This window comes from Dermacentor albipictus, chromosome 5, assembly GCF_038994185.2.
Source record: "Dermacentor albipictus isolate Rhodes 1998 colony chromosome 5, USDA_Dalb.pri_finalv2, whole genome shotgun sequence".
Classification (NCBI taxonomy): Eukaryota; Metazoa; Arthropoda; class Arachnida; order Ixodida; family Ixodidae; genus Dermacentor; species Dermacentor albipictus.
This window is the reverse complement of record NC_091825.1, coordinates 142,377,634-142,489,758: the sequence shown is the minus strand read 5'-3', so window position 1 is coordinate 142,489,758 and position 112,125 is coordinate 142,377,634. Positions and strand designations below refer to the sequence as shown.

At 44.7% G+C, this 112,125-nt stretch overlaps 5 protein-coding genes across 9 annotated transcripts; 3 read left to right on the top strand and 2 right to left on the bottom strand.

Annotated features, from left to right (window-relative positions):
* The first annotated feature begins 3,728 nt into the window (after window positions 1-3,728).
* LOC139060149 (tyrosyl-DNA phosphodiesterase 2-like) lies at window positions 3,729-12,226 on the top strand. Its single transcript, XM_070539060.1, has 6 exons — window positions 3,729-3,986; window positions 4,585-4,679; window positions 4,895-5,092; window positions 7,281-7,491; window positions 7,904-8,074; window positions 11,692-12,226. Exons 1-6 carry the CDS (start codon window positions 3,849-3,851, stop codon window positions 11,974-11,976), a joined length of 1,098 nt encoding a protein of 365 aa, XP_070395161.1. The 5' UTR covers window positions 3,729-3,848; the 3' UTR covers window positions 11,977-12,226.
* A 1,708-nt stretch (window positions 12,227-13,934) lies between these two features.
* On the bottom strand, window positions 13,935-47,986 carry pit (probable ATP-dependent RNA helicase pitchoune). Its single transcript, XM_070539059.1, has 12 exons — window positions 47,778-47,986; window positions 46,568-46,672; window positions 43,441-43,491; window positions 41,808-41,961; window positions 37,025-37,325; window positions 33,197-33,311; window positions 31,504-31,643; window positions 24,060-24,221; window positions 22,090-22,242; window positions 21,365-21,535; window positions 15,199-15,376; window positions 13,935-14,156 (listed from the first exon to the last, which is right to left on the bottom strand). Exons 1-12 carry the CDS (start codon window positions 47,878-47,880, stop codon window positions 14,005-14,007), a joined length of 1,785 nt encoding a protein of 594 aa, XP_070395160.1. The 5' UTR covers window positions 47,881-47,986; the 3' UTR covers window positions 13,935-14,004.
* A 112-nt stretch (window positions 47,987-48,098) lies between these two features.
* Window positions 48,099-50,664, top strand: LOC139060147 (gamma-tubulin complex component 5-like). Its single transcript, XM_070539058.1, has one exon. It carries the CDS (start codon window positions 48,303-48,305, stop codon window positions 50,481-50,483), a length of 2,181 nt encoding a protein of 726 aa, XP_070395159.1. The 5' UTR covers window positions 48,099-48,302; the 3' UTR covers window positions 50,484-50,664.
* Window positions 50,665-53,508: 2,844 nt separating this feature from the next.
* On the bottom strand, window positions 53,509-61,379 carry RpS30 (ribosomal protein S30). 2 transcript variants are annotated; one of them, XM_070539052.1, is made up of 5 exons: window positions 61,243-61,379; window positions 60,495-60,582; window positions 59,785-59,929; window positions 54,406-54,461; window positions 53,509-53,689 (listed from the first exon to the last, which is right to left on the bottom strand). In XM_070539052.1, exons 1-5 carry the CDS (start codon window positions 61,347-61,349, stop codon window positions 53,558-53,560), a joined length of 528 nt encoding a protein of 175 aa, XP_070395153.1. In that variant the 5' UTR covers window positions 61,350-61,379; the 3' UTR covers window positions 53,509-53,557. The 2 variants fall into 2 exon arrangements, with proteins under 2 accessions (XP_070395153.1, XP_070395154.1); XM_070539053.1 differs by lacking the exon at window positions 61,243-61,379 and adding an exon at window positions 61,036-61,085.
* Window positions 61,380-72,215: 10,836 nt separating this feature from the next.
* On the top strand, window positions 72,216-94,724 carry LOC139060144 (uncharacterized). 4 transcript variants are annotated; one of them, XM_070539050.1, is made up of 6 exons: window positions 72,222-72,284; window positions 88,747-88,855; window positions 90,106-90,352; window positions 92,468-92,511; window positions 94,394-94,474; window positions 94,587-94,724. In XM_070539050.1, the coding sequence occupies exons 1-6, from the start codon at window positions 72,254-72,256 to the stop codon at window positions 94,675-94,677; spliced, it is 603 nt and encodes a 200-aa protein (XP_070395151.1). In that variant the 5' UTR covers window positions 72,222-72,253; the 3' UTR covers window positions 94,678-94,724. The 4 variants fall into 4 exon arrangements, 2 of the variants coding, with proteins under 2 accessions (XP_070395151.1, XP_070395152.1); XR_011514627.1 differs by lacking the exon at window positions 92,468-92,511 and having other exon boundaries at window positions 72,216-72,284; window positions 90,134-90,352; XM_070539051.1 differs by lacking the exon at window positions 92,468-92,511.
* The last annotated feature ends 17,401 nt before the right edge of the window (window positions 94,725-112,125 follow it).

Below are 112,125 nucleotides of genomic sequence, written 5' to 3'. Positions count from 1 at the left end.
CTGCGCAGTTATGTTTGACAAGCGAGTTTTACTGGTAAGTATAACAAGAAAGCTGCAGACAGGCTCGTCGCATAGAGCGCGTTTCTATCTGAACACGTCAAAAGCCTATAGTATACTACGAGACAAAATATTTCTTTTTTCTTTACATACTGGACTGTCAAAAATTATTGACCGGAGGTTCTCTGGGGTCATGCACGCACTGCTGCCACAGGGCGAACAAAAGGGTCAATTAATATGTGCACAGGGGAGCATAAACAGCATAACCACATACACTAAATCCCACCAAACAGGCAAGCCATGGTTCGCTTTTAGTAGTAGTAATCAGTTGTTTATTATAATAAGAAGATCATAAATAAAGGTAGTTGTGTGCGAATAGTAATTTCTGAGACCGAATCGAATGGTTCCAAAAGTGAAAAGTACCGAATGCTTTTCGAATGGTCTCAGAATAAAGAACAGCCGTTTTCACCATTAATGTAAAACGTTGTTCACGTTTTAATACTCCATGTTTGCAAGTTTCTGTCAAAACATTGCACGCATTTTCTTTGCGCGGTTAGATTCAGCAGCCAGCTACTTCGGCTCGTCTGTCAGATTCCGGTAGTCCGCAATGGAGAGGAAGCTTTTGACTGAATACGGCGCGGCATTTAAGCTCAAGGTTGTCGCGTACGCCGAGGAGCACGGCAAGCGAGTAGCCGACCGCAACTGCGGCGTCAACTGTCTAATAGTTAGTTTTAGTTGGGCGCCCGCAACCATCCACGTCCGCAGCGCGCGAGGTCGTGCGTACGTAGCAAAGAGCGCGCGCACGTGGGATTGCTGACTTGCACGCGCAGGAGCCGGTAGAGTGCTACTCAGCGCCGCCATGCTATAGCTCCTGAAACAGTGTAGCCAATATCAGCCGCCAAGAAGTCGAACCACAAGCCGGAGTCACAAGAGCCATGTCGAAAAGTGCGCTCTCATAGGCACGCGAGAACGTCCCGCAGCTGGCCCGCAGAGGACGCTACGTAGCTTTTGAAAAGCTGCGGGCGCGCGCAAGAGACGGTGCGTGCTCCTGAGTACTGCGCATGCGCACTGTCACCTCGGCGAGTTTCCTGCGTACGCCCAAAACTGTGTAATGATAGGTGCATACGTCGGTGGGTGAAGCAGAAAGAGGTGCTCGCCACAACGAACAAATCCCGGCATGCGTTCCACGAGAAGGCGTGCAACGTACTTCCTGGAACTCGTACGTAGTCAGAAAAGGAACTGGACCAAATGGTCCAGTTCCGTTTAACGGCCGCACGTCATCAAAATCGCAAGTAAGAAAAGAAAAAAAAAACCAAGGCCCTTAAAGGGACACTAAAGTGAAAAGTGATTTCTTCTGCATCAGTAAATCGCCGTTCTACAACACCAAAAACACCACTCTTACAACGATAAGACGTTTGGTAAGCCAGAAAAAGCGCGAGAAAGAAATACGAGTGGCGACACCTACTTGAGTTCCCGCACCTGGGGGCTGTGACGTCTTGGATTTTGATGGTATCCTAATTATATAGAGCGGTACAGATTGACTACATTGTGTTCTAATGGAACCAAATATTAAACATGCCAAGTTTCGGGAACCTTTATTCAGCCAACGCGGCCCAAATGCGAAAACAAACTTTGGAATCCCTGACGTCACGCTGACGTACCAGCGCTGGCGTTTCAGCGCGAAATTCAAATACTGATACTTGGACCTTCATTTTCTCATCTAATATTCAAACTATTTTCTTGAAATGACTGCCTGCAGGTTTCTCAAACAATGCTTTATTAGTCTAAACTGATTTATTGTTTCCCTTTAGTGTCCCTTTAAAGTATATACGGTATTGTACAGCTTGATACAGAATATAGACTTCTAGCTTGTCCGGTACTCCGGCTAGCGCAGCCGGACTGGGGGTTTTACCGGAGGGGCGTAGGCATGGGCGTAGGCGTAAACGTGAGCATACAGCCATATACAGCTACGCTGCTACGGTTGCCGGATTAAAGCTGACTACTGCCACCAAGTCTAGCAAGCGTCTCAGGAGCTGGCAACCTCGGGGCGTAGCAACATGGCGGCGCTCTTGCGGTTCCCGATTTCCTTCCTCCGTGCCGATTTCAATGCATGGGCCCTATGGGTAGCTTGTCCTCTAGAGTCAGTATAGTAACTCAATGGCGTATTCACTTAATGGGAACGAATTTTCAAGATGAAAAAAGTTTCGAGATATCAATTCCCGAAGTTCCCGACAATATACATTGGCATCACTGTTACTTTTGCACTTCAGTGCGTAAAACGTTTTGTTGAAGGGACTCTAAAGAAAAAAATAATTTCGTTTTTACCACTAAACTACGCTTCTACAATATCAATGACACCACTCTTACCACGATACTACTCTTACCACAATATCAATGACACTACTCTTACCACGATAAGGCGCTTGGTAAGCCAGACAAAACGAAATAACAAGAGACGGGTGGCGACGTCTCCTTGAAGTTCCCGCACCAGCTAGGTGTGAAGTTAAGGATTTTTACAGCGTCTTTTAAGGCCTAGTTTACTCTTTAGCGGTAGATTACACCGTGTCCTAAAGGAGCCAAACATTGAACATAGCGAGTTTTTGGGACTTTTGCTGAGCCAACGCGCCACAAATACGAAAAACATACTTTGAAATCCGTGTCGTCACAGTGACGTCGACATGAACCATATGGAGCTCTGTGGCGCGAACGTTGGGAATTCGGCGCGAAATTCAAAAACTGAAGCTTTGAGCTTCATTTTCTTTTCTAATAATCAACCCATCTTCAAAATTAACAACAAAGTTTTCAATGAACAATTTATCCGTCTAAACTGATTTAGTGTTTTGCTTTAGTGTCCATTTAAAAAAGTAAGTGGAATAATAGTGCATTTTCCCCACAAGTTTGGCGGCGTACATGTCAAAACAGGTTTCATCCTACGTATTTGCTTCAGGCCAGGAGGGCACCACTGACCCGTCTACTACGTAGAGGGCATTCTACAAAACTGAAACCATGGTACATATGTACGACAAGTGACTAAAACTACGATACCTAAAGCACAAAGTCTATGTATGAAACTTACCACGCTGGAATGTGGTGTCATGGTTCGATAGGACTGCTCGGTTCACTTGGTAAATGACTTGTTCCACGTAATCCAGGGCAAACACGAGGAAGGCGGGAGATGGAAATTCAAGACGATGAGCAAAATGAGAACAAGGTAAAAGGTGATCGAGCCAACGAAAATGACAAGTCCGCTTGTCGAAATGTTGGCTCCCGCTTTTACCTTGTTCTCGTTTTGCTCATTGTTCCAAGTAAACGTCCTTAGAAGAGGACATCCCACAAACAAGAGAAAACGGGGTTGTCAGTGAACAATATATGGTTAGATGGGATTCTTCAAAGAAAAGGGAAGCGTGCCATATCTAGCGACTCCATGGTAGGTAACTACAACAACATTCCGGCGAACATTTAGGAAAAATGACTGAAAGCATGGACCTTATTGAAACTTACGGCGCTTGAGTCTGCTGTCGCAGTCATAAATGTCGGACACAGTTTGGTTGGCCTCACTGCAATGTTGAAAACTAAATTGCAATTTCACCATTTTATTCTTATCTTTACGGTGGAAGGACACTTAAGCAATTTAGAAGAAATGTTTAAGATATTTCGTGAAGACAGCAAAGCTCCCCTTATCTGCAAGCTATCCCCGTGACTAGCCCATGACTAGCCTAGCCAAATCAATCCAAGGCTCTGTTTTCATGTTTGTGATGCGTGCCTCAAAAAGCGCGGCATGATCCTCTGCAGTCCTGTGTTGTGAAGTCTCTTACAAACGTAGTCCCAGTCGTACTTTACCAGCTTTAACCATGAGCAGCTCTGACACCGATGACGACATACCTGATGGCAAGGTCTGCCAGCAATTATGCGAAGAATTTGCTGCTATAACACAAACGGACACTGCCTGTGCGCAGTTCTATCTTCAAGACAGGTCCTGGAATCTTGAGGTAGACTTCTTTATCACGTAGACTACTTCATTTCATCTTTTTTAAGAATCATAGCGCTTTAGAATGTACACGTTAATAGTACGCTCCCTTTGCACGTGAGGTTTTGCTTAGCTAGCCGGTATTTTGTCAAGCGTACTTTCATTGTTCCGAGGTCGCTCATTTTGTTGGCTCAAGGCAGGAACCCAATTTTCGCTATCGCCGACGTAAAATCATTGCCACGCTTTCTTGTGACGTGGTGTGTATAGGTATCTTACATCTCTAATGCATCGTCGAATGCTGCCTGCTTTTCTTGTCGGAGCACGCTCATCGCAACGCCTTAACTTGTTGATCTCAAAGCACCACGTGTAACTTCATAGCGTAGACCAATTTGTGCGAGAGTCATAGCTGTCATTTTCAAACTACACGCCAGCTTCTTAAAGCACACGATACGCCTTGCAGCGTTACTGGCGCGCCATGCTAGTCGCCAGTGGCTGTTGCCATAGCCTCCGATATATAGGAGGTTATTCTGTTGCGTTTGCTGTTTGTGTGTAAAGTACAATAGAGCACTGATTTCACATGAAAATAGACAGCTCTTCCTAAAGCGTGTTTCTCCTTGCAGCGATCTGTTAACGATTTCTTTGAAGACAGGAAGAACAAAGGTGCCGTGAGGGTATCTGGGGACGACAACCGCGCAGACGTGGTCCTTGTTGTGGAGTAAGTTTTTGTTTCTTAGATTAGGCGTTCAAAATTTACTTGTAGTCTTCTTCCTTTTGTATTCTTTTCGCCATAAGATATAGCGCATACTTAGTTGATGAAACACAGTTAAAGAGCGTTTTGGAGCTCTATCAAAAACTTGATTAATAAAGTTCAGTTGTTGATCGCTCCTGTCAGCATTGACAGATCTTTCCTTTGGTATTTTATTACTTCAGTGGCAGCCGTCCAAGTCTGGCAGCTGCTGCAACAGCCATATTTGCCGAGGCAGCCACCAGCAACAGGAATGGGCCAAGGGCTACAGATTCTGCAGAAGGTCAGCCCAACACTTTGAAGCTTATCTCGTGGAACACAGATGGTATTGATGATAAGAACCTGGTGCTTCGTGCGAAAGCAGTCTGCTCCACAATTGAAAGGTAAGGACCAACTGGTGTCTTGCAGCTTCTGCTTAGTGCTACATTCACATTGTCTTTGTGACACGATGGATGTGTAGATTCCAATTTGAACGGGGCAGTGCTTGAACTACTAAATTGTATATGTGAGTGCGGAGCATAGCTGCTTGATGAAAAGCAAGCTGTTCACATGCATAATGGAAAGTTGCAATAGCACAGCAACAGAAGTAATATTTTAACATACCAGAAATTGGCAACTTTCTCTTCACAAAGTTTAACTGTCTCTTACCTCCTTTTTCTTTCTTGCTTTTTTTCTACGTGAAAGTATGTGCTTCCCACTGTCGCACTGTGAAAAATAAATTGCAAGACTTTACACGGACTCATACATGGTATAGAAAAAAGTGTAACTAATTACAATTACAATTACTTATTTAAAAATGTAATCGATAATGGTTACCAATTACCATTCCACAAAAGTAATTGAGCAATTACTAAAAAGTAATTATCTTAACATTATTTCTATTCTACTTCTGTTAGCATTGCACAAATACAGTAAATAGAACAAGCTGGACTTGCTTTTTCTATGTGTCCTCTGCCGCTCTCCAGAGGTTGTTTATTTTCACTAAGAATTGCTTCTCAAAATTTGTTTCAGAATATTCCCCCCCTTTTTTTTGTGTGTGTGAAGACATCTGCAGTGACACAGAACTTGTTCGATGAGTATGGTAGAAAGAATGGCTGTGCTGCAACGTACAAACACCTTGCTCAAAAGGAAGGATCTGCTAATATAGCAGCATGGTTATTTCGGACTAGGCATGTCGATTCTCCAAACTGAACTGCATGTAAAGAGATTGGAGACATTAAACGCTTTCTGTGGTCTTGCCCAAAATGCCGAGATAAAAAGGGTGCTCTGCTTAAGAACTTGAAAAACCACATCCGTGCCTGCAACACCTTGTGTTCCCAGAAGGACCAGTTATATTAACTGACAGTTAATGTGTCGATTACTACATTTTTATTTACTGATACACAGTATCTATTACATTTGCTTGTCTTTGACTTGAACTTCAATTTATTGTAAGCACCTTTCTTGTATTTGATTATGTGCTTCATTAACTTCGTGTAATCTAATGTCTGTCACTGCTATGTTGCCATAATGTATTGATTACTATATTGTTAAATTACTTATTGGAAATCCCCCTGATGGCTTTTGTAACTCTGGCACCTCCTCCTGTACTAATGCTGAATGATGTTGAAAAAGAGGCTTCAAGTCTTCTTGCACACCTAAGAGATTGGTTTGATTCACATGTGACATACCGCAATAACCTTGGAAGAGGCGCTCAGTTGGAGCAATTGTCGGCCTCGATCACCTGGCTAAACCTGCTATTTGCTAGAGCTCACCACCACTAACAGAAGATTGTGGTTACTCAATGCTGCGATTCTCACAGCCTGAGTCCTTTGTGAAGCACAGTGCTTCGTTGTTGCTGGAGTTAGGGGAATGCATTCCCGAAAAGGCCTGTGAAAAACTGAAAAATCATTCATAGGTGATTTTATGGCATCAACGTCCAAAGAGGCTGTTGCTATCGAGGCATGGAAGCACTGTTTCAATTTGATGGACAATATCTCGTGGAGCTTCACCCATCACCCTTCAATCATTCGCCATTTAAGCTTAAACAACTAATTGTAGCAGATACCAGCAAACATTCACATTCCTTGAAAAGGTGGCCAAATTTGTAAAGTAGCTTAAAACATAAAGCTGTGTATTATACAGCCATGAAGATACTGTTGGTGTGTTTCAGTCGCCAAAACAGGTGTAATAGGTCACTTATATGTAAAACAGATGGAAACACGTGTTTAATGTTCAAGAAGTTCTCTCTGTATCAGAGGTCGAAGACTGCACTAAGCGAAGCGAAGGCATCTTAAAAGTACTGGCTGCCTTGCTGTCTGAGTATCGCGTTTCAATCGCTGAGCACTGTACGTTTTCTTCTCTTTGAACACAGTGTAGGTTTGGAAAATTGAATTGCTCAAAGCTGAAAAATGTACCTGGTTACATGTAACTGGTTACTGAAGAAAGTAATTGAATTACAGCAAGCATTACCATGTAAACAAAGTAATTGTTACATAACAAAATTGCCAAAAATAATTGATTACAAGTAACTACAAGTTCGTTACATACAAGTCTGATGTGATGTGACAAAACTTCTTTGTTTTTCTATAGTGCTGGCATAGATGTTGCATTCCTTCAAGAAGTGGTGCCTGCCTCAGCTGAGATCTTCGAGACGTTGCTTCCTGGCTACAAGTGCATCATGGGCAACACCATTGAGTACTTTACGGTCACCCTGCTCAGGAAGGCGACCGTTGACTATGAAAGTCATGTCATACACCCATTTTCAAACACTGCTATGGGTCGAAATGTGACTTACATAAAGGTGAGGACTGCTGGATTTCAAGGCTGTCATGATGTGTTCTTTATGTTCTAGCGGAAATCAAGCTTTTTTTTAAAATAAATTGTGGCTGGGATTGTGTGTGTTGCACGGTTGTCACAGTTCCCTGCACACTTAACCATTGTCTGAATTAAGGTCGCTGTTGTATCTATTTTACAAAGATATTGTGGATGTCTTATTCTTTTTCTGTATCCTGTACAGTTGAATCTCTACATATTGAACTTGTGTACAACAAAGTAAATCTAAAATATCTCGTTGGTATCTACGTGTAACGAATAGATGCTTATAATGCATATCAAATAGAGCATAGGTGTTTTCATGTCATATATAAATTTATTATGCGGTTAACTTAACTTTTGTTTTTCGTGCTCAACAAACAATCAAATTTATTTCTTAGGCATCGTTCAGGGGCCTTCCCATCACACTGATGAACACCCACTTGGAAAGCACGGCCGACTTTGGTGAGCAGCGCACAGTGCAGCTCTACAAATGCTTGAAGAAGTGTGTAAAAGAACCTGCCGAGAGGACAGTCATCTTTGGTGGCGACCTCAACCTGCGAGACAGTGAGGTACGGAAAGCTTCTCTATTTAGAAATCACATGAAGTGGTTGCAGACGAGAAATTTATTTAATGCCGCTGTTTTTAATATGGTTGCAATGTCATTACCAAAACGTTGTTCGCATGGACTGCATTTCCATAATTTATCTGGCGTAGGGGTTAAGAGTGTGTTTCACGACACATGAAGCCCTCACTGGAATCACAACTGTGTTGCATTGCAAGAAGTTAGGCCAATTTATTTATTTATTTATTTTCAGGGCCTGGAGGCACTACAGAAAGGAGTCTGGGAAACTTAACCAATTTGTGCAAATAACATTGGATTTAAGCGAAGCCATGTTGAATGGCGTTTTTGAAGTTAGTAGTTGCCAATGTTGCAACCTTGTGGAATGCATTTCGGCCATGACTTCTTTACTAATACACGAACACATGCAATTGCAGCATGCCGCAAACACGTTGAAAATTCATTTCACATGGCTGCTGCCTCTATTGTATTACGTTAAATATGACTGCTGCTTTCATGTGCTTGGAAGGCATTTGCCTGTTCATCCAAAGTGCTGAGCTCCAGCTTTCTGGACGAACAAGCAAATCCACCAGCAGTTGGATTTGCTCTCACCATCTTGCTACATCTTGAAGGGATCCAGCAGAGGTCCAGTCATGCAGCTGCTGCACATTTCATTGTTGTAAAGTCTGCCACAGGCTTTTTTGGTGCGAACGTAGTGTGTGTGTGCGTGCGCACGCTGTGGTGAATCCATGTTTTTTTACAAGAGAAGCAACGCTGGCACGTTTCCGTTTTGAGCCTCCCGTTTTTCGGCTAAGCGGCCCTATGTTTAGCCTCGGCAGGCTTCCTGTAGGTGCAATCTAAAGCTGGCTCCACATTCTTTCAATCCGAGTTAGAGCACTGTAGGAACTATTCAAGTGTACCATTAGTTGTTGCTTTATCCTCAGTGTATCCCTAATTTATTGCTCTTGCCAGCCCTTTCAGCTGCTTCTGACACACATGATGTGGATGCAATATGAAAATAAATTGCTGATGGAAGGCGTGCGCTCCTGCAAATTTGATTTGTTCCGCTCACTTCTGCTGCTTCAGCGAGTCACTCTCCACTGAAACCACCAAAAGCAGCTAGCCAAGAGGGCCATGATAATGTAACGATAATTTTCTAATGCTGTTCCATTTTGCTGTGAGGTAACAAACCATTATTTTATCTGCACTGTTAAGCCAAGGTCTTTATATTGTCCACCTAGAAGCATCTATGTGGCTCTGCTGGCAAATTGCACGCATTCTCTACTGTTAAGGGGAAACACTACCCTTTGGAACCAAAAATTGGCCCAAATATCTTTTCGCATTCCTTGAGCTCCAGTTTGGTGTAGTGCATTTATTTTTGCTTGACTGAATTCCTGTATCATTCTTGACTGATTTATCCATTCCATAATCACATTGAACATGTGAAGTGCTTTTCCTTGATTTGTCAAGGCAGCACTTTTGATAGTGTGACAATTTTATTTATCACAATGATTTTTTTGTCTTTCTGTCTGAAAGGTAGACAATTAGAGCAGTAGGCTTATAAGATGAACAAATATTATTACGCACACACTTTTGAAATAATATTTTTGTCTTGGGTGTTAGCATGTATTCTTGCTTTAAAGTGCTTGACATGCTATAACTGTGGCCGAAATCAGTCTAAAGCATTCATTCTTGTAGCATGGCAAGCTCTGATCATTCAGCATCATTTTGATATGCCAGTCTCCTTCAAAACAACCTGCATTTCACTGAGAGCTCACTTCCAAACTAGTGCACTCAAGGAACATAAATTTCTTAATATTTGAAATACACAGGAAAATCAGTTGCATATTTTAAATCAGCATCTCAAAATACATGCGTCATGCAATTTTGATCAATATGCATCCATAAATTTTAAAGAAGAAAACATCTTTAAGTGGAGTGTCTTCCTTTAAGTAAATGTGCTTAAAACTGTAGTGCCTTATTTTAATGCTCTCGGACTTCAGTGCTCACTTTTCCTCGGCAACACTATAACTGCATCACTTTTGTCTGCATCAACCACCTTGTGTAATTTTGTACAACTCGCAAGAACATTCGATGTGCTGTCTCTACCTGGCTATATAAGAACATTGGATGTTGCCTTTTCTGGAGTTAGTCTCTAGTAATCATCAGTTTTGTTAGGATGTTCCGTGTTGCATCATGGAAGTCAATAGCCACCACTGACACTTACGAAACTGTCGGTGAAAAAAAAAGATAGGAACATTGTGTGCACCATTATCATCTATTATGCTTGCAGCTACACAGAGAAGCAGGCCTTAAAGGGGCCCCAAAACAATTTTCAACTAATCATAGAGTGACATCAGTGTTGAATTATGTTTCCTCATGAATATCCTGCTGAGAAAATTTTTCGAATCTTTCAAGCTGGACGTAGGAATAGGATTGGTCAGCAGTTTTCAGTCTCCTTTAATTTTCACTAGCGTGCTAGAAGCTGCACAGAGATGGCTAGGGGTGCAAGGGAGCAATGCCTTGCTGCCAGTGCCCAAAGGTTGAACGCGAGACGGCTCGTGGCGGCACCCTGTGGTGGTCGCCGTATCTACGCTACGCTTTTAATCTCGGCAGATCGCAGCAGGTGCAGCAATGTGCAACTTTCATGGTTAGAATTACAAAGATAAAATGGTTTTTCTGTGTTTTTGAGATTGCGGACATATTTTTCATTAAGTTAAATCAAATGAGCAATAATTGTATTAATACCAAGAATGCTCTCGTGATCATGAAATCAGCCAGTAGCTGTTGTGGGTCCACTGCTTGTGATGACACTGCATGTCAGCATTGCAGAAACGAGGGCAAGTGATTTTTCACTTTTTTTGACACTATATTGTAAATTCCCTGCTCCATGCAGTGCAGTGACATTTGGCTCACATGTTCACAGAAGTCTTGTAAACAGCTTGACAATGTTTTCTTACTATATTAAAGAAAAAGTTTCTCGCCAACTGACAAGTTCAACGCATACATTGTGCAGTGGCAGTCGTTTCTGTGAAAAAACACCCTAGAATTTCAAAGGGAAGCCTATGTGCCCTTCCTGTTGACGGAACCCTGCTTCCAGCCAGAGAATCAAGGTCACACGCATAAATGCATCAATGCAAAGTGCACTGCCATCAACGTCGTTAATCATGACCACTCACACTTACATCAATCGCTCTGAGCTTAGCAAGTTGTCTAATGCAGAACACGCCTTACTGCCACTGGGAATGCAGCAAACAGCAAAAAGGTGTAGCTCACAGGACGCAATCCTTCTTCTCTAGTTTGGAAGAAGGCAGGGATGGAATGCCGCTTGCAGACACTAGTCGAAGCACGAGAAAGGAGAGAAGAGTATACATTAGCTGTGAAGCATGCCTCCTAACTTCATGACAGCTCAGTATTTCAGTTTTTGATCTCCTCTAATAAGGAAGCAATTTGAAATTTGTTTGTGGTAAAATGCTCCCTGATGGTGCCCTACAACTTCTTGCGTATAAATTTGCAATGGGGCCTGGTGAGGGGCTCTTTTAAGATGAGAGGGAACTGCAGAGTTCGTGTCTGAGTGCCACTTTGATTTCCTTTCTGCGATTCAAGTATACATCTTGCGTTTTTCAGGTTGAGGACCTCGGTGGCCTGCCACAGGGCGTGAAGGATGTATGGGAATCCTGCGGGCAGCGCAAGGAGGTCCGCTACACGTGGGACATGACACGCAACGACAATGTCACATGGAATAGCCGCTTCAAGCCTCGTTGCCGCTTCGACAGAGTGTACATAAGAGCTGCTAAACCTGCCACCATGAAGCCAGCATTTTTCGGCATGGTGGGGCTGGAAAGATTGAAGCCTCACAGATGTTTTCCCAGCGACCACTGGGGTCTCCTGTGCCATTTCAAGCTCCTCTAGACAGGCTGCCATTCCATCGCATTTCTGAACTGGAGTCAATGTTGCTTGTCACGGGGTTTAGTTTGTAAGAAAGGAAATAAGAGACCAACAGTGACATGTCCAGCATTTTTAATTTATGCTTTAAGTCAGGGCCACAATGTGCACAGCAATGAGCACACCAACTTGTCATTGTGCCACAAAAGGCACATTTTACTCACTGTATATAAAGATGTTTGTTTCTAAAATAAATTGTGTGTTTGCTGTTCAAGAATGTGTCTTTGTTTATATCTTAACAGAGCTTGCGAGGGCAAATTTAAAGCACAAGAAAACAACCGGCAGTTGAAACTTTTTCCCGCCAATAGTGAGATAGCATGCAACGAATATATGCTTATAACAAATATTCGATAAAATGAAGGCATTTTCATGTCGGATATGACTTCGCTACAATGAATTTTGACTGCATTTAATACTGCTGCTGCTCTGGGAAATCCAAGTGATGCGATTGCCAACATGCATACATAAGCAATCTAATTCTGCTCATGCAAGAGCATCAGGTCGGCACAGAAGCAAGTTTTCGAGTCAGCATTCTGATGTAGTTGATAAAGCTGACAAGCATTTACAAAAAAGAAAGGGGAGAAGGAAATCTATCTTTGAAGCTACAAATCATGCACTTCCTTTTGGCCATGCTTTTACACTAGTCCCCGTTGGTTCATTCGGCTCTTGATGTGTTTGCATGCTTGTATGTGGGCCAACCCACCAAACCAGCTACCTTGCATAACTTTCATAGTTTCTCTGGGCATCTATGTAGTGAGTGTCTAAATGTTCATTTAGAATATGCAACAGTTAAAACACTGTAAATAATAGCACTGTCAATAGCAGTGAAGTCGGGTTTCATTGAAATCATTGCAGAACACTAGCAGACAGGAGTAGTGTCACAGTAAAAGTGATCGAAAAGCACTAATGGGCAAGCGGAAGGCATTAAAGGAATACTGACATAACGTTTTTGACTAGCAATACTCTTTACATTATAATGATTGTTCTAACATACCTTCGGAAAAGAACACTAACAAGCACTAGAGTGTCCTAAATAATACTGGTTGTTTCTCTGAACCAGTTTTGGTACACAGAAGGTGGATGCATCAGGACACATGGCTAACTTTGTGAAGAAATGCTCACAAAAGTATATTGCTCTTTTTTTTATTAGTATATTTAGCAATGCAGTCGTAATTATCCTTAGTGCGACATGATGTCACAATTTATAAACAACTTTAGTAGTTCTCAAATTAAAATGTGTCTGCTTTAAGAGTACTGTTTCGGCAAGTTGGTGCTGCACACTTCAAGTTGAGACGGCGTCAACAAGGAACTGGTCCTTTGCACATGTGTTCCTTGTCGCTGTATTTTCACGCTACCTAAGCTTGAAAAGACTTGTTTCCCAGCTTTAACATTTGCCAAGTGCCATTCTTTTATGTGTGAGAAACATGGCAGTTTCTACAACTTCAAAAAATCTGTCGGTATTCCTCTGAGACACAAAGGTAATCTGAATGTATGCAAAGGGGTTCATGTAAATAATGCAACAATGTTACAGTGAATGGGAAGACACGCAAACTACATCATATAAAGACTGCTCAACTGGGGAAAAATTGTAAAGGACTATGAAAGCAAGACTATTCTCTCATTCCAGCTGCTGGAATGTGAAACAGTTGCAGAGTGCTCACAACACATTTATGATGTATTTCCAATATAGTTCCATCCAACATGAACATGTCCCCTTCACATTTTGCAGTAATTTCACTGTCATGGCTGAAATACATGCAAGAATATCCAATTCGATTGGTTTAAGCACATTTTGACAGAAAAAAGAGCACAGACCTTGTACAAAGCAAGGTTGTGCCATACGAAAATATGCAAGATGCTCTTCATCTTCGCCATGTTATACACACACGCAGGGCTTTACAGAAGCAAAATAATGGAAGGCAAAGTACAATAACGACGTGGTTTTAATGGTTCAGCTGTGCAACAGTTGACGAGTGGTGGCGGATCTTGCAGTTGTTACCGTGAGAACTGTCTGTTCCTGTTGTCCGTTCCAACAGGGACAGGTTTGTAGATTACGGACTTTTCACGTTTCTTGGGTGGTCCTCCTTCGTAGCCGTAGTTGGCAGCTCGGCCCTTTTTCCTGGGCCTTGCCTTGCTGCTGCCGACATCTGGGACTGAGTTAAAGTGGCTCATATATGTTACAAGAGATTTGTCTTTATATTGAAGCTGTTAAAGGCAGTTCCACAACCGTTTCTGTGTGATCATCAGTATGGTTGGTATCAGATATCAACCAGAGAAGTGCCAGCAATGTAGCCTATACCTGCTGCAGTCTCAAAGTGGCCATATGACCAAGGCATTGGTGAAATGCACATACAAATTCCACTGTCAGTTATGAGCCCTGACTATACTAACAAAAGTTTACACCCTTTGGGGTGTATCTTTGTTGCACAATGATACAGTACAGTAGTTGTCATTTGTCTCAACAAACCAGACCGCTAAGATTTCTGAAGGGTATGAGAACTCCATTATACAGCTTCACTGTATTTGATGTACCGTAAGAGTTACTTGCACACAGCTGCAAAGGTTTGTTTTAGGAAACAAAAACATGCATTTTACAAAAAAGGGACAATAGAGCAATGTTTTGCAGCCAACTAAAACCAAGCTTCATTAACAAATCTAACCAGCCAGGCAGCTTGTGCACTAGTCAACAGGGCGTCCCACTTAACATTGAACAAGTTTAATAACAATGAAGCCTTCAGTGCAGCCAAAACCTACAGTGTGTTTGTAACTGCCTAAGGAAGCTGCCAGTATATTTTGTGTTCTTATCAAGTAATCATAATTGATTAATAAAAGTTTTAATTGTTGACTTAAAGGCTGCAATTTACACACAAGGTTTGTACATAGGGTACGCTTGAAGGCACCACTTGCATGTTCGCAACATGCTACCTTTTGGGTAGCCCTCTCTGCTGCACGTTTTCGCATGTGCTTTACAAACCTTGCATTTGCATTGTTGTTATAAAATAGGCCCTAATGGAAAATTATTAGTTGATCAGTACTAATAATTCAATAATCATTTTAAAATTTGCTCTGTGGATAGCAAAAAATGACTGACTGACTGTGGATAGCAAAAAATGTCCTTGCGTTTCAGTCTGCCCTTTATGTCCCCATATTTACATTATACTCACTTAGCCCTTCAGTGCAAAAGGATACGTAAATCAACATTTGGAGGCACCAGGAAGCCAAACGACTTGGCCACTTGAATGAGGTCCAGTGTGTTGACATCAAAAATGGATTTCAGGTGGTGCGAGTCATAGGCTCGCACATACGCCTTGTATGCCTCCTTGGCTGACATGTGCAGGTAGTAGTTCTTGGAAATGAGCTTCTCCAACTGCACAGACAGACACACACAAATGCAAAAAAAAAAATATTTATTTACATATTTACAGAATACCTACATTGCCATAAAGGTATTACGTAGGGGGAACAAAACAAACAGTAAAAAAAAAAGGAAGCTTTTGACACAAACTCGCAATCAAAGCACCACTATAGCATTTAGAAAAAGAAATACAAGTAAAGTGAAACAAACAGGTCTTCAGCAGATAGAGCACGTAAAATTGTTTTACAGGTGCAATAGCACAGCATAGAATAGAAGAGTGTTACTTGACACATTCACTATATAATTTGATAAGCTGTTCCATTGTCTCATTGATTTGGGGAAAAAAGAATAGCAAAAATTGCTTGTTCTGCAGTTATAGGGTGAGATTCTCTGTTGTTATCACAACAAGTAGATATGTAATCTGGTTCCAAGAGATAGTTGTAGTAATTGATACCTGCCTGACTTATTATGCATTCGGTGCAATAGCTTGAGCCTTAGCTTCTTCCTACGCACATGAAGCAGATGCGATGCTTGAGTATGGGCTGTAATTATTACAAACAAAGCCTACTATTTGGTTCTGCAGTTTTTCCAGTCTATTAATGAGGTAATCTTGATAGGGATCCCATACTACACAAGCACAATCAAGTACTGTATTGTACTGACATGTAAGAAGCACAAAGTTTCCTTAATAACTTCGCACGTTGTCTGTTCGAAATTTCTCCTAATAAAATGTAGCAACCTACTAGCTTTTGCAATGACAGTGTCAATCTGTTTATGCCAAGCGAGTGACTCACCAAATGTTTCAAATTCTGCAATATTTTGCTGTGTTCTGGATATCCAAATATAATACGACTCGGTACTTGCTGAGATGTAGCAACACTTAACATAGGCTACTGTAACAGTCTTGACCAAATTTTGACAATACAAGCAAGGACAGTTTAACACAGAAACAAAGCATCCATCATGGATGGTGATATTCTGCCTGTGACAGACATGACGGCTATAAAGTGCAGCTCAACAGCTTTTAAACGGCCCCTCACCAGGTCTGGCCATTTTGAGCTGACAAGTGCCGTGCATACAATGTGCACTAAGGATCGTGTCTGCAAAGTAGTACATTGCTACGTGCCATGGAAAGAGCTAAAATCTCAATCCAAATGCAGTTTGCCCTTCCCCTTGCAGGTGCCGCGCTCCAAGCCAGAGGGATGACACATACGTGCTAGTGCGCCTACGTACATGTGTGTTTGCTGTGACGTCGCTCTTAGTGACTCGTGACTTTGAGAATTATACAAGGCAACAACTGTTATTTGTGTAATCTGTTGCATCAATAGACGAATTAAGGTTTAGAAAAATAATAAAACATGTAAACCCAATGTTTGCGTGTACAGAAACCCCTCGTTATAACGAAATCGCGTTACTCGAAATATTGCTTTATTCAAAATTTCTTTTGGTCCCAACCCGAACGTATGCATTTTAAGCTGCACTACTTGAAGTACACGAAGAGCACGACCCACTTAGAGTGAAGTGGTGAGGGGAGGCATCGCCGCCGCTGAGCGGTGACCCTTTTGTGCATGCGGTGTCAAATAATACCACCACCAAATTAATCTCATGCAGGCACAAACAAGCCACAAAAGTACCAAACCCACGACTGATGACTGCCTAGTAACGAGTACCAAGTGAGTGTCAAGTGCTCCCAGCTGTTTACTGCAGAGTGAACGGAAGCTGTCGAATTCCACGGTGCAGCATGCCCGGACCATTAATCTCAGTCGCAATTGCATGGCTGGTGTCCCCCATAATAGAATCCACACGAAAATGGAAGTTTTCCTGACGCTTTGTGATGCCAGAAAACCGCAGTCTCTTGGATGCTAAGCTAAAAAGTGGCCAAAAGACAGCGGGCAGACTCGTGCCGTAACATTCCATGGGGTGCGCTCGATGAGCAATGTTTTATCGCTCTAAAGGGCACTTCTGGTGCTGAAACGTGCCAAAAAGCACAAAAGAAGCATGCCTCTGATTATAAAAGCCATGTTTGACATGAGGAGCTTTGTTAAAAAATCGGAAAGAGGACTTTGGGGAAGCCAGTCCAGAAATTTGCTCGCCGCTCGCCATAATCCGCCTGCATCGCAATAAAACTGCCTCTAGCTTTGTTGCACCTTTGACGGTGCAAATCGACTGACAACTTGCCAAAAACACAAACAATCCGAGCGTCGCCAGCGGCGAGTCAGGCTGTCAACATGGTGGGTCAACGCAAGCTGGTGTTTCCCCAACAATTTTCTCTAGCCAGTCAAGCTCGATTCGCGCCATCCGACTTTAGACAAACAGTCTAAATGCATGGTAAAGTCACTGAATTTTGTCCCTAGACATTTGTCAATGGCGTGGATGCGACGGTGCGCTAACACCGACACTTGAACCATAGAATTAGCACAGCATCATTGACAACGATACGCCAAAAAACTCTTGTTTTGCAAACTTCATGACTGCACACCTCGGGAAGAAATTACCCAGTGATCATGCAAAGCCCTTACTGCAAATCTGTTCAGCTATCAAGATTGCACTGCGTACTCACAATGAGCGGCTAATCGTTTTTTTTCAGCACAACAAACACAACCTCAGACTCGAGCCACAGCATTTATGGCACTTTACAGCATGATATTCTTGTAGTCTTCTGTGACCTCTGCGCCCCCCCCCATAAAAGCTGCCCCCCATTGCCTTGCCCTCTTCATTCATTCTCCAGTCTGCAAGCCATTTGGATGCCAGTCACTCCTCTCACTTGCCTTCATGTCAACTCCTCGCCTCCTTGCTGCCAGTTTCGACATCACTGCTCCTCCAAAGCTGCGTTCTTCCGGCCTGCCCTCCCGACCACAATCTTTCATCAATGGATGCCCTTCTGCGGTTCCTGCTTCTTGGTCTCCACAACTCCAATCGCCTTTCTTCTGCTACACGTGAAGCTGATGCCAACCCTACCATTGAAACTGCCGCCATCACTAGCATGCACTGACGAGGAAAGTGAGATGCCCTGATGACATTTTGAAGCTTTTGCCTTCTGCGTCGCCTGCCGTGTTCAATCACTTTGGCGTCGACGGCGCATGCATGTGGATACGTGCTGCAGGTCATGTGATTGTGTGTTATTCGGAGTGCTTTGCTAGGCTTGCCTCGCATATGCTTTTGTGGTCTACAGTGAGAAATGTCTCTGCCAGTCTCCGGGCGGAAGTGCCTGACTTTGGTGCAGAAAGTTTTGCTCATAAAAGAAGTGGAAAAATGTGGCCGGCAGAAAACTGACACCTCAATAGAATTCAGCATATCGCCGTCTACTTTATCAACTGTATTGAAAAACAAGGAATCTGCGCTGGATGGCTTTGAAGAGAGCTTCTCGGCGAAGAGAAAGAGGAATCGCAATTCGAAATACCCTGAAGTGGAAGGTGCACTTCTACATTGGCTGAAGAATGCCAGGAGTGCAAATCTCCTCATACATGGACCTGCACTTACAACAAAAGTCCAAGCTCTCACCCTCCAAATGGGCCATAGAGATTTCAAGTGCAGCAATGGCTGGCTCGAGTGGTTCAAGAAATGACACAGCGTGACTGCGAAGTCGATCGTTGGTGAAAGCATAGCCGTGAACCGTGACACTGTAGACGTATGGCGCCAACACCAGCTCCAAGCTCTACTTGAAAAGTATGAAGACAAAGACATCTACAGCCTAGATGAGGCTGCATTTTTTTACAAGATGCTACCATATCGCACGTTGACTACTGCTGGTGGATCCTCATCTGGAGGAAAGCAGATCAAGGAATGCGTCACGGCGCTGTATGGTGCCAATGCGACAGCTGAGGACAAGCTTCCCTTGGTGATACTGGGGAAGGTCGAGAAGCTACGGTACTTCCGAAATGCAAGTATTCCAAAGGAATGCATCTACAGAAGTATCAAGTGGGCATGGATGACTGCTGCTATTTTTGAAGGCTATGTGCGCCTTCTGGATAGACTGTTCGATGCAAAGAAGTGGCAAATGCTTTTCATAATTGATAATTGTCCGAGCCACGGGAAGGTCGACAATCTCAAGGCAATCGCTGTGGAATTTTCACCTGCAAACACAGCTGCGATACAGCCACCGATGGATCAGGGCATCAATGAGACCACTTGAAAGCTATACTGCAAGGCTCTTTTGCAGCGCATTCTCATAGCGTACGATGCCAGCGAGAGGCACACCATTGATCTGTTTGGTGCAATCCATTTGCTGAACTTTTCATGGAAAGAACTTGCACCTTCGAAGGTCACCAACAGCTTTGCGCCCACTGGCTTTTTTTTGCGCCGTTGCTGGCGACCCTGAAAATGACAAGCCAGATGATGACTGGACTTGCAGTGGTCTGTAAGAGGCTGTTTATAAAATTGCTGGCCAAAAGGTAGAAGGCGACTTCGAGACATTAGCGTTGGCTGACGCTGCTGCTCCGGTGGTCGCTCCAGAGACGGATGCGGAGATACTAATTGGCACTGTTGGTGGCCCTGATGAGGATGAAGAGCCAAAGGACTAAGCCACATGAGCTGCCAACTATGGTGTAGATGCGGGAGTACCTACACCTGCTGGGAAATAAGGTTGAATGCATGAGCGGTGACCACAGCCTTGTGCAATGTTTGGTCAAAGAGCAGGGGTTGTTTATGCCCGGTAAGTACTTGAAACAACCAAAGCTCACTGCCTTTTTTTGCACCTGAATGAAGTTTTGCTTCACTGAATACATTGTATTTTGATTTCCCCACAGTTGCGGCACAATTAAAGCTTGACTGCTTTAGCTTTTCTCAAGTAGTCACTTATATTCAATTACCACTTATAACAAATATTTTCGCCGTTCCGCTGCCTTCGTTATAACAAGGGATTACTGTATTTGTTTTACGTCGCACCACAGAAGGAGAGATGTACTTCCGTTTCATCTATTTGTTCCCACGTTGTGCAGTCGTGCAAGCTGACAATGAAACTCTGCCATTTTCTACCGTGTTTCAGCGAGCAATCATGCTCTGTGATCTGCTTGTGTCTGCCTCAGTGTTCATGTAGCACTAGTCAGGTGTTCTCGTACACAGCAAGCACAATTGTGCACTGCGCGAAACGAGACAAACAGGTGCAAATGCATGCAACACCGTCAGCGAGAGTGTGCCGCACAGGGGGGGGGAGCAGGCGGGGAGGGGATGAAGGCGAGGCCCTTTGCCGAGGTCTGGTATTGGAGAACACAGGGAGGCTAGATGGCGCAAGTGGAGAGAGCGTCTTTTTCTGCAGTGGCCCTCATCTCCAGAAATCATGGGTTCAGGACACTGAAATATTTCTATCTCGACTATTAATGAGCCAATTTGAAAAATTATTGTATTTGAACGCTCCTTATAGGTACGTAACAACTTCGAGCATACAACCAAAATTTGCTATGGGGCCTGGTGAGGGGCTTTTTAAAGGTTTTAGAAAAAGACCAATGGCAGTAAAAATATGATATTATAAGATGCTATGAAGAAAAAATATATTTTCAGATAAAAGAAATGCTAAGCTGGCCTGTAAGGCTACGTAAAATAATGCTTTTGATGAGAGAACCCCTTATGCCACTTCATTTTAACAAGGTATGTCATGTTATAGCCTACAAACATCATACAAGCATAAAAAAAAACTAGTAATAATGAACAGACACAAACTTTTATTCCCACTTTTATTTATGTGAGTTTAACACCTAAAAACAACACAACGGCTGCAGGCGATTCCATAGTTAAGAGCAGCAGATTAACTACAGTAAACTGGAATTCTTTAACACGCACCTAATGCTTCGTACATGAGCATTTTTTAATTCTGCTTCCGTCCCAATGTGGCCTTGGAATTGACCTGTGGCATCACACTGAGCACCAGAATTCTGGAGCCAACAATAGATCAAAACAGATATTTTCTTTTTACTTTAGCAGTGGCGACACTTACTGCAGTGAAATATCTAGGATGCTGAGGTCAACCCAAAACAAAGCACCACAGAGAACTGCCATCGAACTCACCTGAGGCTGAATGTTCGCAATCTTTGCCCAAGAGAACTCAAACTCCTGCAGGGGCACCTTGGCCACCTTGAGATAGCGCAGGAATCCCACCTCTTCTGGTCGCAGGATCAGGAGAGCATGGCCACGGCCACCCTCGCCTCTTGCCGTACGGCCCACTCGATGGATGTATTCCTGCACAAGACAATACACACCAAGACTACAACCAACCTCTTATCCCGCCTACTTATGCTAGGTGCATTTTGAAGTGTTGACATTGCAAGTCGGTTGTAATATATACTTCCCTTTGTTATAAGGCAAAGGGTTCACAGAAAGATGGAGACAGTGGCTGAAAACCAGAAGCCACAGCCAGAAGCCAAGATTTTGACTAGTGACTTGTCTTTGTCAGAATGGAGACAAGTCCCTTTGCTGAAAAATTCGCTCCAAACTGAGGTTTCTTTTATTCAGTCACCGTTCATCAGTGTTTGGGGAGCGTTGTCAGCATTCAATCTTTTCAACCAACTCAAATTTGGCAACTTGATGTGCACTTTCACTTTTAGGTGCCTTTCTGAGAAGCCTGGATTCTTTTTACCTAGTCTGCAGTTAACTGATTTTCAGCTTTCTGCCATTTTTGTGGTAAGCTCGGGTACAATAAATTATTGATATGATGGCCACATTTTGTAGAGTTTTAAGTTATTTTATTAGAGGGTCTGGCAGTAAAGAGATGCAGAAACAAGTTATCTACTGACCTTGGGGTCATCAGGTGGGTCATACTGCACAATCCAGTCAACCTCGGGAATGTCAAGGCCTCTAGCAGCAACGTCTGTGCAAAGCAAAATTCCAGACTCTGCGTTACAGAACTGGAAGAATGTGGTTGTCCGCTTGGCTTGCTTCTGCTTTCCCTGAAAAATTATCACAAAATCGTGACCATCAGCACTCTCCACAACACTTCAAACTACAGCTTATAAGGTCAAGTAAAAATAAACTCACAATTGCACAAAGTGTAGTGCACAAAGGTCAAGAAAAATGCGGATGTACCTGCTTGAACTATATTATTAAGAGGAAGCGTTAGCTCAGGCCCAACTCTGACGCAGCCTATTCAAATACATGTAAAATGCAAAAACGTTTTTCTGAGATAACCCCTGGACCAATTTTTATGAAATCTGTTGCATTTGAGAGAGAATGTTTAATTCTAGTGACTGTTAGAAGCAGAATTTTGATTTAGGGCCTGAATTTTGTTATAAAGATTTTCAAAAATTCTAGTTTGAAAAAAAAAAGAGACAAGCACGAAGTTTACAAATTAATAGCTCGGCATCTAGAACAGATATCACGGTTCTGTAAACGGTACCCACTATACCATTGAATGCGGACAAATTGGATATGTCATGTTATATCTTACGTGAATTTATTATGTTGCGTACAAAGGTTCTGCAAAAGCTGTATTTCCATATTACTAAGTTCTTTTGAGATTCATGTGTAACATATCAATGCTGCCTGCTTTGCATGTACTATTAGATGCAATTCACACAACTGTGATATCATTTTTCACTGCTGAGTTTTGAAGAGTTATAAACGTTAAAATGGTTTCGTTATCAGAAAATTTTAGACTTTCACCACATTTTAATAAAAATTTATGACCCAAATGAAGAATTTCAAACCAACAGTCACTGGGTTTTGAGTTATTCTTTTATATGCAACAAGCTTCGCCAAATTTGGTGCAGTGGTTGCCGAGAAAAACGAATTCTCCTTTTACATGTATTTAGATAGGAGCACCCGAGCTAAAGCTTCCTCTTAATGCTCCATGTTCAATTCTGTATACCATATTTACTTGAATATAATGTGCACTTCTTTTTTGAAAAAATAACATTTGCTAAAGAGTGCTATGAACATCAGAATTGAGTGCAAAATATAATATCCAATATTGACACTCTGTCATCATTTGCACTAACAATTGCTGTAATCCAATCCACACACTGCTGTGGCACTGTTTGTGCCTGCTTCATTACTGAGATACCCTGAGCTGTTGTTAGTGATAAGGAGGCCTTCGACAGTTATGATTAGTGATGCCTGTGGTCCACTGCGGCTCACACGAAACACATTTCATTTTCCAAGTGATAAAATATCGCCATTACTCTTTCTCTTACAATGAAAGCCAGGTGAGTGAACAGTCAAGGGCATTGCATTCATCATTACGGCCCATGAAAACCAAGTGTGTGCTACAATCAAGGCAAGGGCACAATAGAATGCAGTACCCCTATGGCAGAAGAAGACATGTCTTCAGTTTATGCCTACACTGAGACAACTGGATCATTGTCATTGATCATTGTCAAAGGTAGCACCTCTGCCCTTTTACGATTTACATTTCTCATTAGGCAAGTGTCATCAGTTAACAGTCTTGTAAGGAAATAAGAGTGAGACGGTCTGTTCGGTCCACCATTCTAATGAACTTTCTGTTCTCTTCCCGCAGCCCCGGTCTCGGTCGTCTTTCTACCTTCACGGAGGTTCTGCTTCAGACACTTGACAAGTCTCAACTTCAATCATATAACTTTACGTTGCAGTTGGAAAAACTGCAGCATTGGTACATTCAAAACGTACATTGCAGGGCAACATTTAGGTGCACAGAAGTGAATGTCGTAGAAAAACTGCAGCATTGGTACATTCAAAACGTATATTGCAGGGCAACATTTAGGTGCATAGAAGTGAATGTCGTAGAACTTACATGAATGCTCATGACAGGCAAGTCAATATAATTCAGCAGCTCATGATGGTACTTGACCGAGAGGCACGAGCTGAAGAACACCATCACTTTCTTTTTTCTGTTCTTCTTCAGGAAGGTGAAAAGCAGCAAGAACCGCTTGTCTGACGGGCACACCACATAGCCCTGTGCAAAGAAACAAGTGAACTTTGCAGTTCACTATACATATAGACAAAGCGCTGTCCATTGCTAATGTTCCAAAGACAGTGTTCTGATGACCTGACCTAATAATGTGTACATTAATTTGCATCATCACATTGCCATAGCTACCACCAGGTTGACCTTATGGTATAAAAATATATAGGGTATTACAGGGGTCTATAAGGATAGCACTATTTCTATTAACAAGCATAGAACTGACACACAGGTTTATGTCCAGCTGGATTACAAGCACTTAAGCCTAGTAATTGGGACAGACTGCCTTGATGACCTGTAGGGTTTAAAGTGGCCTAAAATGCTTTTTGAACATAATAAGAAAATGTTGTAAATCTGAAGAGCAGGTTCCTTTGAAGATGTGAACCAAATATTACTGCACTACATGCAGCAGGGAACCTACAATCTCGTGTCAAAAACAGCGAAAAATCGCTTGCTCTCTCTTTTGCAATATCGTCACACAGCTACATCGCAAGCAGACAAACCTAATAATAGTTACTGGCTTGTTTTGTGATCGTAAGAACACTCTCAGTAATATGATAAATTCAAATTTTGAGTTAAATAAGTGAAGAATACACGTCTGCAATTTCAAAAAGACAAAAGAAAAAAAAATTTCATCTTTGCACTTCCGGTCTACACGTGCCCCGCTCAGAAACAGCATTTGCTGAGCATGGCCTCTGATATTGCATCAATGTGCTGTGGAGTGTAGATACCACAGCTGCCAAGGGGTGCTCTCGTCGCCAAGAGAATCAGACAACCATGTGCGCTGATTAGTCTCTGCAAGTGACATAGCCTCCAGGCGCTCAAGTGGTCATCTCACATCGAAAGAGTACTGCGCACGCCTGAACCAGAAGCAGCGTTTGGCGAGCCTTGCTCCCTTGTTATCTCCCCTATTTAGCTTCCAGTGCAAGAGTGGAGATGAAAGGAGAGAGAAAGTCGCACATCAGTGCAATAACTACCTTTAACCCCACTTTTACTAGAAGGAGGAGGAGGAATAAACTTTTATTGCAGAACCAGCACTTTATGGTGGCCGGGCCTACGCCTCCCACGAAGGGACGTCGAGGGCTTGCCTCGCCGCCGCCTCGCGGGCGTGCTGGGTCGCCCAGGTTTGGTCGTCGAGGGTGGAGCTCCGCAGAGCCTCATGCAACCTCGCCGAGAGAGTCGTGGTGTTAGTCTGTGCGTACTGTGCTGGGCACTCCCATAGCATATGCGAAAGCGTAGCCGGGTGAATTCCACAGCACCGGCAGTTGGGGGTAGTGTAGACGTCCGGAAATATAAGGTGGAGGCGGGCGGGTGAAGGGTACGTGTTTGTTTGTAGTAGACGCAGGGTGGTAGCCTGCGCCCGGCTGAACTTTGGGTGAGGCGGAGGGAAGATTCGGCGACTCAGGTAAAAGGCCTTAACAAGATCGTTATAAGTTGTCAGACTGTCCCTGGTGTCCAACTCATCTCCAGTGACTCCGGCGCGGTTGACTAGGCCTCGCGCAATGGAGTGGGTGACCTCGTTGAGATTGGGGAGGTGTGGGTGGACAGGGCCCGCATGGGCCGGGATCCATGTTAGGGAGATGATGTTGTCTTCAGAATGTGGTGCCTGGCAGAGGATGCGAAGAGCTTGGGGACAAATACGCCCTTTGCTGAAGTTAATAACGGCTGAGCGAGAGTCACACACTATGGTGTGACAGGTGGGATCTAAAGTGGCCAGGGCGATGGCCACTTCTTCAGCCGTCTCTGCAGTGGGGGTAGTGACGCTGCAGGCATGGTGTAGGGCTCCATCACGTGTGGCAACGGCCACAAATCGTGTGCCATGGGAGTATCGGGCTGCATCAACAAATGTGACGCCAGGTACGTTGGCAAGGGCTTTTATGATAGCTCCGGCCCGAGCTTGGCGCCGGGCCCTGTTATATTCAGGGTGCATATTCCTAGGGATAGGGTCTATGTAGATCCAGCTACGGATGTCGGTCGGGATCGGTTGTTTGGGGCCCTGTTGCTGATGGTAGGTGAAGCCAAGCGTGGACAGAATAAAGCGCCCCGTTTCAGTATGGGTGAGCCGTTCAAGCTGAGAGCGTTGTTGGGCTTCAATGAGTTCGGAAAGGTTGTTGTGAACTCCCAGTTGGTTGAAGAGTTCAGTGCTGGTGCAATGTGGGAGACCAAGTGCTTGCTTGTAGACCCCTCGTATGAGGGTGTCGAGCTTGTTCTGCTCAGCCCGGTACCAGTTGAGGTACGCAGCAACGTAGGTGATGTGGCATATGACAAAGGATTGGACGAGTCGGAGAAGGCTTTCTTCTTTGAGTCCTCCTCGACGGTTAGATATACGTTTAAGAAGTCGTAGGGTGTTTTGAGATTGGGCACAGATCTTGTTGAGAGCCAAGGCGTTGGAGCCGTTGGTAGAGATGGTGAGACCAAGAACCCGGATACTAGGGACGTTTGGGATAGGACTGCCATCTTGAAGGCGTAGGGTGATGGCGTCACAGGGTCGGTGATCAGATTGGTGTTTGGGAGGGCGACCCCGCTGAATGGGCTTGTATAGCAGAAGCTCCGATTTAGCCGGCGAACAGCGCAGTCCAGTCCCTTGGAGATAGGCTTCAACCGTGTCAATCGCCGTTTGGAGGGCCGATTCCACTTGACCATCACTGCCTCGGTACGACCAGATGGTGATGTCGTCGGCGTAGATGGTATGGTTGATATTGTCGACTTGCTGTAGCTGCTTGGCAAGGCCAATCATGACTAAGTTAAAGAGCATGGGAGAGATAACGGAACCTTGCGGGGTGCCTTTGCTGCCAAGGGGAAGCTGGTCTGATCGTAAATCCCCGGCCGAGAGGGTAGCCGTGCGATTGGAGAGAAAGTCACGGATGTAATTGTAGGCTCGCTCTCCCAGCTGGAGGTTGGAGACCTGATCAAGGATAGCTGCATGGGAAATGTTATCAAAGGCTTGAGTGAGGTCGAGTCCGAGAATGGCTTTCATGTTACGAGAACGATCGTTGAGCACTTGATGTTTGAGCTGCAACATAGCGTCTTGAGTAGAAAGGTGAGGGCGAAATCCAATGATGGTGTGGGGATAGAGAGAGTTGTCCTCGAGGTGACTGTTGATGCGTGCTAAGAAGGCGTGTTCCATCACCTTGCCTACGCATGAAGTGAGGGAGATGGGCCTTAAGTTATTGAGGCTAGATGGTTTGCCAGGCTTTGGGATTAAGATAACGTTGGCAGTCTTCCAGGCGGCTGGAAGGGCACCACTGCGCCAGCAATCGTTGATGTAGTCAGTCAGATGGGACACGGACTCGTCATCGAGATTGCGAAGGCTTTTGTTAGTGACCCCGTCTGGCCCTGGAGCAGAACGACCGTTAAGCTTGCGTAGAGCGGCGTGTATTTCAGATACGCTGAAATCGGCGTCTAGTGTTGGGTTGGGTCTACCGATGTAATTGCTGTGTGGACTGACTTGTCCCCTGGAGATATATCTGGTGCAGAGGTAGTCAAGCACCTGTTGTGGACCTTGCTTAAGGGTCTCCGTATAAAGGAGCTTCTGCAGCCGATCCTGTTGGGTGGTGCGGGTGGTGGTATTATCAAGCAGATGTTTGAGGAGTTGCCACGAGGAAGGGCGATGAAGTTGTCCATCCACCGTGTTACACAGCTCAGTCCATTGTTGCCGGCTGAGGATTTGACAATGCTCCTCGATGGCTGTGTTCAGTTTCGAGATCTTGCTTCTGAGGCGACGGTTTAGGCGCTGCCCCTTCCATCGAGCTAGGATGGAGGCTTTAGCCTCCAGAAGATGGGCGAGGCGGCTATCCATGCGTTCAACTGAGGCATCTGTAGTTACCACCCGAGTGGCCGTTTGAACATCAGTGCGTAGAGCTTGCATCCAGGTGTTAATGTCGGTAATGCCTTCTGCTGAGGTAGAACCTATGCGTATTTTTCGAAAAACATCCCAGTCGGTAATGGTGAATTCTTTAGTGGGGGCAGGGGCGGCAGCGAGTTGGGGTAAAGAGAGAGCAAGGATATAATGGTCGCTGCCCAGGTCTTGCTGGGTATTGGTCCAGTGTGCATTGGTGATATGTTTGATGAAGGTGAGGTCGGGGGTAGAGTCCCGGGTAGTGGAAGTACCGAGGCGTGTAGGAAAGGAGGGATCCGTGATGAGCGTAAGGCCTAAGTCGTGGTAATCTTGCCAGAGGTTGCGAGCTGCAGCTTCCGTGCGAACGTAGCCCCAGCCTGTATGGGCGAGGTTGAAATCACCGCCGATGAGTAGGGGGTGCGCTCCAGCTACGTGAAGAGCCTTCTTAAAGAGGGTGAGGAAGCGACACCTTGCTTTATCCTTGGGGCTATTGTATATGTTCAGAAGGAAGATGCATTCTTTCCGTTTACGATTGGGAATTAATTCGAGGAATAGATGTTCGATGTGAGGACTATTGAGATTATGTTCAATAACAGGAATACGACGCCGTACTAGGGTGGAGACCCGGCGAAGAGGGTGGGTGGTATGGAAGGTTTGATAACCGGGGAGCGTGGTCGGGGCGTTGTTGGTTTCTTGAAGTAGGATAGCATCCGGGCGGCGGGTATGTTGGCGTAGGTATTGATTGAGCACTGGTTGTTTTTGATGAAAGCCTCGGCAGTTCCACTGCCAAATGAGGGCGTCTTGATTAGTGTGAGCCATTGTGGGAGATGGTGGATGTCGCCATCGGCGTACCGGAAGGGTCGCAGACGGGGGCGGCATGGCTAGGAGGCGTGAGAATATGAGTTTCCAGGTTGGTCACGCGTTGGACAATACCAATGAAGGCTTGCTGGATGGAGTCCAGAGCATGTTGGAAAGTGCTAATAGTTGTTTGAAGTGAGATGAGCATGTCTTTAACTTCAGAGCGGACCTGTCCCGTGGCTCCATCTTGCAGGGCTCTCTTCTTGGGGGCGGGAGTCGAGGGGGCCTCCTGACTAGCGGCAGGGACGTTCTGTGCGATAGGTGTAGGGGCTGGTGTTTGGGACTGTTTGAGGTCTCTAACCTCCTGCGAGAGTTTAGTTAGGAGATCACGTAGGATGGCGTTCTCGCGCTTAAGCTGAGCTATTTCTGGGTTTTCTGGTGAAAGAGGAGGGTAGGTGACTTGTGTGTTGTCGATCTTACGACCCTCTCGCGAGGTGCCCATGAGAGCGTCTGCGAAGCTCACCTTGCTGTTGTTGGTAGATGTGATGCGTGAAGCCGATGCAGACCGGGATCTTGAGCGTTGTTGCCTGGATCGAGATGGAGTTCTGGAGCGGGAACGGCTCCCCCTTGACGGTGTGCGGGAGCGTGGCCTGGTTCTGGTGCTGAGGGTGGAGGGGCCGGCTTGTTTATAGGTGGCTTGGCTGGTTGTTCGTTGTTCTCCGATACGCTTGCGGATGACGTACGGGGTTTTATATCGAGCGGCACAGCTTTTGTCCGCGGTGAGATGGGGACCACCACAGAGCGAGCACTTAGGGTTACAGTTATGGTCGGCGGGGGGGTTGCGGACACCGCAGCCCCGGCATATCTTGTTATTTGGGTAGGGACAAACGTCCATACGGTGTCCGAGGCGGCCACACTGGTAACAAATGTCAATTTGCTTCCGATATAGCGAACATGGGAGTAACGTGGAACCGTAGCAGACCTGATAAGGCACATCCAGTCCGTCAAAAGCGACGATCACTGTTGTAGTTGAAGCGATGCGCTTGGCTGCCAAGGCTGTCGGATTTCGGGCAGTGACAATTTTGTTGTGGATCTGCTGGGGAGTCTCCGTGAGTGGGATCCCACGGATGACCCCTTTCGTCGTGTGCTCAGCTGCGGTTTCGTATGCATTGACCTCGTGGTTGACGCCGTTCACATGGATAGAGCGGATGCGAGCGTACCGGTCTGCATGGTCCGGGCGAGGTGTACTGACGACAACGATGTTTTGTTGCGTATTCGGGCAGACAGTGTCTTCTGAGCTTTCTTCGTCCGTGAGGTTCGCTGCTCGGAGAATTGCGGTGGTTACCACGGGACTGCCGATCTTGGCTATATGAAGGGCGCCCTTGGGGCGGATGACAATCTTGATGTCCTCCGTCGGAAGCGGCGGCATGCGGCCCGCCTTCAAAACTTGAGCTTTAACGGGCTGCCTCGCCCGAGAGCGGGGCCGGCTACTTGGGGCTTGAGATGATCCATTGGCCTGGGTCAAGTTGTCGGTGCCGCGTTTTGAGCGGCGGGATCGTGCAGTGACCCAGCCAGACTGGGCGGTCACTTCATCTGGCGAAATATCCTGGCCGGCGACCTGGATCTCCATAGCGAAGACAGAGGTGCGGGATCACTCTGGTAGGAGATGTAAACGCCGCGCGCCGAGGCGCGACACGCCGCCGAGACCCAATCGGTGCAGTCGGAGGCTGAACGACCGGCCAGCTAGGCTTAGCGCGGCGGCGACGTGGCGGGTGGAGAAAAGGTGCGGTTCCCAGGAAAATGGAATGTCCCACCTGAAAGCGAGGTGTCCACAGAGTCCGGAGAACTTCAAGAATTGTTTGGTGAAAACTTTAGGATATGAAATTTAGGATATGAAACTAGAAGGATATGAAATTTTTTTTTATAGATACAACATGGCTGTAAACAGGCCTAAAATCAGGCGATGTACATGTGTAACATAACAATCACAGCACCGTAATGAGGAAAAGTGTTTCTCCAGAGCCTCAGGACACTTACTTGTTTTAAAAACAAGCACTAATGTTATAGTAAACAAATGCATCACTGAGGTAAGCAGTGCCTGAAACAATTATTTTTTTCCTGTTTCATCAGGCAATGCCCGAATATAATGCATCAGCCAACAGAGTGAACATACGTCGTTAACTGTCTCATAATGACAGCTGCACAGGTCAATCCAGCGTTTGAGTAGGTAGAGATAGTGCTCTATGGTTCTCCCTTGTCCCTGTTTATAAGGAAGGAACATTATAAGGAACTAAAATCTAGGCAGTGCTGGCCAATTTATGACTGGTCAAATGAAACTCGCACACAAGGATCCGAGTTTAAAAAAAAAGAATAGCCAGAGGCATTTAGGTAATAAGCAAATGAGGTTAATAGACTGGTAGGTTACGCTTTCAAAGGTCTCTCAACATTTTTGGTAAAGATAACTTCATAGAAAAGGTTGAGGTTCTTGTTAATTCTGCACCCAGACTATGTGTGAGATTTGTATATCTTTTTCGGCACAAAAATTGTAAAGGTACAGCCATCTAATCTTTCTTTTTTAGGGCGCTGAGGTGTTGGTCAAAGTGCAAGGAACCAAGGAATGTAGATAGGTAGGTATACCTGTTCAAGGCCTTCAACTGTAGCTTGATCTTTACTCTCGTCCACGCCAATGTACAGAGGCTCACTCTTGAGTGCAACTTTCACGAGGTCCTCAGTCTTCTTTGTCAGCGTAGCACTGAATAGCATTGTCTGTCTCCGTTCTGCCAACATTAAGAAAACAGCAGACTTCAACAGTGGTTATGGAATTCAACACCTCTTCCCATGCAAGCTTTTGCTTGAAATTACTTCAAGCCCCTCCACCATAACAAAGTGGCATAGGAAAGAGCACAGAGCAAGCATCTGACCAACCTAATAGGTAGTATCTGCCTGCAGCATAATGTCAGTCATTTTTTTCCGTAAAGTACCAGTGTTGAACTTCTACATACTTTAGATGCCAATTAATTCTGTCCATCGCTAATACAGTTTCAACATATTTCTTTTACCTTCAGGATCAATAGAAGTGCACTACAGCAGAACAGACTAAGAATTTTCCTATATTCAGTAGGTTGTCAAGTTTACAAATTAATGACTCCATGCATGAACTCTTCACAGGAACATCAGATATGAGAACATCAACTACGTCTAACATACTTAGAAATCACCCATTCAGCAAATTGAAGACACTGGAAAAATATGCCTGATGTAAAACAGTCGGAAACAATGAAGGAAGCGAACATGTTGCATCACGGCATACTGTCACCAAGAGCAAGCACCTAGGTGTCTGTCTACCTTTCAACATCTTTCACTTATACACTTTGCACATATTAAAATTTGCATCAAAGGGCCAATAAGTTTCTCAAGACGAATTCAACACATCTTAAACCTAATTATTTTCATCAATGTTTTTTTCTTTTGAGCTTGGCTAGTACAATGGCACACACAGTGCTTGAAAGGGATATTCGATTGAACATAACACTAGTGAAGTGTTTCCCTTCACAGTAAATAGCCCTGTACATAATTAATGCATGTTAATGAATAGGTGATGAATAAAGAAAACCTGCTTCGTTTCTTTATCCCAAGTGGTACTAGTGTGCTCATTCTTTGAATGGTATTGAACAAAGACGCAGCTGGAAAAAAAAAGAAAAAGAAACTAATGTACTGGCCTACAATGCTTTCAAGATAAGGTAAGATAAGGTGAGAAAAATGGGAATCAAATAACAGAAACAGCAACGGGACACACTGGCCTTTATCAACTGTTTTATTTTGACATCTACCAAGAGTGTCATTGGCGCACACAAGCCAGGTTGCGAAGGTGTGATCAAAAGGAGTGACAGCAACTGCAAAGCTTGGTGAAAACTCCTCAATGAAACTACGGTCCACACATTTTTACATGTTTTGCAAATTAAACATCATTGGCAAAGACCTGTATGCTTCTACACAATTATTTGCTCTTCTGAAGTGAACAATGCAGAAGCTAACTTCTAACTTTTTAAAACGAACAGACAATTTCTTGGTTTAAGCCTGACAAAGCTAGTAATTTGGAGATCAATTTGAATGCAAAATGTGCACTTGCATCACACAAAAGAGTAAGCTTAAAAAATACAATGTTCCAAAGAATAAGCTTGCCACAGCGACAGCTTTCGCAAAACTGCCCTGAACTTCCTCACCTTACAACAGTGAAGGCGATAGCATTGAAGAAGCTATAACGAATGTTTACAAAGACGAAGCGAGCAATCTACAGTGACAAGAAGTCTTGAAAGGCAACAACACTTACTTGGCAAAATTCTGAGGATTTGTTTCACTTCCTCTTCAAAGCCAATGTCAAGTATGCGATCGGCCTCATCAATTATGAGGCATTGTAGGTTTTTGTACACAAATTCAGACGAATTCTGAAAAAAATAACAAAAAAAAAGACAGATACAGCCTATATTTAATCATACTTGTTACATCACCACAGAAGACAGCTTGACCACTATTATGCAAAATACATGGCACAAAGTGAGTGCCTATCTCAAAGTGCCCTGATCACATTTCTGAGAAATTTAACCCTTTGAAGGTTTTAGCCGTACATGTACGGCGGCGGTTTTCTGTCCCGCAAGGTCTTTGCTGTACGGGTATGGTACCAACCCTCCGTTTGAAATTTCGCGCCATAATGACGATGAGCGCTCATTGGGAGGTGCTGCCACCTCTTAGCACTGTTAAGAATGGCGAGCTGCAAGGCGAAATTGCCACCCAATTACGACAAGGGGGCAAGACGCGCATTCCGCACCCTCTCCGTCACTGCAGCTAGGAGGCGTTCGAAGAAGCGGCCTTTGTGCTGAAAACCGCCTCCTTCCACCAGCCCCATCGACATTGTGACGGGACGAGTTCGGTGTGTGAACAATGGTTTCGGAGTTCCCCAACGTGGACCTGATATGACACGCATGGACAAGCTGCCGTGGGGAAGCCGTATTTTGGTGCTTCTCATGCTCGTCCAGACGCAAGACAACGAGCTACCCTCGATGGGCGCCGATACTTCCCGGAACGGCACCCCTCCAACGCCGGCGTCGGGCATCAGAACGCGGTTGCCATTGTGTACGTAAACTGATCTGTGGAGCAGCGGCGAGTTGGTGATGTGTAAACGAACAGTCGCCGCCTCGTATGGCCGGCGGACCGAGTGTATAAAAACTGTTGTTGTGCGCATGCTGGGGACACTTCTCTTGAGCAGTCATGTTAGACTGATTCACTTCTCTCATGCAGTCATGTTGGACTGATACTCTTTTTCTCAAGCAGTCATGTTAGACTGATTTAATTTCTGTAAATAAACCCATTTTCCTCGTTCTCGATGAGAAACAGTTCTTCACTTCATCAACGACCTCAGCGTAAATAAGTTGGACAACGGCATGGGCCAGCTACCTTCGAATTCATGCCGTATTCCGATCTTGGCAAAGGACCACGAGCGATGGGATTGAGCCCCCAATCCTGACAGCACTTACAAGATGCGTTTGAAATTGGTAGGGGCGGCGGAAGTTGATTTCTATCTTGATTGCCACTGCTCTTAGCTTGTTTATCACAACTTGCTTATCAGCGTCGTTCGTCAGGTATTCTCGCTCTCCGTGGCAACACGCTTACGAGAGAGGGTGCCTCAGACCTCTGCTCAGGCAGCCGCACGCTTAGATGTCATGTGTGCGCCAACACAACTCCTCGCTTCAAGAGAATAGACATGCATTTTAGGTGTGCAGACTGCGATAAGGCGCTGTGCGTAGACCCGTGTTTCAAGGAGTACCACGCTCGGAAATACTATTGAACATTTTGCAGTTCTGAGTGATGCCGACACCAAAATACTGTTCCTAATTATTTTTTACTATTTATTCCTGACTTAATACATTTTGTACATTCAAGATCCGCAATAAAGTAATTTGACCACCTGGGAAAGTTTTTTTCAAAATAATTTGACCCTCAAAGGGTTAAAGGGACCCTAAGAGCAACTATTAAGTCAAGCTAAAGTGATAGATCAATGCTCGAGGATGTCTAAGGCATCAATATCATCATGAACAAAGTTTTAGTAATCAAGAAATCGAGGTATATACAGGAGACGATTTGCGACTTGCCTGGGACATTCAAAATCTATTAGCACAATGACGAATGGCACTGCTCATTTTATTTCTGTCACTAGTGCTCAACTTCTTGTAATAGGAAGATAACTGCATTGCATTATAAGATGTAAGAAAATGCTACTTGTCTAGTTACATTCAATGTTTATAAAAAAAAGAACTCATTGCTGTTACCCTTGGCAACGCTGCGGGCGGTCAAATAGTTTAATTTTCGCTCGACTCTGCACCGCCCGCGCCTTCGACTTTCAGTAGTTTTGTTATCACGCAGAGCTGCGCTGGTTTTGCTCCCACAAAATGAAAGTAGTAGAGATTTCCACGTCTATGTGAGTGCCTGAATGGTGCAGGCCACTTAAGCAAACGCAGTTGCAGTGGCAAATCCAAAGCTCTGTCTTGACTCTGTTTCTCCATGACTGTGCATTTGCATTTTGCCTAAAAATCTGTAGCGCCATCTGTAGGGTGCCATTTTACTCACAGACGGCTGTAGAGGGTGGAGATGGCATATGCATGTCACCACCCCCCGCTTGGAGACAGGCAATTTGAATTGCATCAAAGGTATCAGTGCCCTCCAGACGTAATTTTCTCTTTAAAATGAAGTCGTTTCTTGGCATGAAACAATCGCTGCGAGGTTTCTGGAATGGTATTTTAACAGTCCATGTTGACTTAGTACTTGCCTTTAGTGTCCCTTTAACACCACCTGTGGCACCGGTCTTTCAGGCAGCAAGAAATTTTACTGTTATCAGAAACTTAGAAACTCGGACGTCTTTTCTTGTGTTATGACCAGCAAAGCGGAGGAAAATCATGGAGTTTTGAAAAAAAATTTGCTGGTGTGGAAGCTCCCGCAGCTTTTTACCAGCTGAGGTGAAGCCAGCATTTGCTAATACTTCACCTCTGAAATACAGCCTACTCCAGTGGTGTCCACTTACAAATCAAATGCTTTTGCTCTTTTAATGTAGATGCTAGGCTAATTAGAAAATGAAAACTGGTTGTTCTTGACGAAAGTATTACCTTCGGTTGACTATTTATTATATGAACCCCAATTAAATTTGCCAAGACATTCAGGCTTCACCCTAAACACAGTAACACAAAGACACACGCCGACCAGTATCTGTACAGCAAAATTAGCCATACTATTAGATTTGTGTGGAGCGTGAGGAAAGCGCTTGTCTTCCTTTACTATAAGCTAATACTTTATTAGGCTCCTCCTTAGACGAAGGCAGTTTGGCTTCACTTTGAGACATCTTTTTCACTCCAGCAATTTTTTTCTTAAAACATCCTTGAAAAACACCAGCTTGGGATCATCTGGTCTGTGTGTCTCATATGGGCAGCTGGGTGAGATGCGGACAAGAGAGCACAAGAGAGCACCATACACCGGGCGCATGGAAAATGCTCGATGGAGTGCATTATTTCCTTGAAAAAGGTCAATACTAGTACTTCATTTTCGGCCGGAAATATTGTGGACAGTAAGTGAACACTTGAAGTACACTTGCAGAGTTTTGCATATCCCCTGTTACAGGAAAAAAAATGGGTGTCTAAGACAAATAAGAAAGCATATAGACAAGTGCAATTCGGAAACTTGTTAGCGAAGGCTTGGGGCTGTTGCCACAGAACAGGAGCAGGGCATTAGGAAAAGCACTGACCATTAAACAGACCAAGTAAGACTAACGATGGTGATATAGGGGAAGAAAAATGGCGAGGATAGGCTTCAATGATCCCAGATGCATTGTGAAAATTATGGCGGACGTCATGTGTCATTTTAGCCTTCGTTTTTGTTGTTTACAGAGCAAAAACAATGATTGCTAAAAAGCTGGTTACTCCCTCTGACATGGCCTTAAGGTCAGCATGGTGCACTAGACTCTGACATGAGAAAGGGCAGGCAGAGAAGAGGAGTTGCCCGATAAGTTGGAGGTATGGTTTGGCTTCGTTGTGAGCAACATCAGGGCCCCTTTTCACTTTCCCTTCATCCATGAGGGGTAGTGTACAATGCGCACATCAATGATAAATCGACAAACCTGCAAATGATCAAGCAAACGGCCTGGCGTAGCAACGAGAAAGTTGACACCCTTGGCCAACTTGCTCGCCTCGGACTGCCGGTTGGTGCCTCCCATGATGAGTCCCAGCGTCTGGTTCTGGCCGGAGAGCAGCTCCTGGAGCACGCCAAAGGTCTGCATAGCCAGCTCCCGTGTTGGTGCAATCACCAGCGCCCCCGTGCCATTGCGAGGCATGAACTTCAGCTTGGACAGGAGTTCCACGGCGGGGATGAGAAATGCTAGTGTTTTGCCACTGCCTGTTTTAGCAGCAGCCACCACATCCCTGGAAAGGAAGCAGCGCAGAGAGAGAGAAAGAGCAAGGAATTTTATTTACAAAAAAAAAAAAAAAGAAGCAGAGAGGTTTACAGCTTACTATGGCCTGCTACTACGCACTGAGGAAGCAGGATCGGAAAGAAAAGGAATGATGATGATTAAAGAAGGAGGTGCGTAGATATAAGTACACTGATTGTGGCATGTGTAAAGTTGTGTTTCAAGTCCAGTGGCTTATAACAAAGCCACAGCTGCACTTATACTCACAGCTGCACCATTTGCATCAAGACAAGCACTCAAAACAAAGCCTTTGGATCATGGTCTCCTATCAATGTGGGCGATCGAAGAGAACAGCTCCTAACATTCTCGTGTGTACACAGGACAAATGCAAACACATGTGCAAGTGTTCCTGGAGCCTGATAGTGTTGTTAATTGAGTCCAGTCTCCCTGCAACCCATCAGGCATCCAGAGTGCCTGGTGTAGGTGTTGAAAACCTTGTGGTAAGTGAACAGCAACCAACCAAGCTGCCTATGGCACAGCCTCCTGTATTTTCTCAATGCCTGTCCAGTGATGCCAAAAGTAGGGGTCACTTGGGGGGGTGCCAATTTCCCAGTACTATTTGTTCACAATCCATGGGACACGGTTAGGGTTATGCCAATTTTTTTCATTGCATGCCACATAGAAGCAAAGAAGAGGCAACAATGCATGGTAAAAGTTGTCCATGATGTAACAAGAGGTATAAAATGCCTGGCAATGTGACGTGGCCACATAGAACTGGTGGCTCCCATGCATTGCAGAGCAACTGGGAAGGCACTGTGAAAATACAGGAGGCTGTGGTAACAAGTGCTCACAGGGGTGCCAAATAAGGAACCAGTTTTAAAACTAATACTGGCCTAGTGTACAGAAAGCTGGGTAAATTGAATCTTTTCACTTTGAAGAAAACTAAAAAGAAGGAGAGATATGACAGTGATGACAAGTACTTAGCACTTTCCTGCCCTGGGAAGAGGAGTTTTTCTATTACAGGACGTGCTTGATACTGAAGAGGAAAAAATGCTCTTTCCGACAGCACTAGTCCCAAACAACATGTTTATTAAACAGTCTTTGTAAAAGAAAATGTAAACAAACATTATGTAGAAAAATGTTATATAAAAAGGTAACTGTTGCTTTGCGGCAGAATGACCTTAAAACATTTCAGAACATACATTTTCAATGCAAAGGACCCTGTGCAATATACCAGTAAATATAACCTCTCGGTGCCAAGCTTTTCTTTAGATATAAATGAAAATGCCAACTCTGGTAACTAGTCCCAGCATGATGGTGAGCCAAACTTGACACCCTGCGTGGCCGTCAGAAAATGACCCAGACCAAAAAATGGGAACACCCTGCAGGTAAGAACCGTGACCTTGAGAAGACGCAAGAAATCTTAATATCTGTGTACAACAGCTTTGAAACAGTGCGGCGAAGAAAGCAAAACTCCGTCTGAAGAGTTTAAGTGTTCTTCCACGTCAGTAGCGTTTTCGAAGTCCAAAAACTCATGTGTAGATTAACAGGAATAGGTAGAAATGCAATTTTGAAATGCAATGTGCAAGCATGTGGTGCCGACACCATTTTGGAACCTATGGGCACTCATAAGACCGACCATGCCACCTTATCGGGAGGCTTTTTAAAAATCCGTGCATGGAGGAAAAAGAAAACCGAAACGGACTAAACGGTTCCTAATTACCCAATAAATGATTCTGGCTGTTCAAGGCTGCTCGGAAAGTGGCAAAATACAAATCTGAATTTGAAATACAAATAGCAGGCTACCGAAAGGAATAGACACGGACAGGAAAGTGTTAACAAAACCGTGAAAGCAATAGATTTCTTTCTGTCTGCTACCCAGTCACTGTGACTAACAAAGATAACAGCCTTTTTTTTTCTTTAAGGGGGTACGTGGGCCCTGAAAATTTTTTTTCTTATTTTTGGTTGAATTTTGAGCATTACTCAGTTGAGTTAACTATCTTCCATTCAACACGAAGAGCTTTACACATGCAGCAATTTGCAGTAAGATATTTTAGTTGTCCAGAGCAAATATAGGATGAATTGAAGAAGGGATGTGGTACACCCTAACACCTACTGGTGCTTTTCTTCATTACACAGGAGAGATTGTGTGTTAGAATTTCAAGAGTCAACTGAGTCCCCAAACAAGCTATCCAAATGGAAGTACACTGCACAGCTTTCGGCACACCTGTTCAGTACATGGTAAGCAGCATACTCCGGGTGTGCTTGTGCTTTGAACAGCAGGCACTGCACGTTTGTGACAGTTTTGCTTTTGAGCAGCAACCAGCTTTTAATCCTTCGCCACATGTGCAAATAACAGTAACCGTGTCAAATAAATGACCACAATTGACTTGCTTAAATTAAGTTTACACAACAAAATTTTATGTAATGGAATACAATGGACTCAGAGCCAGCCCCCTAACAAACAAACCACAAGGAAATAAATTAAAATAAGATGAAGAAGAAGAAGGAGGAGGAAGGAAAAACATTGCGTTGGGAAAATTATGTTACTGATTTCATGTGTCTGAGCAGGATGACTTCAGATGTAAGGCAATTTCAAAAATTCTTGCTTGCAGGGGCCCTCGACCATCCCCCGGGCTGGTGAAAAACAAGCAGTCTGCGAATAGCACATGTTGCTGGGAACATCTCAGCCAAATTTTGCAGTCCTGTGCGGTGCGTAGACCTCGCAAGTGGGACGCAAAGTCACCTTTCTCTCAAGCACTCTCTTTTCAACAGGAGTCTGCTCTTCACTCTTTTCTGGATGCTTTATTTCGTAAGATAGCACATTCTCATACATAGCTGCTATTGGCAAAAAAAGTGGACTAAATTAGGGAGTTTTACATGCCAAAACCATGATCTGATTATGAGGCATGCCGATGCGCGGAACTTCGGTAATTTGGACCACCTGGGGATCTTTAACGTGCACCTAAATCTAAGTATACGGGTGTTTTTGCCTTTCGCCCCCATCAAAATGCAGCCGCAGTGTCCAGGATTTGAACCCGTGACCTCGTGTTTAGCAGCCCAACACAATAGCCACTAAGCAACCACGGCAGGTAAGCTGCTATATTGGCCTGTGGAATCATCAAGCACAGATAAGAGCACGGCGGTTTTATTTATAAATTCCTTCACTTTATTGACTCCATCGTTTCCAACTCCTCTTCTTTCTCTCTTAAGCTGTACCCCACTACTTGCTCATGTCCTAAACTAGCGGTGCGCCAGAAGAAGAAAAGTCTGCCACAGGCCAATAGCTGACATCAATCAAAAAGGGTGTTTGAATCAATGTGCTTTTTCCTGCTGTTACTGTACGTATTTATTGACACAGTTTAATAAACAGCCTGAAGTAAGTAAAAATCTGCTTTCGAATTTCATATTTTTACATATTTCCGGAAGAAGCCAACAATCGCCTGCACACGCTCGGCTGTGGCCGCCCGCATAAGAATTAAAGTTTGGCCGCCCTGCTTATTTGTGTGGTAGTCGTCGGTTCTTGCTAATTTCGACTAGTTTGGGACACTCAACTACCCTCTAACCACATGACCACACACACACTTGCCAGCGCGCACTCACTCCTGGCCGCTACTGGTTAGCCGCCTTGGTAGACTTCGCTTCGTAATTATCGAGCTATTGATAGCACTTCAAGATGCGCACAACGCATGTGGCTACAATCCGTTGGTCAAGCTGGTACAGGACAAAGCCGGTCCACACCACTTAGCACTGCCAGACATGAGTCCACGAGTGCGAGTATGTAGTCTAGCCCTGCCATGCACAAAGCAAATGCTGTAGTTGCATGTATCTGCGGTCTGCTATGTAGCATAAATACCATAGCCGCCGGGGGGTGCCACAGTGAGTTCGTTGGCTGAGCGCACTGAGGTCCGCTGAGGACAACTGCGTTTGGCATGTCTGGCAGGTTGTAGGCGGCAAAATTGGAAATCGCGGCGTCTAGGTGAACAACCAAAATCAAATTTGAACCATGCGCCACGGTGATGTTCAGTAGGGGGAGTGTTGTGGGCACACCGTGCTCTGCCGTAGCCTTCACAGCACAATTGAAGAAGGAGCAGAAGCACCATAAACTCTACGTCGGATTGCCGATAACTCCACTTCTGCTGAGTACATTGAAGAGCTTTCTTGCGGCAAAATATTTCTGAAAGCCTAATTTAACTTCAACTGCATTTCTCGACTTCGATAAATAGTGGCCCAGGGCCCCTTTAACAGCAGCAACAACAAGGCAAAAATTTTCTTTTTTTTGGATTGTTTGGTGTAGTTTTTATATTGCATTCCAATTGTGCTTTGTGTGAAAGTACTGAACACTCTGAAACAAGAGCAAGAACAGAACAGGAGAGAAGAAAGTGAGATGAAATCTCTGAAGAAATGGATGAGCAATGGCAAGACGAATACTAGTCAGCAGAGGTAGCACAGATAATTATGGCAATACAAAATCATCTGGACCTTGCAAACTTACTTTCCTTCCAGCAGGTGTGGAATGGTCTTGGCCTGTATCTCGGTCATCCTTTTAAAGCCCATTCCCTCAATTGCCTTCAGTGTGGCTTCAGACACCTTCCCACGCAGGGAGCTGAAGTGCGTGTCTGATAACACTCCGAAGCTTGTCCCTGGTACTGTGGCCAGAGGAAAGCAACAAAGAAGTATAAAATTATTTGCAATTTTTCCCTTCTTCCAGGTGCATTATTTACATTGTATCTCCCTGCACAGGAAAATAAGCTCAGCCAATACTGCAGAGTGAAAGTGACTTATATTCTTGATCAGACAGGCAAATTTAGCAACTCTTTCTGGCCAACACTGAAGACAGTTTACTCTGATATAAAAAAAAAAAAGAACCTTCGAGCCCGAGGAATGGAACACAACTGGAAGACGTCTGTATGAACTTGATGCCACTTCGCGTCAACAAGAAAAAGGTAAGGAAAGCACATACTGTTGCCGCAGTTGTGCATACATATGAAAAACACAACATAGTAAACATTAAGCATATAAGAAGCATGACTGTGTTTTAAGGTGCGCAGGTGACCTTGCTGTCGAGCTTTCAAGCATTCTGCTCAGCAGCCATTTTGTTTCACAGCAAAGTATCCTGCACTGTTTTTGACTTTGACGCTGTCTTTGTAAAGCTGTCTTTTAACATTTGAAATTACAAAAAAGTTGTTTTAGAGTTGGTGCTGACCACCTTGCCTTACATATTATTCTACGTATTTTCTAAACACTGTTATGAAGGCTACACTCATTGACGGAGCAAAGTCAGTTCGACGACGGCACTTGCCGGTGAGTGCCTTTTCGTTACGACAGCTTGAGAATGACACTAAAGGTGTAGTGTCATTGTAGTCTAGTGCTCAAATTGACATCAAGCCTACCCACCTGACACATGCATTAAACCATTGCAATATTTTGCTCAAAAACATAACCTGCTCAAAAACATAACCTTCCCTATGACCCAAGGTTGACCAATCCCCTACTTTCTTTCAGACAATTTCAGTTTTAGTTAATGCCATCTCAAAGACAGTTAGATTAAAGAAGAGATCTGGTTGATGCATGTAATAATGACAAGTTAGTCAACGCAGGGATAAATACATCTTTTCAGCCTTTTGCTCCTCATAAGCTGCCTTTACACACAGTAATCGCAATAGTTCCATACTAATGGCCAGGACTGGCTGCAACCCTTCTGAAACTGATCAGAGACCATTTTGGTGTAAACCAGTAGACATTGTCATCATGAAAGCAGTACTATGTTAACAGGAGCATTTCTGTTACTTATGGCAGCTTTCTGTTACTTAAGGTAGTGTGGTCACACAGTGCCAAACAGACCTGAAGTCCACTTTGCAAACTGGACCTCGAGAGTACCACTCCACACAGGGGACTATAATTTGAAAAGCTTTTGTACCAAGGGCATGAGATGGTGGCCCCAAAATTTTAAAACCAATTATACATAATGACTATACCCTTCAGCACATACAACTACTGCTTGCAAATGCCGCTAAGGTTTAAGAAGCAATAAACCCGTGGGGTTCCAATTGATTGTACAATGAGTGTACTCTTCAATATGGTTACTGCTTGCAAATGCTGCTGAAGTAAACAGGCAAAAAACTCACAGGGTTCTGGCTCTGGCTCGACCTCTTCAGCCTCAGTAGCATCTGCCTTTCCTTGATAATGAAAAACAGAACAGTCAGCTTCAAGACATTTGCCCACTGAACTCTGCCATTTATGTTTTGCAACAAATCTTACACATACCTTCTAAGTAAGAAACCAAGAAGGCAAAGCTTAAGAAAGAAAAGTGAATGGTACTATAACCTATTATTTAAACCGCACCTGGTCTGCCCACGGCTACGTTCAGCAGACTGGGTGCTGTTTGAATAATAGGTTAATGAATGATAAAGCATCTCTTAAAGGCCAGCTGTGTTTTAACTTATCCTTGCATGGTAGAAAATGTGGCCATGCCCCAGTGTATTCTGATACCAGAGTGCTTTCTAGGCACAAAGACAAGGCAGCTTGTGAGATTGAATAAGCATTTTCTACAAGCATATTGGGTGAAACGTGTGTTGATGGAACATCTGTCATGCTCTTCGCATGCGTAAGATAAAGAGTGTCTGGATGTACACAATTAAAGGGTGTTTTGTTGCCTCTGCTTTACTTTTTGCCACATGCTTGTTCCGTACATATATATTTGTGTAATTTCAGTAAAAACTTCAGTTGATGGTTAGCACTGTATCAGTACTCTTTGACTACATAATAAGTCTTTTTTCCCATTGTTTGCCTCAAGAATGAGCGTTGCTCTGTCACTGCTAGTGTCTTTGTGCCTCCCAAACCATAGTGACCACCATGCAATAGTTTTTCATTCAATGGAAAGCTACAATCTTTTATAATCCCACCTATCTCAGGTGACCAAAGGCATAATAACAGCATCAGTAAAAAAAGATCACTGCATCCTCCCTTCCCCCCAAAAACGAAGAACCCCTTCATAAATGGCAAGGTTACGTTATCAAGACCTTATAAAGCCCAAAACATGATAGCCACCACATTACCAGAATAAAAATTATATTAAAAGTCATATTTCCCCCCTCTCTCTTATAAATTAACAGTTCATTAGCCTTTTAAAGCCTCAATTTATTTTCCAGAAGGAAACATTTTAAATGCACTTATAAATACTTATATGTGAGGTAAGAACATTAAAAATTACTCTCACACCCACTAGCCACACCAGGCGACATTTATGACTAGATTAAAGAAAGCTGGCCCAGGCAATTAGCACAAAACAATACCTTTATATTCGCATGCTTTCACACTGAACAAACTCCAACTTGGCAGCTAAACCGTCTCGCATCTTATGGCAGTCTGTAAACTAGTCAGTATTAAAGAGATGGGGAATTCCAATTTATGCACCTGAACAGTTGCAGCCACGGAATTTCCCTGGAATATTCCCCCCTTTTTGGAAGCACCACATGCACACATTGTAAAATACGAGGTGTGTGTGTGGGTGGGGGGAGTTATGTGAGGCACACACAAGAGGGATCTGTTGCCCTTTGCTACACAATAATCCCTGTTGGGGTGGCTTGCGGTGCACATAACGCTTTCAACAGACGGCACAAGAGGCAATAGGAGCGAGCCACTTTTACGCAGCGTTCCAAAGTGGAATTTACAAACCGACCTTGGTACTAGTAACAATGGCTGTGACGGAATTTGAAAGGCAGGCATGCAAATATGTACTCATTTAGGGAAGAGCTAGAAAACGGGCAACTGGGGTGCCACTACGGGGTCGAACCAGCAGCCGGCCCCATGAGGGGGAAAAAAGAAGGCTGTGCTGGTGAGTGGAAAATCCACCAGGCATTAACCCAACTTGCATCCTGCATTTATTACACGCAATCATGTGCACTGCATACAACGCCTCTCAAATGCTCATACATTTTACAACAGCGCTCATAAAGTGCCTCTCTACCTACCATATGCAGATGGAAATATTGACTAAAAAGATTGTGAGCCATTCCACTTTGTGAAGGCGGATGACCAGTGGAGCTCTATACATTATGATAAATATGTTGACTGAAGATAAAAGGCACATACCACAATGTTTTTTTCACAATCTTTTTTTTTTTTACATTATTATTAAACTGCATACTCAATACGTATTATAAATTTATTTATTTTTTGTGTGCTTTCTTGGACTCATTATTTGGTCACCAAGGTGGTTACACTCTAAAACAAAATTACACCCTTTGGGTCGTATCTTACCACACAACAATAATCGTCAGCTGTCTTGTCCGCATTTCCTTTCTTTAACACTGCAAGCGCAGTACTTCCCAGAAGTGAACGGCATGCACATTATCAGCATGACATAGCATCCCTGAAAGGAAAGTAGCGGACGCGGCGTTTTCAAGAAAGAAAATGCAAGCAAGGCATGTGACGATTGCTGTTATGTGGCAGATATACACCCCAAAGGGTGTACCTTTGTCTAAGAGTGTATTGCTGCATGATTGCTATGATATACGGCCAGAGGCTCTTTGGCAACACTTGAAAGGTTCTTGGCCAATGTGAAGTCTATACACGACCGATGACACGTCGTGGGCACACTGATTTTTGTGCAACATTGAATGCCGAGCCTTTCCAAGAGAAACGCCACAAACCACTTTCCATCTGGCCGAGACGTGTCTATGTTGATATCACCCGCAATTACAATAGGAGTGGAGTCGGTAGGAGTGATCCAACCAAAGGTGCATACGCTTGGCATTTTTGGCACCATCTTCGTCTGCATTATGTGCCGCCCACCGTCACCCTACACATTCTCACTTCTGTTCATGAAGATAATCTTCATAGGCGCACTGTTCTTCCAACGTCCTCACCACACACGGGTCTATCCATTGCACGGGTGGAGGGGAATTGAGATAAGGTTACGTAGTTTGTCTATAGAGCCCGTGAAATCAAACCGTAATCCATACTAAACAGTGTCTATTCCGGTTTTACTTAATTTATTAGGAAACTTTTTTTATCACAATACATTTTGACACCTTGTAATTAAATGCAGCTGGGGCGTACCTAGCAATGTGCTTTTGCTTTAGCTCTTTTAGCTCTGGGGTGGCTGCCATCTTTCTTGCCTACACACACAAACTACCAGAACCTTGCATATAAAACTCCGCTGTAAAACCCTGATTATTTTATACTTGTGGTAACTCTATGAGAAACAGTATGCAAACAACCAGCTTAAGGCAGTGCATCACTGCTCCTCACCATCCTTTTCTTCGTGTTTCTCAGCATGCTCATCTTGGGGCCGGTCCTCGGGTTCATCTTCAACCATTTTTTCTTCTTCCTCCTTTTCTGTCTCCACTTTTTTGTCTATTAAAGAAGGAAGAAGATGAAGGAAGGAGAAGTAAGAAGGAAGAACAAACAGGTATTTGACTCTAATACAGAGCTTTCCCTGATTTACCAACACAGAAAATTTTTACTCAGCGCAACATCAAAATTACAAGAAATAAAGAGGATTATATGACGAGAACATAGTTAATAATAATATTTGGGGTTTTACGTGCCAAAACCACTTTCTGATTATGAGGCACGCCGTAGTGGAGGACTCCGGAAATTTTGACCACCTGGGGTTCTTTAACGTGCACCTAAATCTAAGCACACGGGTGTTTTCGCATTTCGCCCCCATCGAAATGCGGCCGCCGTGGCCGGGATTCGATCCCGCGACCTCGTGCTCAGCAGCCCAACACCATAGCCACTGAGCAACCACGGCGGGTGACGAGAACATAGTGCAAATAACCAAATCCTTACGCAAAGGAACTAAAGAGGGAGTAGTCTCTTATGTCATACAAAGAAGTTAGGAAATCTTGCTGAAATGTGTTTGTTATGGCAGTGACAATTCAAAGGTAGTGCACCGGCGATGTTTAAAGTAACCTTTCCAACCAATGCGTGACCTCGCATTATAAGGCAGAGTGCGTAGGTAAAATGTGCTTGTATACTAACCATGCCCCCAGAACAAAGAAAAACAAATAAATGAACGCGATCAAGCCGTAATAGACAAATCATATTGACAGTACTATCAGGAAGAAAATGGATCATCGCAAGACGATTTGACACTTGCTTCTCTACTGTGACCCTATTCCTACGAAATTTTACGTTTTCCGTTGTTACTTGACCAGTACCTAACAATATCTTCCAAGAAACTATAGCCATAAGCAGATGCATAAAAAGCCCCGGAGAAAACCTCTGAGCGTACCGTCCGTGCATTTGACCAACTGGGTGACGTACAGTCCACGAACGGCCTTAACATCGAGCTTGTAACCACAAATACAATTGTTGTCTTCAACGTCATTGCTACACGTTTACGAGTACACGTTTACGAGTACCATGTTTCAGGCATCAAAACAACCAGGACATGTTACTGCACAAGATGACACAGTGTGTCGATAGACCAAACACCGATGGAGTGCCAGCTTACCATGTCGACATTCACTCTCCAGTTCCTTCAGAGCCCTTAACTTTTTTCTGTTCTTTTGGCGCTTCTTGATCTTCCGCATTACTACCTGATCAGGAATTGCCATTGCTCAGGCCTTTAACAGACGATTGCCTGCGTAACACCACCACCACAACAGCCAAGCGAGCACGCAACACGCAACACGCTAACCACGCTGCGAAAGAGGCTTTCTCGACTTTTCTAATGTCGGCTTCTAAATAGTAAATTTGCAAGCCGAAACTAAACGACTCAAGCTCGAGCCAGTAACGTAGCAAGAGACAAGCCAACACAAGACGTATACGCAAGTAGTCGGTGCATCAGTTCTATGATCAGTTCCATTGCGCGCGAAGTCATGTCATGACTTCGTATTCTTGCTCATTGTAGTCATAAGGTCATCGATAATAAAGAATGGTGTAGCAGCCACATATATGGTGCGCGTTGCGGCTTAAAGTCAGCGTGTGGACGGTTTTTTTTCCCTTTTTTATCATCGCCCCTGTAGGATTGGCGACGATGGCGCTGCAAGACTGCGTCCTGCCGCCGTACTGGAACCGGTGTAATAATCGTCCTGCCGCGGCTCCTGCGCACTCCACAATTACTTCGAATTTAGTCAAAGAGTGGGAAACATACCTGAACAGCTGTGGCGTTGTAACGCCGACAGGCGAGCACAGCATGATGTCGGAGCGGCTTTTGCTTCGCGAGGTGTTGTGGATGCTGCGCGGCACGAAAGAACTGTTTGCGTTTTCCTGGAATGGAATGGAGTACGTCGTCAACGACAACTTCAAGTTGTCACACGTGACTCAAGTAGCCTTGAAGAATCAGTTGGAGGAAGTGTGCCGTTATGCGTCCTACGTAACCCATTTGCAAGACTTTATTTCAGCAACTGCAGGTGCCGGAGCCAAGACGTCTGTGGTGACGCTTACTTTCCAAGCCTTTGCGAACTCTATTTCGGAGCAGCTGGCACCGTACAACAGACACCTCGTGCACCTTGAAAAAATGCTCATAGAACAAATGGAAACGTTTACGCTTTTAATGCTGCTGGAGGACATGCATCCATACTTTGAGCTTGTAAGCTATTTGCACGGCATTTATCGTAGCGTTCTGCCCAGTGATACCACGGCCAGCCCTGTGCAGAGGACAGTCAAGTTGCTGAGCGTTCTCGAGCGGGCCTTAGTGAGTGCCACAATTCTAAGCCAGCACAGGTCACAAACGGTGGGCCTGTATCTGGATACCATGAAACCCTTCATTGACTTTGTCGACGAGCTAAGCAGCAGTGGAAAACTGACAGATCCATATCAAGAGTTTCCTATTAGACGTGCTTCTGACATTACGTTTGAAGACCCGAGGTACTGGAAGGAATCTCTGTACATTTGTGATTCTGATTACTTGAACACGGTCATGGGGCGCCATTTACTGCCACTCACGTCTGCAGGGAAGTCAATGGAGCACCTGACGCATGCGATGCTGAGCAGAAACGATGTCCTGAAGAGCATGCCGGGAACACTATACATTTCCATTATTAACAAAATTCCTCACCCAGCAAGCACAGTTGAATGTGAGGCAGAACAAGCTGCAACTTTAGGAAATGTTGCAGAAGTATTTGAAGAAATTAGGCAGTGGACTAAACAGATTGGTTGTTTTGGGCTTATTAATGTGGCATGTGAGCAAAACTCGAGCAAGACGGACAATGCAACACACAATCTAACCTGCACATTGTCTCAAATTCAGCAAGCCATCACAACAGCCGTAACAGAAAGATGCCGTGAGAACAGCGCCAAGTTCCTCCATTACCTGAAATCTGAGTGCGAACTTTCCAAACAGATCGACACCATTCACAGCCACTTTCTTATGTTTGCTGGCGAGATCATGCACTCATTTACTACTGAGGTGTTCTCAAAGCTCTTGTCAGATACTCCAGTGACGTGGCAGAACTTGTCATTTTTGAATTTTGCCCTGCAAGAGGCACTGTCTTGGCACTGCAAGCCTGTTCCTTTCTTAAGCAAGCTGAGCATGAGACTAAAGGACAGCTCATCCAAGGTACAGCTGGATGGCTTTGACAATGTCGTGCTTCGCTATGATGTGTCATGGCCAATGTCAATTGTGTTGACTGAAACTACTCTCAATTTATACAACCGGATTTTTATTTTCCTTTGCAAAGTGAAATGTGCCAAGTTTGCTCTTGAAGAACTGCATTTCCAGGAGCTCTGCAGCTGTCATTTCGGGGAGACAGTGACAATGAAGCAGGTTGCTCTCTCCCTCCAGTTACTGAGATTCCAAGTCCTCACTTTTCTCAACTCTTTCCATGCTTGCCTCATGCAAGAAGTTCTGCATGGCAGCAAATTAGCCTTTGACAAAGAACTAGACAGTGCCACAGATCTGGACACTGTGCTCAAGTGCCACGAAGAGTATGTTGCCAAAGTGTTTCGTCAGTGTCTGCTGAGTGAACTATTTAGTGATCTGCGGGAGCCACTGCTGTCTTTTCTAAAGCTCTGCATCAAGTTACACATCCTCTGGAACAGGGGTGTGGAGAATGTACCTTGGTATGAAGTCAAAAACATCCACGACAGCTTCATAAAGTGCCACGTCAGGTTCAAGCGCATGGCCAAGACCTTTGCGAACCGAGGGCATGCAGACTTGTCGCGGTTATTGACTTTTGCTCTTGATATGCCCTATTTACACGTTGTAGCAACCTAGGCACAATTGTTCTTGTAGCCTTATTGGAGAATTTTGTGCTTCCAGTGTAACAGTATCGTATGTGTTTTTGCATTTACTGTCTTCCTGCATCTCGTAAAAGCATTGATCCTCTTTCTACTATAAGTGGCCTTCAATTTTTCCCTGTACTAATAAAGGTATTAGAGAAGTTCTCCTGTGCCAACTTTTGTAAAGTGTAGTTTTGCATACTGAACATCCTTCATTGAAAATCTGGACATTCCTGCATGCAGCGGAGTCCTTGAAGGGACAGCAAGGTCACATAGTGAATCAATCTAGAATGTCGGATTATCAGTCACGTAATGTACTGCATAGCATGAAGCAGCAACTCCATAGAGAAGCATTAATGTCCAATGCTAGCAATATATTCATGGAGCATGGTGTTGACAAAAAGAATGTTTTTGCAACCTATTTACAGAGCCCGAAATTTAAGGGTGCTCCATGTTATCAAGCACTAACTGCATGGAGACATGCTGACAAGCTATTGGCACTTGCGGCCAGCAGTGTTTAAAAATATTTTGCCACTCCAGGAAAGGTCACAATATTGCACCTATCTCAACCCTGGCACCAAATTTATTTGTATCATGTGAAACATTTTAAGTGACATGTCGTGAGGCATTAATTACTGTAATAGAGAAAGTTCGCCCATAGGTTTTCAAGTATCAGTTTATTGTTCCGTGAACCATCTGCCATGTCACTGGAACAAATAAAAATTCCAAATTGAGTCCAAATTGATATAGAACGTTACATACAGTATGTATGTAATAATTTCACATAGGTGAAATGCGTTGAAGCAGGGCGAGAGGAAATAAAGTGCGTTACGTCCCTCCCCTTATGCTACCCTAGGTGGCCACCCATTTGACCTGTGGGACAAAACTTCTGCTTACACCAATGACATGGTCCATTTGATTGTAGTCATAAACAGTGTACAATTAGTGCCGTACCTCTGACACTGCTTCAATTGTTTTAGTAATAAATTGGCAGTGGTGATGCCTTGCAACCACTAGCTGCATTTGCGGATGGAATTTTTCAGCATAAGTCTACTTGTTAACCAGCACGTCCCTACAATGCAGGTGTGCATCTAGGTGCAAAAGGTATTCTTAGTGGATAGCGACACCAGACACTTTTGCCAGATACCTGCTATTTCTAATAGTGGGGATGGGTTAGCACACATTAAAAGAACACATTCTTTTCTTCAGGGTTACATCCACACTTTACAAATGAGGATTTACATTTAGGTGCAGCACAAATGCAACAAACTTGGCACAGCATACACTGACAAGCAACATGTCTTTTGCTTCACAGCAACTTTGCTGTTACTAATTTAGCCTGCTTCAGTAGCTTCTGCACAAACTTGCTTGAAGCAAATACACCTAGTTTGTCCTCTCACCACCAAAAGACCCCCAACAGTATGTTTAGAGACAGACTATTGAAGCTCTTCTGCAAAAGGTATTTTTCAGAACACTTGATGCAATGTTCATAAACTGCAAGTCAAGTTAAAATTAATCAACTTTTGCAAAAAATATGGTTGAGTTGGCACGCATCAGAATTGAAATGAAGAAATAAGACTATGCATTGTTGGAACTATTTCTTTTTTTAATGCGAGGGTTAACGCCTCGGGGCATACAGGGGTGTGGGATGCGGGCGAATAAGGATGATTAAATGAATCAAAAAAGATTTGCGGATATAATAAAGTCCAGGAGGGATCGATAATGTGGTCCCTGCGTCCAAGTTGTGTAGTGGATGGCGAAAGTCCCACTGCTGCGAGGTGCCGGAGCCTTGTTGGTTTCAATGCAAGGCAAACCCACAGCAGATGGTAGATGTTGGCTTCAGCATTGCGTGACTTGCAGACTGGACACCCAGGGCTGGGGATATAACTGGCAAAAGTGCGGCCACTTCCAAGTCACGGCAGGAGTGAGGGCAACCTCGACCTGGAACCTCCTCTGCATGACTGCGGGGGAGGGCTACCGCACATGGACGTATGAGAGCACATGTGCAGACCTGGAGGTGCTCCTTTCTTATGGAGGTGCTCCTTTCTTATTGAAAGGAGGGTGGCATTATCTAGGTGAAGGAGTTGAGGCAGTGACGACCGAGAGGTCACAGAATGTGCACGGCTTTGGAAGCTCGGAAGGTCACGTGGGATCCGCTCGATAGATATTTACTGCGGGATGCGTGCCGCCAGATGGATCTGTCGACATATTTCAGGGCTGCAACCGACGCGTCACAGGAGCCACGTCACCTAGAGGGCATCAGTGCAGATGACGATGCGGGCCGTAGGGAACATAGAAAACATGGCCACGGAAAACAGTGCTTCTCGAACAGCATGGGGCTCGGTACAAAAGGAGGAAGGAGGAGCTTGAAGTTGAAACCGGGATGTCTTATTCAGGGCAGGTGCACAATGGCAATAACTATAGTTGTTATTGAGTCAGCAAAGTATTACTGCTACTTGCACCGTTTAGCATCTTAATGCAACACCTGGGCTTTGGAGGTGCGTGGTGTTGGAAGACTCCAGATATAACAGACACTTTTAATGATCAAGTAAAGGGTTCCTGAAATGCTTTTTGACAGGACATGTTAACCACCACTGGCAGAGGGATGTGCATGCATGAACTTTTTATTGCAAGGAATTCATGGCCCATCATGAACTGCCTAATGGCTGGCATCCAAGGACTGTTGCGCCCGCTGCAATGTCGCTACTGGTGTTGCACAAGGCGGAGAAAAAAGGTGGAAGCATAAAGAAACAGCAGGAGAGAGCAAGCAAAAGCTGCTGGGTTTCCCGATGCAAGCAGCTGAATATTTGGCCATATATGTTCATGACAGCATTGTCTGCAGATTGGAAATGTTTTCCTACCGTGTTGAAGAACTGTTTTCAGTGCCATTTTGGAACTGCAGACATTTCTGCATTCCACTTAATTGGAAATAAGGCCCTTGATTCACAAGAGCACAGCTGTTAAGCCACAATTACAGTGAAGTGAAGCTCATTATAAAATCAGTCCACATTTTGTCAAAATTTTGGGTAAGAACGGTTTTTATTTTACAGCAGTTGTGCTGCGCATAGCCTATGAAGCCTGGTTGGCATTGGGTCCCCTCCTTCGTCCAAAGGTGGCCACAGCGTTCACAAAGCGCCTGTTGTACTGGATGCGCCTCTTGGCACGGCCAGTCTTCTTCTTTTTCTTCTCCTGCTTCTCCACCTGCAGTGGCACAAACAACACAGCTGTGAATGTAATACCTATGTTGACAGTGCAAAATGTGCACAGCCTACGCAGACCTTACAAGAGACGCACAGTAAAGACATGCTAGTGTGGGCTAGCAAGAGCTGTCACGTTTGTAGACTTCTCGAGACTGCTGCCTTTGCCAGACACCACAACCCCTGCGGGAATTCCGATCCCAACGGTTGTGCAGCGAAAAAAATTAAGCAGTCCAACGTTCCCCTACTCCCCTCATGGGAAGAGTGATGCGAGAGGGCATTGTGCAGGAACTCTGCCCAATTCTCCCCCTCAAATCGCTCAGGAAGACACTGTCTTTGAGTAACTTCAGCTAGAGGTTCAATCACCTTCCAACCCTTTTACCATATTTGCAGAGCACGCAACAATGAACAAAACGAAAACTTTAGGTTAAAGCAAGCTTGTTCCCAGAATCAATGGCATGCCACGAGAAGAGTTTACAAGCGTGACTTGCACCTTGTCAATAGGCAAAAGAACTGTGGCGTGAACAAGGCTTGCCTATGAGAATACCAGTGCTAACAAACTAAGTTCATGCAAGCTTGGCTATAGTGGTCAAGCTGGTAACATACAAATAAGCCCCAACTAGCTGCTAATGCTTGCACCAGCAAACATGATGCCAATAGGCAACGAGGGCAGTATGTATATAGCAGATGCCACGAGTATTGTATGTAGTGATGACTGACCTTTGGTGTCTGTCCCTTGACCTTTCCGGCACGGGCCAGGGAGCCGTGCACCTTGCCTGCAAGAATGTGCAGACTTGAGAACATGGCAGTGTTTCTAGCCCAATATCTTCACAAAGCAAACAAGCTACAACTGCACTGAAAGTTGTGTGCCCCAAAGAAATTAACATTCTACGTAGACACTGAGGACACTTTCATATAGAGCAGTAAGAAAAAAGGCTTCTATCAACAATGAAATGATGAAATGATTGCACGAAAGAAAAGCTATTCACACACACACGCATGCACACACCCACACACACACACACACAAAAAGATGAAAGCAACACAGCATGCGATCCATGGCATATCTTTGAAATCAGTTGTACATTTCTTTAGAACGGTGCTTGACTGGCTATAACTGAATAATCCTACAACGCAGACATCCTAAGACTGCAGAGCAATTTTCTTTTAAAAAATATATTTCAACGATACTGCTAATAAACATTTTAAGGCTCCTCTCTCACTGACTCAATGAAATATATGTTTTGAAGCATGTGAGAAATTCATTTTTTTTATGCGTCAAATCTAAAAACTGGCAACAAGGATAGCTGAAAAGACTGATGAAAGCACAGTGCGGAACACAAGAAATAGCAGGTGAACATGGCTGTGACACTGAATTGCATGTGGTAGGCAACATGAAATATGTGGAGGCCATAGACCATAATGTATAACAACTGCTGAAAGTTCGGACACCTTGCAACCTCTCGTCTTCATTTTTCGGACACTCCTTGAGCCAACTCGATCGATGGCACTTGCCCCAGGTGCATGGTTCGACTTGCTGAACGCCATTACTGTTTTGATCTGAGCCTTCTTGCTGCCTCACGAGGTGATGCTACTCAATATTCCCACCCATCATCATCGTTTCTGCCTGGTTCGGTAGAGTGGCTATGAGTGACTACAGCAGTTTCAGCCTCAGCTCAGTAAGCCATGTCAAGGCAATCCAGCAGCTGATTTGTTTCTTTCTTCGTGCACGACGCTGCTAGTAGGCCACGTCTTTAGTTTGTGGAAACGGTGCTGGCGTGACAGAGCAGTGGTGTTTGCTTTATGTGCTGTGTTGAGGTTGCAGTGATCAAACAGGTTATACGGAAACATCGTGTCAAGTGTCCAATGGCGCCGCTAGTGCCCGCGCAGACTGTGCTGGGGAATGCTGGCAAACGTGGTACTAAATATACCACAATGTCAATGGCGAAAAAGATCGCCATTGTGCAGCAAGTTCTGAGCGGCCGGTCTCAAAGCGGAGTTGCTCAAGAATTTAATATTTTGAAGCAGACGGTCTCAGGTTACATGCTAAACAAGCCTAACATTCTCAGCGAAGCAACTAAGTCTTCCTCCAGTTTGGAAAGGAAAAATTTTAGAGGCGACAGCCACCTGAAGCAGAAGGCAGAGATGCTCGCTCTCCGGATGAACATTGAAGGCTTTATGTTCAGTGACAGATGGCTCCGTAGTTTCAAGAAAATATTCGCCCTGGCTTTCAAGAGCATATGTGGCGAGAGTGGTGCTGTCGACTGGACTCTTGTTGCAAATTATCGCTCGGAGACTCTGGAGTCGCGGTTGTCCCAGTTTTCCCAATGGGGCATCAGCTTAAGAAGGTTGACGTGTGCAGACCGCTTGGTATGTATTGAAGAGTCATTCACGTAGCAATCGGCAGCATTCCACAGATGGTAAGCGCGACCATCATTAGCTAGACTTCGAACACGAAATATCGCTGCGGCAAGTTTGGGCTGCGATCATTATGCAGGAAAAAAGAAAAAGAAAGAAGGAAATAGAATTCTGAGGACAAAATTCAGGGGTGTGATCATTATGCAAGTAAATACGGTATTAGGTAAAACGTAAATATTATAGAAAACGCCATTTTTGCTGTCAGTTGATAAAAACAACAATAAAAAAACATGATATATACAAAACATCATTAAAGGAAACTCGGAATGTACATTTCAAAGATAAATAACCCAGGAATAGTGCCTGAAAAAATAAATGCTCAGTACAGCGCCATTCTTCGAATTAAAAAAAAAAGGAGACCTGTTCATTGCTCACACCATGCGGTGAAGCAGTTCCTGACTGTTGTGAAGCATGGGTGCAGGCCACAATTTTCCCACTACGCTTCTGGTTTTTGTTCAACTTTCCGGTCCTCGTAACACATTTTGTACTTCCCCTTTTGGGCCTCTTCTGACGATGGTCCGACAACAAGCTGAAGGAATGTAATTCATTAAGTCGTCTAGAGTCATGCACCTCTTCGAGGACCGATCGCTCTCAGCGTAGCTGGGCAACTACAAGGTTATGCATCCAAGCATATCTGTTTGCATTTTTGCAGATTGTCTTTATCACCTCTGCAGAGAAGAAGAGTACAAAGAAATCCCACACTATTGTAAACTGTCTTGCACTGATCTGTAGTGCTGGGCCAAAATGTGCTACGGGCGGCCCTCTTGGCGTGAACGGAAGTTTCTCTGCTGCCGATAACAGCACCTCTAACCAAGTGAAGTACGCATCTTGAAGATAATCAGTAGAGCTCACAGGTCGTGCAAAAAGATAGGCAGATAAGCGCGCACAAGTAAGAAGACTGCTCAAGGCCGTAAAGGAAACTCGCCAGTGAACAGCCGCCGATGTCCCATGCTGACTGAAAACACCATCGCCGTCGGAGCTTGAATCTGCTTCACCGTCATCTTTGGAATCATAACTAGAGTCCTCATAACTGAATTGCATGCATGGTTTCGAGCACGACGCCATGGGAGCGACTTTCAGTAACAGCACAATGACACCGGCAATGCCCCTTGCTTGAATTTGACGAGAGAAGCAAAACTGAAACTCTTGGAAACTGGTTGAAAGTGCCAGGTCCACATGTTGGAGATGCGGCGGACCTTCAAAAATACACTTTGGCGGAACAAACCGACTCATACTCCGAACCAAAGCTCGCTAATAAAGAACTCATGTCATTTTTGGTTAATTATCACCCTTCAGCACTGTCCGACGGCAAAGCCGGCGATATGATTTAATTCTCGACTTGCTGGGAGTCATTTCTTTACAAAACTTAGATGCTAGTGCAGCATAATCGCGAGCAGCATTCTTTTCTCTTCGAGTGCGGCAGAAGGTGACAGCCATGCCTCTTTTCACTACAATACTAGCACATTAGTTTGCTAAAAGGTCCGGCAAAATTCACATCGGCATAGCGCGAAAATTTAAACTGTTTCTGAAAGTTCAGTGCCTGTATTTACTACTGGATGGCCTTTTAAGTGGATAAGCAACGGCTCCATGACGAAATCGGCCATCTAAAGCAGCAATCACCGGCAATCAATTTGAATATGTGTGGTAGTGAAAGAGTTAGGTATGGATTACAGTCGCCGACCGTTTATTCGGACCTCACGGGGACTGCGGAAATGTCCGAATAAACAGGTGTCCGAAAAAGCAGACTAAGAAAAAAAAATGAAATCCTTTATTTCCACGCACTTATTCGGGCTCGGCAGTAGGCTTGAAGAAATCGTGCGTGCGCCGTTGCAAGCTGTTCCGTTTACGCGCAATCAGATAAGCCTGAATCTCGGAGAGGGTCGTACGGTCACGGAGAGGGTCATACGGCTGAAAGCACAGTCACTACTGTTTGTGCACGCTCCGCATGCGACGGCAGCGTAGCACATGGTGCGTCATCTTCCGACTCGGAGTCATCGTCCGGCGGTGCAGCAGAAACCTGACGAATGATCTCGCCGTCGTCGAGTTCTGCGCAAGTCAGTACAGCAGTGTCAGCACCTGTGAAACTGTCAAATGAGAAGATGTCCGAAATCGCAATGCAACCACTGCGAGGTCTCGGCAGAACATTTTCCGCGTCAGTAGAAAGCACATCGGAAGGCGACAAATCTTAGGCCTCCCGGCTCCCGCTTGCTGGCATTCCCCAGCGCAGTCTGCGCGGGCACTGTCGGTGCCATTAGACACTTGACGCGATGTTTCCATACGCCGCGTTGGATCACCGAAACCTCGACACTGCACACAAAGCAAACACTACCGTGCCGACACCAGTCGCACAAGCGAAAAACTTCGCCTGCTCGCAGCGTCGTGCGCGAAACAAATCAGCTGCTGGATTGTCTTGACATGGCTTACTAAGCTGAAACCGGAACTGCTGTACGGCTACTCTATCGAACCAGGCAGAAACGATGACGATGAGCGGCGATTTCCAGTAGCGCCACTTCGTGGGGCAGCAAGGAGACTCCGTTCAAAACAGAAATGGCGTTCAGCAAGTCGAACTATGCGCCGGTCAGAGTCGGTGCATGATGCCCTCGATCAAGTTGTCTCAAGGAGTGTCCGAAAAATCAGACGAGAGGTTGCAAAGTGTCCGAACTTTCGGCAGTTGTTATACATTATGGTCTATGGGGAGAATGGCGGTGCCGCGAAGCTGACCGAATAATCGGGCATGTCAGAATTTTTGGAGTCCGGAAAATCGGTCGGCGACTGTACCAACACGCCCAACAGTCTGCACTGCTAGACCTTTGTTGGTTAGGCGGCGCCTTCTCCTTGGCTTGGGAAGTTTCCATTTGTATACTTGGTGCAGGAGCCTGCTTAGGAAGGACAGCATGAGTTGGACTTGAGCATCCGTGCTGTGTACTTTTGTCGACTCTCGTTTTCTATATTTCTAAACATGCTCTCGTAGGTCACCATGTATTCTTATGAAAGCATCTGCACATAACCGACACTGAATTCAAGCCCTAGTTCATACTCTCAGCTACAATAAATCTGCATGCTCCAAGTCTGTTGCCAACTTCAGCAGCCAGGAAGTTCGTTGTAGCCACAGTTTGTGTACATACTGCACTAATGTGAAATGGAATGTGTTTGGACACTGAACCCTGCAAGCATGGAAGTCAAAAACCTGTTCTCTGCTATTTGCTACATAGTTGTTGTGTTGATAAGAATCCCTCTCACGAAACCTTTCAGGGCAGCAAAAAATAGCATCAAAGGAAAATCTGGTATTCCCCTTCACACTGGCCCATAGTTTACCTGCACTAGCTCTGGCACTGGAGTTGCAGCTGGAAATCAAGACATGGGCTAACACTAGACAGTGTTATGCCAAGATGTTTACAACCAAAGGCGGTATTCTTGTGCTATCACTTTCGGAGAGAGTTTCACCAGATTTTGTGTGACTAGCACCGCATGCCTTGGCAGCATTCCTGGCACTTTGCAAAACACCAGCTGTCACTCATAGACACATCTAATGCTAGCCGCATGAAATCTAGCAACAGTGACTGTCGGAGAATACTGCACTAAGTGCTTTGCATGTCCACTGTGCCCGAGCCTGTTGAGTGGTTCTTAATTAACTGCCTTTACAGACTACACAGTTATAGACATACACAAAATTAAGCTTACCTCCGACCAAAGGTACAACAGCATTGACAAGGGCGCCATCTGTCAGGCAGGCAGACAACAGGTCCGCATCGTTCAGTGGCTTGCCTCCCTCAGCATATAGCCGCTGATCCTCTGGCACAATACCCTCAGCTGTGTGAAGGTAGTTCTGCAGAAGAATAAACAATTAAAAAGGACTGAAATGCATCGACTATCTTCAAAATTAACAGAGCAGGTTAATAGCTGGCTGATGGGGCAGGGGGTCGTAACACAAATCACTTCAGGAAGAGCAACAAGCAGCTAAAACAAAGATATAACAGAAGCTTCATGCCCATTTGATAGCTCGTTAAGTTTCACCTCATCCACACTTCTATTCAGCTTCATTGATAACACACACACATTTTACACCACACATTTCAAAAGAAACACTGCCTGCACCACTTCTATGTCTTCTTTACTGCTAAGTTTTTCGTTGCAAGGGGTGTTTGTTCTCAAGCCCGGAAGCACTCCCCCCCCGCCATTTTAGGATAACTATTCTTTTTTTTTCACATCACAGAATTCTTTGACTTCTTTCTGCGCCACATGTCTCTGATCGCACATTCCGAGTTTCTGCTGATTGCAACATGATCTACGCGGTAGTCATGGCCTAATAGTCGTTTATTTTTTGGCATAAGCAGGCACACGTATAGCTAAGCAAGAAACACGGTACTGGTGATCGTTATCGTGATGCCTACCTTCAGGAAGGCCACTGTCTCGTCGCCGGTCACTTCAACGGCGTGACTCTCCTGGCACTGGATGATTATCTTCATTTTCACCTGTTTTCTGCATAATAAAAAACGCATGATAAACAACGCTGCCTAGCTGCTACCGATTTTATACAGGCGCGACAATCACAAAACGCGTGGGCAGCCATACACTATCATCACATAGTCAATATTCATTCATGCTAAGTCTGGACAGATAAAACGGGGTCTGTCCCATGTCCCAACTACCAAAACTTCCTACATTGAAAAGCACATTAACAAAGTGGCGGATCGTCAGCACAGCGGAATAAACGACATTCAAGATTAAAAGTGAAAAAGTTATGTTCACAGCCGTCACTCGGGACGCTTGCAACTTGCCGACATTGGCACAGCGGCAACAGACACTCACGTGACAGCGGAGGGTTTAGCAAACGTAAGCTGTGCTACATAGATAGCAAAAAAGAGGCCAGCGGTACATGACAAGTCAAGCTGCCAAACAGCAATACACTTGGCTTCACGAAGAAGGGCGTACATTGGTAAAATCAAATAGCGACGCGAAGAAACCATGCCGTTCCGATAAGCCTAACAAACCAATCGCAACATCAGGAAAATTACTTAACGTGAAATCGCCAGATACATAGCACTGTCGTGTTACGACCATGCACGATGCATTACAGAGGATTTGGGTAAGTCTTTTAGCTATTCCGAATATTTGTATATGCATTTATTAGCAACATACCTGGTACTCGCGACGAAGATCGTCAGTCCACCAGCGTGAATGAAGCGTAAAAGGTGGCGCCACGTGTTTTCAGAGCGCGCCACAATCGCTGCATTGTATCCAGACATAGGTAGCCAGTGCGACAAATCTAGCGAAATAGCGAACTACAACCTATGCTACAACTTTGACGTGACTTCTTCAAGGCAGTTGGCAGGTCACGAAGCCATATACAGGCATCTTGTTTTTTATCTAACGAATATGCGACTTTACAACACCTCGGCGGATTTGTACATTAGCAACCGTTTTACATGTCTTCCGAGATTACGGCGTAACGCTGCTAAAAATCTCTGAGGTCATGCTTTTGGTATACAGCTGTGTTTCCGCTTTTAAATAGAGAAGACACGCGCAATGCAATGTTCCCGATTTCGAATGCAAGTAACAACCTTAGATTAGAAAGGGTCTCGTAATGTGGGAGAAATGTCACATTCATCTCAGTAAAGCACTTTCGCTCGCGTTCATGCTCCCTAATAGGGAATTTTCACGCATAGTCGTTTGTTATATTGGACAGCGACTGGTACGGGTTCAACGACCCTACGATCCGTCGTTATATGCTTAGTTGCTACAGAAATTAGCGGTCAATACTTCCTTCTTTGATTAGGGTTTAGCTTGTGAAATTAGTGTTCTACATATCAATTTATCCTTGTGTTTATACTATTATTTCCTTCTTCCTCTCTCCGCGCGCACACACACACACACACACACACACACACACACACACACACACACACACACACACGCACAAGCACACATAAGAATGTTGATGTCAACAAACGGTGGGAGCAGGATAAAATCAGATAATTGTTTGTGCGTCTAAGACGCCATCTACTATTCCTCTATTACGGTAGCGCGGCTTAATGTTTATGCTATTATTTTAAATGGTGAACCGAACCATAAGAAAGAAAGAAAGAAAGAAAGAAAGAAAGAAAGAAAGAAAGAAAGAAAGAAAGATCGCATCCATGGTATCGTCTTTCGTCATATCCCGAAGTTTGTTATGGCAGTAGTGATAGTTTATTTTTCTTTTTTTCTTTCTTCTGATGAGTACGTGTGCCTCCCAGTACGGCAAAGCACGTACGTTTAATCACTTCGCGTGTGTCCCCTGGTCGAAACGTTGGCTCCAGCCTGAGACATCTCCCTATATTCGACCTCTGTTAATTGATAGCTGAGTAATCTAAGGGCAGTATCACACCACACGCTTCGCTCAGCGCCTTCAGTTGAGCGAAGCGTGTTGTACACAGCCTTCACAGCAGCGGCAAGTTATCGTCATCACACGAAGTGGTTAACCATACGTGGCATTGGCGGAAAGTTTTCAGTTTTGCGGGGAGGGGCTGGGGCCCCACCAACTTTCCGAATGATATATATATATACACTTCGTTAACATTAATTATATACTGCTTCGCTCTCCGGAGAAACTGCAGCCTCTCTCTTTTTCTTTTTTCCTTTTCTGTGAATCTAAGTATAAGCGCTCCTGCGCATGACTGCTGTTGATTTTTATTTCGAGTGTTAATCAGGAACCACCGCAACAATGGACAGTCTTTAGTGACTCCAAGGCAGCCCTTCAGTGCATACAAAGCCCAAATGCGCCAGGGACCCAATGAACAACTGGCCTCAGAAATTCGACACATGTTTCACCGTAGCCATGACAAGGTACACAACATAATCTTTCAATGGCTTCCAGGACATCAGCGGAAATGACCAAGCCGACGAAGCCGCCCGATCTGCACATGAAAGTGGCCAACGCGTCTTGATTCCACTTTAGCGAACAGACGCTGCGGCTGGCCTTCGACTGATGTCCTGTGAATGTACTTTGCCTCTGTGGTACTGGAATGCTTTCACCATGTGTTGTTTGCGTTAGTTGTCTCCGGACATACGGATGCACCTACCACCTGGGTTACCACGACGTGAACAGACCATGCTGTACCGTCTGTGGCTAGGCGTTGCATTTACGAACTCGTATGCCTTCCTTATTGGAATGGCCAACAGTCCACGTGCGCCACATGCAACATCGATGAGACTCTCGCACGTATTATCTGTGTCTGCCCGCTATATAGTGCCCAGAGGCAAGTACTGTGAAGAGTACTGGACCAGTTGGACAATCTTCCACTATCAGAATTCAAAGCTTTAGGTCAGTACTCCCCCAGAACATCCACGCTAAAGGCCTTACTCGCGTTATTATGGTTCCTGCGGTCTGCGGGGCTTCACGAACAGACTGTAAGAACGCCGCCCCCTACTACTCTGTTGTGTACGCGGTTTGGTCGTGCTTGTCTGTAGTATCTATTTCTTTCTATCTCCCCCTTCCACTTTCTTTCGCTTTTTATCCCCCCTCACCCTTCCCCCCGTGCAGGGTAGCCAACCGGAACTGCCTCATGGTTAACCTCCCTGCCTTTATGCATCCCTTTCTCTCTCTCTCTCTATTTCGAGTGAATGCGGCTTGGCCTCATTTCGGTTACTGGCAGTGTTCCCCAACTATCAAGCACCAAGACTTAAAAAAAAAGAGCAGTTGCGTTACTCGAAGAAAACCTCGAAGAAAACCACCAAAAGGCAATGTGTCATACCTGGAAGCACTGGCCGCTTACCTAGAGCGCATGCTCAAACCAAATCACAAGCTGGTGCTCACTGGCGATTTCAACTTGCCAGGCATAGACTGGAATGTACTCGCTATCTCGGGGCCCGATGATGCAGACAACGCACGCTTACTTCTCGATTCTTCATTTTTTCATGACATGAAACAAATAGTTACTATTCCGACTCGCACCACTGCAACTGTGCAATCGGTTCTCGACCTTGTTTTTCTGAAAAATTTTCCTGAAGATTACTCAGTTATTACTTCTGATGGCATCTCGGACCACAAGATTGTTCAAGTTACCCTAAAAATCAATAGCACAAAAGCACCTCCCTCGGTAGCAACTTTTCATGACTTTTCTGCTGCAGATGATGAATCTGTCCTAGATGCAATGCATTTCTCACTTTTTGATTTTGAGCATGGTGGAGATGTTTCTCATCTTTGGAACGAGTTCAAGAAATTAGTGTCATCATGCATTGACAGGTTTGTTCCTTTGCGTAGAAAGATTACAGAGCGTCGGAACCCATGGATTAGTCGGGACATAATCCATCTAAAGCGGCGTATTAAGCGAAAAAGGAAGGGTAAAACTACGTCAGCATTAACCGCCCTTCAAGAACAGCTGGTTACTAAATTGAAGCTTGCGCGTAGTAAATTTTATGGCCAAACTCTTACAGCTTTCTTGAAGGAATCTCCTGAGAAATTCTGGCGCTACTTGTCAGGTTCCCAACCGCGAGTGAATTATCTAAAGATTAATGGTAACATGTGTACAAACCTTACTCTTGTTGTAAATGAATTTAACACTACTTTTCATCAAGCGTTTACAAGACCGAATGTTCAATATTTACGAACGCAATACTCGGACCCACCGTCCATTGCAAACTCAATGCCTGACCTAGTTCTTGGTCGCGAAGGAATCCTTTCTCTTCTTTTAAATATAAAAGTGAAAAAGTCAAGTGGTGCTGACGGCATACCGAATGCCTTCCTTGTACGGTACTCAGAGATTGTGTCCCATTACCTTTTTGTTCTGTTTAACGCATCACTCAACCAATGCTCCTTACCCGCAGATTGGCTCACGGCAAGAGTAGTTCCCATATTTAAATCGGGAGACAGGCTAGAAGCTAGTAACTACAGACCTATTTCTCTAATAAGCACATGCTGTAAATTGCTGGAGCATGTAATAGCTCACCATATATCTCAGTACCTTGAATCAAAAAAATTCTTCGTTGAGTATCAGCATGGTTTCCGGAGGACTGTCTCAACAACTACACAATTAATTTCGGTTATACATGATTTTGCTTCAGCTCTAGATAATTGTTGGCAGATAGATGCGGTTTTTCTTGACATGTCAAAAGCTTTTGATCGTGTGCCACACACTTTACTCATTGACAGATTAAGGGATGCCGGGCTTCCTGAGAGATTGATATTATGGTTGCAGGCTTATCTGAGTAATCGCTCACAATTTGTGGAGTGTGCGGGTGTTAGGTCTGCTGATCTGCCGGTATTGTCTGGAGTTCCACAAGGTTCAGTGCTTGGTACTCTGTTGTTTTTAATTTATATAAACGGCATTGCTTCTAACATCGATAACTCTGTTACAATAAAATTGTTCGCTGATGACTGCGTGATGTATAGTGTTGTCAAGAGCTCCTCTTGCCAAACACTACTGAACAATAGCCTCTGTACACTCGCGGACTGGTGCGAACGAAACGGTATGCAAATAAATTTTGATAAAACAGTTGCCATGACAAGAACCACAAAGAAAAAGCCACTGTCTCATACGTACCACATTGCTAATAAAGCTATTAAATCGGTAACGTCTGCCAAATATTTAGGACTAACTATCACAAGCAACTTAAAATGGGACAAACATTTGAAGAACGTTTGTACAACAGCGTTCAATAAACTTTGCTTTTTGCGCAGGAAACTAAAAGACTCGCCGTCAAGTGTTAAACTCGAAGCATACCGCACTTTGGTTCGACCAGTCCTTGAGTACGCTTCCGCAGTATGGGACCCATACTACGTTAAAGATATCGCACAAGTAGAACGAATTCAGCGCCTGGCTGCCCGATTTATTGTGTCTGACTATCGGTCTACATCATCTGTTACTGACATGTTGCAGCGACTGAATCTGGAACCCCTCTGTGTACGCCGAAAGATTGCGAGACTAAAAATGCTTTATTTGATATATCAGAACAAAATCGGTCTCCCGCGCGAAACTTATCTTTCCCGCTCACAACACAGGTCTTCTAGAATTAATCACTCGAATGTTATCCGCCCGTACTTCGCGAGGACGAAAATGTTCCAGAAGTCTTTTTTTCCGCTCACAATTGAAGAGTGGAATTGTCTGCCAGCGTCTGTTGTTGATTGTGCAAATGTAGATTCCTTTGTGAAATCTTTGTCATTGCACTTGATGTAACCCTCTCCTGCTAGGGCAGCATTGCTGCCTGCAGTATGTTGAAACAAACAAACAAATAAATAAATAAATAAATAAATAAATAAATAAATAAATAAATAAATAAATAAATAAATAAATAAATAAATTTACACCCTTTGAGTAGTATCTTGCCACGCAACGATAAACGTCATCAGTCCTGTTCCCATTTCCTTTCTTTAACGCTGCGAGCCCGGTACTTCCCAGTAACGAAAGGCATGCGCGTTATCAGCATCAGCATCAGTTGTTCTACTAACTCTATGGCCACAGCATTGCCGACCGGAAAGTAGTGGTCGCGGCGTTTTCAAGAAAGGAAACGCAAGCAAAGCAGATGACGATTATCGTTGTGTGGCAGATATCCACCTCAAAGCATACACTCTTACACTCTAAAAACAGTTTGCACCTTTTAGGGTGTATATTTGTCCCACAACGATTATCGCGTGCCAGTGGTTGGGGCATAAGTTTTACACGAGCGCCGCTTACCGCGGTTAAACTTAACGGCGAACCGCAGTCTTCCGCAGCTACACGCGCACTCCAATTCACGGTTCACGGCGTCGATGAGACGCAAATTCAAGTTCACCTGGAATTCTAAGACAATGCCGCACTAACGCAAAAATGTCAACCTAGTTTGGCACGAAATTAGCATGGCGTGAAGAGCAGGCACGGGACGCCTGAAAACTCATCAGAAGCTTCGGAGTCCTTGCTAGGCGCACATCAATCTGCGCTCGGAAAAGCGCGCGCAAGCACGTAGCGAGCCGCGCCAATCCAATCCAGAAAGCAAAGGAGGAGGGGGCGTAATAGGTGACGCCAAGTTAAGTATATATAAAGACGCTGCGTATTTTATACTTTGCATTCATTCGCAGCCACCTAACGTATTATATAGACTCTTGGGGTGCGACTTACAAAACTTATCTTGAACCGATCCGCCACCTACAGAAACGAGCGTTGAGAATAGTCACTCAAGCTTTAATGAATCTAGTCAGGCTTTGTTTAATCCAATGAATGTACTGTCTTATGATACACGAATTCATAATTGATGCATCTGTTTTTAGCGTTGTCAAAAATAACCTACCGTTTCATCTGTCTGCATTTTACTCATCCACTCGGGGGACCAGAAATGGAACGTTCAGAAATTTTAATCTTCTTCCTACTAGGAATATTTACGGCCAGCGTTTTATTGAGTTTACTGAGCCCAAAGTTGGGAATAAACTACTGGTAGAAATAGACAGGCGAGCACTTCTTCTTCGACGCTTAATAAATATTATCGTGGCCTTAATTTTTTATTCTAATGTTATTCTTCATGTTCCTGAATTACTGATGTTATTGATAATGTGGTGGTGTTGTGTCTACCCTTACACATTGTAATTTCAAGCATATGGAAGTACACTGTAATTTATTCTGATGCGAACTCATAAATATTTATAAGTCTTTCTTGCTAGAGCTTGCAAATATTCGCGGTAATTTGACGTTTCGATAGTTGAAGTGTTTCTGTTTCTATCTGTTGGTTAAACGGCTTACCTGCGAATTATATAAAACGTGTTACTTTAGCTTCTGTTACGTTTAATTAAGTGTTCGAACAATCTTTGAAGTGAAAATAATACGTGTACGTGTATGATGGTCTTATTTCTGTAATGTATTTATGCTGTAACTACATCGTATAGTGGTAGTACGGGTATTTGCTTTACTGTTACTCTTTCATTGGACCCACAACTAGCCTTTGGCTATGGGTCTAACCAATTTTGGAAACGCTGTATAAAAAAAAAGAAAAAGAAACTTGAAAAGAATGCTACACATGATTATACTCCGTTCAATACATAGCAGTCAACGCTGTGGATGCTATAGAGACTATGCACTGGCTTCGTTTGCGCTTGGTTATAGTTCGATGTTTTCTTTACCGCAATTGTGCGCAACTGTTGTTTATATATGCTCAGTATCTAATGAGACGAGTTTGAATCCTTAGAAACAAACACACTATGGTATACGGCTGGCAACTTAGCTCGATCACGATGTTTTTTTCTTTATTTCCTTTATTTCTTTCTGGCCAACTCAGAGGAAGCTTGTTCGAGGGCGCTGCTTTATGATGCGGGTGGCAGTGCAGTCACGTGGTATTTTTTTTTTCAAATATTGCACGGTTTATTTATCACCGGAAAAAATTAGTACCTAATAAGTACGTCGCTGAAAATACCGCAATTAGATGTCTCTTGGCTGTGCCTACAATTTCCTAACACTTTGATAATTAGGATGTTACTTCTCGAGTTAGAAAATGATTTACAATTACCCAAACGAATCTCAGTAATGAAAAAAATTACTGGCAGCTACTCTACTGTACCTGATACAATATGCACTAGGTTTTCTTCGAGTAACGCAATTGCTCTTTTCTTTAATTAAGTGCATGATAGTTAACTGGGACACCGTGTATATATTTATGACCTCTGCGTGCAAGTGACGATGTTTCCATTCCGAATAAATGTTGTAAATTATGAGAAGTTTTTTTTTTCATGAGTCGTTAGCATTGCTTAATAGAAAGAGAAGCAATACTGAGACACATATCATTCACGTGCATTTCATACGCCGTTGGTGAAAGATTCTGCCGAAGGGGTCACTGAAGTACGCAGGCCTTTTCCGGGTCAAAAAAGCACGCAAAGCAATTTGAAACGAGGTGAACATACAGCAACATATTCATTCTGTATTCATAGGCTATCCATACCTTTAAAAATAACTTTTAATTGGCTACCTCCTTCTATTTCAAATAATATAATAAACTTTGTCCTGTGTGTGTATTTAAATATAATGTATATGTGCATGGTATTTACAGTGGAAGTTTCAAACGATGCATGTTGAAATGAAAAAAAAAAAAAACGGATGAGGCAGCCGCTGCTAGTGCTTCTAGTGCGCATGTCCTACTATTGTCAGGATTTCCAGAAATAATGCGAAAGTAAGAATTAAAAGCCGTGCACGTCTGCACCAAAAATTATGCAGTAAGCTATTAGCCACAATCAAATTTTAAGTGAAAAGGTCGAGGCAAATCAACATAAATCTCAAATGATGTGGATGAATGACACGTTAAGGGGGGGGGGGTCGGCATCGCCGGGAGTAAGCTAAGACCCCCCCGGAAAACTCCGGAGGGGGCTCGGGACCCGGAGGTCCCCCGTAGTCGGCGCCTACGATACGTGGTTTGCATTACTGGGAGGCACACGTACTCATCAACAAATATAATAAAATTAAATTAAAAGAAAGTATAAAAATAAATAAATAATAATAAAGAAAAACTACCAGTACTGCCATAACAACCTTCTGGATATAACGAAAGAAGCCATTGATGCGAAGTTGAGGGCACAAAGAGGTTTTGTTTGCATCTTCCTTCCTTCCTTCCTTCCTTCCTTCCTTCCTTCCTTCCTTCCTTCCTTCCTTCCTTCCTTCCTTCCTTCCTGTCTGCCTTTCGATTTACCATTTCAAATAATAGAAAAAGCAATAACATCGTGCACAGTTATATAAAGATTAGTTGTGTTTAAATTTAACGGTCTCACACGTCGCCGCACTAACGTAAACAAAAAATGAATAGGTGTCTTAAAACGTTGGTTTCATTGGTAATCACTTTGTCTCCGTCTTCCTGTGAACTTCTGCCTTGTTTGGAGTCTTACGACATCAAAAGTCTTGAACTTTGCGCGAAAGTTGCCGTGCAGGAAGAGAAAGAAACCAGTAATCAATCATTGAAAAAAATGAATCAAAGTTGCGTATTAAAGTGCCCAGGAACTGCGCAAATTAAAAGTTGCTGTGCAGAAAGAGAAAGAAGAAAGTAATCAGTCAATCAATTAAAGGTGCTTAATAATGTGCCCAGGAACAACCTCGAGGGTCTTGGTGCTGGCGCAGTACTGCTGCTACTACTACTACTACTACTACTACTACTACTACTACTACTACTACTACTACTACTACTACTACTACTACTACTACTACTACTAATAATAATAATAATGTTTATTGCTACCCAGAAATGCAGGACAACACGAACAGGCCGGCCTAAGCCTCAGTTGGCTTGTAGGAGTATGCCTATAAACATGATACATATGGTGAAGAAATACATTGATGAGACACGAAGAACAAATAATAGTAATAAGAACGACAAGGCGTATAAATATGGTGTTTACCTGTACACGCGCACCATCTACAGTACAGAACTTTGTCTTTGACCTCTTAACTCAACATTTAAAGTTTATATTGTGGGGATGCGCGACTCTCACGCGTCCCCTCATATGTTGTTTTCCCGCATAGCTCCCATCTCCTGTAATCCGCCTTCGCTGCGTGGCTTTGCGGCGGCGGCGGACGGTATGCTTGCAGGGTAGCACGAGAGATGGCGCGAGTGTTGCGCTGCTAGCGCCACCTAACGGCGGGGTTAGTCGGGCTCGACAGGGAGGAGGCTCTTCCTCATTGGCTCCGAATCGGCAGGCGGCGCGGACGTTTCGCGCGTGCGCCGGTCCACGCTTCTGCGAGACCGTCTCGCGAGGCCTACCCTGGAATGGACGAACACAATCGTTGGAAAGCACCACCGTTCGCGTGACCGTACGCGCGAACGACCAGGAGTTAGTGTCCACATATTCGCTCGCTATCCGGTCGCGGTGAGTCGGACTTCCGCGATTTGTCGCGCGCCCATCGGCATGTCTTGTGGATAGCAACTCGGCTAGCAGACATTGAGGTGCAACATGAAAGGTGCAATAAATGGCCTTGTGATTGTTTGCGCTACTGCGTTGTCGGTCCTTTGTCCCAAGAGCGCGGGTGAGAATCCCATAATATATAGCACAGCATGCAGCAGCTATTGCCGCACTATTCCTTCTCAGTTTACGCTTTAACTGCGCACAGTTCCAAAGCAGCATTGGCAATGGTGCGTATTCATTAACGAATGTTAAGTGAAAACACCGCCATACGAATTAAAGCGTTTTCGAACAGAAATAACGAGGAAATTATTTACACTCAATATTGTACCTGGAGTGCTGATCGTCGACAAAGTATATGTATTGGATAACTGCAATGGTCGCAGTATACAGTTGACGAGACCCATGGGTGATATATGAGCGAGTCATTACTGGAGGGCTCCGGATTGGTCACCCGTGGTTCTACAGCGAGAACCTAAATACCTGAACGCGCAAATGTTTCTGCAATGCCGCCCCATAGGAGAGCGGTCGCCGCGGGCCCGGTGATCGCACCCGCGAGCACCCGTGGAGCAGCAGAACCGGACGGAGGAGAGAGTTCAGCCATCCGCGGCGGGTTGGACGCAAACAATGAGCTCGCAAAAGTGGAGACGGCGTTGGCTGCAAAGCCTGCATAGCCGCCCGCTCGCCGACTCCAAAGACGTCCATCTTTAAATAATGCAGGGCACGACCTATAAGATAACTTTTCCTTTCACTGCGTCTCGGAACGAAATTACGGGCGAGCGATCGAAAGCGAGCGTGGTCGCTCTCCAACTGGGGCAAGTTCACGGCTTCGCGCGGCTGATATATGCGCTACGAGGGCGCGTAAACTAAAAGCGGTGCACGCGAGCACCTCTGGCTGGGAGGGGGACTGCATACGGGAGTGGTGGCGTGGCGGCGGCAGCTTTGTAGTCGACGGCTGCGGCGGTGAGGGTGGCGGAAAGCAAATGGTAGCTGGCTCCTCCGAAAGAAACTGGGCAGGAGCTGTGCAGTCAGGAAGCGTCGGAGAGCGCCGGCTATTTTAGCGTGTGGCCAGGGGGGGTGAAAGAAAGCAATTTGTGGGTGGCCTCCGATGAGCGCCGCGACGCTATAGCTGTCGCAATTCGAAGCCGCGTGCATTTGTTCTCGACGACTCCGTGAATGCCGCGCTCTGCCCGAGGTCCCGACGAACCAAAAATATCTGCTCCGAGTGTGTGCGGTGTACGCAGTGAATGCCGGGCGCCGACTGGAATGCATGCATGCGTGCGCCAGTCGTTGAAAGCGAACGTTCGCTGTGCATCCACACGAACCGCGGAGCCGATGCGAAATGAAATGCGCATAAACGCCAAAGGTGCGTATACATTTAACTGGCGAAAGCTATAACCCAAAGTTCCATAATAGTGTAACCGTACGGTGACAACGCGAAGAGGAACAGAAGGGCGACAAAGGTCCGACGGTTGCAGCTACTCGGTTCTTGTTCGTGAGTGGGGTGTGAGACCATGTTCCCCCCAAAAAACGACTACCGTATATACGCTACATTACCCTATATTATACCACAGCATTGCGGAATGGTCACCCGTGGTAATGATGATGCACTAATAATTTTAAAAAAATCAAGTACAAGACAAAACTAAGGGACAGGGCAAAGAAAATGAGATAAAAATGAAATTTTTAACAAGACAAGGAACAAGAGGAGCAGGGCTTGTTTAGGGAAGGGATAGTAATCACGAACTTAAAGGTTAATCACGAACTTAAAGAGAAAAGGCTTCTGATCAAGATGTCTCACTACCGGGCACAAACAAACAAACAAACAAACAAACAAACAAAAATGTCATTGCACATTTGCGCAAATTGCGTTTGCCTACGTACGAAGCACGAGCACATGTCGTCGTCCGGCTCTAATTGAGGTTGCGTAATCACTCTTTGTTGTCATGAGCACATGACGACATAAGAGCGCTTACGCAACATCCATTATAGTATACTCAAAAAGGAAAAAGGTGCTGGTTACTCATTTTTATTATAATATCGTAGTTTTGGCATGTTAAAACCCAGAATTTAATTTCTTTAAATATTTGATTACTCCCCCCGCGTCCCTTCCGAAAATAACTGCTTGTCCCGTATTCAACTCCATTTTCGAGCTTTCATCCGCATGCATGGAGTTCACTTACACTGCTTGCGACCAAGTGAAGTGAACAAACTATTTTTTGGAAAACCATGGCTGTACATGACTCTTCAGGTGGAGTTATATATGGGGCAGACAGTTACGCCCGAGTAAAGGAGTTGCGTAAAAGAGGGCAGCTGCGGTGCGAGGCAGCAAATTAAGTCATTTCCCGTACAGCGTTTGTGCCAATCGTGCACAATCTACGAAGGAAAAGAAAAAAAAAGAGTTCTTTTCTATCGGTGAAAGAACTTAGGGGCCAGCGAACGCTGTTTTGAAACCCACGTAAGGGCAACGTCTGCTGAAATGTACAACGTAGGTTGGAGTTGAATGGAGTAATGATGGTTTGCGTAAACCAGAACCCTACAGCTCCTCCAGCCGTGGTTTTCTTTTTATACGTTACGTTGACACACAAAGACAGGTAGTAGAGGGCGAGGGCAATAAAACGAGTTAAATAAGAAAACTCGGCGATGTTGCGTGGAGGTTGCACTTTCGTCGCGCTAAAACACGAAGCGCGCGCCATCTGCCCCCGAAACGCCGCGACGTGTTTTGTCCCGAAGCAGTGTGTGAAGATGAGCCCCCGCGAGAAAATAAACAAGCGAGCGGAGAGGCGCACACGCCGACCACTCGGGCACACCAACAACAACTTTTTAAGAGAACTGAGAGTGAAAGGAGTGAGTCGGCCTCAAAATCTGCGGACGCGTCCGCGTGCTGAAGAAACGAGGAAAAAAAAAAAAAACGGTCAGCAGACGGCGGCAGAAGAGGTCGCGTGGCGGCGCGCATGCAGGCGCGGATTTTCATTGCAGGTGGTCCCATAAAGTGAATGGACCTAACGAGAACCCACTTCCCACTTGCCGTCCTTCAAGTACGGGCAACATGAGACAACGAAAGCGAAAATATTAAATGTATGCGCACGAAGAAGAAAAAAAAAACAATGAAAGGAGACGCTTGCCCCCGTTCCTCAGCATTTCGTCGTTTTTCACTCTCGTATCGCAGGAGTACAGGCATAGTGTGTCCCCCGTTCCATCGTTACAGACGATGAAAGCTGAAAATGTCAACAGGGGCTAGAAAAAAAAAAAAGAACAGAACGGAAGAGACGGGGTTCAGACACCAGTGTTTACGGTCCCATTTCCGCCATTTATGTTGAATCCACATCTATGCTCGATAGCGCAACGCGGCGGTAGAGAAAGAAAATTTTCTTTATTTTTCCTTTCCCCCCGTGTTCATTTTTAGTGTGTTTTTTCATATTCATATACACCCTCGACGAAAGTGAGAACCATGGCTATCTCGACCATTCTAAACTTAAGAAAGATTATAACAAGCTATATGAGCAGTTAATGATCGCCATCATTACACTCCTTTTGTAGCCTGTATGCTACAAAAGGAATGTAATGATGGCGAGCGACCTTATAAGGTCGCTCGCTCATGCAGTGGCTAGACAGTAACTAGGAATCATCACCATACTAGGCCACGCGAGACTGCTGGGGAATGAACGGGCCAATAAAGCCCGCCTGCGGTGTACAGTGCACCAGGATTCCTGCGCCCACTGGCCAAATTCAGACAGAAGGGCCAGAATATAAGAGTAGACTCTTTCTATACAGCTACATCCAAGCTTAACACGAGAGTAGGGCACATGAATATGACAACACAAACGAACACACTAACACCAGCACGCGCGCACCGATGGCTTCCGGAGGCCATCTGTGCGTAGAACACACCCTGTGGTACACCTTAGAACTGTAAAAGCACACAAAGACGAGAACGAAGAGAGAAGACATGACCCTTACATTAATTGTGCACCCTTAAAAGTGAATCGATGTGAAAATTGGGCTACAACTCACGCATTCACACCCCAAAAAGATAAGGTGTAAGAGGGAGAGTTACAGACCAATTTACACCCTTATTTACGTTTGAGGGCGTAAATTATTTTACAGTGTAACATCACACATATACTACGCGGTAATCCTCACCATCGCCTATTCTCGTAACATCCAATTCCCAGTACATTCATTCGCTGCACACCGACGGCTGACTCGGAGCACGTTCCCTGGACCAAGTCAACGTGGCGGAATTTATCAGCAGCACCACGGGAAAACGCCAGAAAAGCATATATGATTGAGGGCTTCGACATGATTTTCATTTTATGAATGAAGCGTTCTTTTTCTCCTTCTCTCGCGTTATCGCATCTCAAGGAATGGCGCGGAAGGTATTTAATTTAGTATGACTACCGTAATTATGCTAAGTTGAATTTATATACATGCACAAACACAAACTATATATATATATATATATATATATATATATATATATATATATATATATATATATATATATATATATATATATATATATATATATATATATATATATATATATATATATATATATATATATATATATATATGAAGTGCGGGAGCGAAATCTCTTCTATAAAATACAGGTAGGGGATGAGGGGGATTGAAAGGCACTGAGATAGAGGGTGGAAGACAAAGGTGTGTAAAAGATGGACTTGGTATTTACATGTAAAATGATGTCCGACGTGTCGCATTCAAAATGAAGGCGATGTGGAAATTTGAAGTTCAGTCATTCTAATGTGTATATATAGCATTTCCCAAAGCCTTGCCAAGCATGCGAGTATCTCGAAGATGAGCAAAAACAAATTCGAAGCCTGCCGTTGCCTAGAATGGCGAGGTATTGGACCTAATGTGCTTCTCGGCGTCAGTACATGGTGCCTGACTATAATTTTGCCTATTAGGCTTTCATGAAAGGTTATTTCATCTCGATGGGATGTGCTTTATAACAGGATACGCTCAACAGTTTCTATGGCACCACAATCGTCACAGCAGGCGTTGGTACACTGCAAGAGTGCCGAGCTGCTCGCTCTAAGCTTCTCTCTTGGGCATAATCAGAAATGTATGTAAGAGTGTTGCTGTAAGAACGCCAAGACAGAGCAGAAACATTTCGCATCCGTTTTCTCTGGCAAGCCCTCCGCGGTATGCCGAGAGCAAGGTGCACGGGCACAGCAGGAAATTCCGCAATTTCAATTCCCTGGCGCGGAGGTCGTATTGTTATGGGGGATGGGCTCTGGCACGACCTTCAATGAAAATCAATCAATCAATCAATCAATCAATCAATCAATCAATCAATCAATCAATCAATCAATCAATCAATCAATCAATCAATCAATCAATCAATCAATCAATCAATCAATCAATCAATCAATCCTTAATTTTCTTTTCAATTGGAGGAAGCGGGGCTAAAAGACGTGAGAACGGCTCTTCATAACTTGTGTCCAACCCCATGCACAACGGCTTTCATCTTTTTTCAAAGTTAAACCCGTTAAACCACGAATAATAAAGTAAAATAATCTACTGTAACATAAAGCGAGATACAGGCGACTCATTTCGGATACCGCCAGAAGACGCAGCAACCCAGGATGAAAAGTGAAGGCGAAGAACCGCCATGAAAAAGAAATGGTGCTGTCATCTGAACGAACTGGAATAAATTGGCTCTCAGTACACATATGCGTAGGTTCTGATTCGAGCATGTGCCCGTGCAATCTGATAATGCAATTACTTTAATTAGAATCCCAAGAAATTGCGTTCGCGAGGACTTTGTTGGGTCTGAGGCGGATATGCTGTGCTATAGGCTTTACCGCGTATCACTGTTGGACGCTTGTATAAAATTACATACTTAATACCTATCTGACTGAAACAAAATATATATGCTTCACTTTTCTACTCAAGATTATCGTACGGAATATTGATATGGGCAACACAACATAAACTAACAACAACATGCTAATTATTGTACAAAAGAAGATATTGCGCATTAATGAAACTATCAGGAGCCATGTTATGAACCATTATTTTTAAATACAGAATGTTTCAAGCGAAATACGTTTGACTTAAAACTACTACAGTACATACACAACAATGCACTATATATACACGAAAATATTAGTGAAGTGGCTTACGATATGAGACTAAGGATAAAACGGAAACTGAAAACAAGCATCAGTTATGGTAAAAAAACAACCAGCTACCATGTACTAACTATTCTAAATAAGCTAAAAGGTACTATTGATTTCAATATGACCAGAAATGCATTCAAAAACCACGTGAAGGAATTGTTACTAACACAGTGTTTGAGAGAGTGATTATTGCAACATAAGTATATTAAAATCCCTTTTTTTCTTTTTTCTTTTTACGTTCATGGTCATATGCTGCATGTGAGTGTACGATTGTAATTTCCACGTACAAACTGTATTTACTGTTTGTAGACAGGGAGAGGAAAAGGGAAAAGGGAAACAGTTATTATTTCACCGTCTATTTTAAGAACCAACTGTAACCCAGTAATTTGTCAAATCCCATTGTTGTAAGTTTCTATGTAAAGTCATGTACAGTGCCTGAAAATATGTAACTTTATGTGCGTTCGCTCAGTGCCGATGAACTGCCACTAAATGATCATTGTACAATACACGCGTGCATTGAGGGTACAGGGGCCCCTGTCAGGCGCTGCACGCCCTTTTGCTCCTGCACCTTTCTTGAAATTGTACCGCGTTCTTCATTGTTCGCTGCACACTCTTTTTTTCTGCTCACGACGCTGCGCAAGGCGCCTTCAATGACGACGCGACAAAAAGTTGCCGCAGTTATGAGGTATGCATACGCCAGCTTCCCCCATTCATGTGTTTAGTTAGCTTCCATTAACCACGGGCACTCTTCAGGGCACATACAGTTATTTATTTCGCATAGTTGTGTGGGTTAGTTTTAGTAAAGTGATTAGCGGTGTCGCGTTTGCCATTTTCACTGGCACGCGCAAGATGCTTTTTTTTTCGTCGTTTTTATTCTTTCCCTTCCTCAATGCTCAGGAAAATCGCGCCTGAATGTCAGTTACAAAGCTCGCGCTGCATAGTATAGCTTAAGAAAGCGTTCGAGTCATTGGTGTTGGAGTGGTTCGTGGAATCGAAATGCGAGAAAACTGTGAAACGAAGTTTTCTGAAATCGTGTTGCAGTCACGTCTCGCATATTACACATTTGTGAGAGTACATCTTATATACGTATATACAGATATACGCATAGGAAGCTCACGTATACGCACGCGAAGAAAGCGCAACGGAGCACACGAGCCGTTACGCTACATACAAACTCGGAGGGCTGTATGGCTGCGATGTGTAGCCACTGTCACACGGGACAATGCTTAGACCGGGGCCAGTTAGTGGCCTTGAGAGGACAGACCTAACTGGCATGAAGGACTTCCTTACTACTTCGACCATGCGCTCAAAATAGTATAGGGATAAACTTACGTGGAGTGCTCGCGCTGATTTAAGGAATACATTGTTGCGCGATGATGGAAAATTAAAGACTGAGGAGGGAGAGTAAGAAACGACAGGTCCCCGAGCGCCTACTTTCTTACTCTCCCTCCTAAGCCCTTATTTTCCTTTTCACGCTACAATGTTTTCATTAGATCTCAACCAACTCGCCCAGCAACAAGTTCTACTTGCCGCTCATTGTTTCGTTATTTTTTCGCGCTCTCTCTTGCAAGTGTCAGTGTTTTCTCGTGCTAAAGTGTCCTTTATTATTATTATTATTATTATTATTATTATTATTATTATTATTATTATTATTATTATTATTATTATTATTATTATTATTATTATAGTTGCTGTTGCTCTTGCTGCTGCTGCTGTTGCAAGCCTTTCTTTTCTTTTTTTCTCTCGTCCCGATACGTGAAATGCGGCTTGCGATTCTCCAATACTGAGACACCAACTAAGTTGAGCAAATTTGTTTATCAATCGTATCCGTTAGTGTCAGTATGCGAGCGATTGCAGGAGTAGTGAAGGAAGTCTCCAGTTTCAGCCTTTTAGGGAATTGAATGAACAGGAGTACGTTGAGCTTCTAAGGAGCTATAGGCTGGTTTTGTTTTTCTGCGGGAAGTAATTTTGGGAAATTTATTTATCAGTTAGGCAAGTTAGTGTTGAGTACACGTACATCTGCAGGGCGAGTGATATTTGCGTCGAATTTGAGCTTTTCAGATGATTTAATCAATAGGAATGCGGTGAGGCACTGTCTATAGGCTGGCTTTTTTTTTTGCGCTATACCTAAGTTGAGCAAATTCGTATTTGAAACATATAAGTGAGTGGCAGTATACAATCAATTGAAGGAGTATGACCCTACTATTCACGCGTATCCCTTCGGCCTAACCGCGAACCCGTTTTCGCTGTAAACGCGAGCGGTTATCTTATTCATTCGCACGCTGTTGCGCCAGATCATCCGCGCGAAACTTCTAAAACGAGCCGAGTATAGGTTACGGGCAGAATGAAGGACCAAACCTTCACGGTGTTAGCTGGATGTGCATGCTTAAAGAAAGAAAAAAAGAAGGCAAGAAAGAAAGAAAGAAGGAAAGAAAGAAAGAGAGAAAGAAAGAGAGAGAGAGAGAGAGAGAAAGAAAGAAAGAGAGAAAGAAAGAAAGAAAGAGAGAAAGAAAGAAAGAAAGAAAGAAAGAAAGAAAGAAAGAAAGAAAGAAAGAAAGAAAGAGAGAAAGAAAGAAAGAAAGAAAGAAAGAAAGAAAGAAAGAGTTCACCGAGCAAGTCTCGTCACCCGGGGAGAGAGATTTTTTGACACGGGAAAACACGACGATCCCGAGACGGCGCGTTATACCAGCGTTTATTACTTCTTCTTTTTGTTCTCTTGTTCCGTAATTCTCCTTTATTGCACGGTACGCGTGGTCTTAGCACGGCAAGAAACAAATGGCGCATCAAGGTAAGGGTATATATATATATATAGGATGCGAGTTGTAAGAATACGCGCGCGCGTCTACCGCGCGTTGGGACGTGTGACAAATATAGATTATGCGCGCGCCGTATACGCCGCGCCTTTCCGCGGCCGGGTGACGGGCGTGTGTATACGTGGCGAAAGCGTTGCAATCTGCATGATGAGGAAAGACATTGAACGAAGTCTATAAACACGCATTGTCGCGCACGGGCTTTTGCGTCGAACGCTGCGCGTGCGCTTAACCTTGTTCTGTTGCCTTGTATGCCGCGCATATATATATATATATATATATATATATATATATATATATATATATATATATATATATATATATATACAACCCGAAGGCGCGCCCACGAAGGCACGAACTCAGAAAGAAAAACCAAGAATGCAAAATTCTATTTCATTGCAAAAGTGTGTGCTTATAATCTTTCCCACCGTGAGCAAACACAGTACAACTTTCCGCAAGCATTTAATGTAACAAAGGGAGCAGCTGATGTAGGTGTAATAACTGAAAGAAAAATTAAATGATCCGATTTTGGAAGCCTCGAGCGTGCTCAGATCCGTATGTGTACCGAAACTGCGTCTAGCCAGCGTCGACGTTATATTACCCGATGTATCCCTGTAATGACAAGTACGACAAGTGACAAGTATGTATTATATAGAGGTAGAGCCAGGGGACGCTGGTGAGAGGGCTTCGTGCTCCACATCCGAGCGTGCTTGCACGTTTTTTTTTTTTTCATCGGCACTGAGCATCACAGAAAATCGCCCACGCTTCGCAAGTGGCTAGGACAATGTCCCCAGGTATAGTGTCTTCTTCTTCTTACTAACATACATTTCAACAGACTTCGATTAGCTGCACAATAAGGACAATATTATACGAGAAAAACTTGAATCATGTGTTAGTACCCCAGTTCAAAAAGGAGACAGAATATCATGTTTTAATTGCTTATTGACTACGACAGCAGTTGGTTTCCTTGATTACCACTCAGCTCTGTTCGTTTTATTTCAGTCTGAGTGAAGTGAGCAATGGTGCATACCGTTTGCGTTGTATGCACCTCCCACGATACATAAATGTGAAAAATGTCATCTTTAGTCAAATTGTGTAAAGTGTGTTCCAAGGGCTGTTCTTTTATTTTCAGGTTTTATTTTCGGTTCACTCTATATATGTATGGTATATAATGACAGCGGTTTATCATTTCGCTATTTTTGAAGAAACAAGTGGTTGCCGCCTTGGGAGTTGCAGCTTTTGTCAGGCAGATAGATTGCCTTTAGCCCGTACCACCTGAAACATTTGTAAGTCTCTAAATTAATTTGACTCAGGTGGCGTGTGTGTAGTACGTATAGCAACTGAAGAGTCTGTCAATCATTCTTTCGACTTGATCTTAAGGGCGCACGAATAGTTACTTTCGAGACTGAATCGAACACAGATCGAACAGTACCAGGAGCGTATTGAATCGAATATCGAATACTTTTACGAATAGTTCTTGAGTATTGAACAGGGCGTTCTAACAATCCATATAAAACGACGTTCACATCCTAACATTCATAAGGCTACATTAAAAGCACAAATGGACGCTTATGAACGATTAAGCAGCTTCGTCTCACGAAAACAGCTCTTCGGAGTGTGCAAATGATCGGCATAAAGCCCGTCAATTATGGCGCCCTGAGCAATGTAGCCCTCTCCACTACCCTACGTTCTCACGGTTTATGCCTATGTTCACGGGGATGAAATTTATCGTACCGTTTCTCCAATTACACGTTTAATTTGGCGCAATAGATGCTTAAAAGTATCCGACAAGAATGCCAAAAATATTTGTGCTTACGAATAGTGATTATTCGATTCGGAGGCCGAAATAGAATAGGACAATATGCGTTAGGTTCGTCATTCAAGTTTTCGAACATTCGCGCACCCCAACCTGATTTACATTTGGCCACCCCACCACTCTGCGCATAGTTGAAATCAAGAAAAAGAAATGGGCATGGGCAGGACATGTAATGAGGAGGGAAGATAACCGATAGTCACTAAGGGTTACGGACTGGATTCCAAGGGAAGGGAAGCGTAGCAGGGGGCGGCAGAAAGTTAGGTGGGCGGATGAGGTTAAGAAGTTTGCAGGGACAACATGGCCAGGATTAGCGCATGACCGGGGTAGTTGGAGAAGTATGGGAGAGGCTTTTGCTCTGCAGTGGGCGTATAACCAGGCTGATTATGATGATGATTTCGCGCACTCCGTTATACGCCACTGCGCTTTCCTCTCGTCCCTCGAAAGCGCGCCATGCCTTCCGCCGCTGCCCGCTCGGGTCTCGGAACGCCGCACGGAGTCTTACCCTATGCGCGCAGCTGCAAATACGCGGGAAGAGAGAGAGAGAGAGAGAGAGAGAGAGAGAGAGAGAGAGAGAGAAAACTATTTGGTACATTAAGGGTTTAGCGTTCGGTCTTCGTCTTCATCGCTGCAGACGCTTGACCTTCTTAGCAGGGTTGGGCCCCTAGTCCAGGGCTCCACTGAGCCGCGCTGCTTCGCTTGCGTGCTGCACCATTGCCCTTTGGGCGGCGAGCTCGCAGCTGGTGAGCCGGGAAACATCATCCGGGACGGGAAACACCATCCGGGAACCCCCGCGCTTCCTCGTGAAATAACGCGCACGCTCGCGCTACTGCCGGCGCCTCCGGGATCACCCGGCGAATAAAACGGCGGCGTACGTGTGGCAATCTCGCGCGCGCGTATAAAGCGCGTAACTGCGGAGCGCACGACGGCGGTCACGACGTCGCGCGCTCGCACCACACCGCGAACACAACGCGCTCCGTGTCTCCTCTCCGTCACGCTCGAGCAGGCGAGAAAGGTAACGGCAACGTCAGCAGAAACAACAACAATGGCGAACGAAAAAAAAAAGGTAAGACAAGAAACAGAAACTAACAAAAGGTACACAGAAGGAAAGCCCGAAAATCACGTACAAGAAAGACGCAGAAAGCCTAAGTGAAGCGGCAGTGTACGAAGCCCCACCGCGAGTGCGTCTCCCCCATAGGCGGCAGAGAGAGAGAGAGAGACGGAAAATAAAAATAAAAAAACGAGAATCTGCGGATGAGTGAAAAGCGAGAGCTTTGGCAAAGGGAGCCCCGTGGAAGGATGGCTTCGCGGTGCGCGGTGGAGGTGCAGTACAGGCCGGCGGGCGAGGCGTGCGAGCGGCGTCGTGCGATTTCTTAAAGTAGCATCTTCCTGAAGGCCCGTTTCCCGGCCGACCCCGCGCTTGGCCCGGTCCCGGCAGCAGCGAGAATGACGCGGCGAGCAAACGCGCGCGCTTACACGCTTCTCGTCTCGTGCTGTGTGCTGCCACTGCCGCTCGAAAAAGTCGCCCGCCCGTATAGGTGGTTTGTATTTTGTCCAAAAGGAGGTCCTCACGCCCGGCTGCGTATAATAAGCTGGCGGAGGTGCACGACGCTGTACAGCGCGGAAGGTTAATCACCGATGCGCGCCGCCCTGGCTCGAATCGGAAGCGTGTACCTTCCTGCGTGAGAAGGGAGGGGGTGGGAGCCCATGCGTGATAAAACGTATGTATGTATATATATATAGGTAATACCGACAAGCACCCAATATATGCGCCTGTTGCGAGATGTGTCGTCACGCCTTCGGCCGACAGCCCTCTACAGAATGTGGGAGAGGTTCGGAGTAGTTACATATGTAAAAAAAAAAAGATGAAAGAAAGAAAATGCGCATATATTAGGCATGCGGCATGGTGTGCTATTCGTGCGCCTACACGGATATGTATACAGGAGCGGCCGAGGTCACAAAAATTTCCCTTTGTAATAACTATTCTTCTCATCGGCAGGCAGAACGCCTTGACTAATACTATGTGTCTACTACTCTCATATAAAAGACAAAAAATAATTGTGCATCAATGAAAATTAGAACGAATTGATCACCTTCATTTCCAGCCATTAAATGAACGTTGGTACAACAGCAAAATAGAAAAAAAAACGGTGTTTGAGTTAAAGATTGATTAGTATAGTAACCGATTAATTAGTAATTGGTTTGATGAGCTGGCCAGAACTGGCGAAAGCTTTGCTCCAGCGTATCAGAAACGCTACTTCGGGTTTTGCGCTAAGTTTTTTACAGCGAAGCTGTTTACCGCTACCTCCAAACGGCACAATCGTGTCCACGGACAGAAAACAGCGAGAAAAAACTATCATCATCAGCAATGGCTCATACCCTAGCAAGCAAGCAAGCAAAAAAAAAAAAACATGCATCATAGAGAACAACATGTCGAAAACTGTGTTCATCAATGGCTCATACCCGCGAAAACAATGGCTCATGCCCCCGGAAGCAAGCCCATATATTCAACGCCCAGATCGGACATCGAGTGATTCATGCGAACGCACTTCTCCGCACTGGCAAGTAACCACAACACACCGGTCATTGTTATCGGTCATCTTAATACGGACATTATCAAGCCACAAAACAGGTGGTTCGTCCAGTTCGTCGCCGACGAGTTTGCCTTGATGTGCTTCACCCATGCCACTCAGCCAACAACCACACAGGGAACGTGTATTGATCTTACGTTGGCAGAGAACATTTCTGCGGTTAGAACTGAAAATTTAGCCGTATATCATAATGTAACTCCGTAACTCACAAAGCAGTGGTGACGATTGTTACAAAATAATATGTTTGCCAAAGTTCACTGTTTGTCTCGCCACCATATCGTAGGGGGTGATGGTACCCCCACAGCTTCCCTGTCCAACCACCTTCACAGGTTGGAATGGGTCCTGAATTTCTTTTTTCTTTCATCTCCCTCTACCTTTCTGTCTCCCCTTACCCCTTCCCCAGTGCAGGGTACGTAGCTAAGTGAATAGCTATCTTCCTGTTAACCTCCTGCCTTTCGCATCTCATTTAACTCTCTCTCTCTCCCTTAAAACTTTAGCTCGGGTGTGCCTGTCTAAATACATGTAAAAGGAGAATTCGTTTTTCTCGGCAACCACGGCACCAAACTTGAGGAGATTTGTCGCATTGGAAAGAAAAACTTAAAATATTGTGACTGTTGGTTTCGAATTTACGATTTAGGTCGTCAATTTTTTACTATGAATTGGTAAAAATCGCAAATATTCAGAAAACGAGACTATCAAGTTTACAACTTCCTAACTCAACAACTAAAAATGATATCACAATTCTGTGAATTGAATCTCATAGTACATGTAAAGAGTACAAAACTGATATGTTACACATGAATCTCAATAAATTTAGTAATGTGTAAATACAGCATTTGCAAAACCCTTGTATCCATCGTAACAAATTCACGTAATACATGAATTCTCATATCGAATTTGTCCGCTCGGAGTGATCTAATGGATGCCGTTTACAGAACTTCAACGTCTGTTCTTGACGGAGAGCTATTAATTTGTAAACTTCGTGCTTCTACTTCTTTCGAAAGTTTCCCGTATTTTTGAAAATTATTTCAACAAAATTCCGGCCCTAAATCGCAATTCCGCTTCCAACAGTCACTAGAATTTAAAGTTCTCTCTCAAATGAAGCAAATTTTATTAAAATATGTTCAGCGGTTATTTTAGAAAAGCGTTTCTGCGTTTGCATGTATTTGAATTTCGAAGTCGTATGTTTACGTTTGGGCCCGAGTTAAAGCTTCCTCTTTAGCTCGGGCCCAACTCCAACGCGGCCTATTCATTCCACTGGATATTCAACTGGAAATTGGTTTCTCTAAATTCTGTATTAACGTTATTTCTCCCTGATTGTAGCCCTTTTTAACATTCACCTTTAAGTTAGTGTGACTGCCCGCTCGCATACTGGTCTTGTTATTCACAGCAGTTAATAATTTTTCCTCCTTTTTCGAACGTTACTACAGGTGTACCACAAGGCAGGGTTCTTGGGCCATTACTGTTTCTAGTATACATTAATGACCTCACCCAATACCATTTCCTCACACGTGCGCATTTTTGCAGACGACTGCATTCTTTATTGTTCCATCATGTGTGCCGAGGATCATACAATCCTTCAAAAAGATCTAGAACTTATTTTATTTCTCTTCGGTGTAACACTTAGCTAATCAAGCTTAACGTTTCTAAATGTAAAATTATCTCTTTTAGCCACGAGCATACTAAATCTACATTTCTTTATCACATAAATAACATCACTATTTTGCATGATACTCAGTATAAATATCTTGGTGTTAACCTAACTTCGACTCTTTCGTGGTGAACGCACATTGCATACATATGCGCCAATGCATCGAGATCGTTAGGGTACATAAGACGCAAGTTGCATAATTATAGTAAAGACATTCGTAAACTAGCTTATCTAACATTTGTTCCACCTTAGCTTGAATACGCCGCATCCGTCTGGTCTCCGCATCAGAAATACTTGATCGAAAAACTCGAATCTATTCACAATAGGGCTGCGCGTCTTATTTCACGCTGATATGACTTTAACAAAAGCGTAACGCAAATTAAACTCGACCTCTCACTACAGCCCTTGCATGACCGTCATAATATAGCCCTGCTAATATATTTCATAATTATGTCGATAATACAGCACCATCAGTTCTGCCTCTTGAAACTCCTCATTATAGGTCACATCGGTTGTACAATCTGTTCAATTTCAAACGCATCTACGGAAAGACTAATTCATTTAACTACTCAGCTATTCAAGGAGCCATTCGCCTTTGGAACGATCTTCCTAACGCCATCGCTTATGAGAGTGACCGGGAAAAATTCCGGCATCTTCTAACAACGCAATTTTCAAACTCAACATAGCCTAATGTATTATTTTTTCTAGCCTTTCTCGTTATTATTATGTTACTATCCCTTAAACACTGCTTTGTTATAGGCAAAGGTGTCCCTCTCGCTCTGTAATTATATTGATTCTATTGTGACATCTCGCGTTCAAAAGTATTCGGTTTGTCCATTGTACAATTTTAACACTACATTACTGTATGTTAGCGCATTTCTTATACTGTATTTTTTGTATGTGTATTCACATATGTATTGTAATAATTGTATAATCTTTGAGTGTACCCTCTCCCCTTACACAATGCCTCTAGGGGCCTGTAAGGTATCTTTAAATAAATAAATAAATAAACATTGCATCATCTCCTTTTTTGTTTCTTTTACTTAGTTTTTTACAGTGAGCAGCGCCCTCAGCGGGAAACTGAGAAGAAAGAAAGAAGAAAGCGCTTTCTTCTTTTTTCTTCTCAGGTTCCCGCTGATGGCGGGTTCGGAAGAAGCATGCTAGAATAAGTGTGGGGAAAGCGTCTTGTCCTTTCGGGGCTCCCGCTTTCCTAGCTTCTCCTGCTTTGGGGGCTTATAGGTCAAGTATTGGGTGGTATTTTCTTCTTTCAGCTTGTTATTTTACGTTAATACGTTTTTTTATCTTTTTCTTATGTGTTCTTGAGTTAGTTCATTATCTGAGTTCTGAGTATCTGAGTAGTTGAGTGTCTTGAGTTATTCTTATGTGTTCTTGAGTTATTTCGAGCCTTGCTTGATGTCTGTATCATCACCTGGCTACCCAATTGAACTTGGCCGATGGCCGACTTAGTCGGCCGGACAAGCGAGGGCCATGCTCCGCTCATGCCTGGTCATTGACCACGTCGGCAGAGAGTCGGGCCAATTGCTTGGCCCAACGTCTTAGGGTGACCTGGGGCCGTGGGCTGCTCTCGCAGGTCGGTATAAGCGGGCGTGGCCGGTCAACCTCCTTATTAGATCGGGAGCTGACCCGCGCCACCGTGAACACACGAAAAATTGCGTGTGTTCGCAAATAAATAGAAGTGTTCGCCGGCCGGGATTCTAACACTGTGCGGCCTGTTTGAAAACCCGATGCTCTACAACCGTTAGGCCACGGAAGTGTACCTCAACAGGTCGCACGCAAGCCGGGGTGTTGAAACGCTGGTACATCATTTAAAATAGGCCCGCGAAACGTGATCCGAGACTTTTTATAGAAAGCACGGAGGTCGTGACGCGAGGTCGGAAAAACCCCATTTTAAGGTTTTAGATCCAACACTTTCTTTGGTTCCTGGGAACAAGATAGGTCAAAGTTAAACTGGCAGTGTATCGGATAAGTTTTCCATTGTATTGGTCTCGGGAGGTTTTTAGGATTTGTTTTTCTTAAGTGTAACGCCTAACTTTATTTTTGCACTTAATTTTACAACGCTATGATATACGGTGGCTGCTGCTGCTGCTGCTGAAGTGAGAAACCGCTTGGCAGTCCCGGCGGCTGGATCGGTTATCCGGCATGGCAGCATTACGGACGCTTCTGCGACGCAGAGCCGTTTAACCATTATAGAAAGGCAAGTACTCTGTAATGAAAAATATGTGTTCATGTGTTAACGGCATAATATTCCGATTTGGCCGAGGGGCAAGACGCACCCGTCATCCTCTTGCAGCTAAGCTTGAGACGCCGGTCTTTAAAGTAAAGGCTACTTTTTTGTGTTATTTCGAGTCACGCAGCGTTGTCTCGCTGAACGGCATGTATTTCAGCTCCTGAGCATTGTCCTGAGCTTCTGGAACGCGGGATAATGTTGCCAGACAGTTCGACGTAAACAATTCCAATGATTTTTATGCGAAGCATACTAGCCGCACAACCACGCTCTTCCTTGCTGCGCCGCGCGCGGCCGCGTAGCTACCATATGACGTCATAACAGCTGCAAAAGCGGAGGCTCAACTCGTGCGCTCGCTTGCGGCCGCGTAGCTACATAGCCGGGTCTCAGCTCGTGCGCTCGCCTGCATGAGTTGTTTCTTCGTCTAGCCGAACCAAATATAGCCAAGCAACAGCAGTTCACCAGGCTAAACAGTGGTTCAACAACTAAAATAAAGGCTAGTATGCTTCGCATCCTGGGCTTAACCTTAGCTAAGCCACAGGCATTTTTTTTCGTTACCTCTTCATTTGCAGACTGCCTCGATAGCGAACCACTCCAAAGCCTAATGCAAGATGTGAGCTCCGTTGGGATGCACTGGATCTTCAGAACCCAAGACAAAGAGGACGCACTGAAAGGCTCCAGGTAGGTTAGACAGGGTGCAACTAACGGGCTTGACTTAAATTCACTGAACTGATTTTTCACGTTATCAGTGCATAGAATCTATACGGTACAAATATCAAATTATATTTATTTTTAAGCAGTACCTAGAAAATGTTATCACTGAATCAGGTATGCTTCCTAATTTCTGCCGTACAGTTCTTAGTCTAGTTACGCCCATTAAAACATGTGAACAAGTTTGAGTGCTTCTGCCAAGTACGTTTTGCAGATTTTTGTTCAATGAATGGATTAGAAGCATTCGCTGCATTCCGTACTTGTGTGTGCTGACCTTGCACTTGTGTGCATGTGCGGCTGCTTTACAAATGCGTATACGGTGCGTTTTTTTTTATCTGCACCAAATTGAAAAATAATGTCAGATTAGCACAATTATAACTATCGAGATAAATTACTCGATGAGCGCGGCCATTACTTTTACGAAAAATCTGAACGCTTAATGAAGTTACGTAACTACGCGAATCAACTCTGTAGTTAGTTACTTTGCGGCACTTATTTCACTTCTCCAATAGCAGCTAGTGAGTTTGCTAAGCATACTTGGAACGAACTCTGATCGAGAATGGCATCGGTTTCAACATATGCGCCGTCAAACTTGCCATAAAAACGCAAAAATAACTGGAACGTAAATTCATTTCGTCGGACACTTCGTTTCAAGTGAATACGCCCTGCGAGCTCACCTGGTATAATCCGTCGATTTAAATATGTTCCTTAAAGTGATTAATTAAAGAGTTAGTGAGTGCATTTATGTTAATTATTGAATAAGCATTTTGATTTCTTGAAGTAATGGCCGCGCCTCATCGTGTAATTTAGCTCAAGGGTTAGGATTGTGATATGTGCCACAGGGAATTTTTAAAATTTTGGAGCAACTAAGAAGTTATATTTATGTATATGTATGTATATATGTATTTGTATAAAAACAAATACATATATGTATAAACAAGCGGCCTAACAAATTGTGTTAATTATCAGCGGGCCAAGCATGGTCCCACTGTGGCTAACAGCTGGCCAGGTTGGCCATTCAGCTCGGCCCACTGTCGCTGGCCAAAACGTCGGCCAACGTGAGGCCAGTATCAATCCCCAAATGTGGGCCGCGCTCGCCCGCTGACCATGTGCCGAGTTCGGCCAGGTCGGCCAGTGACCTCGCGCCAACGTTGCGCCGATAACTTTTGTGCCATTGTATATACGGCGCTTCTCCGTGGTCATCCTCGGTAGCTCCTCAGGAGCTGCCACTTGAGTTTTTCTTCGCAGTGGAACCGGCAACGTTCCTGTGGCCATGGTGCCTACCGACGGCGGTATGGTCGGTTGAAAAACCCAAAGACGATTCAGGTGGAATTGCAGAAGGCTTCAGCTCACTTCCGACAGATCACTGTGGTCCGCCAGTTCGGCAGAGGAGGTATATTATGCTGCTCGCCAGACCAGACATGTGTCAAGGAACTGCTCAATTGTTCGACATTCGCTTCGCATCAGGTGAGCTGTTTCGTACCGCCGCATCTCGCAAGCTCAAGAGGCATTGCACTTCTCATAGGGAATCTCCCGGGGCTTTCGCTGCGCGCATTACATGCTCTTCTGAAACTGAGGCGCGTCCCTCAACACTCGGGGCGCGATGGTTCCAACGGGACGAAGTGGCTGCGTCGCTTTGCTTCGTGTCTATTCGCTGCGCGTGTTTGTGACCCACCGCACAACTCTCGGATGGTTTTTAACGTGAACGCGTTAAAGGGAAGCCGAAAGCTTTTCCAGAAAAAATGAGTGAAGAGCAGTACGTCATGGTTTTCAACCCTCTGAATTCGAATATGGCATCAAAATTGAGCGAAATGAAGCGCAAACAGATTTTATTTCGTCGAAAAGTGCAGCAGCAGACTCAGGGCAGCTCGCGCGCCTCGTTTCCGCCTGTGATTGGTCGGGCACCTCGTGACGTCAGCAATGGTGTTCGTCCGGACCGACTGCTGCCGCTATGCACGAAGCGCGGTGCAAGGTGGTTTGGTGCTATTTTGCTGCGGCGGTCATGGAAAATTTCGAGAGCTTGCGTTTTTCTGAGGAGTTTGGCGTTAAGTCCAAACCCCACGAGAGCGATTTTGCGCGCGACGGCGACGGGCGACGGCTTCGAGCGACAAAACAGGCCGTCGCTTGAACAGATCGCTCGGTGTTGTCGCTCCACGCGAGCCATCGCTCGCGTGGAGTTCGGCTTGTAGGCGACGAGTGAACGCGACAGCCATCGCCTCGCTTGCCGCTGTCGCGTGCAAGATCACTTGTATGGGGTTTATACTTTAGTTCCTACATGTACGAGCCGATTGCGAAGAGGCAGCCTCTCCAAGAAGCAAAAAACGCTCGTGCAAGCAGTGCTTTACACGCGAACGAAGGCGAAGTGTTAGCATCTCCTTGTGTTGGAAATGTTCTTTGGCGAATATGTTTTTTGCTAAGCTGCACTCAGCGATCCAGTGAGTATGTTTCCGGGCAAACAACTGTAGTGATATGTTCCTGCATGCCTCCTCGTAGAACGTAAGCGGTGATGCGATCTTCGACATTTGCGTGCTGCCCCAAAGCTGTCGGCAATCTACACAGACGGTTTAAACGCGGGAAAAGTTTACCTGCTGTTGTAGCACGTGTAGCATAGAACCTTCATCAGCGCGCCATCAGCACGCTACTCGTAACCGGCGAATTCCGTCGGCTACGTGAGATGGTCGGTTTCTTATGTGTGCGAGAGAAGGGGGAGTGCAGCGTCTTGGCGTGAGCAGGCTTTCCAACATATGCAAACTTTACGCTTGCACTGCGTAATGGTAGCTGTATGCAGGCTGTTTCACAACAAACGTGCGAATAGAAAATTCGCGGTGCTTGGCAATCAAACCTGCGTCAAGCGTGGGACATAAACATGCGCCTTCCGTTCAGCATGCTTACACGAAGGAGAAACCAAAGCACGCATTATTGATAAACTCTGGTAGTAATCGTCGTCACGGAAGTGGTTAGAGCACAGCACTGTCGTTCTTGAGCGCTTGAAGTTCTTTCACTTCACAGCAGCCTCCAACTTAGGTGAAAGCTTCTTGTCTTGCGGGAACTAATAGAACATCGGAACATCGTCGCGGCTGCTGGCGTTCGTGCAACCGTAGGATGCACAGAACGCCGGCATGATCGGCCTACAATTTCAATTGATGCTGCGCACGTCTACTACCACTCTACATACACACAAACAAAGGAATGTGGGGTCGAGCGAAGCAGATTAGGACGGCACGCACGCAGAAATAAGCACGGTCAGGCACGGTCGCGGAGACTGCGAACGAACAGAACACCAGTGCTGACGTCACTACACCGCTGTTTCCGGTGACTGAGAATAGGTGAACAGCATTCAAATGATTTGAGCGTGGTAACGTATGGTAACCGCGCACGGTTATGACATCGACACTTGGTCGAGCATTAAGGTGCAATTTGGAAGCTTCGGTCACGCCCAGTGTTTGCTTAACGTTGTCACATAAAAGGATATGTGATTTCAACTAAGGAATTGATTTAAAGACATCGTCAGACGCGCCATGAAAGGGTGTGACGATCGCTAAAACAGTGGACGAATAATATAATCCGAATTGTCTTTGTCAGGGCAACAGCAGCTTCGACTATAAAGCAGTTGCCTGGCAAAACAAGTGAGTGCTTGGCCTCATCATTTTCCTTGTGTGTGCATGCGTTTGTTTTGCATTCGAATTCTTTTCCTAACAAGACAGGCCCATCTTTCTTGTCAATATGCTTGCGCCGGCCTCAACAACTTGCTCACTCACTGTGGATCAATTCAAGTCTACATCATTCTGTGAGCCCTCTGTCTTGCCTGAAGGCTGATTGTTGTTGCATGTTGTTTATATAAGGTCGTTCACACTCCAGTGCTCTCTCACAAGTTTTAATAAATTTCACTGGAAATGCATTCATTTGCATGAAATTACTTATAGGTAAGCTTGCCTGGCCAGATTATTACTGGAAGGATCTCTTTTGGTTTTATTTTTAAAGCATATAGCACTTGCAGGCAAAAATGTGCTGAATTTTGTCTCTGTTTAGCAAATGGTCGTTTAACGATGTTTGCATGCCTAGGTGTAATAATTACAGCTATATCAACGGTTAACCAAGTAAAACCAAGACTTAACCAGGTTAAACGAAGCTTTTGCTTTGCATATCCAGGGTTAGCTGAGCTACGCCGCAGCCATCTTTGTTTTCCCTACGCGCGCGGTTTCTGCTGCATAAATTTCTTTCTTTCAGAGCTTTGAGTTATCACAGCTGCATAAATTTCTTAAATATGCAGTAAATGCGCTTGAATGCCGCCGTTAATGTGTATGGGCGTGCAACAAAGGTAGTTCTCGGCCTAGAGAGGTTCACGGCCGGAACAGCGTGAAATTTCTTAATCCTGCCGATGTATCATTGGAGTGACTCTGAAAATAGCCATTTTCGAAAGGAAATAAAATTGAGAAAAGAGGATTTTCGATGGCAGGGGCTGTTGACGGACATCCACCAGATCCAGGCGAGGTGCGAGCGTACCAGAACCGGCGACGTTCGGTTGCCGTTCCGAGCTAGTCGGCGCTTCGCCTTCTGCCACTCGCTCTCGATGCGTTGCGTGTTGGCCCATGCAAAAGGGTGTTTGTTAACGGTGTGCCAGTCGAAGTTCAGGGGCGTCCGCAAGGCTGGGTGTGCCCATTCGTCGCTGTAGACTGTCGTAACTGGGAGGACATTCATGGCGATGAGAGGGCCATTTTCCAAAGGCCTATTTCGCTCATTTTCCAATAAATGTAATGACGACTGAAGCTTCCTCGTGTGAAGAAAAGGTAGGCGTGAGAATCTACTCACCACCCCTCAACTGGTGTTTTTCACTTCACCTGCCAGATTATATTTTTTAGGCCGAAGTTCTGGCAGTAGTTCTTTGCTCTACGAAAGCCACCTTTTCATTCTACAAGAGTCGTTATCGTCAAAGATTCTCTTCTTCTGTGCAGCGCACTTAATGCGTCTACAAATTCGACAGCTTTAAACATGTTTTGCACACTAGCGCCTCCCCACTTAGTCTCGCCCATTCAGTGTGGATACCAGGCAATCAATCCAGACATTCCTCTTAATGAAATATCTGACTCTTGAGCACGAGTATATTTACATGGCCTGGTTATATCAGTGCCGTTATGTCTATCCGGCAACTGCGCATATCCCTGCGGCTAGATATAGGAAGTTTTGTTTGTCCGAAAACGGAAAAAGCTTCTCATTAGCAAAATCTAGACACTATGCATCGCCTGGCGGCCAACTGGCCTTCCTGACGAGCCCATGAATTAGCTCTTCACTCTGACGAATAAAGTTCTCTCTCTGGAGGGAGGGAAGCTTACACACAAGTGAGGACGCGCTGCCGGCGCCGAAAACGGCATGTTTTACTGGGTGCGTGCTTTCGAAAGCGTCCTGCACATAGCTGCACACATGCTATAAACGAGTGGGGCCTGCGTCTAAATTTTAACGAATCCAGCCCGCAATGCGCTGTGCAGCCAATTTTGCTCACTTTTTGTGCAGATGCCGGAGAGACGGCCCAGGATACTCCGGAGACCGAGCAGCGAGAACCCTTTGTTGCCACTGGACGAAGAAGAGCTTGAAGTAAGGATTTAGCTGCCTGTGATCCTAGAAGTGATAAATCATTCAATGGTATTAGGTAAAAATCAGGGCAGGAATGAGAATGATTCTATTCCAATGCTATTCCCTCTTCTAGCCCCGCGCTGCAAGACCAGCTCCGACTGATCCACAGCGACCAGGAGGCCCTGGAAGCATATGGAACCTGTGAAGAGGGAGCCACCCCTTAACGCGCTCCTTTTCATTATGGGTCAATAAAGTTTTTTCTCTCTATCTATCTCTCGGTGGTCTGAGTGCTACTCCACCCATATCATAGAGAGAGAGAGAGAGAGAGAGAGAGAGCATTTATTTCTAATGAGATAGGGTGACGTCCTCGTAGAGTGGAACATATGTCGACAACTGACCATCAATGGCTACCCTCGGAAGCAATGGCTCGAGCACCCGTAAGCAAGCCCATACTCTAACGCCCAGATCGGACATCTAGTGATTCATGCGAACGCATTTCTCCGCACTGGCGAGTAACCCCAACACACCGGTCATTGTTATCGGTCATATTAATATGGACATTGCCAAGCCACAAAACAGGTGGTTTGTTCAGTTCGTCGCCGACGAGTTTGCCTTGATGTGCTTCACCGATGCCACTCAGCCAACAACCCCGCATGGAACGTGTAGTGATCTTACGTTGGCAAAGAACGTTCCTGTGGTTAACACTGAAAATTTAGCCGCATAGCATAGTGACCACTAAACAGTGGTGACGATTGTTACAAAATGTTTGCCAAAGTTTACTGTTTGTTTCGCCGCCATATCGTAGGTGGTGAGGTTCCCCCCACAGCTTCCCTGTCCAACCACCTTCATAGGTTGGAATGGGCCCTGAATTCCTTTTTGCTTACCCCTCTTCCAGTGCAGAGTAGCAAAGTCTATTTTTCGGTTAATCTCCCTGCCTTTCGCATCTCGTTTAACTCTCTCTCCTTTAAGAGGAAGCTTTAGCTCGGGTGCTCCTATCTAAATGCGTGTAAAAGGAGAATTCGGTTTTCTCGACAACCACTGCACCAAATTTGACGAGGTTTGTTGCCTTTAAAAGAGAACCTTAAAATCTAGTGACTGTTGGTTTACAATTTTCGATACACTTTGTCAATTTTTATTAAATATTGGCGAAAATCGCAAATTTTCAGAAAACAAAACGATCAAGTTTACAACTCCGTAACTCAGCAATGAAGAGCGATATCACAATTCTGTGAATTGCATGTAATAGTACACCTAAAGCGGACAAAAGTAACGTGTTACACATGAATGTCGAAGAATTTAGCAGTATGGAAATACAGCTTTTGCAGAACTTTTGTAAAGAACGTAACGAATTCATGTAAAATATAAATTGACATACCGAATTTGTCCCCTTTGATTTATCAAACGGATACCGTTTACAGAACCACGATATCTGTTATCGATGCAGAGCTATTAATTTATAAACTTCGTGCTTCTATTGTTTCTAACTTTCGAATTTTTTAAAATTCTTTCACCAAAATTCAGGCCCTAAGCCGAAATTCCGCTTGTAACAGTCACTATAATTTAACTTTCTCTATCAAATGTAAAAAGAAATTCATTAAAATCGGTCCAAGGGTTACTTTAGAAAGGCATTTTTGCGTTTTACATGTATGAATAAGCCGCGTCGGAGTTTGGCCCGAGCTAAAGGTTCCTCTTAAGTTTCAGTATGGAGGTATTAAACTCAAACATCACCTGGGGGCTCTTTAACGAAACAAAAATGAATGAATGATCGTGATTTCTATTGACAAACCATTTGAAACGGGGCAACGACAACCTACCTCTAACCTGTTTCAGCTAGTCGGGTTGTAGTGCATCCTTTTCAGGTTAGCATTATGCCTATCTCTACTTCACATTTTCTCTCTTTCCATTAAAAGCGCCCTATCTCTATATTGTACCTCTGCCTGTCATGACCCCTGCTCCTGCCGATCTCTTCCTGCTTCCCCCCCCCCCCCCCCCCAAACACTCTGAACGTCTCTTGCTTATTTCGACCGCTGTCCAGTCAACAAGAACGCTCCCATCAGCTTTGAATCCCAGTGATTCTGGAAGGTTGAATTTCCTTACGGTCCTAGCTGGGTTAATATCTTGGCATTCCATTACAATGTACTCGGTCGTCTCCACTCCTTTGCTGCAGCCATAGAGTTTCTCACTATAACACCTAGAGGGTAATCTGGCGCCACCGTCTATGGGGGTTTCTTAAGGGGGCACCGTGCCGTCATGGGAATGACGGTATATGTGTCTACGAGGCTCATGTTGGCTGGTGTTGTAAGAGGCTTCGTCTAAAACGTGGATATGGCTACGCAAATAACGCGTTCTAAATGTAAAATCTTCATAAAATGTTTCCATTCACGCATATTACATTTTTACTCACCCAGGATGCATCACCAATTGAAGAAAAGCAAGAACATGCAGACGACCAACTCTTTCAAAGCGAGCGCGAATTTTGTCGTCTGTCCTCCAACTTTAGCGGCCCGCTGATACTTTTTACGTAACATGTAGTCGTACACACAATAACAAGTTATCATAGTTAAACAAAACATGTTTTCGCGTAATAATAAAGCTAAAACAGCTTTTCACGTGCGGTTTTAGTAGAAAATGAATCATTGTGACAGACGGAACGGTGCTTGCCAAGCGCGTCTTCAAGGTGTCCTGTCTCTGCGAAAACCATGCCAATCAGAATCCACAATATACCGGCGCCCCCGAACGCCCGCTAGCGAGGATATGCTCCCATTCTTAATTAAAGTTTGTCAGTACGGGTACTTTGATAGTACTCGAAGATACTTTTTGCCGGTGCCTGTAGCTCCAACTAAGGCTGCTCTTGGGATGGCACATCGGTAGCTTCATCGGTGGCGCCTAAGGTGTGTGTATATATATATATATATATATATATATATATATATATATATATATATATATATATATATATATATATATATATACCTTTGGCGCCACCACGTCTACGACTGGGCTGTGACCGGCGCAGACTAGCTGTATATACGGGCTTAATATATACTCCAGAAAGTATACAGAGAGTGAGAGACAGACAGAATAGAGGCTGAGAGTTTGACTAGACTTTGTCCAGTTTGCTACCACTCACGTGGAGAGGGGGTTGATGGAGTGAAAGAAAGAGAAGACAGGAGTTAAGATTACGTACGTGCACTGAACGAGGCACAGAGTTTCTATAGTCAGGTCGGCTGATTTCATGAACTAAAGAAGCGTTCGCGTGTCTCTCTGCAATGATGAGTGGTGAGACCAGGCTCCCAGGGCCTTTGCATCAGTAAAAGGTCCGTCGTGCAGTCTGCTCGGGGTACACCGGCGAGTCTGACGTCTTTCGTCGAAGCATGAGCGAACATAAACACGGTGCGCATACATACATACATACATATATATATATATATATATATATATATATATATATATATATATATATATATATATATATATATATATATATATATATATATATAACTAAGAAAGAAAATAATAAAGCGAGAGAAAATAAGAGGGAGAGACGGGTGAAAGTTGGTGGAGTGCTGACGTGAGCTTAATCCGAGACTCATCGAGGTTAATCCCCGCTGCGCGCTAGGCACCTGAAGACGAACGGAACAAGACTTATAGGCCGGCGGCGCGATATATATACCTTCCGCGCCGAGGTCATCTCGGTCATTTTGCAGCTCCCGCGGCATTCCCGGGGTGCCACGCGGGCCTTTTCGACATGTCCACCCTGCGCCCCTCCCCCATCCTTCTCCGCCACTCTCCCCCCCCCCCCCCCCTTATCTTCTAAGCTGGGGGTTACGCTTCACCGTTTCAAGGGCGACTCAACGTGGCACGTAATGAAAGCGCCTGCGCGTCAGCGCGCCGTTACGCGTCTGCGCACGTTCTCGCGGCAAACGGGCTCCGTTTAAGCCCTAATCTGGGTATATGATGCCGGATACGCCGCGTGCACGCCAAGGTCCAGCGGCGGACAAGCCGGATGTGTGACCCTACGCGTTCGGGTGCAATTATGACGCTTTGTTTGGAGCGAAGGGCGCGGAGATGAGTGCGTATATACGCACGGAGCTGTGTATAGCATAAGCTGAGCGTTGCGCACATTCCGATTGTGGCATTGCGCAGAGGTTGCTGTATGCACATGCTACGCGCGCTTTTTTTTTTCTGCGCCAACTCGATAAAAAAAAAAGCACGCAGAAAATTGTTTGGCAAGAAAGCATACGCTTCACTAAACTGACCTGTAAACAGTCGGATTATCCGCGTTTTCCAAGCATTTTCATTGGTCCATTATATTTAACACTGCGCAGCTTTCTCTAGAGAGGGAGAGAGAAATTAACGAAGCCTTACCGCGTGGTGTTAATAGCTAGACTTGAGACAAACACATATGAGGCACCAAGGGCAAGGGAAATATTTGTTTTAATTCAATCGAAATACGACTGAAGATTCTTGAAATTAAACATTTTCGATCATGCACTCGGGAAAATGTAGGTGTACTTTGGTGTTGCTTTAAGACGGTGCACACACTGCGGAGCAGGGGCTCCAGAAGTGTAGCTTGAGTGAGGAGGGGGCAGAAGCCAAGGCTTATTTCGCCCACGCATATTTCTTCTTATTGTAAAACCAAGTCCTAACTTACTATATTAGAGGGCGGTGGACCCTCGAGGCTTGTGACCACTGTGCGCTGCCCCCTGTATTGAAACCAGGCGCGCCCAAAACTTGTTTATCAAGGGACCTATACTGCCCCCCCCCCCTTCCCGGTTTCGAAATCTCTGCCACGGACACTTCAAGATATACACCGCGTCGAGTGTTGGCCGCTAATTTCACTAAAAAATACACTCAGTTGCTCTTTGAGACCCTATTCCCAGTGAAAGAGCATTTTCTGCTACATGTAGCCCGTGTGACCAAAAAAAAAAAAAACGCAGGCTCAACGTAGTGTTAGAATCTATGCGAAGCGAAGATTTCGTGAAGCCGGTTAATCAAATGCCATAAATTTTCCCGTTTCATTTCCGCGTCTGTGACGCAAGAGAAACTGGCGCGCGTGCCCCAACTGCTTTTGCGCACCCGCGTGTTGCACGTGATGTGACAACAGGCGCGCGGTGATAATCTCAAAGCGCTATGGTTGGCGTTGGCACGACAGAACCAGACGTGCGATTGTCCATGCATATACAATTTTTCCATAATCTATGCAGGCCTATCAGAATACTTTCCTCAAGAGCACATCTATCTCCGGTGATTATGCAAATGAAGGTAATTTACGGTCAAAGATGAACGTCAGCTGTACTGGTATACACTTCTGACTAGGTGTTTAACTTCTCCTGTCAAGTTTTTGTTGTGATGGAAGGTGTCGCTTTGTATGGCGTTTTCTTTGCGTGTACAGTGCTCGTCGACATTTGCTTGTGATTGTCTAGTGCTCATAATATCGTAAGTAGTTCATGTGCATCAACCATTTCGTTCATTGTAATAAATGCGATGCATAAAAAAAGGGTAAGAAAAGATTGTGGCCTAATGGTTAGAGCACCGGGCGGTTGCCCTGCGTGACCAAGGTTCGATCCCACCATCGCGCAAGTAATTGCCCCTTTTTAAATGTGTGGTCTATTTGGCAAACCAACAGCACCACCCAGCAGCCACGGTTTTCTAAAGAATAGAAGAATAAAGGCTAAAAATGGACGCCTATTGAGTCTGTGGACTGTTTCATTCCTGGGAGGTCATGCCGGGCGCCTTTCATAGAATTCACCATGTTTGTGCCCTTGTCGTGTGGAGTGAACTTATGTTTCCTTTTTCTTGGCGGAAAGCGTACACAGTCTTGTTTGACCAACATGGACCCGCGCACACAATGAAACTAGTCACGCTGGAACTGTTCCTGGCACTGGATACGAGCGAATCACGTCGTCGAACATATACACTCGTAGTCATACGGGTTTCGATCCTCTTCGAGCTGTTTTGCCCCTAAAGGTGATAGGGCGATCCACATTGAAAGGGAAACCGGCTTGAGACTAAATTTGCCTCCAGCTGCGGGGACGACTTTGTTTTCGAGGAAACCGTACCGTTTTCATTATAAGAGGCTTCGTGTGCCACATCCGGGTTCACGCCAACTTTTTCCTTTCATGAATCCAACTCCGACCCGAGCATTTCCGCAGAAACGGTGGGGCTGATTAATGTGTATCCTCGGCTACGGCTGGGCATGTTCTAGCTTGTATAGTACGTTATTCGGGTGAAACCGCAGTTAACGTCACGCTCATCTAAATACGCGTACTCTCGTGGCCAAAGGCGCGTATAGGGCCCCCTGGAATTATCATAGTTTCTTAGCCCGACGTTCGATGCTAATAAATGATGGTGGCTGACAGTTACTATAGTTCATCAACATTTTTTAAAGAAACTACCGGCACAGCTTTCAAAACACGAAGGACCACTTAATTTTCGCCTACTACGTTATTATGCTGATTGAATCGAATATCTAAATGGTATACGACACTTCTGTGCTCATTCTTAGCAATTTGCTGATGCTGATAATTTGGACTCGTTACGAGCTATTAGGTTACTTGCGCGGCTTCATCTGGCGGCTATTAGTAGACGTAGATGAATTGGCGGATTAATTGGCGTTAAGAAGGTCATAAAACTAAACGTATGCGGAGTGAAGCGACGGGGGAGGGGCATTTAATATGATGAAAAAGCTGAGTGGCTGACCTGAATCAACGTTATGCTTCGCTGTTCAGCATTGGGCAATGGAAATAAGAGCATCAAGGGGGAAAAGTGCTGACAATGCGGAAGTAGATGGTGGTTTGAGTGAACAACAACGAACGCTCTTCAAAGTACCAAATCCAGACCGCTATCGTGCAAGAATATAACGATAGGGCCTTTCGAATATCACGTCGTTGACAAAGGACCAGCCAAGATTCCAATAGAACCTTTTCATACAAAAAAGTTGGGGGATGAACTTCGACATAAAGCTGTGCCAGTGATTGTCATCCTCGCATACCACCTGTAAGAATACAAGTGAAATGATGGTCGAGCCTATTCCACGTGGGAAAGGCCACACCCGCAAGCGTGTGTGCAAAAACTGTGTGAGAATTATGTGAATTCTGTTTTTTTGAAATGCAACAACGATGACGACAACGACGACGACGACGTACTTTTTGAGAAAAAACATATTCACGCTTGTTAATATATAGACTTCTCACAGTGAGGACAGAAGAGGGTGAGGACGTGCTAGTGAGGGCTCGTCCTCATCAGGGTGCCCATGTCTGATCGCTTGACGCTACGGTTCGATGCGCATGACAAGGTGACGGCTCCTGGTTGATCACTTTCGCGATCGCCATCTCCACTCCAGGAGCGGCTCGCACGAACGCTTAGTAACGAATAGAATAACGAATTTAAAAGCACGTTCTAGCGCGCTAGTAGTTGTCTAGGGATCATTTAAGAACGAATGCTTAAATTCGTCATTATTTTTGTTATTGAATGTTCGTGCAAGCCGCCCCAGAGATTTCATGCTCTATAACGGCAGCTTTTGTGGGTCGTTTCGGCTCTCGATGTCTCGACCCACGGGCGGTGCCGAGAGACTATCATCCAAAAGACTACAACGTGCCGAAACATCCTCATCATTATGTCATCCTGTCGTAAGAAGAACTCGTAGGCTCAAGCAGTATGTTGTCATCCCCGTTTATATAACACCAGTCTGCCGGCGGCTTCGAGTAATAAGTCTAAACTCTAGCTGCACACTGGTCACACCAGGAACCAAGCCTGTGGCCTCTTGATCTCAATATCAGCGCTTCAAAGCTGACACAGAGTCTATTGTAAAAAAAAAAGAAAAAAAAGGCGTAGCTCCTCTTAAAGTAAATTCTTCAGTGTGAACCAAAGCAGCGGTATCTGAACAGACGACGTCAACGTTGACGATGACACGACGCCGGCACAACTTTTTCACGTCGCGTACCCTGGATCAGCTGATACGGGAGTCTTATAGGAGGAGATCAAGAGGTAGCAGGTTTGGTTCCATGTATGACCAGTGTGCAGAGTTTACATTCATTACCTGATGCCGCCGGCGATGGCGACCGGTGTTGGCGATGTCGTTGGGACAGTGCGAGAGCACTGCACGCTTAAGACACGCGTATGTGTGCATTGTATAACCGTTGCAGTGCCTCAATAGTATCAGCGAAGATGCATCTCGTTCCACTGTTCTGTCGATCATACAGATGAACCGGATGAACCATAAAGGAGCCCCCGCTTCTTTTTTTCTTGCGGTCAAACTTGATTCGGAGCCTCGTGCCGTTGACGGAATGCATTTTTGGTACATGAAACCCCGCCCATCAACTATTCATCACAACCTTTTTTTTTTTCGCGGGAGTACCAAGGACGAATTCCACTCGCGACTACCTCCGTAATGCGCGATGACGCTATTAGCTACGGCGATGGCGTCCGCACTTCCGGTGGTGGACGCACGATTTGTGACGTCACTGCGTCGATGCGTCCGCGCGTCGCGCGGCCCCTGATGGACAATGTGACCGCGTCCATCGAGGAGACCGGTGCGCGGTGACCCAACGTCCGATCCGTGCCATTCCTCGCGCGCGCACCTTACGGTGCTCGCGGTCAATGGGACACCCGTTTGCCCCGGCGCTTGTGCAAGCGTCAATTTCGAGTCGCCCTGCAGCGTTCTCGTAATGCTCGCCGTGCGTATACCGATCGAGCCCGTCGCAATCAGGGTTCGCTGAAAGCGCGCGCACAAGCGTTTGATACCTCGAACAGACAAACGGTCTCTCGACCGTATAGCCTGTGCGGAAGGTCGTGAGTTCGATCGCGGCTTCTCTCCCGCCCGTCGTCAGTGGGCGAGCAATTTCGAAGGGCGTTGGCGTCCGGTGACCGTCGTCGTGAGTCACGACTGTGTGGACGCGTGTGCAAACTCGCTGCGTGGTCCTGCTTGTGCGCGTACGGGCACGCAGGTTAGGACACCGGTTGCGCGAGTGAGGCCCCACGTGCGATTCGTTTGATAAGATGAATGCACTGCGTGTGGCACGGTCGGGACTATACCGTTCAGCCCTCTGCATTCGATACACCTAGTGCTTTCAGGAAGTCTTGCATGCGAAGCGCTGGCGTATATACTGCGATCGTAAAGTGCGATACCTGCAGGAATGCGAGTACGTTTCCTTTTAAATTCAATGCCAGTGATGCGCATTGCGACGTCGTAGTTTCAGGCAAGGTCACGGGATGCGACATAAATGGGTCCTGCGATACAGATGGCGGTAGAGCTGGATGTGAGGTTTCACTGTATGTGTACTGAATCGAAGCGAAAACGACCATACCTGTGATGCCGAAACTTGATTCTTCCTCTTCCTGGAAATGAATTTAATCGCCGTAACTTAAGATCTTCATTTCACCGGCGAAGCGCAGGAGGCAATGTCATCATGATCCAACCGTGAAAGCGTTCCTGGCGTAAAAAAAAAATAATAAAAATCTATCACACGGAGCGTAATGTTTACATCACGCGACAGCATTTATGTTTTCTTTTTCTTTTTTTCGCCCTTCCTCAACACCACCATTTGTGCAATTCAGTCAAGCGGTTTGAGGCCATTATCCGCAACCCGGCGTCAAGAAAAGCAAACGAAGGGACGAGCTGAGGAAAGCGAAGCAAGAAGAAAAGGATTAGGAAGAAGGACAGAACAAAAAAAAAGACATAAATAAAACCCTGCTCGACGCAGAAAGTGACGGAGCAGGTCGTTGGCTGCGTGCAGGATGGGAAGCGCGAAGCGAGAAACCACCACCGCAAATAAAACAAACAAACAAAAAAAGAAATGACAGCAAAATGCCAGCAGGGGGGCTGCCAACAGTGCGACTGCGACGCGCTCGCCGCAGCTGTCTCGGAAGTGTTGTCCACGCACCGGGCTAGACCGCGACACGCGGAACGCGTACCGTGAAGCCGGCGCTGCACGGACGCGACTGAGCCAAACTACGCGCGCACGCTGTCGTGCTCATTCTGCCCACACGAGCGCTATAGCTGTTGCGGAACCGTTCCTAAAACTTCTCCTTCCGACCTTCCTTCTCCAATGCTTAGCCTCATGGCCGGACATTTTAACGTATGCCAAACGCACGCCTGTATCGTGATGAACGAGTTTTTGCTACCTTATGGGCACAACGCGCTGTCTGCACTGCTACACAAAACACGTCGGTTCGGAACGGCGTTAGGGTTGCAGAATTAGACTACCGACCTTCCCGAATTCATGACCACTCCGTTACAGTATAGAAAAAAAAATATTACAACTACACCCGCTCTGTTGCCTATACGAAATGATTTGCCCCTGAGGTGATGCGAACGCATCACACCTATGTGCTGCTACTTAGTCCAATGACGCTGTAATAAAATTCAAGAAGCGAATTGGAGCCCTGGCTCTCGATCAATTTACAACTTTTCTATAGGACATTTGTTCTCCATTCGTACCCTCCCCTGTAGAGTAGGATATAAGTGATTCTACACCGCATAAAGATTCTGCCTTTAAATGAAGGGGTACCTTTCTCTATGTGTCTATAACTTTTCGTAATACATTTGGTTTGGATGCACACACACAAAAAGAACAAGAAAACGGCGACATTAGAACAAACGTCGAGAAAGCCATAAAGAAAGGTTGCTTAATGACCCACTTGTTTCACTTTTGCTTTAGAGAAAATAAATAAATAAATAAATAAATAAATAAAGAGAGAGAAAGAAAGAAGGAAAGAAAGAAAGAAAGAAAGAAAGAAAGAAAGAAAGAAAGAAAGAAAGAAAGAAAGAAAGAAAGAAAGAAAGAAAGAAAGAGGGCCACCGCCAAAGTGCCCGTGACAAAGTAAAGTTACTAGCAATGACATTGCTTCTCACTTTGCTTTTAAATGTGCACTATGGTGATGACAGGGTCTCCGGAGCTTTCTTCGTTGGCCATAGCTGTAAAGCATAGCGAGCAAGGCTATCATCCGCCTCATTTCGCACTGCGCCGACGGTGCGAGGGAAGCCATTCAAACTTTTCACTGAAATTGTGGCCGCAGTGTAGTTCCTTGAACCAGCGTAACAAAGTGTTCGCGCTGGGCCGGGGCTAACTTCTGAAGCAACTGTGAGGCGGACTCGCTGTTCAACAGTGCCTACGCGGGCCGCAACCCTGCGAGACTAGGACTTTTTTACAGTGGTCACAGACAAGCATACCTTCGACGATACGACGAAGTCAAGTCGGGCAGTCCAGGATATATTAAAGGTCAAAATTACCAATGCGGAAGTCCTTGCTACGTGTTCCTTACCGATAAAACTGTCGGTGAATACTTTAAGATACGTCATCTGGGTGCATTACAACGCCATCAAAATTTTAGATTCCACGACAAGCCCATACAGCGCATGATGGGCATATACGAGAAATTGTCAGATGGCGGTCCGGGTTTTTCTTGGAGCAGATGGTTCAAGTCGCCCCCTTTGTTTTGGATACTCCAGCACAGAAAGGTCGAGAGTGTTGAGAATACTGGAAGTACGGTGCTCACACGTCTTCGGAGGAGCTCGCTACGCGTCAGACAAAGTTAGCAGACTGCCTACACAATCGATTGTGTAGCCAGTCAATTGCCAGGCGAGAATACGAACCGATGGCAGTCGAGGCTCGTAGAGCGATACACTTTGACGTCATTAGCTGCTTGTGGCAAGCAGATGGCTACTGTTAGGTTTTGTCTCTAGTCAATTGAATTTCTATAGAGGCAGCTAAAAAAAACAAAGCACTTGGTTTGCAGTCAATGCTATATATGTAACTTAATCACATGGGAGGTGTAAGGACAGATGACTTCCCGAACTGGTACCAGCCGTTCCTTTAACCAAGCTTGCACGCGGCACAAGAGTAGCATTCAACGCAAAACACCAGGTCGTCCTGAGCTCAAACGTGATCTCAGGCAACCACAATTAACAATGTTTCTTGAACAACGTTATTTTTCGGTTTCGTAAACTTGGGCCGTGATTCCAAAATGCAGTTAGGTGGAAGAAAATGTTGAAACTCGTTAAAGTCTTGTGCCATATACCCGCACCAAATTAACGGAATACCCACCGCCGTAGTGGTTTACGTGTTTGCGCGGTTAAGCACAAGACCGCGGGTTCAAATCCCAGCCACGGCATCCGGGATTTTCGGATGGGCGCTTACGTCTGCTGACGTAGCTGCGGCGGTGCGCTCGGTTTCAGTATTGCTGGGATTGAGCGTTGAAATGTGATGATGAATATCTCGTATTAGGTGCCATTCTCAACAAATTAAGGAAATCATGATACATAAAAAATAAAAAGGAACGGGTGTATAAAATATGACTGCCTCCAAATTTGCCACATAAACAGCTGCCTCCAAGCCTCTAATGAAATAATGAAAAAACTAATTAAATATTTTTGTCAATTGGTATGCTGATGCTGATCAGAGGAAATGTATGACCGCCTCGCCCAAGAACTTTTCTGCGATAACGCAATGTCCGTTACGTTCATCGCCTTCATATATATATATATATATATATATATATATATATATATATATATATATATATATGCACACATTTGTTAGCCTACTGATATCCACTGCAGGACGAAGGCCTCTCCCTTCGATCTCCAATTACCCCTGTCTTGCGCCACCAACCGTTTCCAACAAGCAAGCACAAATTTCCTAATTTCGTCGAACTACCTAGTCCTCTGCCGTCCTCTACTGCGCTTCGCCTCTCTTGGTACCCATTCTGTCACCCTAATGGTCCAGCGGTTATCTAATCTGCGCATTACATGACCTGCATGACCTGCCCAGCGCCATTTCTTTCTCTTAATGTCTATTGGAATATCGTCTATACGCGTTTGCTCTCTGATCCAAACCGCTCTCTTTCTGTTTCTTAAAGTTATGCCTACTATTCTTCGTTCCATCGCTCTTTGCGTGGTCCTTAACTTGTCCTCAAGCTTCTTTGTCAGTCTGCAAGTCTCTGCGCCATATGTCGGCACCGGTTAAATGCACTGATTGTATACGTTCCTTTTCAATGATAACGGTAAGCTCCCAGTCAGGAGCTCACGATGTCTGCCGGATGCGATCCAACCCATTTTTATTCTTCTGTGAATTTCCTTCTCATGGTCAGGGTTCCCTGTGATTAGTTGACCTAGGTGAACGTATACACTCCTTCACAGACTCTAGAGGCTGACTGGCGATCTTGAACTCTTGTTCCCTTGCCCGGTTATTTATCATTATCTTTGTCTTCTGCTATTAATCTTCAGCCCTACTCTTACACTCTCCCTGTTAAGGTCTTCAATCATTTGTTGTAACTCGTCTGCTGTGTTGCTGAATAGAACAATGTCATCGGCAAACCAAAGGTTGCTGAGGTATTCTCCATCGATCCTTACTCCTAAGCCTTCCCAGTTTAATAACTTGAATACTTCTTTCAAGCACGCAGTGAATAGTATTGGAGAGATTGTGTATCCTTGTCTGACCCCTTTCTTCATAGGTATCTTCCTACTTTTCTTGTGTGGAATTAAGGTGATTGTGGAATCTCTGTAGATATTTTCCCCGGTATTTACGTAAGCGGTCTGTACTCCTTGATTACGCAATGCCATGACTGCTGGTATCTCTACTGAACCAAATGCTTTATTGTTAATCGCCCATATTATCGCTTGTTTCTCACTTGTAGCAAAACTTTCCTTCCATTGAGAGCACTGAGCTAGCTACTGACGGCACAAGTCCTACCATGGACTACGGGGAAAGCCATGTGGTTATTGTCAAGCGGTTCTGTTGGGATCTGACACTGTGACATGAATACCGAGTTAATTTTTTTTAATTATTGGGTTTTACGGGCCAAAACCACTTTCTGATTATGAGGCACGCCGTAGGCACGCCGATTATGAGGACTCCGGAAATTTCGATCACCTGGGGTTCTTTGATGTGCACCTAAATCTAAGTACACCGGTGTTGTCGCACCGGTGTTGTCACCGGTGCGACAACACCGGTGTTGTTGTCACACCGGTGTTGTCCACCTCCACTTACCACTCCTCTGTACATGTGTGTGTGTAAATGGAAATTATTAAATCAAATCAAACTCACTTGAGAAATTTACTGGTGCTTGCTGCTTGAGGAATATACATGACGAATCTGTTTGGCGAACTGACACAGGCTGCTCGGCCCAATTTTTTTAGTGAAGTATGCCTGCTGGACCGCATCGCTGCAGCCAGAAAGAAGTCGAAGCGTCAATGATTAGCAGTATGGGACATATTGAAGATATCGAAATTCCCCCGGTGGAGGGTCAGAAATCAAGTGAAAGTATATGCAAGGCTTGTGGTGCTTTCTTTATGAATGTTTCCGATTGGATTGGAGCAAACTTAATTTGCCTGCAAGGTTCTCTTTTATGTACCGAAGAAGCGAATAGTTATCCGTTTGTATAATTGAATAACGCTGGATCGAGACATGGTGAGACAGAAGGTGCTTGAATTTTCCTTTTGTATATAGGAAATCTAAGCTGCGGTGTAGTATATCTCGAGAATACTTTAGCCATTCCAGTTGGCGCTGTAAAAAAACATGCTTTATGGTTTTAATTCGAAGTTGTAGTGAACTGATGGGTTTCGCGAACATAGCGTGCCTCTCCATACGGACAGTCGATTGCTACTGTTACGTGATCAGAGGTGTGATATTGTCGATAAAGGCTACTGAGGGCCACTATGAAACATTTCATCACTTTCAATTGAGTGGCTCTCGATCTTAACAACGAAACTTTTCTCTCAGGCGATTGCTACTATGGTGTTTGTGAATTAACTATGTAAATACTCTACATGACGCGCCGTCATGTTAGCAGCCATGAGCAATTCGTTTTTTTGGAGGCCTGTTTCAGAGGGGGATGAAAGTAGCAGCAAACTTTTCCATAAGAAATGCGCGCCTAACTATTTTTTTACGCATTAATGAATGGCCATATTTGAATAGAACAACACACCAGAGTAATAGGAATCATGATGAGAGCTTCGCTGGGCAGTGTCTTTCTAAAATCAGATAAAATGTTGACGCCAATTACCAAATTTTTCTTCCACGTAAAATGCAATGCCTCTCATAGCTAAATACCAAAGGAATGTTAAATGTTTAGCGAAGCATCATACACAACTTCGTGCGTTGAATTTGCAGATATTCTTTTTTTAGTCAAAATTTACCGATAGACACGGCGCATATATGCATTGCAAAACCTAGTAGACCCCTTTAACGCTACTTAGCTTGCGATATCCAAGCCGCAAAGTTTCTCGACTCACACGCTTTTGAAGAAGAAACTGTGGTTAAGGTATGGCAGCTGAAAGAAGCCGACGTATTCTTCAATACGTACGGCTCGAGCCACCCATGCCCCAAGCATACACGAAGGGAACGAGCGCGCGCGGCAGCCGAGCGAGCCGGAGCGAGCGGCGTCCTGGCCGTGACGTCACTCGCGAGAGGGCGCCACTCCTAATTCTCGGGGCTAATAGCGGCTCCACAGCCACCGTAGTCCTCCATAAAGCAAGCAACAAAATCCCAATAAAGAAAGGCGTCAGGCAGGGAGATACTATATCTCCAATCCTATTCACAGCGTGTTTACAGGAGGTATTCAGAGACCTGGATTGGGAAGAATTGGGGATAAAAGTTAATGGAGAATACCTTAGTAACTTGCGATTCGCTGATGATATTGCCTTGCTTAGTAACTCAGGGGACCAATTGCAATGCATGCTCACTGACCTGGAGAGGCAAAGCAGAAGAGTGGGTCTAAAAATTATTCTGCAGAAAACTAAAGTAATGCTTAACAGTCTCGGGAGAGAACAGCAATTTACAATAGGCAGCGAGGCACTGGAAGTCGTAAGGGAATACATCTACTTAGGGCAGGTAGTGACGGCGGATCCGGATCATGACACGGAAATAATCAGAAGAATAAGAATGGGCTGGGGTGCGTTTGGCAGGCATTCCCAAATCATGAACAGCAGGTTGCTATTATCCCTCAAGAGAAAAATATATAATAGCTCTGTCTTACCAGTACTCACCTACGGGGCAGAAACCTGGAGGCTTACGAAAAGAGTTCTACTCAAATTGAGGACGACACAACGAGCTATGGAAAGAAGAATGATAGGTGTAACGTTAAGGGATAAGAAAAGAGCAGATTGGGTGAGGGAACAAACGCGAGTTAATGACATCTTAGTTGAAATCAAGAAAAAGAAATGGGCGTGGGCAGGACATGTAATGAGGAGGGAAGATAACCGATGGTCATTAAGGGTTACGGACTGGATCCCAAGGGAAGGGAAGCGTAGCAGGGGGCGGCAGAAAGTTAGGTGGGCGGATGAGATTAAGAAGTTTGCAGGCACAGCATGGCCACAATTAGTACATGACCGGGGTTGTTGGAGAAGCATGGGAGAGGCCTTTGCCCTGCAGTGGGCGCAACCAGGCTGATGATGATGATGATGAACCAACCGATCTACATAATCTTCATAGATTACCAAAAGGTGTTCGGTTCAGTAGATATACGGATAGTGATGGACAAACTGCGGAACAGAGGTGTTGAGGAAACATACGTGAATATTTTAGAAAATGTCTACCGGGATTACACAGGCTACGAAAAAAAAATATCCCAGTTAGTAAGATTGTGACGCGTGCAATATGATGTATCAATTATTATCCTCTGCATGTATGCATGCTTGATTGGGAAAGATTACGTGTGGTGGCTAGCAGCAAATGTCCAGGCGACTTGTAGTCTGCAAACTACATTGCCCTGTTAAGAAATGTGGCAGAAAGCTTGAAATAAGCGAGTGGAGGAGTCGGACCGGCAATACTCAAGGGTAAGGTTAAAGATTAATACAGAGAGAGAGAGAGAGAGAGAGAGAGAGAGAGGGCATAGCATGAAGGCTAACGAGGTCGCAACTGAAACATGAAAAGAACTAAAGTAACATTCAATAGCCTGATGAAGAAACAAGAGTTGGTGATTGTCAGTGAGCCCCTTGTGTACTCAAGCATTTGGTAGGCACTTCATTCGTGGACGGAAGCCTACCGACGTCCTTTAAAAGAAGAGTGATATAAACGATGACTAGTACCTTAACGGCTGAAAATTCATGCATAACAGTGAAACTCGAAAAGAAGGAAAGGCCTGGGCCTCGAGCGATAGAACGGAATACAATGGGCGCAACGTTAAAAGAGAGAAGAATGACAATATGGTAAACGCTGGTAGATAATGTTTTAGCTGCAAGTAAAGGTAGATGTGAAGCTGCAGGGTAGGCCACGCATGATGTAACGCATACTAAAAACCTAACCGACAGTCTATCAGCACAACAAGGTGATCCTGCGGCGGCGAGGGCGGATGGCGGATTGAATGAAGGGACGAGGTGAAGAAATTTGCAAGTTTATGACCGAGTCAGTTGACGCAAGACAGGGGTCACACGAGCTCGCTGAGAGGCCATCGTCATGCGAGTGGGCTTACTAGGCAGACGGTGGTGATGACGACAAACTTACGTGAACGAATCAAATAAACAGCAACAGTACAACATCAAACGGCGACCAACAAACGTACTGTATACACACAGAAGCATGAGAAGTATTGCATTGGCTTCTGCCGTTCTTTCCACACAACTCGGCCGGCGAAGTTTAGGAAACATCACCTTGACGAGACTTTCCGCATGCCGCCCGAGAGACCAGCATGTACTCTTTTCATCGCATTATCACCGCCAGATACCGGAAAAC

Bases quoted from the DNA above. Each gene is read 5' to 3' on its own strand.
- LOC139060149 (XM_070539060.1), top strand. From the start codon at position 3,849: ATGAGCAGCTCTGACACCGATGACGACATACCTGATGGCAAGGTCTGC. The intron at 4,680-4,894 runs GTAAGTTTTTGT...TTATTACTTCAG, and splicing joins GACGTGGTCCTTGTTGTGGA to TGGCAGCCGTCCAAGTCTGG. The intron at 5,093-7,280 runs GTAAGGACCAAC...GTTTTTCTATAG, and splicing joins GTCTGCTCCACAATTGAAAG to TGCTGGCATAGATGTTGCAT.
- pit (XM_070539059.1), bottom strand. From the start codon at position 47,880: ATGGCAATTCCTGATCAGGTAGTAATGCGGAAGATCAAGAAGCGCCAA. The intron at 33,312-37,024 runs GTTTGTCGATTT...TATTTTTTTCAG, and splicing joins GTTTGCTTGATCATTTGCAG to AATTCGTCTGAATTTGTGTA. The intron at 21,536-22,089 runs GTCAGTAGATAA...TGTCTTGTGCAG, and splicing joins ACCCACCTGATGACCCCAAG to GAATACATCCATCGAGTGGG.
- LOC139060147 (XM_070539058.1), top strand. From the start codon at position 48,303: ATGGCGCTGCAAGACTGCGTCCTGCCGCCGTACTGGAACCGGTGTAAT.
- RpS30 (XM_070539052.1), bottom strand. From the start codon at position 61,349: ATGTCTGGATACAATGCAGCGATTGTGGCGCGCTCTGAAAACACGTGG. The intron at 59,930-60,494 runs GTAGGCATCACG...ATTCTTCTGCAG, and splicing joins AGACAGTGGCCTTCCTGAAG to AACTACCTTCACACAGCTGA. The intron at 53,690-54,405 runs GTCAGTCATCAC...GTGCCACTGCAG, and splicing joins TCAAGGGACAGACACCAAAG to GTGGAGAAGCAGGAGAAGAA.
- LOC139060144 (XM_070539050.1), top strand. From the start codon at position 72,254: ATGCGAAATGAAATGCGCATAAACGCCAAAG. The intron at 88,856-90,105 runs GTAGGTTAGACA...GTAGCTCCTCAG, and splicing joins GACGCACTGAAAGGCTCCAG to GAGCTGCCACTTGAGTTTTT. The intron at 92,512-94,393 runs GTGAGTGCTTGG...CTTTTTGTGCAG, and splicing joins GCAGTTGCCTGGCAAAACAA to ATGCCGGAGAGACGGCCCAG.